The sequence below is a fragment of the Aedes albopictus genome, chromosome 2, assembly GCF_035046485.1.
Source record: "Aedes albopictus strain Foshan chromosome 2, AalbF5, whole genome shotgun sequence".
NCBI classification, from domain to species: domain Eukaryota; kingdom Metazoa; phylum Arthropoda; class Insecta; order Diptera; family Culicidae; genus Aedes; species Aedes albopictus.
The window spans coordinates 384,523,150-384,636,438 of record NC_085137.1 but is presented as its reverse complement, the minus strand read 5'-3'; the positions used below and the strand labels follow the sequence as shown (position 1 = coordinate 384,636,438).

General features: G+C 39.9%; 8 protein-coding genes across 9 annotated transcripts; 3 read left to right on the top strand and 5 right to left on the bottom strand.

Moving 5' to 3' along the window:
• Nucleotides 1–15,666: 15,666 nt before the first annotated feature.
• Nucleotides 15,667–74,751, bottom strand: LOC109400725 (uncharacterized). Its single transcript, XM_029878925.2, has 8 exons — nt 74,163–74,751; nt 67,876–69,349; nt 48,118–48,273; nt 35,054–38,627; nt 17,862–18,262; nt 17,520–17,800; nt 16,635–17,275; nt 15,667–16,342 (listed from the first exon to the last, which is right to left on the bottom strand). The coding sequence occupies exons 1-8, from the start codon at nt 74,299–74,301 to the stop codon at nt 16,235–16,237; spliced, it is 6,774 nt and encodes a 2,257-aa protein (XP_029734785.2). The 5' UTR covers nt 74,302–74,751; the 3' UTR covers nt 15,667–16,234.
• Nucleotides 24,164–29,453, bottom strand: LOC134288391 (uncharacterized). Its single transcript, XM_062853136.1, has one exon. It carries the CDS (start codon nt 29,312–29,314, stop codon nt 25,223–25,225), a length of 4,092 nt encoding a protein of 1,363 aa, XP_062709120.1. The 5' UTR covers nt 29,315–29,453; the 3' UTR covers nt 24,164–25,222.
• On the top strand, nt 59,112–61,509 carry LOC134288392 (uncharacterized). Its single transcript, XM_062853137.1, has 2 exons — nt 59,112–60,090; nt 60,151–61,509. The coding sequence occupies exon 2, from the start codon at nt 60,156–60,158 to the stop codon at nt 61,038–61,040; it is 885 nt and encodes a 294-aa protein (XP_062709121.1). The 5' UTR covers nt 59,112–60,090; nt 60,151–60,155; the 3' UTR covers nt 61,041–61,509.
• A 2,754-nt stretch (nt 74,752–77,505) lies between the features above and the next one.
• Nucleotides 77,506–78,651, top strand: LOC109402743 (cell growth-regulating nucleolar protein). The gene has a single exon (XM_019675455.3). It carries the CDS (start codon nt 77,671–77,673, stop codon nt 78,625–78,627), a length of 957 nt encoding a protein of 318 aa, XP_019531000.3. The 5' UTR covers nt 77,506–77,670; the 3' UTR covers nt 78,628–78,651.
• Nucleotides 78,652–79,975: 1,324 nt separating this feature from the next.
• Nucleotides 79,976–93,044, bottom strand: LOC115270006 (cytochrome c oxidase subunit 6B1-like). Of its 2 annotated transcripts, none has more exons than XM_062853134.1 (2): nt 92,906–93,044; nt 79,976–80,389 (listed from the first exon to the last, which is right to left on the bottom strand). In XM_062853134.1, exon 2 carries the CDS (start codon nt 80,371–80,373, stop codon nt 80,110–80,112), a length of 264 nt encoding a protein of 87 aa, XP_062709118.1. In that variant the 5' UTR covers nt 80,374–80,389; nt 92,906–93,044; the 3' UTR covers nt 79,976–80,109. The 2 variants fall into 2 exon arrangements, with proteins under 2 accessions (XP_062709118.1, XP_062709119.1); XM_062853135.1 differs by having other exon boundaries at nt 79,976–80,385; nt 92,906–93,043.
• On the bottom strand, nt 85,205–93,044 carry LOC115270025 (cytochrome c oxidase subunit 6B1). The gene is made up of 2 exons (XM_029878939.2): nt 92,906–93,044; nt 85,205–85,839 (listed from the first exon to the last, which is right to left on the bottom strand). Exon 2 carries the CDS (start codon nt 85,804–85,806, stop codon nt 85,555–85,557), a length of 252 nt encoding a protein of 83 aa, XP_029734799.1. The 5' UTR covers nt 85,807–85,839; nt 92,906–93,044; the 3' UTR covers nt 85,205–85,554.
• Nucleotides 86,633–92,899, bottom strand: LOC109400727 (zinc finger CCCH domain-containing protein 13). The gene is made up of 3 exons (XM_019673223.3): nt 92,143–92,899; nt 91,821–92,073; nt 86,633–88,223 (listed from the first exon to the last, which is right to left on the bottom strand). The coding sequence occupies exon 3, from the start codon at nt 88,146–88,148 to the stop codon at nt 86,946–86,948; it is 1,203 nt and encodes a 400-aa protein (XP_019528768.3). The 5' UTR covers nt 88,149–88,223; nt 91,821–92,073; nt 92,143–92,899; the 3' UTR covers nt 86,633–86,945.
• Nucleotides 93,045–93,176: 132 nt separating the features above from the next.
• On the top strand, nt 93,177–94,022 carry LOC115270005 (FAD-linked sulfhydryl oxidase ALR). The gene is made up of 2 exons (XM_029878923.2): nt 93,177–93,649; nt 93,711–94,022. The coding sequence occupies exons 1-2, from the start codon at nt 93,282–93,284 to the stop codon at nt 93,871–93,873; spliced, it is 531 nt and encodes a 176-aa protein (XP_029734783.2). The 5' UTR covers nt 93,177–93,281; the 3' UTR covers nt 93,874–94,022.
• Nucleotides 94,023–113,289: the final 19,267 nt, after the last annotated feature.

Genomic DNA, 113,289 nt, shown 5'->3' with positions numbered 1-113,289 from the left:
CTAGTACTTCACTGATTGCATTTTGTTCATAGAGATATGTAATCCCAGAAGGAACTTTTGAAAAAAAAAACAGAACGGACATCTGGAGGAATTTTTAAAAAACTGCTGGAGAAATTTGATAAAAAAAATATTGGAGGATGGATGAGGAACGCTGGAACGCTTTCCCTAAGCAATCCCGAAAGGAGTTCCTAAAATAATTTCAGAATTATTTCTAGGAGGAATCCCCCAAGAGCTTCTGGAAGGAATCTTGAAGAAAAAAAAATCCAGGGTGCAATAGGACACGGAAAAAATCCATTCCCCTAACCATGAATAAAAAATCATGTTCTTATGATGTCTGCCAACTCATAATATCATAATTAAAATTCATAATATCATGAATGAGTTGACCAGAAATATGAATAGAAACAAGCATTTTCATAAATTATATTCATGGTCGCTTCCTAGCGTTACACTTATCTGCCATATGCAATTATATAAATCGCGCGGTCGTCCAGCACAGACATGTGGAAAAAGTTGAACCTGCTATTTTTGCAAAGTTTTTATTTGGTTAGAGTAATAAATGTGCATATATGAGGAAATGGAACATCGAAACAGTGTGCCCGTAAGATTCGGCAGGTTGTTGGGAGTTGATTGACTAAAAAGTAAACGCGCAAAAAGTAAACAGTGCCCAGTTCGCGTTTTCGTTGTGCCATCCGTCGTAGTTCCGAGTTTATGTACGGAGAGTGAAGTAAAGTGAGAATCGCGCGTTAATTTTCGGTAATTCTATCTATTTTTCCGGTTTATCCATCGTTTGACGACTTCGGAGACTCAGCAAGCGATGTGAACTAGAGAACAATTGATGTGGTTTGGAGGGCATCCTTAGCCTGTTGGATGTAGGTACCAAAGACAAAAATAATAAAGCAGCTAAACATGATTATCCGGTGAGTTCGATCATTGTTGTTCTCTTTTATATTTGAACATTACATATCTTCACTAACAAGAGGCCAACTAAAAAGTGCTGCTTGCTCATAGAAAAAAGGATGATGGATAGGTCCCAAAACCATAGAAATGGACTCTGATATCACGTATTTTATTTTCTTATGATTTTAGCTTGCGTCGTTTTATTAATCTAATTAAAAGCATTTGGGACCGACGACGACGGAATCATGAAAGTAATTCTTAATTCCATGAATTCTATGCATGGTTCCATCTCCCTCAACCATGATTTTATGAATTTGACTGAGAAACATTGAGGTCCGACGACGACGGAATCATAAAAGTAATTCTTAATTCCATGAATTCTATGCATGGTTCCATTTCCCTCAACCATGATTTTATGAATTTGACTGAGAAGCATATAGGTCCGACGACGACGGAATCATAAAAGTAATTCTTAATTCCATGAATTCTATGCATGGTTCCATCTCCCTCAACCATGATTTTATGAATTTGACTGAGAAACATTGAGGTCTGACGACGACGGAATCATAAAAGTAATTCTTAATTCCATGAATTCTATGCATGGTTCCATTTCCCTCAACCATGATTTTATGAATTTGACTGAGAAGCATATAGGTCCGACGACGACGGAATCATAAAAGTAATTCTTAATTCCATGAATTCTATGCATGGTTCCATCTCCCTCAACCATGATTTTATAAATTTGACTGAGAAACATTGAGGTCTGACGACGACGGAATCATAAAAGTAATTCTTAATTCCATGAATTCTATGCATGGTTCCATTTCCCTCAACCATGATTTTATGAATTTGACTGAGAAACATTGAGGTCCGACGACGACGGAATCATAAAAGTAATTCTTAATTCCATGAATTCTATGCATGGTTCCATCTCCCTCAACCATGATTTTATGAATTTGACTGAGAAACATTGAGGACCGACGACGACGGAATCATAAAAGTAATTCTTAATTCCATGAATTCTATGCATGGTTCCATCTCCCTCAACCATGATTTTATGAATTTGACTGAGAAGCATATAGGTCCGACGACGACGGAACCATAAAAGTATTTTTTGATTCCATGAATTCTATGCATGGTTCTACCTCACCAAACCATAATTTTATGAATCTGGTGGTAAAGCATCAGGATCTGCATCCAGGTTTATGAAAATTATTCTTGGCTTCATGAATGCTACTCATGATCCCAGCTTATTAAATCATAGCTTCATGATTATATTTTCCATTTTTGGTCGTCGAAAGCCAAAACAATAACGGGTGCATAGCGTTATGGTGAAATCAATCATAAGATCATAAAATTTAATCATGGTGTATATTTATAACATAAAATCATAAAAATATCGGGAAACTATGAGTCATATTCATGGTCTTGGGAATGGATTTTTTTCCGTGGACAGATCGGTGAAGTACTATATTTGTAGTAATGAGCTGAATTTCAGTATGGTGAGAAGGTCAATTCTCCGATTGTACAATGAAATGGTGCCAAAAGCGTGGGTATTATGATTCCTTGCCTAATTTGATGCTGTTTGAGCAAAACTTTGGGCAACAGTGTTGTTGTTTTCTCCATTTCTTGCAACATAAACAACATAGTTATTTAAAGTTTTACTCAAACAGCATCAAATTAGGCAAGGAATCATGATAACCACGCTTTTTGCACCATTTCTTTGCAGAAATGAAGAATTGACCTTCTCACCATACAAAAATTCAGCTCATTACTACAAATCTAGTACTACACCGAACGTTCCCCATTCTTAAAGGGATCCCACAAGGAAATCAGTTCAAATTTACTTCGCTCGATTTATTGCTGTGTGTGTTCAGGATGCAAACGGTGCCCAAATGCGCTTCAAACGCGGTAACACATTGTTACCAAAGGCAACTTAGTAACCATAGTCAATATCACCGCCTACCTAGGATTGAAAAGTTCCCACTGACATCGGGTTACTTGTTAGAAAATCTTACCGCATATGGTGTTCCCGCATTTGATATTTGCATTTTGAATGCACACAGCAAAAGTGCTGCGACGATAATAGGGTAAAAGCTCCCTTAGTGGAGGTAGTACCAATAGTGGTGGTAGTGGCAATTTAGCACTATTTCGACCAAAAAGCTTGCAAATGGCATTTTTAATAGATGAATCATACCCAATTATAACATTAATTCTATTTTGTCTTCAGGATTTGGCTGAAAACCTTTTTTGAATAATTATTTTCCTTACCTTTTTTGCTCCTTTGCACCTATAGTGGTGGTAGTGTTCCTATAGTGGTGGGTCCCATAAGAATTCAATGGGATGCACCACTATAGGAACCAATGTTAAATTTTACCTCCATAATAGGAACCAGGTACCTATAGTTGGTGCAAGTGATTTATTAGCAAAAACTGAAATAAACAATGGTTTTTACATTTTTCCTAGCAAATTTAAGTGAAAAACTACCGATTAACGTTTTCAGACTTTTTATTGTGTGGTATTATTAATTTTATTCAACCATTTTAGTACAAGGAGCTACTAATAGCACCACTATTGGTACATTATCCCTATACGCCAAAAATTGTTCAAGAAGGGAGAATTAAATTTGTTCTAATTTGAGTAGTTCAAAAAAATCGATTAATGTTAATCGATTATTTCAGAAAAAAAATGGGCATCCCCACCATGCAACGACAGTTCGACAGAACAAACGTCATAGTGGTTTCGCAGCGCGGTGTCACGAACACTAATGCAAATCTACTGGTTGAAAATATGCCCATTTGATTTTGCTGGGAACAGCTGATCTTTGTTTACTATTTTCAACCAGTAACTCAAGTGGTGTTCGTGTAATGCAGCGTGTACGTATACGCAACACCACTAAAAGCAGAAACCACTATTCGGATAGCGCATGCATTCAGTGTGTAGTAGTACCTCTTCTGACGCTTGGTGGCGCCACATTCAATAAAAAGGTGTCGCCAAAAAATCGTAAGAGTGACCTATATTGTTAATATAGTATATTTGGTCCAATAATATACATTATTACCTTACATTTTCGTTTTCTTCTTTGTTGTGTCTTGTCCGAACTGATTTCTATTGTGTTTGCATGTACTGTCCTAGATTTAATAAATTCATTTCAATTTAGCTCTCTTTTTTATTAGGCTACACTTACTTGCATGTAACTGGTATTTGCGTGGACTACTGATTAAGAGTAAACTAACTGCCGTACTACTTAGAACCGTACTAATAGTTTTAGCTAGAATAGGTTTAGGAGTAAGTTTCAAATAGCACGTAAGAAAAATGCATGTTTTAGAAATTCACCTAGGTTTTACAATTCAGTTTGATTTCTGACTTTCACGGCTGCTTACGAATAGTTATTATAATAAATTCACTCGGTAGTTATATCAATAAATTAATGCAATTCACTTAGTGTTAACTTCACATGCAAATTAGGTCTATAGTTCTTGTCGGTTTTTCTCGGTTTATGCTCCATATGACACTTCACCACGCTGTCTGCTGGCCTGACGTCTATATGTTGATACGGCTGTCATCTGGGGTGGTACTGAACTCACTCAGCTGCCGGGCGAATATGCCCAGTGGTTTCGCAACATCAACAGTCTACAACAGTGTATGAAGAAAAGGCACTTTCTTGAATGGACTATTTGAGTGCTGGGTGGGAGCTGAACTGTTGATTTGTAAATAACGCAGCTCATTCTAAATGTTCTAAGCTTTTGCAATTTGAAGACGTTTTGCCACAACTCTATTTTTGTTTTTTTTAGCAATATTCCTTCAAGAATTTTTAGTAAAATCGCTGTAGCAATGTACAGAGCGTTCTTGGAGAAATCGGTCAGAACCCGTCGTTCAGGAAAATATACCACAAGATTTGTGAAAAAATTGTGTGAAAATATTGAAACAACTTTTAAAAAATCATGAAGGTATCTCTAAAAATATCCTTGAAAAACCAGAATGAAACGGAAAGAATTTCTGAAGTTTTTGTATGCAGAATCTGATGAATTTTTTTCGAAGAATTCTTAATATAAATAGCTTGAATTTGAGTAGGATATTGTTTGGGTAATTCGTAGAAATTGACTCTGTGATTTCAGTAATGTCTGGAGTAGGACATTCTAGAAAAAAAACCTAAACTTTAGATATTCTCCAGGGAGAATACTTTAAAGCCCGTTCATGAACTATGTAGACTCTTAGGGGGCGGAGGGTGGTCTGGTCAAAATCTAAGCTTCATACTAATTTCGAAAATTTTGTATGAACAAAGTCTATGAGGGTAGTTCTGAAATGGCCAGAATTGAGTCTACGTAGTTCATGGGCAGCGTTTTAAGAAAATACTGAAGAAATGCCAAGATGAACACATGGGGAGATGCCTGTACAAAGAGAAAATACCTTCCTCTGCAGTTATACTATTAAACAATCTTTACAGCAATCATTGGAGTAAACTCTGGGAAAATTCCTGAAAGACAATGTTGCATTTTTTTTGAAAATTTTCTTGGTGGTTTAAAATTCCTTCAGGATTTTTTTTTTATATTTCCAGTTATTTATCCATGAATTCCTTCAAAAATTCACCAGGATTATTCTCCTAAGTTTTCATCATTAATTCTCACAGAGATTTATATGTATTTTTAAAAAATTCCTTCATGGTGCCTCGAAAGTTTTCTAAAATGATCTAAGGATTTCTACTTGAAATGGCTCTAGAAATATGCGGTGGATAATTCTGAAAATTTCAACCTTAGTGGCTTCTGATGGATGGATTATTCCATATCAAATTTTATTTATTTTTTATTTGAGAGACTTGTATCAAAAAGATCAATCGTATCATATCCATGCGCGTAACTACAGCGCATTTGTCCCATCAGTTTCAATGCCATGTGCGCTTGTTATACACTAAAGCCAGCGTGCACGACTTTAAAACTAAAAATTATTATAGTTTTGTCAGAAACTCTTTCGATTATTTTCTTTTTCTTTCGATTTTTTAAAAGAAATTTTTCAGGCATTACAAAACAATTCACGAGAACTTTTACCCCTCGAGCGATCGCGCTGTTGTATTTTGTACAACACGTTTAAAAAGTCTCGCTTTTTGTACTCAGCATTAGCGTGGTTCTGATGCAGGTAGTCAACCGAGCGAGTTACGGAAGGTTTAGATTCACCCCAAAAAGAAAACAAGATAAAAGTATATTCACAAAGATCTTAAGAACTATATCAGAAAAGATCCTAAGAGGAATTCCGGAGATACACCCTGAAGAAGATCCTTGATGATTTCCTGGATTTTGTTATAAGGACTGTTCATTTTATAAAACGGACAACTTGCTTGTGCGATATCTTTTTTATTTTTCAATAAAATCATTATCGGTTTTTGCATTACTTCTATAGCTATTCTCAAATGTAGGAAAAATATAAAATTACGCAAAATGTTCTTTACTGTATAACTGAAGCAGTTTTCGTAAAACATTAATAAAAACCCATTTCTTGAAATTCGACATAACTTTTCACATACTTAACATGCACATTTTCATGAAGTTCTTAATGTATTGGAATCTAATACTATTCTACTAAAGGTAAAGCTCAATAGTTGCCCGGATAAAAAATTACTATTCATTACATGGTAAATATTATTAACATATGACTAATTTTATTGTTCACAATAAAACACATAGTAGATATATTGTTACTTTTTACAATAGAAATCAAGCCCATATAGTTCATACAATAAGTGAACATTAGCTTTATTAGTGACTAATTGATTCGATTGTTTTTCAATAGTTCTATAATAATTTAAAGTTACTATCAGTAAAAATTAATTTAAGTTGTTTTTATATAGTTGCAAAAGTGCCTGCAAAGTTCTCATGGACTTTTTATTAAAAAAGAGTTTATTTCTCAATTACACTTAAAAACAATTCGTAACAAATAAATAACAATAAATATTAGTGTTGCTTGGATCATGTTTGTATAATCAAATACAAAATCACTTGACATATTTTTTTTTTATAGTTTTCGTTTTAAATTTGAGAACAGTAGATGTTTCGATTATCAAATGTTATTCGCTAAAACTTCAACGACTGACAGACGTTATAGCCAAGTGAGGACGTTACGACAAGAAAAAGATGAACAATGATTTTTCTAATGTTTTCCAATAAATTAAAGGAATCTAGTAAATAGTAAACTACCATTGGTAACAATACAAATACAATTTGTTTAACGGGGTCAATTGAACCGATGTTAAAATAAATATGCAATAATATTTGTTGTTATGTAAACAGATTTCGCCTTTGAAAAACCATATTTCTCGGTAACATTTTTCTTCAGCATTTACAGATACTAATGGCCACATGAATTGTGAACGATTTATGGTATGGATCATACGACCTGAGGTCTGACTTGTTATATTTGGCAGTTATTTGAAAAGATTGAGGATAGAACTTATCAACAGCTGCCAAGCAACACATACCAGACAGACATCAGAGTGTTTGACTCTTATCATAAAATGTGCATATCATTCTGGCGGCCGTTAGTGCTCGTGAGTGCTGAATATAAATGTTAGCGGGAAATATAAATTCTATGGATTTTCAAAAGCGAAAACTGCTTACAAATAACAACAAATATTATTGTATTTTTATTGTAACAACGATTCATTTAACGCCATTCAATTAATTGTATTTGTATTGTAAGAACAATGAAAAAACATTAAGATATATTGTTTTCTTTTGAAAATTGCCCTAAAAATGTCTCATAAAAACACAATACATTCTGTTGTTTTTCGCGAAAAAGTGTATGAAAATTTTCTCAAAATTTTATGGTTAAGATACATAACGACCACCATTTTTTATTGTAAAAGTACGATTTACCATTCGCCGAATGGTATATAACAATAGGGGTGATGGTGAGTGTACCGTGTAAATTACAATACGTTTAATGGTGAATATTTTTCGAAAAAATTGTGTTGTAACAATAAAATTTATCGTATTTTTATGATATTTTTTATCAGGGTGGTTAGTAATAATGCACCAAGCAGCCTGCAGCTTGATATTGTAAGTTGCCTTGTTTTCATAGAAATTATTAAAAAATATTTATTTAAGTCCTGTGCTGCAATAGCACAACGGATTCGACTAAAAATTTGTCCATAGTAGTAGAATACTGCTTTCTTGATGATACTGAAGAAAAATTTACTTTTAATTGCATTCTTCATCAAAAATTTAATCTTTAAATATGGTCATAGTAAAAAATTGCATACTTTTTGCTCCTTTGGTGGAGATTTTCAACTCTAGCGAATCTTAGAATTATTTATTTTCAACAAAGCTAGTCCTATGTTATTGTACACCTCATTAAATAATAATCGGATGTAAAGTTTTTTATTTCCAACTTCATTGTTATGCAAAATTTGCAAAAGGATGTATTGTCATTTGGAATAACCTTCAAAAAACGAAACTGTTTTGATTACTGTGCCTGTAATGGCGCACAGTAACCAAACCAGCAATGCTTTCAAGAAGCAGTTTTCTGCATTTAAAACCACATTATTCCTACTTTCGACTGGATGCATAAAAAAATGTTTATTTTACATTTTCATACCCTTTTTGCTTAATAATTGAATTTTATTCAAAAAATCGAAACTCACTTGATACTTTAATATCTCAACAACTAATTTTCCAATTAAGTTTAAATTTTGCCAGAATGTTTATTACTCATGCTGCTGCAGCATGACACATTCTTTTCTGATATTCAAAACGATATACTATATGTGAACAGTAATTTTATATATATTTTCAATTTTCAGCAATCGAAAAATTGACCTCGTTTAACACCTGGCCGATTTTCTATAATATAAAAGTATTTTTATTCGATTCAAAAATGGGTACCATAATGAGAGATGATGTACTGAACAACGAAGCAAGGGTGGTTAAATTTGAGCTACGCGTCTTTTTTATAGCCTTGTAAAGTTGTCCGTTTTATAAATTGAGCAGTCCTTAGAATTTCTAAGAAGTATTCGGGGTAGAGCTCGAAGTTTAGTTCATTCCTGTAAATCCAATATATATTATATGTTATTGTCATATGATCATTTATAAAGGTGAGAAAGTGCTAGCGTATTTTACTTATATGTTGTAAAAACTAAGTATGTAAAATGAAGTTTATTGTTACGACAATAAACTACATAGACGTAATGTAACTAAGCTGGTTTAGTTCATAGCTTTCTAGATCAATTTCGTATTTAATTCTTACTGGAACATATTGCCTGGCTCTAGGAATCATATCAACGGGAATAAAAGTTATTTCAAGCACTAACATGGCTTAACTCTTAGTATTTTCATATGCAAGATTCGCAGAACAAAGTTCGTCGAGGGGATTCTTCAAACGCTGGTTAGTAGATAGAAAGAAGGCAATCTCATACGAAAAAACTATGATGCAAATCAAACAAAAATCATGTTCAATATTCAACAAAATTTGCATAACGGAACAGCAAAACCAATTCCGCGCCAAATCCGCGCGAGGGCCGAAATCTAGGGGCAAATCCGCGAAAATCACGAAATCCGCGAAATTCGCGAAATCCGCGCTGTTGTAACAACCCTGTGTGAGCGAACTTCGAGTTTTCTCTTTAACCATGCATCGGACATAAATTTGGAAGTGGTGCGATGTGTATAGATCATCAGTTGCGCTAAACAGAACACTTTATACATATAGCAGAATCCTCACAAAACAGGCTTTCTGTTCCATCATTAAAAGTTTGCAAAATATCTGCCATATTGCTACAATGACTAAAATAAACTGATCGAATTTTATATCGACAAAAGCACATACGACCTATTCAAATAGCTCCAGAAATGCCCCCAAAATCAGCTGATATTAAACGTCTTCTGATTAGGCCTATAGACGAGTGCACCAATGAACTGAATTCATCGCGGTCCGAGAATTTTAACACTAGAGTGGGGTCGCTTCCAATCAGAAGTGAAAGATTTCCAATCAGAATTGAACAATTCTGATTGGGAACGACCCCGCTGTAGTGTCAAAATTCTCGGACCGCGATGAATTCAGTTCATCGGTGCACTCGTCTATGGACTTATCCACCGAACCGAATTCATCGCGGTCCGAGAATTTTGACACTAGAGCGGGGTCGTTTCCAGTCAGAATCATTCAATTCTGATTGGAACGTCTCCGCTCCACAGTGGTTGAAATCGCGAAAAACACGATCGTGGGCATTTTGAGTGTGATAATGTGAAAATATTATAATGTGATGTTCTGCAAAGTTGTTACATATTTTAAGGAGCAACTTTTGATAACTTTTGTTTTTTGATAAATTTACCCAAAAGTTAGATAAAAAATCTATTTTCTACAAAAGCAAAGAAAACTAAATAGTGTCTTCGGCAAAGTTATAGATAATATCATGCAGAAAAATATTGCTGAAGAGACTTTTGCTCTATCTTTTGAAATGAGCGATATATAATAAATTTAGTATAAAAACCCCTTAAAACCTTGAAAAGCCACTAAATGCTTTATATCTCTTCTGGATTAGGTTTTCGAGGCTTCCAATGTTCTGAAGACTTTTTCATTATGTTATTGTGCATCTTTTTTCTTAAGACAGTTTTGCCATATTTTCATTGCTTCTATATGATTTTTTAATTTTCCTATAAAAAAATGACTGTTTTTAATAATGAGATATCTCGAAAAGTTGCAAAAAGTTGCAAAAAATTCAAAGCATGATGAAAAGTTGAATAAAATTGCTATCTTATACAGGTCAACTGATGAGTTGCTCTCTGTCTCTTTGATGCTTAAAATCTGTTTGAAAATGGTCACTTTCACACTTTTTAATGTTGAAATAAATACTTTTTCCATGTGATAATCTAAAAATTGTGCTATACAATGTTCAGCAAAGTTGTTGCATATTTTTAGAACAAACTTTTGACAAAATTACTTTTTTCAAAAATTGCCTTAAAGTTAGATAAAAAACATATTTTGGTTCAAAAATGTGCTTTTTTTTCTTTGAAAACGCATGTTATCAAAAGAAATATTCAAGATAACTTCTTGGTGTCTTCGACAAAATTGTGCATTTATTGAATACAAAAAAGTTCCTAAACATTCCATGTCAAGGAAATCAAATATAAAAAAGTTAAGTGAAATTTTCATGTTTTTCTAAACTTTTAAGGGGTTTTTTCATAAAATCAGCTCTAAAATGGTCATTTTTGAAGATAGAGTCATAGTGTCTACGACATAGTTTTTCCATTTAACATTTAGAACAACTTTCCTGAAGACGCCATTTTGATTTGCGGATTCCTAAGAAAATTTTTTTTTTATCTAACTTTAAGGCAATTTTTAAAAAATAGTAATTTTGTCAAAAGTTTGTTCTAAAAATATGCAATAACTTTGCTGAACATTGTATAGCACATTTTTTAGATTATCACATGGAAAAAGTATTTATTTCAACATTAAAAAGTGTGAAAGTGACAATTTTCAAACAGATTTTAAGCATCGAAGAGACAGAGAGCAACTCATCAGTTGACCTGTATAAGATAGCAATTTTATTCAACTTTTCATCATGCTTTGAATTTTTTGCAACTTTTTGCAACTTTTCGAGATATCTCATTATTAAAAACAGTCATTTTTTATAGGAAAATTAAAAAATCACATAGAAACAATGAAAATATGGCAACACTGTCTTAAGAAAAAAGATGCACAATAACATAATGAAAAAGTCTTCAGAACATCGGAAGCCTCGAAAACCTAATCCAAAAGAGATATAAAGCATTTAGTGGCTTTTCAAGGTTTTAAGGGGTTTTTATACTAAATTTATTGTATATCGCTCATTTCAAAAGATAGAGCAAAAGTCTCTTCGGCAATATTTTTCTGCATGATATTATCTATAACTTTGCCGAAGACACCATTTAGTTTTCTTTGCTTTTGTAGAAAATAGATTTTTCATCTAACTTTTGGGTAAATTTATCAAAAATCAAAAGTTATCAAAAGTTGCTCCTTAAAATATGTAACAACTTTGCAGAACATCACATTATATTATTTTCACATTATCACACTCAAAATGCCCACGATCGTGTTTTTCGCGATTTCAACCACTGTGCGCTCTAGTGTCAAAATTCTCGAACCGCGATGAATTAGGTTCATCGGTGGATAAGTCCATGGACTTATCCACCGATGAACCAAATTCATCGCGGTCCGAGAATTTTGACACTAGAGCGGGGTCTGTTCCAATCAGAATCGTCCAATTCTGATTGGAACAGACCCCGCTCTAGTGTCAAAATTCTCGGACCGCGATGAATTTGGTTCATCGGTGGATAAGTCCATACTTATGTTTTGATTATGCTAATAACACTGTTACACTCAGGAAAATTGTCTCATGGACTTATCCACCGATGAACCGAATTCATCGCGGTCCGAGAATTTTGACACTAGAGCGGGGCCGTTTCCAATCAGAATTGGATTATTCTGGAATGAAGATGAAGGAATGAAGAAGGAATGAAGAATGAAGATGAAGGAATGAAGAATGACCAGACCCCGCTCTAGTGTCAAAATTCTCGGACCGCGATGAATTCGGTTCATCGGTGGATAAGTCCATACTTAATGGCAAATATCCATGTGCCAAACCACATCCAAAGTATATGCAACCAATACCCGATTACGCAGGCAAATTAGCGCATGAATAGTATGTGCTCTAAATAGTATGAGTCGCTGCTGTATGGTGCTTCATCAAAAGTATGAGTCGCACTAATGGAAAACATTTGTTTACTCCCATTGCAAAAATCCATGTCCCGGACACATAGAAGGAATGAAGATTTTTTTTCCCAGTGTATGAATAAATTTAGTAGAACTCGACATTTTTTCTAGCTCTGCTTATTGTTATAGATTCAAATAGTTCCACTACGACATTAATACCTCAATTCTAGATGAACATTTGAAAAGGGCCTATCTGCTTTTTGTAAACAAACATGTTTTTGTCTCTGTAGGGCCCATCTGCATCAACACTCTTAACAGATAGCTTGAAGAACACTCTTTCTAATAAGGGTGTTGATGTGCGTGGGTGGATGCAGATGGGCCCTACAGTGACAAAAACATGTTTGTTTACGCAAAGCAGATAGGCCCTTTTCAAATGTTCGTCTAGAATTATTATAATAAAAGTGCGATTTTGCGTCAGATCGTTCCGGTGTCTTCACCGCACTTATTCATTAGCTTGTGATGAATAAGTGCGGTGAAGACATCGGAACGATTTGATGCAACATCGCACTTTTATTTGAGATTCCGCACTTTGTCGCAGTCCAGTTAGCAATGCAATAAACTTTTTTGTAAGAATGATTGATATTTTTTTTTTTCCATATTATATGGGAAAAAATATATACTCTGTATAAAGGGTCACCACAACACTGTGGGCTCGGGTCCCCACATTTGTAAATCTAGCAATGGTAGTATTATTGTTATGTATTGTAAATATTTGTATTGGAATTTTTTTTCCGAGTTATTCCACAGTCTTTATTAGACTCTCATTGGGTTTCACTCTTTGCGCGTCTCTGATATAAACAGTCTTAAACAGCTTAATTACGGTAATTACCGCAATATTTCCACTATTCCGCATGGCTTTGGAGAAATGTCGAAGTTCGCTCGCAACAAATTCCGCACAACGAGCAATAGGCGCGGCGATTACTCTCTAACCCAACTGGTTGTGAGATATAAGATGTACTGAAAAAACCTGTGATAAAGTGAATGATCACAGCAGGCGATATAGCGCATTTAAATGTGATGCGAACTGTCAAGCAGACAATGTTAGCATCCCTGCTTGCGTAGCAACAACTCCAGGCGTCACCCAACCGCGTTCACTCTCGCCACTTGCGAACCAACGTCAGCCTGGGTAAGTTGTGGGTGCTGCACGTGAGGAGTAATTCCTTCCCAGAGAAATCCCAAACTCCACACTGGTAACAAATAATCTTAAATAATGCAGACAAAAAAATCTCAAAACGATGCAGACTGGAATCGATCCATGAACGCCATGAGCGCTGGGATCACTGAGCTCGATTTTCATCCACTCAGCTACCGTAAGGGCTACCGTTAAAGGTCGTTTCATAAGTTAGGCCTTATGAAAATCTTAAGCTTATTTGGCTGAGTGTACGCAAATCGTCTTCCACTTGATCGACCGCACCTAGCTCGCCGCGCTCCACTTCTTCTTGTACCGGTTGGATGGCTCTAGAGAACCATTTTAAACGGGTTGCTATTTGATATCCAGATGACGTGACCCGCCCACCGTAGTCTCCCAATTATCGCGGTGTAGACGAAGCGATGATTGGTTTTCAGCAACTGAGGCAGCTCGTGGTTCATGCGCCTTCTACAAGTCCCGTCGTCTATCTGCACTCCACAGTAGATGGTACGCAACACACTCGGTTTGAAAAGACGAAGGACGCGTTGGTCCTCTGCACTAGAGTCCATGCTTCGTTCCCATAGAGGACTACCGGTCTAATCAGCGTTTTGTAGATAGTTAGCTTCGTGTGACGGCGCACTTTGTTCGATAGTAGATTTTTGCGCCTCTGAATTTCTCTGCTGGTGTCATTGTCGGCGATCACCCTTGAGCCCAAGTACACGTATTCTTCAACCGTCTCGATTTCATCACTGTTGATAGAAATTCGGGGCGGCGGGCGCAGTAATTCCTCCCTGCCTGGAGCCCTTTGCCATCATGTAGGATCTTGTACCATAGTGGTTTCTGCTTTTAGTAGTGTTGCGTGTACGAACACGCTGCATTACACGAACACCACTTGAGTTACTGGTGGAAAATAGTAAACAAAGATCAGCTGTTCCCAGCAAAATCAAATGGACATATTTTCAACCAGTAGATTTGCATTAGTGTTCGTGACACCGCGCTGCGAAACCACTATTTGGGCAGGTGTACCTATTTTGGGAACTTGCCGCTATAACTAAGTCAATTTCAAACCGATTGATTTGAAATTTTGTATAGAGTTACGCACGTACAGTATCTAACTCTGTACAAAAATTCAAATCAATCGGTTTGAAATTGACCTAGTTATAGCGGCAAGTGCCCAAAATAGGTACACCTGCCCAAATGGTACAAGACCCTACTTTGTTTTCGACACATTAATGACTAATACGATTCGCCTGGCTACATTCTTTAGTCGGATGTACGTTTCCGCCATCGTTTCGATTTCCCAACAAACATTTTTGCTGTATAAGAGTGGAACAAACCACTCTTAAGCAAACTTTAGCTTAACAAACTGTTGTTCAGCTACTTCTGTTCCTTGGGTTGCGAGCTATAATATCAATATCATCAGCAAAACCAAGCAGCTAAACGGTTTTTGTGAAAATGGTTCCACTCCGCTTTTCTTATTACACCCTCTGAAGCAATGTTAAACAGCAAGCACGAAAGACCGTCACCTTGCCGTAACCCTCTGCGAGATTCGAAGTGACTCGAGAGTGTCACTAATACTCAAACTCCGTAGTTCGTATTCGTGCATAATCTGCCATAGCTGGTCTCGATCGATTGTATCATACGCCGATTTTAAATCGATGAACAAGTGATGTGTGTGCACGTTGTATTCGCGGAATTTCTGCAACACTTGTCCGTTGTAGCGCGTTCACCCATGTATTCAGCCTAATATTGCCCCACGAACTCTCTTGCAATTGATGATAGACGGCGGCATAAAATACGAGAGAGTATCTTGTAGGCAGCGCTCAGTAGTGTCGCGATAGTTCACGTGAATGATTTCTAAAATTGCAAACGGCTGTGATATATTTCACGTAAAAAAGACTAAGTTTAAGTTTGTAATAATTGACAAGTATGTTTTCGAGTGTAAACGAATACGAATAAATACAGTAGTAGGTAAGTATAATTTCTTCATAAAGAATTCCTAAATGCATAACAGGTAGTAGAGAACCGCTCTAAATTGTAGTGGATACTAGATTAGTACATAGTTTCTATTTATAATAGGAGGCCAGATGGAGCCTCAATGCAAGCGGACACACTTGACAACATTAGGAAAAATAAGTCGCTAGATTTAGACTGCTTTTGCTCACCTGCCGCAAACCATTTCTGAGAAGGGCCACATTCAACTTGATTTACACTCCTGTGGACACAAGCACAAACGGTTTAGTTCGGGAAACGGGTTATCACAAATCACGTACGGGGGGGTGTAGATACTTAATTAAGGGCTTACGTATAGTCTTTCTTACGTTTCTCTCGTCTCTCTTTCACTCACAATATACCTAAATATCGTACCATTGGGCGGATTGGAAACTGAAGTCGCTGCTTTTTTTCCGTTCTGGTTCTGGCTGCTTCAGACTAGAATTATGCACGCGCTGATCGGCTATTCGAATGTAGCCGCTAATTGGAGGGCGGTAGTTTCCGTTTGAGTTCTTCGTTCTGTTCCATCAGTGCTATGGCCATCGTTTTGTACTTTTCATACTTTGCTCGTAAAATTTCTTGATCACCCTGTAAAAGATGTTTGAAGGTTAAAACACTTTAGAAAATGGAATCAAATATTCTTGGCATCTTGTAGCGTGGAACATATACAGTTATACAAGTCTGACGCGTGTCTACCTCTCGTTACATATTGCTGGGCATACAGTCGTCTGGCATAATTGCCATTTTGGCAAAACATCCGGTGAAGTATCATGCTTTATGTCAAACGATTGAATGCCAAATGACCAATATGCTAAACGGCATTACGTAAAATTGGCTATACATTTATGTTATGCTACTTCACTAATATGAAAACACTTACGGTCAGGATTGTCTTTTCCATCGATTTCGTTGCTTCGCATTTGCTTTGATACAGTTTCTGTATCTGCAAGTACTTGTCCTCGCTCTCCTTGAGCTGCCGCCGCAAAACGGAAACCTCCTGTTGGACACTCTTGTTCGCGTTGCAGCTCTCGTTCTCCTTCTCCACGATGTTCTCGTTCAGGCTGACGATCTGCTTGTTACGCATCTGACAGACACGTTTCATCGATTGGTACTTCTCTTTTAGCTTTGATAGCTCTTCCTGGCATTCTTCTAGCTTCTTGTTTTGCTCTTGCTGCTGACCCAGCGCACTAGCCAACGCGGCATCCTGCAGATCGTTTCTTTCCGTGCTCACGGCTTTGTCGCTTCGTAGCGACTTCATCCGTTGCTGCTTGGCGCAGGCAATACAACGTTTGTCGGTTCGTTTCATCTCCTGATCAAGGGACGATGAAAGCGTGCACAGTTCGTGCTGCAGTTTATTGATCTGGGATTCGCGATCCCGGACCAGCTGCCGAAGTTCGACGACGTCGTTTTTAAGTGGATTGGGCATCATCCTCTGAGTGTTCAGCTGGCATTCCTTGACTAGAAGCTGTTTCCGCATTTCCTTGATCTGGGCGTCCATTTCGCTGCACGCGCAGTCCACAGCTGCAATTTGGTTGATAGAAATAGCAGATTAAAAAGATGAAAAATGAAATGATAATATGATGTATTTTTAGGGGGTACATCAAAAGGTCGTCGAACAGACAAATTTCAAAAGAAAGCAAAGGCTGGGTATCAAGAGAAGACTTTTTCGTCGTTTTGTAAGCCAAAAGAGTTGGCCTTTTGGGATTTGTCATTTTGGGTTTCGACCTTTCGAATCAATCTCATCTTTTGTGACACTGAAACTTACAGCTCGGTTCCGTCATAGTTTGTTTGTCTCGAGTATCAAACAGGCCACCGCGGCGATCGTCGTGAGTACTCTGTCGTCGCGATTTTCGATCCTTGTCGGCTATCCTCCTCAGATCGTCCATCTCCATGACCAGGTTCTGGTGTTTCATCCGCAGCTCGTCATTCTGTCGCTGTAATGACCGATGGCGATTGTTTGTGTCTTCGTACACCACTTCGTAGCGGGTGATTTTCTCCTTCAGTTCTACGATTTGCGTTTCTTTCTCCTGGAAACTGGAATCGTGACTGAAACAGTAAAATTTTTATTAATTTCCTTCTAATTTTCAGAATCAGAAACAAACAATACCGCATGGTAGAAATTTCTTCTCGCAGATTATTGCACTCCACTTCCATGTGTTTCAGCTCGTCGATTCTATCCTGCAGTTGTTTGGTCTTGAACACATGAACCTTTTGCATCTCATTCAGCTGCCTGAGCAAATCTTCGTTCTCTTTTCTGAGTGCTTGCGCTACCTTCCCGTCTCCGAACGAGGGCCGCCCATCTGACTGAAGTGAGAACGATCCTTGTTTGGCTTCGTCCAACTCTCTTTCCAGCCGATCCACGTTTAGCTTCTCCTGCTGGTAGAGTTTTTCCAACCGTTGTACTTCGGCAGCATGTTTGGCTGACACTTCTACGTTGACCTTTAGTTGCTTCTCCAACTCATCTTGACGCTCTGTAAATTTCTGAATCGTGCTCATCAGTGATGGTATCTGAAACGGATACATGATATATTTAGAGCTGATCTCCTAAAACGCTTCAACTGTTGATTGTTTGAAAGTTTGCGTCCAGTTAGTAAATAAACTGCATTTAGTAACTGAAATTGATAGACCCTTCGTTAGCTATAGCCTAACCCTAAACTATAATGGCGGATCTCTCGAATTTTGACAATTGTTGGCTCAATTAAACTTCTATGGCTGACCACTTTAAAATCAAATGTTTTTGTAAAGAAGAATTTAGCACAGTTACTCTTTCCAACTATTAATAATTGGGGTGGATTGAGTCCTACGAGATTTGTTTTTGCGAAAAAAAAATTTTCTACATAATTTGTTGAGTTCATTTCATACTACTTCTAGCCTGACTTCTACTCATGCTACATATCAATGCCCATTCGGGTGTGTATCAGTTTACTATCGGCTTGCAGAAATATGTTATCCTCCATTTAGAGGATTCAGCTAGTTTACCTTTATTCATTAAACAATGGCAGTTTCGTCACAAATATTTTGTTATTAATCTTCGAGCGATCGCGCAAATGTATTTTATACAAGACGTTGACAAAATCTCGCTTTTTGTACTCAGCATTAGCGTGGTGCTGGTCAACCGCGCGTTACGGAAGGTTAAAGGCCAATTTATAGTAAATATTACGTCCAACAGGTAAAAATCAGTTAACATCATCACAAAACATCATTTTCTGCTATTGTCCGAAAAATATTTTCTTACAGTATTCAATTCAAACAAACGTCGAGCTAAGAGCAAAAAAAATGGGATTTATTTATGAATTTTCCTCAAGCGATCCCTTTAGGAATTTCTCCATGAATTCCTTCGTGAATGTCCTGGAAGGGTACGATAATAATTTATTTGAGGGCTTTTTGCTTCAGTTACTCCCCCACCATTCTTCAAGAAATTCATAGAGAATCTTGCAGAGCGACATTCGAGAATTCCTTCAGATACTTCCAGGAATTTCCCATGGGCTTCCTTTAGCAACTCTTCCAGGAATGTAGGTATCAAAGTTCCTTCAGTGATTGCTTCATTTTTTTTTAAATCTTAGAATTTCTCCTGGTATTCCTCGGAGCATTTCTCCAGAGATCCATTTAGGTATTACTTTGGAAATTTTTTCAAATTTTTTCCACTAGAATTTTTTTTACAAAATAGGTATCATTGAAAATAGTATTTTTCAATAGATTTCTGGAGGAATTTCTTTTAGAAATTCTACCAGGAATTACTTCAAAATCTCCTCCAAATAATCCTTTAGCATTTTATCCACGGGTTCCTTCAATGATTCATCGAGTGCAGACATGCCTTTAAAAATTTAATTGCTCCTTGAATTCCTTCAGAAGTTCGTCTAGGAATTTCGTTAGAAATTTCTCCGTGGATTGCTTCCAGGATTCCTTCCGGAATTCTTTCTGGGTATCTTTCACAATTCATTCCTTCTGGACTACCTCACGCAGGAAAAATATGGTAAAATCAAAAATATTCTAGGTAAACTCAAAGAAATTGTCAACTTGTTCGGACCACAATAATAAAACTTTTTGGAACAAACCAAACGTGCAGTAAATTAAATCCATGTGTGAAATAAACATGCATTTTTTTTATTAATTTTTGACAGGTTTTATTAGAAATGAATGTAAAAATGTTTGTTTTGCTTGGTAGTTCGGCCCTATGGAAATGTTTGTTTCGCTGGGAAAACCCACTTCCCCCGTGACACTTCCAATACCAACATCATGTAGATTGCATACTCTCCCGAGAACAACGGGATTTTGTCGAAATTTTTGGGGAACTTAACTTTTGATAAATATTAGCAGGAGGGAATCTTCTTCGACCTTCCAGCTGGAACTTGCGAGTTTTGTTTATGTTCTCGACGGCGGAACGGGGGGCTCCTCAATTGGTATTATAGCAATGAATGTTTAATCGAGCTAGTTTTAAAAATTAACATTTTGGTTTTAAAATTTTTATTAGTTTACTAAATAAACATGGATATTATTGTTTCAAATGAACGAAATTTGTATCCGTGCTCCAGGATTTCGTCAAGAATTCCTGTAGTGATCCCTTCAGGAACTCTTCTTGAGATCAAGGATGGGAAAAAACCATTCATTTATTGCGTATCCCGAATAAAAAATACAGTAGAAAAACCGAACGTTATATTGTAACAGTACTATTTAGAACCATATTTTTACAATAGACACCACTGTAAAAATAAAAATACAAAAACAATAAGATGTAATGTAGGACACCATACCGTGAATTGTAAATAAGATTTTTACAATATATTATACAGGTTGTTAAGTATCGTAACAATATAAAAAATATTTTTCTCCATATATTTTTTTATGCAAAACCATACATTTTATTGTTAATGAATTGTTCAAAATACTGATACGTGGGTTTAAATATACCGTACATTGTATGGTACATGAATGGTTTGAAACAATAAAATGTACCGTAAATAAATTGTTTTCAATTGTAATTTCACTACTGGTTATACATTTAATCAAATGGTTTTGGAATGGTTCTCTTTTGTTATGTTGAATTGTTTTACATTACATAAACCATATATTGTTATATTATCTTGCCATTTTCCTCCTGTTAATGGCATCTTAGGCTTATTAGATTTATTAGAATCCGCTTTGGGAATTCCCAGAGCGTTTTGGATAACCCTTCATATATAGGATCACCCACGTCTAAGTCTGAGTAGTCTCTGATTGCATTAACAGTTGAAGCTTAGGCTCCCATGCCCCACCAGCCAGATAACTGGGTTTTGCAAACTTAGCATTATTTGTGGCAACACTTTGAGCGGCATGATGGAACTATGCCGAGCGCGCTAAGTGTTATTAGACCACTAATGTAGTTGCATGAAGTGGGTGACGAGGTACATAAGTATCATTACAGCGTGCTTAACCGTTATTGCAATATTGAGGCACCAGTTTGACTAAAGTTTGAAATACATAACAACTCATGAGAAAACTGTCAAGTTCGATTCAAATATAAGTTAGGTTAAAAAGCGAACCCGCAGACGAACCTATATTAAAAGTCATTTCAGTGTTCAGTCCAGTCCATATGTTAAAGATGGCTCTACGTCAAAGATAAAGTTTGTCAACCGCATTTGATTCGATTGTGGTCGAAGGCAAGTTCACATGAGAGAAGAGGAGAAAACTCCCCTAAATGCAAATACAGAAAGAATAGTGTTGAACCAGCCTCCTGTCACGCGGCCATGATTTTGAGGTCAGCATCAAAATCCAGGATCGGTTATTGACTGTGGCTGCATCATGTCAATAACAATATTCTAAATTTTATGGAAACTTTATTCCCGTGACGAAGACGAGCTGATACTATTACAACTTAATTTTTAAATAAATAATTGCGAAATTAAAAATCATGTTTCGCTTAAACTAACGATTTTAAAAGGTAAAAAAAAGTGGTTGTGAAAATAAGTTTCGCCGCTTTTGATTTTTGCTCCTGGAATTATGTTGTTGCGCTATCATGAGACTACAGAAAGTCTGTTGATGTAAACACAAATAAATAAAATGGGGAACCAAGACGCCGAGCCGCCGCTATTGTGTTCAACGAGGCGGCTGGAAGTGGGAACCAGAGATGTTGACTCGTTATTTTCCTGTGGGGCAGTATTGAGGTGACTGATTTAAACATGTTATTGGCATTCACCCTTTGGAGCCGGAGGGGTCATATATGACCCCGGCGATGAAACCGAGCATAACAAACGTGTTCGACACCAGCGAGGTTGCGTCGACAGCGGCGAAAAAAATCGATTCCAAAAGGTTAAATTGATGTTTCAACTTATTCACTTTTTTCTCTTTCCTTTCCTGTGCATCAAAAAAGTCACAAACATCAACAAAACAAAGCACGGAAAAAATCTTAAACTGAATAAATCTGGTGTTCGATTTGAATAGGTCGAATCTGCATAGGAATCACAGCAAACATACGATCTGTTCAAATCGAACACCAGAAATAATTAAAAATTCACGGAAAAATAATGTTTCGGAAAAGTGAATGGTTCAAACGTAAGAAAAACAGTATAATATATTGTTACATAAAAATCCAATGTAAATGTATAGTATAGCGAACCATTTCATTACAATACACTTTATTGTAGCTGGTACACTGTATGGTGCAGGAATGGTTTTCACCATGCACCCTATGGTTAGTTTTTATCCGGGATCCCTCACTCACAACCACGCACAATCTGATGCGAGCAGTCCTGCAAAATATCAGTCTCAGTGCCTGCTTTTCAGCCGAAAATGAATGACTGCGGCGGTTGTTTTCAATTCCTCGATGTGAGAACTGACAGAGTCCGAGAGCTCCATTCGTGAGCGACCCAACAAGATCAATTCCCAATCATCCACACACTACTCATGCTGAAAGGCCGGCCATTCGTCTCAAGCGGTGACTTGTGAGAGTGGATGCCCTATACACTACCACGGGTGAAAACACTCAACTACAGAAAATTGAATGAAAATTTAGCCCTGTCAGCTCTCGCTTTCAGCACGCTGCGGGCGAGTGTGAGTACCTATTTCATTTCGCTCCCGTGTTGCTGATCGGTAAACAACAATGACAAGAAAACCAAAACGGAGAAAATAAAAAAAGCAAAATATCGCTATCATAAAGGCCTGTCGAAAAATTGCAGCACTGGATGCGAGTGTGCTTCTCCCCCAGCCAAGCAAATTCCTTCCACATTCATTGCCCATTCTTTTTAATCGCCGAGCACCGAGCAATGCAAGCAACTTCGGCCGAATGATTCGGTATTGAGTCTGTTTGCCGAAGGCGAACGAACCAATATTGAACGAATGTTTGCATTCTGAGTCGGGTGCGAGAGCATTCGTTTTGGAACGTTCATTTAGCGTTCAGTGGAAGCATTCCGTACTGGGAATTGAATCAGTGAGTGCGTTTTGATTCAATCAGCTGAATGCCACTCGGTAATTGAGAGAGCGAACGTTCTTTTCGTATACACCGATCCAAGCTGATTCATTTCACACTCTATTTCTTCCTCTCCTGATTCGCTTCGGTGGCGAGCCATTCGTGTTGCGTTCGTTCATGGTGCGCCGTGCTCTCACTCAGTATTGCGTTGTTGGCGTTCTTTTGGCTATTTTGCATCGCCGGCATTCGGGTGAGCGAATGAGTTTTCCCATGCTTGCTTGAGATTACTTCAGGAATTACTAGAATTATTTAATGAATTCTTCTTGAGATACCTCCAGGAATTCCATTTTTTCGGGAATACCACCTTTGGATACCATCAAGAACCCGGGATTCTTTCACAAGTTCCGTCAGGAATTCTGTCTGGATTTTTCCGGGATTTCTTCAGGTATTCCATCTGGGTTTCCTACAGGAAACTTGGGGAGTTTCACTCAACAACTCTTCTTGATATTACTTTGGAAACGCATTTTAGAATTATTTGAGGAAATTCTTCTGGAATTTTCCCTTTCTTTTGTAGTTTCACCTGGGATTTCTTCAGGAATTCCTCCAGAATTCCTTCACCAATTCTTTCTGGGATACTTTCAAGAATAGGAGACAATCAGAGAATTACTAGATTTGTAGTAATGAGCTGAATTTTTGTATGATGAGAATTGAGAAGGTAAGTTCTTCGTTTCTGCAATGAAATGGTCCAAAAGGCGTGGGTATTATGATTCATTGTTTAATTTGATGCTGTTTGAGCAATACTTCGGATAATTATGTTGTTTAAGTAGTTGCAAGAAATAGAAAAACAAAAACAACAATACATTTACCAAAAGTTTTGCTCAAACAGCATCAAATTAGACAATAAATCGTAATACCCACGCTATCTGCATAGTTCCATTGCAGAAACGGAGAACTTACCTTCTCATCATACAAAAATTCAGCTCATTACTACAAATCTAGTATTTTACTGATTGTATTCTATTGCTCCTGCGGTTGTTTTTCACTTTTCTCAAAATTCCTTTTGGCTATCCTCCTGGGTCTCCAGTTAGCCTAGTGGTTAAGGCTATGGATCGCCAATCCGGAGACGGCGGGTTCGATTCCCGTTCCAGTCGGGAAAATTTTCTCGACTCCCTGGGCATAATGTATCATTGTACTTGCCTCACAATATACATATTCATGCAATGGCAGGTGTTGGATTTATTCCAACGGGTTAGGGAGAATTTCCAAAATTATTATTCTCTACCGGAATAGAAATAAAACGTAGGATCCGGTTGTTGTGTCGACAGCGTGAGAATATAATTTTCCTGGTAAAGAACATTGAAATTTACTTAAAACTATTTAATGAATTCGAAGGGTACAAATCTTGTATTATATGCTTCGCAAGAGCGGTTAGACGAACCCCTGTCTAGCATACGTTAAAGTTCTGACTCATGACTTTGCATAATGTGGGATGGATACTACTTACATTTAGTTCCCTTTGCGTTTTCACGTCGGTTTCGAGCTTTCAGGTGTTTTGTAGTTGGTCCTAAATAACATTATACATAATGATTGATGCGGTTTCGAGGAATTCTTATAATCTATACCTTACCGAGTTGAAGGGTTATTTGTGGCTTGGAGTATGTATAAGATTTTTAACAATGGTAATACGTAGTTCAGGTTCACCTAGCGTGCGAAGTTGATGAGCACAAATTAGTATGGATGTTTACACTTTAGATGAAAATATTCTTACCACTTCAGTATGTGTAACTTAATATTAGATTAATTATCAATTCACTAGGATTAGGTGTAACCAAATAAACTATTTAACTTTGTGTAGATAGGACTCGGAATAGCAATCATACCACGCAGAAGTTAGCTATCTAAATCGCTATTTTTGTCTCTTCGCTGTCCTACTCACCCGGTGACAGGTTGAATACCTGTCACTATCGTTAATACAGTTGAATCGTACGCATGTGTGCGGATGCGGTAGAGACTAAGAATATAGATGCGCGCGTTGGTCTAATGGGGTAGGCCAACACTCCCCCAGGGTACGACAACATCCGGTTGGCTTACTGCTCGACGCGCTGAACATCCAAAACCGCCAACTTTGTCACTGGGCGATCGTAAACTCCATTAGTCGTCCTCACCGTCGCGGACCGGACTTGTCCATCCTGGCTGACTCTGGTACCGATGATTTTTCCTTTCGGCCAACAGTTCCGCGGTAATGTGGGGTCAGCAATGACCACTATATCACCGACAGTAATTGGTTTCACCTGTTGAAACCACTTGGACCTGCGGGTGATCTCTGGAAGGTAATCTGATACCCAACGTTTCCAGTACTGATTTGCCAAAATTTGGGACGTTAGCCAGTTCTGCTTTAGGGCTGCACCGCTGTCATCGAGGTTGCTTAATGGTTTCAACCCACTGGACGAGCCAAGCAAAAAATGGTTCGGTGTTAGTGCTGGAGCCGAATCGTCATCTATCGGAACATGGGATAAAGGTCTTGAGTTTACAATATTCTCAACTTCGGTCAGCACATTTCGGAGAATTTCGTCGGAGGGTCTTTTCGTCGAGCACACCATCATCAGGTTGTTCTTTACGGTGCGAATCAAACGCTCCCAACTACCACCCATGTGCGGGGCAAGAGGCGGGTTGAAGATCCATTCGAGTCCAGAACAGCCTAGCTCTTTCATGAACTCGTCCTGGGTGATTTCTTCGTTTAGTCTTCGTAGTTCGCGATCTGCACCAACAAAGTTTGTTCCACGGTCGCTGTAAACCTTATGGGGTATGCCGCGACGTGCTATGAAGTTGCGAAGGGCCATGATGCAGGAACTCGTGTTGAGGGAGTGCACGACTTCCAAGTGGATCGCTCGGATTGTCAAACAAGTGGCGAGCATTACCCACCGCTTCTCCACTCTTCTGCCAACGGTTACCTCCATTGGACCGAAGTAGTCTACCCCGACGTGCGTGAACGGTTGTGAGAACGCTGCAAGGCGGGCGGGTGGAAGATCGGCCATGAATGGTGGATTTGGAGCTGCGTTCTGGTTTTTGCATTGCTGGCAATTTCTGCGCACTTGTTGATAGCACGCACGCAAGCGGGGAATGCGAAATTTTTGCCGAATTTCATTTATCACCGTCTCGTGGTTGTGGTGATGGTATTTACGGTGGTAATGTGCTACGATCAGGCGGGTGGTTTGGTGTTTTTGGGGAAGGATTATTGGTTTCTTGGAGTCATCAGTGGCGTAATGACATGCAGCTATGCGGGTTCGCATGCGCATAATTCCGTTATCGTCCAGCCAAGGTGTCAGCTGGTATAGCGAGCTGGATTTTGCTACACTCGTTGTTTTCTCTGGATGTTGCTGTGGATTTTGCAGCGTCGCTATCTCGTCGGCGTAGGATTCCCGTTGACAAAGTCGAATCAGGGAGTGCTCAGCCGTCTGCAGCTGCTTCGCCGTAAGTGGTCCTGTAGCCGTCGGCATTCCTCGACCCCTGTTACGACAGTTATCGGCGAATCGGTGGACGTATGCGACTACTCGTCGTAGTCTCTCCCATGACGAAAAGTCGTCGAGGCGGAGTACTGGTTCCGAAGAAGCGTGGTGTGCTAGCAGCGACGGACGTAACTCGTTATCGGTCGAATCCTTGCAGTTGGGCGGATTCGGCCAGTCCTTTTCAGGGCGCCAGAGAAAATCCGCACCGTTAAACCACCTGTCTTTAGGCGTCAATTCTGGTAAAGTATTCCACTTGGTGGCGTCGTCGGCAGGGTTTTGCTTGCCCGGCACCCATCGCCATTCGTTCATTTCGGATGTTTCTAATATTTCGCTAATCCTGTGGCCCACGTACTGGCTGTAACGCCGGTGGTCTGAGTTGATCCAGCAGAGGACGTCTCTGGAATCCGACCAGTACAGCTTCCGATGGATCTTGAAGCTTAGCGCCTTTTGGACGGTATGCGATAGTCGGGCGCCAATTACAGCGGCTTCGAGCTCCAGTCGTGGTATTGACGTGAACTTGAGCGGAGCAACTCGACATTTGGCTGCAACTATGGAGCAGGATGCGGATCCCTTGTGGGCAAAACGGAGGTAGCAAACGGCGGCCATGCCGTTCTCGCTAGCATCCACCATCGTGTGCAGCTGAACTTCGTCGGCTTCGTTTGTAAGGTACTCGGAGTTGTAGCACCGGGAAATCTTCACATGTTCGACGCGTGGAAGCACCTTTAACCAAGTAAGCCATTTATCGTAGGCGTCGTCTTCGATTTCGTCATCCCACTGTACGCCGGATCGCCGGATTTGCTGTAGCAGAATCTTTAGATACGACAGGAAGTGGGAAATTAGACCAAGCGGGTCGAAGATGGTCATCAAGACGCGAAGAACTTCCCGTTTCGTTGGCCTGCGTTCACCTCCTAACAAAGCCGGATCGTATCGGTTCCATCCCACTTTGTAGGTGAAGACGTCATCGGTCGTGTTCCACCACATGCCTAAAACTTTCTCTGTGGTCAATTCGGAAGACAGGTCGAGGCATTTCTCGTCGGTATCTACTCCTTGCAGCGCCGCCAGCACCATACTTGAGTTACTGATCCAGTTCCGAATCTCGAACCCGCCTTGCTGGTGGACGTGCCTTACATCCTTAGCCAGCTGGATGGCCTGCTCTTCGGTGTCCACGCTGACCAGCATATCGTCGACGTAGTGGGACTTCGTGATGGCTTGATGTGCTGTTGGATAGTCGCATGCGAAACGGTCGGCATTTGCGTTCTTCACGAACTGTGCAGTAGTTGGGGAGCAGCATGCTCCGAAGGTCATAACCTGCATGGCATACACTTCGGTTTGTCCACGTTCGTTCATCCAGTAGAAGCACTGGCTGAATTGGTCTTCGGTACGGATCAACACCTGGTGAAACATTTCACGTATATCGCCAGTAAGCGCGATGCGACGTTCTCGGAACTGGAGCAGAATTGTGAGGAGAGAGCAAAGTAGGTCTGGTCCTTTGAGAAGAGCCGAGTTGAGCGATGTGCCGTAGGCGCATGCCGCGGCATCCCACACTATCCGCACCTTTCCGGGTTTGTTCGGATTGGTCACGGGGAAACCCGGTAAATACCATCGGCACAGTACTTTCTGGTTAACTTCCTCATCGTTGAGCAGCCTGATGTAGCCTTTGGCTAAGTACTCGTCGATTTTTTCCTGCAAGGTTGTTTGCAGCTCTGACTCTCTATGCATCCGCTTCTTCAGGCATTGGAACCGTTGCAGCGCCATGGATCGACTATCCGGTAGACGGGTATCGTCATATCGCCAGAGTAGGCCGGATTCGTATCGTCCCTCCCGGCGGTGCGTTAGCGACTGTAGCAGCGTGAGAGCCCGTTCATCTTCGGCAGATAACAGCAATTTGTCCGGTTTGATGACTCCTAGGCTGTCGAGGGAAAAGTAGTCCTTCATCGCTTGGTGTAGATCCTTGTCTGCTTCAGTGTTACACGGACAGATGTGAAAGCTGTAGTGGTGCAGATTTGTTCCACGATCACTGCCTTGTCCTCCACAGATGGTCCAACCCAACCGTGACTTAACTGCTATCGGCTGCCCGAACTCTCCCTCTCGACTTTTTAAGACAAGGCCAAGGTGGGCGTGCTTGGTTCCGATCAGTATGCGTGGTCGTACATCTCGGTAGGAGTCGATCGGCAGATCTCGGAGGTGTGAATACTCCTGGGAAAATTTGGTCATATCCAATGTTTGCGATGGTAGCTTAAGTTCCTTCACCGTTCGTACGTCGTTGATATCGAACCGCTTGCTTCTCTCCTTAGCTCCAGCGATTTGGAGATTGTATGCTCGGGAATCCGGTTCACAGCGTTCCGTTCCTCCCGTCCAACGCAGGCATAGCGGTTGTTCGGCACCATCCAGCTCTAGCAGATCAGCCAGCTCTTGATCAAGCAGGGTAAGCTCGGACTGCCCTCGTCCAAGAAGGCGTACGTGTGAACTACGGTCGTTTTGCCGTACAATACGACAGGGAGGTAGCGAAACAGCGCAGAGCTGGCGGCTGTTTGGTGAGTATTGCATCCAGATGTATTTGGGCAGGGTGGAGCAGATGGCTTGCTTTCGTTTCCGGCTGCAACTGTGGCGACGGTATTCTGAGGCTTTTCCTTCGAATCGTTGTGCAGCAGCTCGTGATGCCGGTAGGTACATCCATTTTTACCGCACGGTTTGGCGTTGCAGTTTCCCTTGTGAATCCGCAGACAGGTTCTACACACAGCAAACTCCCTGATAGCTGCCCAGCGTGATTCTCTGGATAACTCGACGAAGCGCTCACACTTGTCGGCGGATTTGCAAGTGCCCTTACAGATTGGGCAAACCTGTTTCGCCGGCGCTGGTTTCGCGTGTTCCTTAGACGAAGCATTCGTGTTCTCCTCGGAAGCTTCAGAGTGGGCGTTGAGATACGCATTTCCCTTTTTTGAACCGTGAACCTCATTTCGGGAAGGTTTTTCATGCTGCACCGGCGGCGAGAAGGTGACGATGCTTGCCGCTTCTGCCAAGGTGTAAATCCACCTACTGAAGGTCGCCAGGTTGGCCGTGGGTTCCATTAGACGATGCTGCGCCCAGTTGAGTTTGAGCGACGATGGCAGCTTGCTGACTAACTGGTGGAGCATCGTAACGTTGTACATATACTCCTGCAGTCCACACGCGTCTACGGTGGCACAGAAGTTCTGCACGTGTACGGCAAAATCAATCAGTGTATCCAGTTTGTCTTCCCTAATGGCCGGTAGAGAGCTCATTTTCTCAGTTAGCGACTGAATAATGACTTCGGGTTGCCCGAATAGCATCTTTAGGGTCGACAGAATGCCTGAAACGTTTCCAGGGAACATCAGCCGACTCTTTACCGCTTCGTAGGCCTTGCCTTTCAGGCTCTTCTGCAGTCGAACCAGGTTTTCTTCCTCGGTAAATCCGCACATCGTGGTCGTACGGTTGTACATCGACAGAAATATCGGCCATTCTTCTGGATTACCGGAAAACGTTGGCAAATCCCTCGGTACTGCTTGTCTGGCTGCCACTTGGGATCGAGAAAGCTGAAATTCATCCTGAGACTCCTCCTGAGACAGTCCGTGGAAGGCGCGGATGCCACTCTGAGGGTTCTGATGGTGAACACCGGTAGAGCAGGCCGGTGGAGCCTGGACCTGTCCATCAAATGTAGTGGAATTGAATGGGGATGACCAGGTGAACGGATCACCGATAGGGTTTGATGACATTCCTCCCTGACGGAAATGATTGGACTGCGATGGTCGTCTCGCAGCTGCGGTCGTTGCTGCTGCTGTGTGATTTGGCTGAATCACTGAACACAGATCGAATTGTTGACCGGTATGGGCATCTGGTTCGAAACGAATTCGTGGCTGTACGAGCCGCCCAGTGGCTTGCGTTGGCTCCATGTTGTCAACGGGGAGTTGTGGTTTATCCCTAATAAAACCACTAGCATCTGGTACGATCTGCTGCATTTGGCTGGTTTTCTGTACCCAGTCAACCACTCGACTCGAGGCTTCACTGCGGCTCTTCGATCCGTTTTCACTTCTCCTCGATCCTTTCTCGCTCGAGCCTCTTCGAGCAACCGGTACTTCTCCTCCAGATACTTTCGATGTTCTTGTGTAGCTTTTTCTTCCGCGATTCTTCGGCGCTCTTCTTGCTGCTGTTGGAATTCTCTTTCCTTCTGTAGCCGCATCAGTTGAAGCCTTGCACGACTAACCGCTGACTTCTGCGACGAAGAAAAGGAAACCTCCGACAAGGCTTTTGCGGCGTCCTCGACCGGAACATCTGCTTTCCGATTATCTTTGTTAGAGAGCTCCCACTGTTGCTTCTGCTGATCGGCCTTCGTTTGATCGGTCGCCACTTTTGTTGAGGATTTCCGAACACTGTTGAAGGGATTTCGATCCACGGAGGCAGCTTTATGGACTTCATTTCCTGGAGGAATCACTAGATTGGTGCGCGTGCTAGTAACGATGTTCCCGATTGGCTGGCTCCTAGTTGACCTGCGCTCCAGGTTGTTATCGCCCCGCTTGGTGCCGTTGTCTAAAGCTGCCTCAGTTCGCTGGATCCATGTCGCGGTAACGCAGTTTGTACAGCTCCAGCTCTTGTCGGCAATATCTTCAGAAACACCCACACAGGAGAAATGGAACCACTGATCGCATTTGTCACACTGAACCATCATCTTGGTGTCCGCTTTTTTGCACGTCTTGCACAAAGATCCTTCCAAAGTTTCGTCCACAACTACCACATTCGGAATCTCACCACCACCAGCACTTTGACCACCAACCGCACCACCTTCATCTGACATTTTTCGCGCGCCTTTATCCCCCTTCGCACCCGACTTGATACATCCGCGACTCGGCATCACGCTCAACTCGTTCGATAAATGAAAATTATATTATGTTGGATCTATTCCAACGGGTTAGGGAGAATTTCCAAAATTATTATTCTCTACCGGAATAGAAATAAAACGTAGGATCCGGTTGTTGTGTCGACAGCGTGAGAATATAATTTTCCTGGTAAAGAACATTGAAATTTACATAAAACTATTTAATGAATTCGAAGGGTACAAATCTTGTATTATATGCTTCGCAAGAGCGGTTAGACGAACCCCTGTCTAGCATACGTTAAAGTTCTGACTCATGACTTTGCATAATGTGGGATGGATACTACTTAAACCGAGAAAAATTTCTACTCAATGACTGAGTTGGCCTTACTCAGAAATCGAAAAATCCTTTGTATTCTTACTCAGTTTCGGCTAAAAGTGGGACAACCCATTGGCAATGGGTTGTCCTACTTTTAACGGAAACTGAGTAAGAAAACAAAGGATTTTTCGATTTCTGAGTAAGACCAACTCAGCCACTGAGTAGAAATTTTTCCCTGTGTACATTTAGTTCCCTTTGCGTTTTCACGTCGGTTTCGAGCTTTCAGGTGTTTTGTAGTTGGTCCTAAATAACATTATACATAATGATTGATGCGGTTTCGAGGAATTCTTATAATCTATACCTTACCGAGTTGAAGGGTTATTTGTGGCTTGGAGTATGTATAAGATTTTTAACAATGGTAATACGTAGTTCAGGTTCACCTAGCGTGCGAAGTTGATGAGCACAAATTAGTATGGATGTTTACACTTTAGATGAAAATATTCTTACCACTTCAGTATGTGTAACTTAATATTAGATTAATTATCAATTCACTAGGATTAGGTGTAACCAAATAAACTATTTAACTTTGTGTAGATAGGACTCGGAATAGCAATCATACCACGCAGAAGTTAGCTATCTAAATCGCTATTTTTGTCTCTTCGCTGTCCTACTCACCCGGTGACAGGTTGAATACCTGTCACTATCGTTAATACAGTTGAATCGTACGCATGTGTGCGGATGCGGTAGAGACTAAGAATATAGATGCGCGCGTTGGTCTAATGGGGTAGGCCAACAGCAGGCAAAGAAAGCCCTTCAATTAATAACTGTGGAAGTGCTCAACGAACACTAAGTTGAAGCGAGGCAGGTCAAGTCTCAGTGGGGACGTAGAACCATAAAGAAGAAGAATAATCCTCCTGCAATCCTCTCAATTCTATTTAAGATATCTATTGTAAAAGTCTTCTTGTAACATTCTTCCAGTACAAATTCCTTCGGGAATGCAACCAGGGATTTTTTTGGTATTCATTCATAAATTCGCTCTGATATTTTCCCAGCGAGATTTTCATTTCACATATTTTCATTTCACAAATTGCTTCGGGAATGCAACCAGGGATTTTTTTGGTATTCATTCATAAATTCGCTCTGATATTTTCCCAGCGAGATTTTCATTTCACATATTTTCAGTAAGAACTCCTTCGGGTAATAATCTAGATATTCCACCAAAACTTAACTCTGAGTTGGAATTCTTCCAGAGAAACTTCTAACAGGAATTACTTCTCAGATTTCCAGCAGAAAAATCGCTTCGGTATATTTTCAGCAGGAATTCCTTCTGGGAATGCTCCTGCAAGATTTTTTGATTTGAATACTCCTCAAGCAGAAATTCCTTTCATGTTTCTGATACCAAACATTTGTTCTGAGATTCTTTTGGTAAAAAATCCTAACATAAATTCCTTCAGGGATTCTGAAAATAGGAATTCATTCCGGGATAAAGGTAGTATAAATTCCTTCTGAGATTTCTCCTGCAGATTCCGACAAACGTAATTGCGTCTAAAATTTCTTCAGCGGCCCTTCCTCTACTAGGTGTTGCATTGATATTCTTCTAGTGATGGGTCTAGGATTTCATTTAGAAATTTTACAAGAAATCCCTTCAATTGGGTTTTTAAGTTTTGAAAAATGTATTGATTTTTTTTTATTTTATTCGAAAGAGCACCTTTTTCTGAGCCACTATGATTTTTTTAAGATTTTTAGAACTTTATTTTGGTACCCAAAATCAATTTCGAAGAGATTTATTGAAATCACCTGCTGACAGCTGGGCAACTGCTTGGCCCAGTACAAAATGCGACGAGGGGTGATTCGACAAATCGCTTCCATACAAACTTCAAATCGATTTTTAAATAGGTTCCCGGGCACCAAAATTCATGAAAATTTGGATTTCGGTTCAGTTTGACCGATCCAGAATATGGAAGAATCTCAACATCGTTAAAGAAGCTAATTCTATCGCTTATTTGTCCAAGACTTTCTTCAAAAGGGGGCGCCGTCCACAAATTACGTAACGCTTTAGGGGGAGATGAGTATGGTCGAGCGCTACGGCTCATTCACAAATTTTAGGATTACACAGCCGTGTTATTGAGGGAGGGGGTAAAAAATGTCGATTTTAGCGTTACGTAATAAATGGATACTGCCTCAGTGCTTTCGGGAATTCTTCCAGGAGTCTTCGACAAATCATACGATTAGGAATCGTTTTAGGAGTTCCTTCCAGAATTCCTCTGGGAGTTTCTCTTATTTTTCTCACAAAAACTTTTGCAAATTTCTACAATCAAGGAGCTAATTCAGAAATTCTCCTGGGAGTGCTGGCACGAATTCCTCCAGAAGTTCTTTCATATATTTTTTACACAAAACCTTTTAGAAAATCCACCATGAATTTCTTCGGCAATACCTCCAAATGCGCCTTCGGGAATTCTTGCAAGAGTTTCGTCCGGGATTTCTTCAGAAACTCTTCTTATGATTACTTCAGAGACTCCTAAAATTCTTTCAGGAATTCTTCTTGGGATTGTTTCAGAAACTCCTTCTGTAAATAATCCTTTCTTCGGGAATATCACCAGGGATTGTGTCAGTAATCCTTTATGGGATTCGTTCAGGAATTCCTCCAGGGATTTCTTTAGGAATTCCACCTTGGTTTCCTTCGGAGATTTCTCCAGTTCTCCAGCAGAATATTTTCAAGGCGCCCCAATATTTATAATTTAAGAAATTACTTTCTACTATTTTTTTATATGACAATTTGGATTTTTTTATCTATATTAACGAGATTTTTAGCCCTAGATTAGTTCATCTCGGGAACCACGCTTTACTTGTTCTTACTTCGGAAGGAAGTGACAAGTAAGTTAGTTGGGAGTGGGATTCTGGAATTGAATGTGTAATCCGTAATAATTCAGGAATTATTTGTATAAATCTGAAAAAAAATCAGGAAATTTGATTCACATAAACTAGTAGACAAACAAATTTGAATGTGTTGATTCAACAATTCAAAAGATCCACCAATACGGTTCTCGCTCTAACTAGCTGAAGGTCCATAAATTTGTGCAATAAAATGCGCTTTCTTTATCAGCTCGATAACGCCTTTCGAACAATCATTAGACATGTTTGTATACACGGGAATAGTGAGTCAATCTAAGCGAGAATTACTCATTTTTGCTTCATTCATATATTTTGTAAAGTTTTTTGCTCGTTAATCTAGGGGTATGATTTCCGCTCTAAAGAACTGTTCACTCACCTGGTTGTTGGAGTAATCCAAGACCTTGCATTTCTCATCCTCCAGCTCCTTCCTAACTTTGCTCATCTCGCCATCGTGTTGCTTAGCCATTTGCGCCCGCATGGCAGTTTCATTCTTGAGGCTCTCATTCAGTTGCTCAATTTCAGACTTGTTTTCCAGCAACAGTTTAGCAAAACCACCCAGTTTGTCGTCACGAATTATCAGTTCCGCCCGGGTGTTTGCCAGCTGAGCTTCCAGTTGGATAATTTCCTTATCCAGTCGAGCTTTTTCCTGCAGGATGTTTGTGTGACTCCCGGTCAGACTTTCGTACTGTTGCTGTACAGCTTGTAACTCCGACTTCAGTGTATCGCATAATCGCTTCGATTCATCAATTCGAGCTTGTAGCTTGCTGGAATGTTGTTTCTCTGCTTCAAGTTCTTCTTTGGAAGCTTTTTCGTTCCTTGCACATCGTTCGTTCTCTGTTTTCAATTCAGTTATTTGGATCTCGAGAGTAGGGATTTGACATTTAATCTCCTCTAACCAATTACCGTTTACTTTAAGTTGTTCACACAATGACCTTTGCTCTGCTACAAATTTTTCAATTTGTTCCCTCTGCAGTTCGTTATCTTTTTCCAACACATTCATTTTATTCCGTTGCTCTTCATTGCAAGATTCCAGATGCTTGAGCTTTTCAGCCCATTCATTTTCCACCGCAACATTATGATCTTCATAGGCTATTTTTGCTTCAGCTATTTTTTCTTCTAGTTTCGTCACTGCTTGCGCTTTTGTTTCAACTTCTTCTTTCAGAAGCTCAATTTGTTGCTCTAGTTCTCCTCGCAACTTCTCAACTTCCGTCCTCCTTAACTCACACTCCTGATTTCTACTTTCCAGCTCTTCTAGCTGTGCTTTCAGCGTTGAAACCTGATTACTTATCGTTTCCAATTCGGCATCCTTATCCTTCACCATCTCTCGTAACGACTCTCGATCCACTGCATCCGCTTCCATTTGCTCTATCAAGTCCTTCTTCTCCGTTTCCAAAGCGTCCAGTTTGATTTTCAGCTCTCCATTGCAACTCTCAACGCTCTGCAATCGCTCAACCCATTCGCTTTCAGTTCTGCCAACACGATCGGCACTTTCCTTCAGCGCCGCGCTCAGCTTCTCCTCCAAGTGATCCACCTCGTCAGTCTTATTTTTCAGCTCGTGCTGCAACGATTCGTTCTCCTTCTGGAACTGTTCCAGTTTTTCATTGTTCTCGGTCAGCTGCTGTTGCAGACTGCCAAGATCCGTCCTCAGAGCTCGTACCTCGCGTTCCAAGTGCTCGCGAATGCCCGACGACTCTTCCATTTCGCTCTCCAAAGATTGCAGCTTTACGAGAAGTTTACTCTTTTGTTCGCCCACATCGTGCAGTTCCGATTGTAGTGCATCAATTTGTGCGGTCACAGCTTCGTTCTTCTCTTGAAGTTCCCCTCGAAGGTTGTTGATTTCGTTCATCAGCAACTGCCTCTCAGCCTCATTGGCCTGGTCTTTGACTGTTATCATCTGCGACAGTTCATTGCAAAGACTTTCACATTTGTCTTCAATTGTTTGTTGTTCCGCTTTTTGAGCTTCAATTTGCTGTTCTAGTATCAATCTCTCTTCTTTAAGAGTGCAAAGCTCCTCCAATGACTGCTGAAGTTTAATTTCTAAATCACGAGAACGGTCTTGTGCTGCGTCTTCAGAAGCTTTCTCTACTTTGATTGATTCAATCTGCTTCAGCAAATCAGATTTTTCTTCTTCCAGTGCGGACACAGTATCGATTAGAAATTCCAATTTCTCTTCCTGTTTTTGCTTGGTGTCTTGAAGAGTGGCATGTCGGTCATTTAGCTCACACAATTCTGTTTCCAAACTTCGCCAGTCATTTTCCTTCTCACCATACTTCGTTTCCCATTGGTTTCGCTCTACTCGTAGATCCTCCAGTTGTTTCACGAGCTCTCCATTCTCCTGTTCGAGTTCGCGTACTTTCTTCTCGATTTCCTCCAGATCGGGAAGCGCTTCGGAAAGGTGGTCCCGCTCTTCCTTGATCATGTCAATGCTGCTTTCAAGTTTAGCCTTGATGTGCTCGCTAACCGATTCGGTCCCTAGTTGTACACTGTTTTCCTCTCGTACCATCTGTTCCTCAAGGCTGACGATCTTAGCGGATAGCTCCTGGACTGCCACTGTCAGATCGTGGTTCTCCTCCTGTAGTTGTTTCAGCTTCAATTGCTGTTCTTCGAAGTAAGTTTGTAGCTGTCCTTGTTTCTCTTGGGCCTCTTCCATGGAATGCAGCTTGCTTTCTAATTCCTTCTTGGCATCTTCTAGGGCTTCGTTTCTAGCTTTCAATTCTTGATACTCAGCTTTTAGTTGTTCAAGCTGTTCGGATACAAGCTCAAGTCGCGCGATTTGCTGATTAGACTCTTCAAATTTAGCTTTGAACGACGAGAGTGTTTCGTTTTCTTCTTGAAGATTGACGATGCGCATGTGAGCTTCACTTAACTGCTGCTCAGTTGCTTTGTTCTTCTCCTGTAGCAACTGAGCTTCGGTTCCTGTGTTTTTGCACGCTTCTAACTCCATGTTGAGCTTGTCTATTGTGCTGGAAGTGTCCCGCAACTTCTTCTCCAGGTGTTCAATCTGCTCTTTGTAATTATCAATGTCTTGAATATTGTCTATCACTTGCGTGGACAATTCATCGTACTCCACTGTTAGTTTATCCAGTTCATCCTTTTTGCTGTGCAACAAATCGTTCAAACTCTTTGACTTTGATCTTTCCTCTTCCAGTTGCTTCACCAATTCCTTCATATGACTTTCGCTCTTGTTCAATTTTTCGATTTCATTCTCATACTTTTTCAGTAAGGCATCCATGTTTTTGCTTTCATCTTCCAACAATTTAACTTGTTTCTTGAGCTCGCCATTTTCAATGGTCATGTCCAACAGCTGACTGTTTCCGTTCTTAAAGATGACATTCGTATTTCCTGTGTCGTTTGTTAGCACTATTTTCGACGGCGACATTCGATCCAGACTATCACTGTTGAAGCTAGAGTCCCCTAAGCTGTCAGCAAACTCATCCGTGTCAATACTGGTGTTGATAAGTAGTAAATCTTCGTCCGCCAGAATCGCTCTCAGTTTATTGACCAGCCGGAAAAGCTTTTTCGCATCTTTCCTATTGACATCCTTGTCCAGAGCATCCTTCATTTTGCTCAGCTTCTCGCTGTGATCGTGCTCTGTTTTCTTGAGCTTCTCCAACTCTTCTGTCTGCCGCTCGAGCTGCCGCTGTAGTTCATAGTTGTGCACTTCCAGTTGCTTCAATTCCTGCCGCGTGGTTTCCAATAACTTTTGGACATCTGCTTTCGGAGTGGTACTACCTCGGGCTTCCTGGAGCGATTCGATGAGTTCGTTTTCGCGCGATTTGGCACGTTGCTGAAACAGTTCGTACTCCATCTGGACGCTGTTCTGCACGTTCCGGGAGTGTTCCGCTTCTTTCACCGCTGCTTCGCGCTCTTTGCGGGCAATAATCAGTTCTTTTTCCATGTCGAATATTTGCTCCTGCTTTTGATGTAGATCTACCGAGAGGTCTTTACATCTGTAGAAGAAACAAACAGACGGAAAGAGTTTATTAGTACTAGAATTTTTTGTACCAAGCCTAAACTATAATTTTAATAATCTGGGGTTTTTATTGAGTAATAGTCATGTATTTTTTATATCAATGCAGTTCTTCCACAAGGAATACCATAAACTGCAACTTGCTCAATGTTCCTATGGCAAACGAATGTTTCGTTATGCTCCGAGGAGCATAAACAATGATCAAGAAAAATTAAGCGATTATTTTCAATGCTACCTACAACAAGTCTTGCACACTCTCGATTGAGACACGATATCATCTCACATTACATCGCTCGAATCATTTCGATGGCTCGCCTTCTCTACTATACCTACATAGTTGAACATCATAAATCTAAAATTTGAATCCATTTCTACAACTGCTCATCCAAATGGGCCCGCTCGTAAAAACATTCAACACCTCCGAAAACTACTTGTCGAAACTAATGTTACAAAACTGTGACCTACGCGGGGAAGTGCCACTATCTTGGTTACGATCGCACTACTCCTGTTTCACATGCAACGCGATCACATCAATCAACTACCGTTTCTTCGCAATCAATTAACACTATACTTTAATGGCCGATCAAACAGTCACTACTTGACGCATGTGATTGCCCCTTCTGTTGTAGCACGCCTCTCACCAAGGCTTGACCAGCTAGAGTTTCTGCGGGACTGAAATTCACCTGCACCCCTTTCCACTTGAGTTCCGCAATGCGACTTCCATCAAATTTCATCTTCTCTACCATATTTCAACTCGCACTTGATAACCGCGAGTGCCACTGTACCGTTGCACAGTGGTCTAGAAGTGCTAGCTAATTAATTAAATAAAAATGTCTTTCTTACTCTACAGTGTTGCCTTGTTGGACGGGTAGATGATAAGTCAGAGCATGATCCTGTGTCTAGATCACCATACATTTTCTAAAAAGATTAATAGAAGCTATTACATGATTAACCAGAAGTTAGGAGATGGATAACTATTCTCAATGTGGCACATTGATTGTACGCAAGGATGGGACTAGCTTTCGTTTGTCCTCTTTCCTACCATTTTGGTCCCATGTCAACTGTGAAACATTGTTGTTCAATCAGAAAAACTATATATTTTAGCATAAGCCGGTCAAAGTTTACATCGGGTTTCTTATAAGCATTTACCCACAAAAACAAAAAACATATTTGACTCGACATTTTTTAATTTGAACGAGATTTTGTCTGGGACCATTTGGGCAGGAGCACCTATTTTGGGCACTTGCTGCTGTAGCTCAGTCAATTTTTAGCCAATTGACTTGATTTTTGGAATACGATAAAATACGCACAGTATCTCGCCATGTACAAAATTTCATATCAATTGGTTTGAAATTGACTGAGTTATAAAAGCAAGTGCCCAAAATAGGTGCTCCTGCCCAAATAGTCCCAGACCCTACTTTTCAAAAAATTAAAACTCGAAAACGGTTCATTGCGTTGAAATGATATCTTCAAAGATGTTTGCTGATATTAGGGGGACTTTTAGAGAGAAAAAAAATACACTGAGAGTAATAGTCATTGCGGATCTATGTTAGATGTTATACAGGTACTCTTCGATATAACGTACAAAAAACTTTTCTCTTTGTAGGTACGTTATATCGAAGTGTACGTTATATCGAAGCAGACATTTTTTTATATTTTTTTATGCTAGTATGTATTCGACGTGAAATTAACCCCAAATAATGATTTCGGTGAAATTCATAAAAACAATAATAAAAAACATGGGTTTTCACGAAAAACTCATTTCGTTTTTTGTGCTTCGATATAACGTACATTTTGCTTCGATATAACGTACACAAAATGTTTCCCCAAATTGCGCAAATTTTGGGTAGCAAGGCTAATGCTGCAACACAGCATTGATTTGAGTGATTTCGTAGATTATCTGGGGGTTATTACTGGAAAAAATGAAATTTTTCAATGGTGTACGTTATATCGAAGCAAAATGTACGTTATATGCCCTCCCCCTGGATATTCGATCTTGACGCGATGGGAGGGCTTAACCCATTAGCACTTTAGCGCCAGTTCATTCACCACCGCTTGGACTTTGAGCTAGATATATCTAGTTTACGAGTTGAGCGCAAGTGAAGGAATCGCCGTAAGTGCTAATGGGAACCAAAGGAGTATCCGTTGTGCATTTATCACAATTCAATAACAAATTATAATTCAGCTTGCATAGACCTAATCTTTGCATTCTTTGAATTTTCTCAAATTTAACAATAATTGTTAAATTTAACGTAACGCAAGAGTGCGTTACACTCATCATTCGTTACTAGAAATCGTTAGTACACATGACAGGGGACGCTAGGATAAGTTGACTTACAGCCTTACAGATTAGATTCATTGAAATTAGAAAATTATGGACTGATTAGGTAAAGATAAAACTGTTGATTATAGGAGTTTATATTTGTATTTCTTATTTTTATGGGTTTTGTAAATTTATAAAAGACTAGCGAAATTAGAAACACAATTTGATACATTATTGACTATATTTTGACAAATAGGGTTTGACAAATTTCTTTACAATATCGAATGGAAACTCAAAAAGTGTTATCTAACACTATTATGAGAGTTATTTGGGGATGATGCTGGTGCTGTCAATGACTAACATCGGTTATTGACACTATTGGTAATCAGCTTGAAATAATTTTCAGAATGTATTATAAAATAACTGAGGATATTATCTGATTATTGTTTGGGGAAGCTGTCAGAAAAACTAGTTGCCCATATTGGCTAAAAACGCTAGCTCTGGTAGCTGTCTTCGAATAATTTTCAGAAATATCAAATCTTTAAAAATTAGCTACGACACATTTTTTTTTCTTTTTGCTCTTTGTATATTTCTTAAGAATAGTACTCTGAAGGCGGTAACATAGACATAGACATCCTTTTTTTTATCTCTGAATGTTGTCCAGTGACCTCGGAGATTTTCGATTATTGAAATATTGTTCAATTATCAAATCATCTTTGGAGCTTCCATTCGATCAAAACTCTAGTGCGATGGGAAAAGTTAAAAACAGTATTTTCAAAAACTACTACGACCCAATGCTAATTACTACACACTTTGCTCAAGTTGACGACATCGTCTAGTCCATTGTGAGTATTGGTCCTAGTAGGGGGAAAGGGTCCAGGCTTTGCTATCAGCTGTCCTGCAGCTCCACCTGATCACTCTTAAAAAAAAAAATGTACGTTATATCGAATTCACTATATCGAGGGTACGCTATATCGAGGGTACGTTATATCGAAGAATACCTGTATAACAACAATGTTTTGAAAACCTTACCCTTCCAATTTTTAATATTTTTTTTGTAGAAAACTGACTTCTAGCCTCAAAATTTTCCAAGAAGCCCAGGGTGGTCAAATGCTACTATTTTTTCATTTTTCACTGATTTTTAAAACAAGCAAAAAGTAACAATGTTGTAGATTTTTTATATCAAAAACAGATTTCTATTTCTATTTATCAGATAACGCATAGAGTAAGGTGGGACAAAAGTTCGACCCTAGTTGAAAATACATTTTTTTTTTTGTATCGCAGCAGATAAAAATAAATGAATACCGTGTGTTGATTCTACCATCCATGAGCTAATATTTTGCTGAACAAAATTACGTTATATGCCTTTTCAATTTTGAGTTACAACACTTTTTGTATGTGTGCGTCTTATTCGAACTCTTGCCCCACCACTGCACAGTGGGGAAAAACCGACCCAAAAAGGCACCTAATTATTGCGGCTGATTGCGATCTTTGAAGTCCATCTTTTCCGAATGGAAAAAAAAATGTCAAGGAATCGATTGGTGATAGTTTAATTCACCGGAATTGAGTGTAAGTGTCCATTTTGCCCCATTTTCCCCTAAAAAACACAATTTTTGATTGATGTAGAATTGACAGGTGCATTCTATGGGACACACTTCGATTTGTGTCATTAACTGAAAGCACCCATTTTTCCTCATTTCCCCTAAAATACTGTGTTTCTGAACTAAAATATAGTTTCAACTGATTGCGGCCAACCAACCAATTTTTACCTGATGTAGAATTAACCGACGCATTCCTCGGGATGCACCTCGATCTATGTCATTGACTGGAAGTGCCCATTTTGCCTCATTTCCCCCTAAAAATACTGTTTTTCTGAATTTAAAATTAGAATCAACTGATTGCGGCTTACCTACCATTTTTTTTTCTTGATGTAGAATTGACAGGTACATTTCATGAGGCACACCTTAACCCGTGTCATTGACTGGAACTGGAAGTGCTCATTTTGCCTCATTTTCTCCTATAAATACTATTTTTCTGGATAAAAAAAATAGTTTTAACTGATTGCGGCTAACCAACCATTTTCAATCTGATGTAGAATTAACCGGCGCATACTTTGGAACGCACCTCGATCTGTGTCTTTGACTGGAAGTACCCATTATGCACCATTTTCCCCTAAAAATAATATTTTTTCTGAATTAAAGAAATGTTTCAACTGATTGCGGCTAACCAATCAATTTTTACTTGATGTAGAATTAACTGGCACATATTTTTGGGCACACCTCGTTCTGTGTCTTTGGGTGGTGGTGCCTATTTTGCTCCAATTTCCCCTAAACTACGGATTTTCTGGATTTAAAAATAGTTTCAATTGGAAAAAAATATTGATTAGGTGCAATCAATTGGTCGGCGTTCAATCAGAGTGGACTACGCGATTTTTTTGGACAGGTAAAGATAAGCGAAGGAATTCGATAACTCTGAACTTTTCAACGTTTATTTGATGCAGATGGGTCATGACATAAATGAACTACAGTTTTTCAGGAAATAATGCGCTCGATTTGATATCCCAAGTGCCAAAATCATTGAAAAACAGATGGTCCGGTCTGACTTAACACCGACCAATTGAAACTATTTTTAAATCCAGAAAATCCGTAGTTTATGGGAAAATGGAGCAAAATGGGCATCACCACCCAAAAACACAGAACGAGGTACACCTTAAAGTATGCGCCAGTTAATTCTACATCAAGTAAAAATTGATTGATTAGCCACAATCAGTTGATACAATTGTTTAATTCAGAAAAATAGCATTTTTAGGGGAAAATAGAGCAAAATGGGTACTTCCAGTCAATGACACAGATCAAGGTGTGCCCCAAAGTATGCGCTGGTTAATTCTACATCAAGTTAAAATTGGTTGGTTAGCCGCAATCAGTTAAAACTATTTTTAATCTAGAAAAACAGTATTTATAGGGGAAAATGGGGCAAAATGGGCACTTCCAGTCAATGACACGGATCGAGATGTGCCTCATGAAATGTACCTGTAAATTCTACATCAAGAAAAAAATAGTAGGTAAGCAGCAATCAGTTTATACTAATTTTTAATTCAGAAAAACAGTATTTTTTAGGGGAAAATGAGGCAAAATGGGCACTTCCAGTCAATGACAAATATCCAGGTGTACCCCAAAGTATGCGCCGGTTAGTTCTACATCAGGTAAAAATTGGTTGGTTGACCGCAATCAGTTGAAACTATTTTTTAATTCAGAAAAACAGTATTTTAGGGGAAAATGAGGCAAAATGGGCACTTTCAGTTAATGACACAAATAAAGGTGTGTCCCATAGAATGCACCTGTCAATTCTACATCAAGAAAAAAAAATAGTTGAAATTATTTTTTAATCCAGAAAAATAGTATTTTTAGGGGAAAATTAGGCAAAATGGGTACTTCCAGTCGAAGACACAGATCGAGGTATGCCTCATAGAATGCACCTGTCAATTCTACATTAATAAAAAATTGGTTGGTTAGCCGCAATCAGTTGTAACCATTATTTAATTCAGAAAAACTGTGTTTTTAGGGGAAAATGGAGCAAAACGGACACTTACACTCAATTCCGGTGAATGAAACTAACACCAATCGTTTCCTTGACATTTTTCCATTCGGAAAAGATGAACTTCAAAGATCGCAATCAGCCGAAATAATTGGGTGCCTTTTTGGGTCGGTTTTTCCCCACTCTGCACTGGGGCAGAAGTTCGAATATAGTGTTTGTGGAATTTCGCTAACCGTAGCACACTGTTTTGACACTTTGGTGAGAGGAATACCTGAAACCAAATAATATTTGGTGTTAGAACAGGAATGCAGTTCGATCTGGATTTTACCCAAATCAAGGTTAAATTTACTACACCAAAAATTAGTAGTTTTCAAACAAATTCAGAATAACATTTTTTTCAACTTTGATCGACTTTTTTCACTAATTCCATTATTTTTAGACATAATATGTACATTTTGCAGAATTTTAGGTTTTTAGCTAAAGTTGCCACATGACTCGAACTCTTGCCCCACAATTCGAACTTTTACCCCACTATGTGTAAAATATGATTTCCAAATCTTTTTTGGAAAAAGTTATACATGCTGAAGCATCTTCAAAATATACCTAGACCATCGCATATTACAATTTTTTGATCTAAAACCAATATTTTGTCATGTTTTTTTGTAAATATTGATCAATTTTCATAATTTTTGAAGTGAAAGACTCTTTTTTTAAAAAGGCTTCAAACAACCTTGATACCCGAAAGAAACAATTTGATTTGAGCTCAAAAACTTCAAAAGAAATTTTTGCCCCACTCGAACTTTTGCCCCACTTTACTCTAAACATCTCTCAAGATTTCTGTGAGTTTATTCTGAGATTTCTATTTCTTCCACCAGAGGTCTTTCGATATGCTTACAGAGTTTCCACCTGTTTTTCATCTGGAGATCTTTCCAAATTATTCAAAGTTCTCTTAATGGTATTTCGGGATAACTTTTCAATATTTTATCTCGGGATTTTTACGAGATTCTTGCGGAAGTTTCAAGCATTTCTTCAAGAGTGCTCCAATATTTCTCTTGTATTTCTGTACGGAATTTCGCCCGTAATTGCTCCCATGATTCCATGAGGATTTCAGAGTATCTCCTTGGATGTCCTTAATATTTCGCCTCGGCATTACTCTTAGAATTTCTTTCCGAGATGTCACATTTTTTTCTCATGTTGTTTTTTATGCTGAAGTTCCTGTCGACTGAGACTTTGCGATGTTACTCGCTAGATTTTACTTGGATTCCTCCGGATATTTCTCAGGTAATTTCTTACAAGGAATTTCGTAAATTATCCCAGGAGACATTCTGAGGAAAATTTGTGGAAAAATCCCAGCAAGAGCCATTTCAGGATATGTAGAACTGTTTTAAATATCACCCGAAAATATGGAAGTTTTGATTGCCCAGGAATAAAAAAAAATACAATAACTAAGACTGGGTTTGGTATTAGAGGGTTAAAGAAATCCAAAAAAGGAGCATCCAGAATCTCGGGACAATTTCCGGTTAAGATTTCAGGAAAAGTTCTGGGAATAATCCAGACCCAGAGAAAATCGGTAAAGAATCGGGTACAACTACGAGGAAAAGCATAAGCCTGAACGAAAACACGGGAAGAATTCGATAGAAAATATTGGCAACTTGTAGAAATCCCAGCAGGCACTTCGGAAAAATTTTAGGAAAAAGTCCTGGGTAAATTCAGAAAACTCTGAGGGACACCCCAGGACCAACACCGGAAGGAATTTGCCGAGAAAAGTTCCAGGAAAAACTCCGCAAATGATTCTTCAAAATAAATCCCGCGGGAGTCTTTAAGAAATATCCTAGCTCTTAGACAATTATTGAAGAAATTTCCGAAGTAAATTCCCAAAAAAAAAAACTCATTAAGAAATCCTTGGAGGAGCTCTAGTAGACATCCCAGGAATAACTCCTGTAGCAACTATGAGAGAAAATCTGGGAAGATAGTGTACTTTCATGAAAAAATATCAATTGTTTATCTTTATTTTGCATACATTGTTTTCCTCAGTTCGGGTGAAAAAAAAAATCCTAACAAAAATTTCGATATACTATACTCGTGGAACTAAGGCAATTCGGTAAATTTAGGATAGGGGAAATTTGAGTATTTCTCCGTTGATTAAAATTACCTATTTGTGCGACACCACTGAACATCGCCGACTGTTATGGCAGTTCACCAAACTAGTTCAAACTTTTACACATTGTACCGTGACGTTACAACGTTTTGACGCCTCTTCTGTCAGATTTTCCACTATAATTCGTAAATTCGACCATAAACCCTCAAATATTTTTACATATTCGGATTCCTTGTAAAATTTCCAATAAGTATGAACTGTTGAACAGTTAGTTTACAACGTTACAACGTTATAACGTCACGCTACTCGTTACCTTTTTAACATACATTCCCAATGAAAACTAACTGTTCAACAGTTCATACTTATTGGAAATTTTACAAGGAATCCGAATATGTAAAAATATCGGTCGAATTTACGAGTTATAGTGGAAAATCTGACAGAAGAGACGTCAACACGTTGTAACGTCACGGTAGAATTTATCATAGACTTCAATAGATTTTAGAATTTTTGGGCTCTTTCAACTCAGAAGCTCATCATTTATTGAGTTTAGGAAATTATGGATTTCCGAGAACATATTCTTATACATTATACATTATTGTTTAGGAAATTTTAAAATATGTATGGTCAGCCATGACCCCACGGGAAGCCTGTTTCGAAATGACAAATTCGAAGCGGAAGTTACAAATCTCGATTCGGCAACGCTGTTTGTTTTGTTTACAACAGCTTCCAACACTTACCACAAAACAAGAAGTTCAAACTTTGTACGTGACTTTGTTGTGGTGCAAGTTATTTTGTTTACGTTTGCTATTTATGGTCGATTTTTTTTTCAAAATTTTGAAAAAAGTGTGCAATTGAAGAAGTTTGAAATGCATTGCTAAGAATAGCGCTAATCATATCGACAGAAGTGAATCAAGCAGCAGCAATGGAAGGTTTTTCGAGAAGAGCAGCTGCAGAAGTTTCTTCATGATTATCATGATTATCTTTTCATTTGTTTTATTCTTCTCAAATTTAAGGAGATTGATCAACATAATCACCAATATCTCGAATTCCACAAATGTGATGTAAAATTTATGTTCAGATGAAACATAGGTCTCCAGTTAGCCTAGCGGTTAAGACTATGGATCGCCAATCCGGAGACGTCGGGTTCGATTCCCGTTCCGGTCGGGAAAATTTTCTCGACTCTGTATCATTGTACTTGCCTCACAATATACAAATTCAAACATTTAATTTCATGAGGATTTGTGATAATTTATCTATGTTTTATCAATTTTCGCGAAATACAGAATCAAGCAAAAACAAAAATCGCCTTTCTGAACCACTTAGCGTTGGTCATTGCAGGTATGCCCCCACACAGTTGCTGTTTCTGCCTTATCTGACCATTTATTTACTGCTGTGCACTTCTTCTTGGGACACGCTTTTCTTGACGACCCAACCAACCTGATAATAGCCAGTGAACCGGTAAAATACTTTTCCCACCCACACAATTCCCAGCAAGCGAGCTGAACTACCTTTGTGGCCGTGATTAGCTATTACAAACGAATAGGCTGAGTAAGGCGGAGAACTGGTTCAACTTACCTTTCCTCCAAACTGTCCCGTTCCTCTTTGTAGCGCTGTTCGGCACGATTGTCCGCTCCGGTTTGCAGCTTCCGCTTGATGGCAGCCAAGTCCAGATTCTTCTCCAGATTGGTGAACTCCTGCAGCTCTAGCAGCTCCTCTTCCAGCTCCCTGCATCTGCGCGATCAAATCAGAGATAATAAAAACAGAACATTATACGGCACTCCGATGATTTATTGCCGATGGCTAGCTTATGTGGAACTCGAAAATAGATTTCGTAATATTGATGTAACACGAGAATGAAGCGAGGAAGAGAGAAAAAGAATGCAATTATAGAGTAACATATGAAAAGAGTAGGTATCTGCAAAATATGAACAAACACGATTGTCTACTCTCTGAAATATCGATTTTAACTTGAAATTTCCTATAAATCAAAAGACCTTTTTCCGAATTTCGATCATTTTTCGTATTTTTTTAACATTCATTGATTATTTTGATTGAATCTTCAACTTTCCTTGTATTATCGACAAGAATAAATAGCAATCAATTAATATAAATTAAACTAAAATTGTCAATAAAAGGGCCATGAATCATCTTGAAAATCCTATTAGTTTGTATGCCACAAACATTCTACATAATCATAAAGCAGACTTCCATGCATGTTAAATGGAGGCATGAATCAGTTAGAAAAGTGTTTCATTTTCAAATAAATACACAGTAATAACGAACAAGCTGGGTAACTTATCACGCGATATTCTCAATGTTTACGTTTGGCAGATAGCCCTTTTTCAATTGTTACGCCAGAATTCTGCTCTGAAGTTCAACTTACAAGTTACAAAGCAACACGGTGTGTTGCGATGCGACGGCGAAGATCGCCCGAGACTTGAATGGAGCAAGCCAACGGAGCACCGGGAAACGCGAAAATAGTCTACCGAGATGAACGAACGACCGAGAGCGACTAAAATGTCCCACGTCGTCGTCGCGTGCTAAACTTGGACGTAGAATTTCGTACGGCGCGGTGCGAAGTAGGGGTAGGCGGGGCATAATGAGCAGGTGGGGCATAATGAGCACATTGTGTTTTCACTGTAAATCTTCAAATTAACAAAACAAATTGCTTGATTGTAGCCTTATTATCTAAAATCCAATAAGTTGATGACAAAACATTAGTCAAAAAATCCGTTTACCCTGAAAAAAATATCAAAATGCGTAAAGTGGTCATGTACTGGGCTGCCCATAACTGCATAACAGTCACATTCGACATAAGTAGGCATAGGAGAAAATGGAGTTTAAAGTTTGCAACATGTGCTAGTATGGAGACGAAACGAAATTTCAAAAATTTGTTAATAATTTAAAAATGATCCTTTTGCAATGAAATTTTCTACAGTTCTTCTTGTATGCTGGACAAATAGTTAAAAAAAATCATCAGACCAAAATATGATTGATATTACGCTTTGACACTAGTGTCTATTTCCAGTGAGACTGTTATGCGGTTACATTTATAAATTTTAGCTAATGAGACAAAACGACTTGGTATTTGTTTCACATTTTGCAGAACAAACTTATAAAGTCCAATTGGGTGGATGAAAGTACTGATGAATGGGAGATGATCCCCGGTATTAACTCAATATTGGCAAAAAATGCAAATGTTACAATTATGCAGTTATGGGCAGTGGGAAAATATTATAAGAATAAGGTGACCTAAAATAAGGTTTTGGGTATCGAAATCACAACTTAGTGGGCATCTATCGGTTTTCTTGATATTCCCTAGGCCAATGAAATGTAGTTGTAACACTTTTCAACCATTTGTATAATTATTTTGTTGAAAAAATATGCTTCAAAGAGTTGGTAGTAGGGTGGGGCAGAATGAGCAACTAGTGATAAAATAATGAAAATCAACAAACAAATTTTAATTTTGGTTTTCTCTGTTTTGATGCATATAGTAAGGTTTTGTTTGTAACTTTCAATTGATTAACTTGAAAATTTCAGTATCTGTAAATTATCACCGTTTAAAAGTTCCTCAATAGAAGACTCATTGAAACCCCAGAGCTCCCTACAAATTAAACCCCGTAATCCCTTCAAATTCTCATTGATTGTTGCCGGTATGCTTTATCATTGACAAGAATAGTCAATTAGCATTTGATTGTGTACAAAACTGATATTGATCATCCTGCCCCACCTAGGGTGCTCATTATGCCCCACCCCTAAAACGCAACTCGCGATTTTATACGTTTTTAAAAACATAAAATTCTACAACATTTATAACTTTATTCGGAATTTCAACGATTAGCTTTTGTCAGTTAAGGTTCAAATGGGGATTGAACGTTAAAATTACACATTGATTGCATTTAATTTACTGGATTTGGTGGCAAAATGCTTAGGATGCTCATTATGCCCCGCCTACCCCTATAAGGTAAAATGCGCAACTCAACACTAGTGCATCCCTTTAATGAACTGCGTTGCTCTCAGCCAGCTGTCTCTGTATTCTAACCGTCTTGGTGAATCTCAGCTGTGGTCGCAGCTCACTGCGTGAATGTATATCGGAGTGCTTCTACCTACAAAAGCTGCACCGACGACAACGACATCGATGGCAGCAAGTATATAAAGGTGAATGAAATGCAGAGTAATGCAAAATAAACAAAAATCGCTGACTGAAGCACCTAGCAGGGTCTGAATGCCTTCAGTAAGTGGCTTAAGGTAGCAGGATATCTGTTCATTGGAGCAAAGGCTTTTGTGTTAAAGGTATACAGTTCTGAAGTCCAGCATATATTTCTGATACATACAAAGTACCCCAATAGCACCATTAAATAATTCATATGATTCCAAAGGGTCCATATTTCATAGTTTGTTATTAGTCTTGTAATGTAACAGTTAATAAGATAAACGGCTATAGATCACAAGGAATGATGTCCAAAACAGTTTGGACGAGGTCTGGTAGGTTTGGAATAAAAACGTTTGGCGTAAAGGACATTTGGCATTAACCCTCGAGCGATCGCGCTGTTGTATTTTGTACAACACGTTGAAAAAATCTCGCTTTTTGTACTCAGCATTAGTGTGGTGCTGACGCAGGTAGTCAACCGCGCGAGTTACAGAAGGTTAAGAACGTTTCGTATGATAGACATTTGGTATAAGAGACGTTGGTTCGAAGATTCTTGTGCTCATTCGCCCACTTTTCAGTTGATAGCCATAGTTGCATTCGTTGAGTGCTCTGCTGAGGGGATTTATTGCAAGGCAGAATCGTAGTGGACTAAAGGTATCGCCTTGAAATATCCCTGTCTTGATGCTGATAGTTCTGGATCGCAACACAGCTGCTTCAACTGTAATTTATAGGGATGTACTTCACATGCGCATCGGGGTTGCATTAGCCTAATAACGTTCCCGTCTACCTTGTACAACTGCAGTACCTTAAGAAGGTACGAGTGCAATACTGAGTTACTCCTTCTTGTAGTCGATGTACGCCATACTTAGGTTCTTCTAATATTCGGTTGCTTGATCTACATTGACTGCATCTCTGTAGCACAGACAAACAGACGTAACACTTGCGAAATTTCCGTCGACCACGCTTTCAACGATCATTTTAAATTTTCCTAGTTGTGGCTTTCACAACCAGAGGCGCGCGTATCGTTTTTCTATGCGTTTGACGTGTCACACTAGCGCTTTCTGTTGACGATGTTGCACAACATAGTGATTCGTGCAACTTTTCCACCAGGTGATGGTAGTGTGAACTGGGCGATGGATTTGCATGAAAATCGTTCAAGGTGTTACGTCTGTTTGTCTGTGTTTGTAGCCTTGCGTGTGTTTGCGATACCTTTTTTGTTCTTCAACCATCACATTGTTGGCATCGCAATGGCCTTGTGTCCTCATAGCTACTACCGACGACAACACCTTTTAAAGACTCCAGAGGCATATTATTGGTCTGTAATTTGCTGGATCTGCTATGTTTTGGTCCTTCAGTTATAAGTAGCTACGTGGGGTCTTCTAGCACCATGTTGAAGCATTCCGCCATCCATTCGTGGATCATCGTGAGTTTTTTATACCAAAATTTATAGTAAACTATAGATCATCTAGGTAATGAGAGCAAAATATCCTGTTTTCGGATGCTTACTGCACCTGTTAGTCTATAGGAATCCCGCAATACTATTCGGTGCCGGGTTGGGTCTGTCCTACGGAACTGCGTGACTGCTGTGGTCATGTCAAGCGCTAGTTCATCGAGTAGTTAGGCAGCATCCATTTATTACGTAACGCTAAAATCGACATTTTCGACCCCATACCACCCCCCCCCCCTCCCCCCTCCCCCCTCCGTAACGCTTTTTTGTATGAAAAACCTTTTTTTTTGTATGGGCCGTAACGCTTGGCCGTCCTCCCCCCTCTCCCTAGAGCGTTACGTAATTTGTGGACGGCGCCTTACTGTCGTTGCATATCTGCTGTAGATCCAGGAGCAGTGTATGCAGTGGGATCACGACTCTCACTTGGGTTCCTCTCCTCTCCTAATTCCCTCTGCGTTTCCAGCTTGATGCACTCCACTTCTACAGCGGAGAGCATATTATGATATATAAATGTTCGCTGCCTTCTTTTTCTTCTTGGCGTGACGACCCAATTGGGACAAAGCCTGCTTTTCAGCAACTTAGTGATCTATGAGAACCTACACAGTTATTGACTAATAGCTTCCTCCAGAGATGGCATTTCACCGTAGCGATTCACTGCGGCGTCAGTTTATCGACCACACTGGGGATAGGAACATTTTTCACCACACCAAGAAGCCAGTTTCTCTTGTTTTGGGTGGTAGGTAGACCAAGCGCTAGTGCGTGCTCTTGCTCGTCCGCCTTGGATCGAGTGTGGCTCACTCTTTCGCGCGCATCGCTCTCCGGCGCTCTCCCGTGTTTTCACCCAACAGTCACCGAATTATCACCATGGTGTCGCCGGGGCGAGAACTCTCCGGTGTTTCACCGCAGCGCGCACTCTGGCGCAAAAACCTCACTGGAGCGCGCGCCCGGGTGATTTTTTACACTTTCACCGAAGAGAATTTTAAATCGCTCTCGCCGCACTGTTGTGTGGCCTAGTGCTCAGGGAGCTAAGAGATTTGTTTCTACCCACCAAGCTTGCGCGCATCCGAATCGCAGTGGTGGATCCACATATAAGAGAAGGGCTCCTGTTCAGATGCACAGCGTGAGTGGTGTATTTTCTATTTCTCTTTCCCACACTGAGGATATGGACATCTCTGGCTTCCTCTGCCAAAGGCCATTATGCAGTGCATGTGTATATTGTGTGGCAAGCTCGAAGATGCTCTATGCGTTTCTTGACTGACCGGCAAGGATGAGAACGCTCACTTGCTATTTTCTCAGCTCAGAAGCGTTCAATAAAAAAAAACGATGTATGGACGACTTTTGCCTTGTGGTTTTGTCTAAAAGTTTGCCGAATAAAGTAGGGGTCGCACACGCATACTAAAGTCGTGTGGGAGCTGCGAAGGCAACTCTCCACGAGGTGATTGTAAATTACACTCACCTCGTGGAGAGTCGCTTTCACAGCTTTGTCACTACTTTACTTTAATATGCGTGTGCGACGTTTTTTGATTGAACGCATCTGAGCTGAGAAAATAGCAAGTGAGTGTAACTCTTTGCAAGTGAGTGTTCCCATCCCTGCTGACCGGGAATCGAACCCATCATTCTCAGCATGGAAATGAAATATACCCGTGCGCTTACCGCCATCATGTAAATTCTTTAAGTTTTTACTGCTTCGCTCCTGGAACTCGTTTTGAAAATCGTCTAGAAGTTTATTCTGAAAATACCACAAAAGAAGAATTCCTTCTCAAAATACTCTAGTAGTTCCAGGAGTAATCCCTAAATCAATAGGACAGATCGGTGAAGTACTAGATTTGTAGTAATGAGCTGAATTTTAGTATGGTGAGAAGGTCAATTCTCCGTTTCTGCAATGAAATGGTGCAAAAAGCGTGGGTATTATGATACCTTGCCTAATTTGATGCTGTTTGAGCAAAACTTTGGGTAACAGTGTTGTTGTTTTTTCCATTTCTTGCAATATAAAAAACATAGTTATTCAAAGTTTTGCTCAAACAGCACCAAATTAGGCAAGGTATCATAATACCCACGCTTTTTGCACCATTTCGTTGCAGAAACGGAGAATTGACCTTCTCACCATACAAAAATTCAGCTCATTACTACAAATCTAGTACTACACCGAACGTGCCCCATTGCTTGAATTAATCCCCAGAATGAACTCTCGAAGGAATCCCACACTAAACTCATGTAGGGATTCGTGAATGAGCTTCTGAAGGAAATCCTCGAGAAATCTACGGAAAAAAAATTGTCAATGAATATGGAATGAATATGAAATGGAGGAAGAATTCTTGGAGTAATCCCCAGATGAAATCCAGAATAGGAAGCAATCAGTGAAGTACTAGATTGAAAGTAGTGAGCTGGATTTTTGTATGGTGAGATGATCAGTTCTCCATTTCTGAAATGAAATGGTACAAACAGCATGGGTTATATGATTTCTTGACTAATTTGATGCTATTTGAGCAAAAGTTTGGGTAACTGTGTTGTTGTATTATTTATTTCTTGCAACTTCAACAACACAGTTACCCAAACTTTTGCTCAAACAGCATTAAATTAGGCAAGAATCCATATAACCCATGCTGTTTGCACCATTTCATTGCAGAAATGGAGAACTGATCATCTCACCATACAAAAATCCAGCTCACTACTTTCAATCTTGTACTTCACTGATTGCTTCCTATTAGTTTCTGGAGGAAAACCCAGCAGAAATTCCAGATGTCATTCTTGGGCTAATTGACAGATTGATTTCGTGGAACATTTCTCAGGTGGAGTTTCTGGAAGAATCCTCAGAAGAAATTTCTGGAGGAATTCCCCAAAAAACTGTTTCTGGAGGAATCTTTACTACCAGTGGCGTCGCGTAACCTCACTTTTTACCTGTGCACCGACCCTAAAACTTGCAATTGCAGGGGATTTATGATGAAAATCGAAATAGAAATGAGTGAAAGCAGCTATTATTACAAGCAAATTTGTTAAAAAAAATTCATGAATTTATACTCGGTGCACAGGTAAAAAGTGAGGTTACGCGACGCCACTATTTACTACCTAATGTCAAACGCAATTGGAAGAGTGTGCTGGTTCGAATATGACGATTTACTCACACTAAGATAAATAGTTTTCCCTTCATCTGTGATGTGCTCTGCTGACAGTGACTCATGATTTTCAGCAGTTCTACTACTTGTCTTGATAAAGTGGTCTTCTATTATATCTTTCTTCTTTGATTTTTGACATATGACAGATATACTTTTCAGTAATAGGTGGAGTAGCTGAATATATAAGCAATAGACCTCTTCATAAAAAATGAAATTTCTCGAATTCAACCAGTCACCCCCACATCTTAATTCTAATGCTGAAACAAACTTCCGGTCAAATTTTCAGCTAAATTGGTGAAGATTTCGAGGTGCCTCAAGTCAAAAATGTGTTTTTTGGTCATTTTTCACCTTTAAAAAATGCCCATGAAGGCTAGAAGCCATATAAAATATCGCGGCCGCCAGTAAATGAAAGTTTTTTTCTATTCCTTACAACTTTTGTGAACATTATGTGCTGATCGGAGAATGTTTTGATCATATTCTTTCGATTTTCAGTCATGCAAGTACCCTAAAAAGTTACATTTTTCAACAGTTTTTGTTCTACGAAATTCAAACACACAAGTTTTATAAAAAGTACCAAATCATTAAATAATTACCCACATTTTTCTGAACAATATTGCCATACATCATTTTCTTATTCGATCTACGAAAAAAATCACAAAAATCGAAAAGTAGAAGCTTTCCTGAGTTTTTTGATATCTGGGGTTGAAGCAACTGTTGGCAGACAGAATAATCAAACATAGTAGCTTTGCTTTTTCTTGATGATTGCGATGATTGATCATTGATTCAAGTGACAGGTAGGCACAAGCAAACATTGCTTTAACAAAAGTGACGAATAATGTGTCACAGTAGAATGTGAGGATTGGCTCAGATGGTAAGGCTATGGACTGGCAAACCAAAGGTTCAGAGTTTGAATATCGTCATTTTTATCGTAATTTTTATCATCAGGCGGCCGCGATATTTTATATGGCTTCTAGCCTTCATGGGCATTTTTTAAAGGTGAAAAATGACCAAAAAACACATTTTTGACTTGAGGCACCTCGAAATCTTCACCAATTTAGCTGAAAATTTGACCGGAAGTTTGTTTCAGCATTAGAATTAAGATGTGGGGGTGACTGGTTGAATTCGAGAAATTTCATTTTTTATGAAGAGGTCTAATAAGCAATTACAAAAACTTCTGTAAACATGGCGTCGTCAAGTCTTCTGAGACAGTGATACTAGTCATGTTAATGGATAGAACTAGTCTGCCCAAATACGCATAGTCGATGTAAGCGCCACTGTAGTTTTCAACACACATTTGCAATTTTTACAATGAATAAAGATTAAATTCGATTTTTTTTTCCTCGTTGACATCTAAGTGACGGTTGAATCTTGCACTCTACTTACAAAAACTGGTTCACATGCGTTATATATTAGCTTTTGTATACTGACATTGGCAATGGTGGTTACGTCGACTATGCGAACATGGGCAGTTAGTGGTGGACACGTTTACCGTTAACCGTGAACGCATTTCGAATGAACATTTGCTTCTATTTTCACAAAGGCCATTTTAAAGTTCACTATCAATATTCCCCAAATTGCGTGAGAGATGTACTTTTCTATTTAGGAGGAAAAAGTTCAATTTAATTTATTAGTTTTCGAGCAATCGATGAGCAAACACAGTTTAACGATTAATGGTTAACGAGAACTATCCGTTCACCGTTAAATTGCGTTCGCTTTTTAATAACTAAAAAAAGCAAGAGTTGAACTTTTTCTACCGCAATAGAAAGCTACTCCCCACTTACAAATGGAGGAATATTGATAGTGAACTTTTCAATGACTTTTGTGAAAATAGAAGCAAATGTTCGTAACGGTTAATGGCAAGCGTGTCCACCCTTGGATATTTAGTACAGAGGAAATTTGTTGAAGTTATTCATGTGATAGGAAATACAATTTCCTGTTTATGACCAAACAATCATTTTACGATATAGGGTATGTGTTCCATCAGTAATCTCACGCTCCCATATTCATCCTATTCGAAAACAAGCGAATACGGCACCGATTAATTCCGTTCTTTTTGTTTTCATGGGTGCTCACTTCTAACAAAAAATACAAAAACAAGAAACAAAACAAACAGCGCCTCAATCCTTCGTTTTTCGTAGGATGAAAATGGGAGTCACATGTTTAAGAAGGGAACCAATACCCTACAAATGCAAAACGATCAGAAGGCTCTCAGTTGAAAACTGCTGAAGTCCTCATAGAACACTAAGATGAGAAGCAAACTCTGTCCAAGTTGAAGCGTCACGCCAAAATGAAGATCATCCTGCACATTGTTCCCTGGTTTACAAACGCAAACCCCCGAAATAAACTCGAACGTTTTAAAACCGATATCAAAACAATAACATATCGCCAGATCGACCTTCTGTATCGCAACGTGCGCTCTGCATCGACACCGAATACCAAATGTAAACAAACTGTCACGTAGTGACGACGAATCAAGCCTGTGCTGTTGTTTCTATAAATAATGGGGCTTAAGGCGGAGCATTTCCCATAATTATCCACTACGGGACCCGAAATAGAATCAATCCTAAACTTGCTCTCACTATACTGCATGCACATCACCCGCTCAGTCAGTCGCAGAGGGGCACAGATGTTTCCGGATGATAGAATTAATAAATACAGACTTGGTAGTTTATGAACACCATTAACGGTAGCGTAAATCATAAATTTCAACGATGGTGAACTGTGTGAAACTAAAATTATAACTGTACAAAAAAATCATTTAATTGTTTTTGAAATAATCAAGTCTAGTATTTAATAATTTTTTATCATGATCGAACATTTATATTTTTGTCAAAAGATTTACATAAAGACGTACATGAAGTTAATTAATTTTCAACAAAAATAAATAAATATAGGAATAATTGCAAAACATCCAAACCAAAAACGTCACAATCAATGTGATATAATGCAATTACCGCAAAAAAAAAATAAGATATGCCTCCAACATTCCCGTCTTATCGGGTCTTATCTCTCTCAGCATGTGACTGTTTTTGGCACGTTCTTGTAACCCTTGATCGGCTGATCGGATTCTCCACTCCTTACCACACACGAAACACTCAAATGTTTGTTTTATAGAGAGATACCTTTTTATCGACTACGACACTGCATAAAAAGTATGTTCGTGGTTTATTTAAGTGAGTGTGAATGAAATCTACGGGAAAGAGAAATACAGATTTGCTCCGAAGACCGAAGAGATTATCTATTGCACGAATGGCAGTGAACATGAGAAGATGAGACGTCAATGTAAATAATTGGATTTCGTTACTTTTCCTTTGGGGTAATTGATCAGTATTGCGCGTAAACGGAAGAAAACTTTAGGGGAAAATGCGAATTAGGATTTTATGGAATTTCTTTAAATATTTTTCCTGATTTTTTTTTCTGAGTTCCCTTCCGCAGAAGCTATTACTATTATTTCCCATGCAGTTTTCGATCTTTCAAGGCATTTCCCAGGCTTTTCTTCGTATGTAGTTGTTTCCGGGATTTCTTGCAGAGATCCTTCTGGGGTTTATCTTGGAAGTTTTGCAGATATCACTCCCAGAGTTCTTTACAGAATCCCTACCGTACTCGGGGGTAAATTGTCTCATCATTCTGGCTGTTACTCATGATTTTTTTATAACAGTTGTTCTCGGCATTCTTGCCGGGATTTTTCAAAAAAAAAACTTTCTCGGAATACATTCTTCTAGGAAATGAAATTCTCTGTAATAAATTCCCGGAGAAATATCGAAAGGAACTCAGGAAGAATTCCTGAAAAAACTGGAAGGGACATCATGGAAAAAATATCGGTAGGAATTATAAAAACCATTAGAAAAAATCCGCGAGAAACAACCCAGGTAACCATTAAGCATTATATTTAGCACGTAAGTAGCACTTTATGCGCCTTTAAGACATCCTATTTAATGCTAACAAGCATTATAGTCGCCTTAAGTGCTACTTAAAAGCCGGTTTTGGCCCAATATACGGCTGAATTAATGCAAACCCCCATCTAACAGTGACGCCCATGACGAATATTGTTGACATGAGCAATTGACAGCTAGGTGATGGCATCTTGTATGTTGTTTAACTGCTTGACAGTTAGCATTCTAAATGCTGATTAAGTGCTTAATGAAAAAAAAAAACAGAAACAGAAAAAAAAATTAAATATATGTTTTATTTACTGATCTGTTTCTTCCTCATGATCATTTTATGCCGTACGCATTTCCACGATTGTAGCTCGTCTTGTTCCAATTCTAGTTTTAAGCTGTTTGAAGTACAATTTTATTACCGAATTATCATTTTTATTCTGCTGAGATTCGAACTCACTGTCTCTACATCCGACGTCATAGTCCTTGTTCGTTACCACTAGGCCATGGGTGCGATGAAAACAAGGTTGATTTTAGCTTAATATTAAGATTCATTATCGCCAGCAAACATTACAAGTTAAACATTCAATTTAGTTCCATTCTCAAAAATATTACTTTTGTTATAGACTAGCGTAACAGAGCAATAAAGTTCATGTAATCACTTTAGCTATACAAAGTATAGCAATAAAAAAATACATATATTTTTATCTACGCGCACTCACTTCATATCTCTTGAATGAAGAAAAAATCTAGTAATGATCGCCGAAAATAAAACGATGTGATATTTTTAATTAGGGCTTCTGAAAAGTTAAGCTTGATCTTGCGAGAGCTCTCACTGTCAACATAAACATCGTTCGCATTGAAAGTGACAAGTCGGCCAGCATCTTCTCCTCGCTTGCAGTTCGGAAACGAAAAATTATTTTGATTTGCTAGGAGAATAATTAACGAGATAATTGCAAGGTAAGTTTCAGAAAAGTAGTTCTGTTTTAGTTTATTTTGATTAACAATGTGCTGTTCCAGGTACCATGGCAAAACGCGGCCCAAAAAAGCGATCGGCAGCTGCGCTTTTTGACTCCATTCGGACGAACGTCGAAAACGATGCGGCTGGCAAAACATTTTCTGATGCTGCCGTACAAACCGATCAAAGTGAGTTCGAGTCGGCAGCAGGTGCTAACTTATCCGACGCAAAATTGAACAAGTGCTTGACTCTACTCGCTCACGCGAACGCAAAACTGGATGCTCTGGGCTCTTCCGGATCATCACGTTGCCAGCACGAATGTCAGGCCATCGGAGTTCAGAAAATACCAATGGAACCAGTGAAAAGTCTACGTGAACTCGAGTTGCTGGAGGAGAATACCAAACAGAAGGAGTTTGTTGCATCAATGATGGCTTCGATTGGTCAACTACACGGTCGTAAGCGATATACAGGAAAAGGAGGATCCGTGTGTCTACAGATAGTGGACTATTTTTTTGACCGCCAGTTTTTGCTGCAATGCTCGTGGACCGGAACAGGGCGTAAACATTCTGAGCAAGAACAAGTGCTCCGGAAGATCCCGTTCAGCAAGTTCGAAAGCACGATTAAATTGTTTCACCAGACCGTGCTTCAGTCAGATCCAGAATATTCTTTTGACGAGTGCAAGGCGTTTTTACATCGGTGTTTGCGGAATGCTAAGCAGCGTTTTGAGGAAATAGGTGGAGTACGCAAACCTGCCGCACGCAAAAGGAAGCTCCGCGACGCGAACGAACAGGAAGAAGAGTACGAAGAGGAGATCGTTGAGGATGAAAGCGGTCAGTCATCTCTCATGTATGTGGAGGATATTGATCAGGTCGGAGGAAGCCGCGGAGTGTGGGAGATCATTGATATAAAGCGATGCCGAGAGCGATGCCATGCTGTTGCTGGGGACGCTTGAGTGAATTACCATTTGTTAAAGCAAATTCTTTTAAACAAATCTGAAATATTTTGAATTGAATTCATGGATTGATGAAATAAAAACACGGTTTGACTTTTACTTACTGTTTTACTCTCTTACTGTTTTACAATTAAATCGTACACAAAGTATGCTGTAATGGTACATATACTGTTTTCTTGCCTATGGGAATAGCAACCAGCTTGCACAAGATCTCTTTGAATGAATATAGCCTATTTGGTTCAAAAGTATTGTCTGTGAAAGTGCAAAGTACATTAAGGTCGAACGACTTCAGCGGGCTTTTAAACTGCGGCTCTGTATTTTTCAGTGCTTTTCCTAACACTCCTTTGACGCTTGCACTAATCATTGCAATAATTTTCTTGTTTTTAGAAAGAAACCACATGTCAGCAAAGTTGTTTTGTAATGTGAATCCTTACGATAATGTGACTCGAGAGAATTGCATCGTATCTTCGCTATAGACCACTTCACGGCGAAATTCTATCTCTTTTACTCCTTCAGAGAGTTTGAAAACAACAGGACCAGTACCTGTCAAATTTGACAGGTGTTGGTCCTGTTGTTTTCTAATTTCCCGTAGGAGAGAAAGAGAACGATTTCTTGATGACGTCACCGTGCAATGGGCAATAAGGACGCTGAAGCAAGGGGTAGTTTGGAAGCTTCATTTTCTTATCAAAACTTTGCCGCTGTTTCTCCGTGATTCGATTTACAATTTGGTGCAGTGGGAGGCGACCGGAACGAACTAGCTTTTTTATATGATAAAGATGATTTTCAAAAGGATATGATGCGATTGTATTCAACGGGCCGAACCGACGCACTTCATCTACTACATGAACAAGATTGTGCTGATTGCTTGAGACAGTTTTGAAGAATTTGTCATAGTTCTCGACAAAATTCTCGAACAAAATTGCTGCTACAGGCAGATAATTGACGTAAAACTCGCTTGAGCAAATTGTTACAGCGCAAAACAAATTTGCAAAGTTCTCGTAATGTTCCTTATCTATGAATTCAGGCAGTATCGCGATACCAATATAGTTTAGGAAAGATGCGCATTCTGATGCCTTCCAATGAGTTAGATTGAGTAATCCACGGCCTTGACGGTGTATTTCAAGCGGTAATTTAACGGTGGTCAGAATTTTGTCGATAGTAGACACTGTTTCAACTGACCACTTTTTGTGGTAGAAATGACCGTCTTTGTATATCGAGAGCAATTTTTTTGTTATTCCCAAATGGAGTAAATGTAGCGAGTCACCAACAATCACGTCCTCCACTATATCAATGGGTAACTTCAAGAGAGGTGTGTCAACGAAAACCATTTTTACCTTTCCATTTTCGCGCGTTTTATACATTTGATGATGTCCATCGTATATCCTATTGCGAAATCCAGAATCTGTCCGTTTTGCGGCAATTTCGGTTGGATAAACATTTGTATGCAGTTCCTTTGAACGTTTTCCGATACATGTGCATTTAAGGCAGCCGTGAAAAGCATTGAAATTCGCAGTACCTGATAGAAATGTTTAATAAAATTAATATAAGTATATTGTAGAAGGATTATGGTGGTTCGCGTGTACCTTTGATGAATGCCCTTGCTGGCGAATCACAAATAAAAGCCCTGATTTTGATGGATAATTTATGGTCATTTATAATGACACCTGTATTCAAAAGCGGTAACGCCTCATCAACGAATGGCTTCAAAAACTCTTCAACGCGTTTCGGCTTAACCTTTCCATGATAAATACCAATGATCATAGGCTGGAATCTTGGCTCTTCATGGACATTGAACAGTATTGGCCAAACCTGGTCCGTGCCGTTGTTAAATAATGGTAAACCATCAATATTGATATTTATCGAAACAGATCGTGTCGGCGTCGGTGGTGTAGTGGTAAGCGTGGTTGCCTCTCACCCCAGTCGGTCGGGGTTCAATTCCCGTCGACGCCGATGGGATTTTCTGAGACATAAAATCCGTGATCACGTCTTCCCTCGGATAGGAAGTAAAGCCGTAGGTCCCGGCCCATGTGTTGATGGGTTCGATATGTAGGGTCCTCAGGTGTGGTGGCTGTCTCCCTGGGGCGTCGGAATTTAAGGCTTAGCTCCTAGACCCAGCCGACGTAAAACACAACTGGCGCCGAACGGTGCTAGTTGGCCAGAAAAAAGAAGAAGAAACAGATCGTGGTTTGTCGAGGTCATAAAAAGCTTCCCGGAGGCATTTTTCTACAAAAGAAGGTTCATTTTAAAATACGGTTTTATTGACATGATGATCTTACACTCACCAAGCCCTCGGTGCCAGTACTGCCCACCTTGGATATCACAAACGCTTACATTACTCCGTGGAGTTTCAAGTAATCTTCTAGGATCTTCAGGTAGCATATGGTCGTACTGTGATAGCCGAGTTAGAAGAGGTTTTAGTGCGGCATGAGTTATGTTGAAATCTAAACTCCATTTCTGCATAAATGAAGTTAAATCCAAGGTTGAATCCGATTCTTCATCTGTTCCATTCTCATCCTGGCATCCTTCATCAGGACTGTAGTAGCCATCGCTAAAGGTGCTTGAATCGTCTTCGTTCGATGTCTGCGGGTCATCGTCGACGTCCAAGGGAAGCAATATATCTTGAGATTGTGAAGTACTACATGACTGAGGGGTTGACTCATGAAAAGAATGTAGGGTTGGAGACTCTGGATGGATTTCGTAACACTGCTGTGCACATTCAGGTGTTGCTTCTTCGACTACAGATACGTTTAGTGAAGTGTACTTTTTAACATTACGCTTATAACTTCCACTATTCACGAAATTCTCCCATGTTCTAGACGAATCCATTTTCGAAACGAAATGTTGTACAAAACAAGCAGAATTGAAGCTTTATCAAAGCATTTAAAGTGCATCGCATTAAAAATAAATTGGGCATTCCAAATGCTCATATAAAGCAATTCACCATACTGTAGCATTTTGTATGCTACTTCAAAGCAGCTCTGCATTCAAACTGCTAATATAAAACCAGAGGCATTTTAAATGCAAGTTTGACGCAGATATACTGCGTTTTTAAATGCTTATTGGTTACCTGGGAAGTTAACTTTCGAATGAATAAGATGTTTACAAGCAGTGGCGCTGGCGATATTCCCTAAGCTCAAATCTACCTGTTCTACAAGTACAAATTTCGAAATTTTATAAACAAATGAGCTTGTTATGGGTGTAGAATGATGCAAAATAATGATTTCGGCTATTTCAGTTTTGCCATTGATCCCGCTGGAATTCGCTGGAATTATTGATTTTTGGAACGTAGAACAGGTAAAAAGTGAGGTTACGAGACGCCACTGCTTGCAAGAACTTTTGCAGATATCTCGTAAATATCCCAGGAGAACTGTTGGAAAGTCATCCCGGAGAATCACTAATCCTGTAAGAAATAGTGGCAGCATACTGCTATCTCATGGACACTCCTGTAGAAATCCTGGAAGTGAATACGAGCAAGATTGCTTTTGAGAAGTAGCTTCCTTGGTAACATGAACAACTTTGTATTTGTAGCCATGTTGGTTCACAAGAAAAGGCATATTAGCCAAATGAACAAATCGTACGTGATAATTGACAATTGGATTTCGGAATGTCAGTGAGTTTTTTCAAAAAATGTTTGAAGCTTCATTGAAAAAATCGCATCTGCTCCCCAGGAGATCCATAGGTCCATGGAGAATTGTTGTGTAATGATTAGTTCATTCCCAAAGATGTTCTAGGTTTCCCAAGAACTTCCGTGAATAAAGTCCTTAGGATCTGCGTAATCAATGAATTGTTGTGTGTCCTTCAGGTTTTCGGGTTGTCAACTGCGACTGCGATAGCTATGAACTTTGGTCAACTTCGGACTCACTATTGAGTTCTCGCATTGAAATAACATTTCCCGCATAAGAAATCTCCAAATGCATTGTTGCAATACTACATCTGGAATTGTGGTTCAATTGTTTACCATAATGCAAATGTTTGAAGATTCAATCCTGAAGCCAGCATATCGTGCAGTGATAATCCGTGATTAAAAAATAACGTTTATTACATACATCACAAGCGTGATGTTACCGTCGATAGTTGTTTGTTAAGGCCTATATTCGCAAGAGTACTTGGAAGACCTAGAGCATCCTTGGAAATCAAGACTCTAAAGAACTGTCTTCCATGGACCTGTAGGATGTTGCACTGCATCAGTAATGCAATAAAAGTTCATTGATTATGCTTATTGAAGGCCTTTACTCTCGAAAGATCTTGGATTACCTAGAACATCTTTAAAAATAACTTCTCTATAGAACCGTGCTCCATAAATCTGTATGATGTTAAACCGTATAAGTAATGTAATAGTAATTGAATTGCGCTAGTAGATTCAAGCCTTTACTTGCGGAAGTTCTGGATGACCTAGAACACGTTTCAAGAACCATGCGCCAAGGACCTGTAGCATCAGTTATGTAACAACATGTCATTATAATATTTGTAGACCTTAAAGGTTTTACATGCAGAAGTTCTTCGATGATCTAGAAATCTTTTGAATAGTAGTTCTCTACAGAGAAGCATTTACTCGCGAAAGTTCTTGGATGCACTAGATCATCTTTGAAAATAACTTCTCTGCAGAACTATGCTCCATGTACCTTTAGGATGTTACACCGTATTAGTAATATAACAAACATCGATTACGCTTGTAGATATTAAACTCTGTACTGGATGACCTAGAACATCATTGAAAAGTACCGTAAAACGGGGCGAATAGAAACACCTTCCAGCATACTTAGGCAAGTATCTCTGGAACCGTGCGTAATAAAGTCAGTTGCAAGGGTCTTAACTTTGGGTCCCTCCTCCCTCTTTAATTGCTGTAATTAGGATTCAAAACTCATTTTGATTTCGTTAACTTATTTGAAAAAAGGTTGCTTGTTTCTATTCGCCCCGCAATGGGGCGAATAGAAACAGCTTTAAACAATTTTCGATATTTTTTCAAATTTCAAGACAGAAATAACTTTTAATTCAATTAAAACTCTAACACTAGATTATAATAATTCACCTAGTAAAGAAAAAAATGTCGAATGTCGAAAAATACTTTAGTCTGTTAATACATACCAAATCGATAAAACGCAATTTAAATGGCGGAAGTTTTTTTGCCTCCAAATCGATATTTTGCTTTTAAAAATTTTTACAAAAAAATTAACGGAATTATCATCTCAAAAAAGGTTTATTGAAACACTAGTAGAATCCAACTAACTAATAAAATTAAGTTTTGATGAATTTTAAAACATAATTGCCATCTTTTTAACAATAAGTTATTTGTTTTATTCGCCCCATTGTTTCTATTCACCCCGTTTTACGGTAGTTATCTACCACGCTCCACGGACTTGTAGGATGTTGCAACGCATCAGTAATGTTACAATAATCTATTGATTATGCTTGATTGTGATCTTAAGGTCTTAACTCGCGGAAGTTCTTGGATGACCTAGAACAACTTTGCAAATTACATCTCCGTGTTCCATAAATCTGTATGATTTTACACCGCATCAGTAATGTATAAGGACAATGGGAATTCGTGGAAGCCGCGAAATTGGGCAATGGTCGCGAAATTCAAGAAGTCCCGCGAAATGTCGCGAAATTTGACAAATTTTAGAAAATAACCTCAAAACTCCACAAATTTTAAATTTTTAAACATAAATTGGCTGATAATTTTTAACAGTATAAAGTAATTTACGATTCCGAATCTTGGAAAATAAAAGTTTAATGTATTTTACATCTGCTTCTTTTCTGATTTTCCATCAAGTTTGTTACTTTTTTGTACATTTATAATAACGCCACACAAAATCCAAGTGAATTATTCATTACGCATGCGAAATTGGTGTTTTCTTCAACGATACCGTCAAAAATATGGTGCCGCGAAATTCGCAATGTTGACCCGCGAAATTCAAGAAATTTTGCCGCGAATTTCCATTGTCCCTAGAATGTAACAACAATTGTTTGAAAACGTTAGTATATCTCCAGTCCTATACTTGCGGAAGTTCTTGGATGACGTAGAACACGTTTACAGAACCGTGCGCCTAGTTCTTTACAGAACCATGCTTCATGGACTTATAGGATCATACTCTGTATTAGTAATGTAGCAATAACCCATTGATTTCGCTAATAGATCTTGAGGCCTTTACTCGCGGAAGTTCTTGGATGCCCTGGAATATCCTTGAAAATAACTTTTCTTCAGAATTATGCTCTATGGACCTGTACGATGTTACACCGTATCAGTAATGTAACTACAATCCATCAATTACGCTTATAGATCTTAAGGCCTTTACTCCGGAAGTTCTTGGATGCCCTAGAATATCCGTGAAAATAACATATCTTCAGAACTATGCTCCATGGACCTGTACGATGTTACACCGTAGCAGTAACGTAACTACAATCCGTCGATTACGCTTGTAGAGCTTAAGGTCTTTACTCGCGGAAGTTCTTGGATGCCCTAGAATATCCTTGAAAATAACTTCTCTTCAGAACTATGATCCATGAACCTGTAGGAAGTTACACAGTATCAGTAGTATAACAAGAATTCATTTATTAGATGTAGATCTTAAATTCTTTTTTCGCGCAAATTCTTCGATGACCTAGAGCATATTTGGGAAGTAGTTTTCTACAGAACCATGCTCCACTCTTCAACCCCCTTGCAACCCTTTCCCATGAATCCGCTTTCATTCTTTTAGTAAGAGTTCCCTTCTGATCACTTAGCGCGACCAAGTTGAAAAACCTGTTAATTCGCGAATCCGTGTAAAAAAAATCCGAGTTAACTCGAGAAACCGTGTAAAAAAACGAGTAAAAAAATACCTTAAAGTGTACTCACCTTTTCTCGTAATCGATGAAGTTGATCGGCGTATCGCCAGTGGACGACCGCCGCGAGCGCCGTTTGGCCTTCAGCGTAGTGGGTGTGTGAATTTCCCGTGCCAAGCTCTCGGGCGATGGCTCTTCGTCAAAGTTGGCCAACTCGCCGGGAATGAATTCGTCACTGTTGCTGAGGGCACCCACCGACAAGAAGCGCCCGTTGCGGGGCGTTGTGGAGCGTACCTTGCGCGCCAGCCATTCCGCGTTACTGTCGTTGCTCAGTTCCGGCCGGAGCGTTGGTGACCGCTCGTTTGTTTCCGTAGAGGAAGTGGACTGATCGCCCGAGTACGAACTAGGTCGGGACAGGAATGACGGCGGCGGAGGCATTAGACGGGTATCGGTCGAAGGTTCCGGGTAAGCAGTAAGAGGCTTTGGAATGCTGGAAGGGCACCAGGTTCGGCGGCGAGACTTGTCGAACTTGATGTGGGTTTGGGAATTGACGATCTGATTTGCGCGCATCATGATTTCGTTCTGCAGCTGGAGTGTTTTGATGTTGCTTTGTTCGGATTTGAGTTGTTCCTGGAGACGTTCGATTTCCCGCTCCAGTCGCTTCATCATGACCGTTTCCGAGAGGACCTCATTCACCTTGGGCTTGTTTTTGATGGTTTTGGCGCGCATAGCAAAACTTAGAGTATAGTAACTCTCTTCGAACACGGCCGGGGTGATGTTACAGATCATGGTAGTTACGGCATTTCCGCCCAAAGACGCCTGTAATATCCGGGTCAATTTGGAGTCCCGGTAATTGATGTACTTGAGATTATCAGCATTCTCGCTCAGCTTTTGAATGACACAGCTCAGCGAAAGCAAACTCTTGTTGATGTGAGCTCCCTCTATCAAACGGGACCCACTTGCTCCGGTCTGGTTTGCTCTTTCGCTTCCAGCCAGATCGACCAGGTTCAATGTACTAGTTTGCACCGCATCATTCACATCTCCTTCTTTCCGATCGATCAAACGCGACTCGATCGTTATCCGGAAGATCGTGTGCGACCGACTAGATCGCTCATTCATATTGGTGTCCCCAATCCGCCTCAGCTTATTCCCTTCCTCCAAATACTGCATGATCTGTTCCGAACAGTTCGTAATGAACTCCTTGTAATTCAACGAGACATCCCCATTTTGATTTTCAAAGATCTTCAGAGTCGTATTGCTTTTGTCCAACAGATCGTAGATCTTCTCGTTGTAGATCTCGATAAACCCCACCCGGATCAAAAACTGACGCCCCTTGATGTTTTCAATCTCCTTAAAGATCTCGCCCGCCGCCAGGGGAACCACTCCCGGTTCCGAGTCTTCACCCATCATCGTGTAGGTCTTACCGGACGATGTCTGACCGTAGGCGAAAATCGTCCCGTTGAATCCGTTCAACGTGGACGATATGATCGGGCGACACACTTTCTCGAAAAGTTCCCGCGTCGGAACGGTTTCGTCGAAGATGTGATCTGTGGTGATGAAGGAGAAAGAAAGGGTGCATGATTAGTAACGGATGAAAGGGAACAGAGGTTCTCAACTTTTCGATTACAATAACACAGAGTAGGGAATCCAACCAGATTTTTTCCCTAATATTCACCCTGATTCTTGTTTACTGACGTTTCCATTTGCAAGAAGCGTTGAGCTACGGACTCGTGGTGGTACAACATTTAAGGGAATTTCACCCAGAAGAGTTGGACAATCGATGCGATGAGCACCCTAGGTGGGGCAGGATGATCAATACCAGTTTTGCACACAATCAAATGCTAATTGACTATTCTTGCTAATGATAAAGCATACCGTCAACAATCAATGAGAATTTGAAGGGATTTCGGGGTTTAATTTGTAGGGAACTGTGGGGTTTCAAGGAGTCTTCTATTGAGGAATTTTTAAGCGGTGATAATATACAGATACTGAATTTTTCAAGCCAATAAATTGAAAGTTACAGACAAAACCTTACTATATGCATCAAAACAGAGAAAACCACAATTTAAATTCGTTTGTTGAAGATGTTTACCATTTTCATTATTTTTTCACCAGTTGCTCATTTTGCCCCACCCTACTACCAACTCTTTGAAGCATATTTTTTCAACAAAATAATTATACAAATAGTTAAAAAGTGTTACAAACACATTTCATTGGCGTATGGAATATCAAGAAAATCGATAGATGTCCAGTAAGTTGTGATTCCCAAAACCTTATTTTAGGTCACCTGATTCTTCTAATATTTTTCCACTACATGACCCCTTTATGCATTTTGAATAATTTTTCAAAGTAAACAGATTTTTTGACTAATGTTTTGTCATCAACTCATTGGATTTTAGATAATTAGGCTACAATCAAGCAATTTGTTTTGTTAATTTGAAGATTTACAGTGAAAATACAAGGTGCTCATTATGCCCCACCTGCTCATTATGCCCCGCCTACCCCTATATGCTTTTAAACCAGCATTTCCTGACTAAATTGGTGTGGGAATTTTTCTGGAATTTATGGCCTCCTCGACGAAGTTATTCACGAAATTTTCGACAAAAATTCCGAAAAAAAAACTCGAGCTTAAAATGGAGAAATTGGGTGGGAGTTTAAAAACTCAAGGGAACGAATTACAATTCCTGTAAGTTCAGTGTGGAACTACTACTTATCCGAGAGGATTTATGCATAAACCATAAATTGGAAAACCTACCCAAAAATCTCATACCTGAGGAATTTGATCTTGAAGCAGTATTCCGAAGGAGAAAATATGGAGCGACACGTAATGGAAATGTAAGAAGCATTCGAGCGTCTGTCACTGGCCGAACTCGAACTGGACAATAAGTTTCAGGTGGCATTCGATTTGAGTAATTTCTCGGAGTCATTCAATACATCAACGACGGCTCTTGAGGGACGTATCGATGAAAATCTTACCTTGCATTTGGTCAAGACAAAGTTAATTGACGGAGTAGCGAAGGAAGTAACAGCGAGGGAACGGTTCTCACGGCAGGATCGGGCAAAAGGACGATAATGTGCAATTTATTGTCAGAGGTCAGGACACAAGCAACGAAACAACGAAAATGTCGGAAAATGGCGAACGTTCATCGTGGGAGCAGCAACGATTATTCATGACTCTTGGAACTGCGAAAGCAGCAAGAAAATGGATTGTATTTTCGGGCGCTACATCCCATATGTGCGGAGACAGGAGATACTTCGTGGATCTGGAAGAACGTGCCTTGGAATACATCACTCTAACAGACGAGAAAACTACAGTGGTGAAAGGCAGAGGAACCTGTTGCAAAATTTGCTATGATCCGAACGATAACAAGAACAACATAACTCTGGGACACACTGTATCAAGAAGACCAATTGCCTTGGAGAAGTCAACTCATCGTGAATTTCTAATTGGATCAATTTAAAAAGTCTGCAATACCGATGATCTTGGTTAAATACCTCAACATCAAGCAGGAGGAGGATCCTACTACCAACGAGAGAGAAGTACATGAGTTAGATCGGTGCTTTGCTTTGTTTGGCGGTAAGTTGCAGATCCGACATCGCAGTAAGCGCGTCAATGCTTGGACGAAAGCTTAGCAAACCAACTGAAAAGGACTGGACAGAAGCGAAACGCATGTTGCGGTATTTGTATTCGACTGTTGACCTGAAGAACTCTTAAAAAACTGGAGGAATCTCTCAGAAATCTTCATCAGGTATTGCTTAGAAAAGCCTGAAATACCTGAACGAATCCCTGGGAAAATCTCAGAAGGAAACTTCTAAGGAATCATTGGAGAAAGAAACCCCTCGAGAAATCAAAGATGGAATTTCTCTGGCGGAATCTGCGGAGGAAATCCTGTAGAAATTCCATAAAAAAAATGTGCTGAATAAGTTCCAGCAAGAATTTCGGAGTGAACCATTCTTGGTAAATACTTTTTAAGTAGCAATTGTTGAAACATTAGAGGATTTTTGAAGGTATCCTAGCAAAAAATGACTGGTAGAATCTTGGCAAGAAATTTTTTAGAGGAATGATAAAATGAATCCTTGGAAGAATTCCTGGAATTTCTCGGGGAATCCTAGAGAAATTCCTAGAGAAACCACAGGGGGAATTTCTGGAGCAACTGCAGCTGGCATTCGTAGAGAAAGCCTAGCAGAGAAAAAAACAGCATGAATTTATGGAGAAATTAAAGAAGGATCCTTCAAAAAAATCTGGGAGAACTCTGCTTCAAGAATTCTTAAAGATATTACTCCAGAGTTTTCTCTAGGAATTTGTTTCGGGACTCCCAAAGAAATCTATCTATAAATTTGTGTTCTCTCGAGATTCTACCGAGAATTGCTCCAGAAACTCCTATGATTCCTTAAAAAAGAATTCTAAAGATTTCTTCATAAATTCTTTTAAAGATTTTTCCAGATATTCTAAACATTTTTGTAATTATTCCCGGAAGTGTCTTTAGCGGAATTCTGCGATTCTTAAAATTTCTAAATTTATTCCTAGAAAACACTGAACAAAGCCTTTGAGAAATTCCTTGAGGAGTCTGGAGGAATTTCTAAATGTATGTAATATATTCTGAAGGAATACCTTGATGAATTCTTGAAAGAATCAGTGGCGTCGCGTAACCTCACTTTTTACCTGTGCACCGACCCTAAAACTTACAATTGCAGGGAATTTATGATCAAAATCGGAATAGAAATTAGAGAAGGCAGCTATTCTCGTCATTTACTACTTACTACAAGCAAATTTGTTCCAAAAAATCAAGAATTTATACTTGGTGCACAGGTAGATTTGAGGTTACGGAAGCGCCACTGGAAAGAATATTTGAAAAAAAAAAACGTAGAAGCATATACAATACATGAATTCGTGGAGTAATTCCTAAAGGAAAGTTTCGAGAAGTTTCTGAATGTGTTATTGAAAAAACTTCAAGAGAATTACTGTAATAAAATCTAAAGAAGATTTCATGGAGGAATATGTAAGTTTCCTGATGGATTTTCTGAAGAATTTCTGGAGCATTGCCACAGCCATATCTAGAGAAATTTTAGCAAACAACTTAATACATACAATTTCTGAATGTTACTCTGCATAATTTCAAATAGGAAACTCTGGAGCAACTACCGAAGGCATGTTTGGACGAATTTATGGGAGGAAGTTTTCGGGAAACTTCTGAAATTAGCTTTAGGGACATCAATGAAACAATGTAGGAGTCGTCGGATGAATCTCTGGAGTAAACCCTCAAAGATTCTCTGGAAGAATATTAAGACAAATCTGTGGAAGGATCACTGAAATAGTACGTGAAAGAAATCTCTGAAGCAATTGCTGCAATTCCTGGAAGGATCTTAAGGAGTCTCCGAAAGAAATACTGGCGCAATTCAAGGAGGAGAATCCTTGACCTCATGTAAAGTAGCAACTAAAAGGTTATCGTTTACAATAAAACAACAGATTACAAATTAAAAAATTAAGGAGGAAACACTGCAGGAATTTCAAGAGCAATTCTCGGAGGGATATTTAAAAGAACTCTTGGAAGCATCTGTAACGAATAGTACATTGGAACCTCATAAATGCACATTTTATTTTCCGTATCGGGCCCCACGTCTGGGAACTCAGATACGCAAAATAAAATGGAACATTACAAATGCACAAAACACAAACACGCAACATATAACATTAATTGTGCCCAGTTATCTAAATAGATAACGAAGTCCAATCCCAGGATGACGAGGTTTCATTTTTGTTCTTGGTCCATCAGTCAATCCTGTAATCGTATTTTTTCTGGTAGTTCGCCTTTAGTTCGCAGCATCTGTTGCGGCATTCATAGCTTGTTTTGGTCTGGAATTATTGCTGGCAGAATTTCTGTTTTTTTTTCTTACAGTAAACACTACAGGCATTCATGCTGGAATTCCTAAAATAAATGCTGTGGAGCGCTTCGAAGAATCCCTATAGGAAACTCAGGAAGAACTCTTGGAGGTACCTTAATCCTGGAGAAATCTCAGAAAAAATCCTACGTGATGGATTCCAGAAGGAATATTTGGAGGATTCCTGGAAGAATCTCTGTTAAAACTTTTCAACTCATCTATGAAGGAGTTTCTGAAATCATTATCTTGTTCCAAGAGTCTTAAACTGTTTATCGCCAGTTTATTGTCCTCAGAACCCCCAGCTTCTTCTTGCCCTCCAGTCTTATCTTCTTATGAAATAACCAATAACTGAATTATTCTGGTTGAATAATAATTATAAAAAAAAAAGGTTTGAGAACCTCTGATTTTGTAATATTCCATAAATAGAATTCATGTCACCTATCGTCACTTTCTATGAGAAGAAAAGAGGAATATACTTACCGAACACGAACGGTTCCCCGTTGCCCTCGACGGCCACGATGGTATTTTCCCGAATCCGCCATTGCGACGTTTGTTTACTGTCCTTTTCCCGTTTGATCAACGGTCGGACCTTGATCGATACCGTGATGTTATCGGCCATCGTTTGATGCACCGTATTTCCCACGCAGAGAAAATTCTTCCCACAAGCGCACGATCACCTGTTTTTACACACCACAAAAGAAAACTCGCGCACGTCTTTTTTGTTTTCCACACTGATAACAATGAACCGTTTGATTTTCTCTTCTCAACCGGCGACGCACATTTTTTTCAACATCGGCAATCAACCGACGATGCACTTTTACTTTTGCTCTGCCCCTATCACCGGGACGCTTTTTGAATTTCCAAACACTACCATCGACCCCCTTCCGTATTTTTTTTCGCACCGACACGAATAATCACGAAAAAACGAAAATATTGGCACGATTTTCACGAATTTATCGTTCAAAAACTCGCAAAAAAGGAATCACACATAAAACAACGAAAATTATTCCTTCTTTTTGTTCCGCGGGATATTTTTAAACTGAGCCAACCGCAACAGAAAAACGTTGATCTGCCGCCGAAGGAAAACAAAAGCACAAAAGGGAAACGAAGAAAACGAGCAAACCGTCGGTGGCGCTGACGGTAAAGCGATCAATTTTGAAATGTTTCAGTCGGTTTCCTTCGGGAGTAGTGGGCGATCCAGCGGCTGGAAAGTTTCGTCAAAAAGGAGGGAATCTGGGGTTAAATGCAGAAGAGGCAAAAAGATGCAAGTATGGTTGCACTTTTTGGTCATAAATTGGCTTCTTTATCGGTGTTGAGATAATTCCATATTCTGAATCTGCATGCAAAACTGAGCCGAAATCCAAATTTTCATGAATTTTGGTGCCCGGGAACCTATTTAAAAATCAGTTTGAAGTTTGTATGGGAGCGATTTGTCGAATCACCCCTCGTCGCATTTTGTACTGGGCGGAGCTGTCAAGCAGTGGGCCAGCTGTCAAAAGGTGATTTCGAAAAATCTCTTTGAAATTGATTTTAGGTATCTAAACAAAGTTCTAAAAATCTGAAAAAAATCATAGAGACTTAGAAAAAGGAGCTCTTTCGTTTAAAAATATAAAATCATTGATTTTTTCTTAATTTAAAAACCCAATTGCAAGGTTGCGATGCAATCTAGCATCTAAGTGTAAAAAAGTTCGATTGAGCATCTTGTCACTTTAATTTGCAGAAGAGAGAGTCGATGAAGAGAACTCTCTCATGTTACTTCGCCCTTATTTAAACTCAATCTAGAAATGCAAAATGCATCAACACCAGGCTTGCTAATTATCCTCAAAACCAAAAGAGTTTTGCAACACGCACATTCAAAATCACGAAAATTTGGATAACTCAACACCGGCTGGCTGTTGAGACGATTCCTTGGACGATTCCATATTCTGAATCTGCATGCCAAACTGAGCCGAAATCTAAATTTTCATCAATTTTGGTGCCCGGGAACCTATTTAAAAATCAATTTGAAGTTTGTATGGGAGCGACATGGGGAGCGATTTGTCAAATAACCCCTCGTTGCATTTTGTACTGGGTAGAAAACAGACACAGAGGTAGAGCTGTCAAGCAGTTGCCCAGCTGTCAAAAGGTGATTAACAATTTTTTTTAAATTGATTTTACTTGAGTGTGTAGGTATCAAAATAAAGTTTAAAAAATCTGAAAAAATCTTAGTGGCTCAGAAAAAGGTTGTTTTTTCGAATAAAATGAAAAAATCAACACATTTCAGGTCAAACATTTCAATTGGTCCTATCTATATTTGAGAGGCTCTCTTTATTCACTTTCTCTTTCAATGGACTACCCGCTTTGCGCGCAGCCACAGTTGATCAGCAGGAGTAAATCAATTAAATTTTGTATAACGAAATGCATCTAAACTTGAATTACTTGAAATACAAAGCTTTTCCCAAAAAAAATATTTGGTAGGCTTAATAGTGGTCACCATTGTGCACAACTACTACCAAATATTTTTTCGAATTATGTGTTCCACTTTGCAGAATTTGCCTTTAGATGGTATTCACCATACAATATTTTTGTGATTTACTTTTAGCGATTTTTCGCGCATAGAAGCTAGCGCCACATTGGTCGATGCGGAGAGTAGGAAAACAGCCGATGTAGTTAATTCATTATTATTGTTTCCAGTTCAAAACCGAATTAGCGACATTTTTTCTTTGACTTCCGCTGCTTTTGCCTTGCGTTAAACACAATGTCGGAAGTGGGGCACTGTATTGTAAACCTGATGCTCTATACAGCGCCCCACTTCCGACATTGTGTTTAACGCAAGGCAAAATCAGCCGAGGTCAAAGAAAAAATGTCGCTAATTCGGTTTTGAACTGGGAACATAATACAATACAAAACAATGGTACACTTTTCAACTATTTTTGCAGTACAAATTAAAAGAAGATTGTTTTGACCATCGTTCAATGCAAGGAAACAATAACAATACAAATAAACAGCTGAGATATTAACGAAAGAGAGGGAAACCAAAGAGAGCCTCTCTTCTGCAGATAGGACCTTTAGACATGTTTCGGCTGATTTCAGGCCAAACATGTCTAAAGGTCCAATCTGCAGAAGAGAGGCTCTCTTTGGTTTCCCACTCTTTCGTTAATATCTCAGCTGTTTATTTGTATTATGATTCTCTCCTAAAACATTGAAAGATGATCAAAACAATCGTCTTTTGATTTGTACTGCAAAAATAGTTGAAAAGTGAACCATTACATTGCAATAATTGAAAGAGAAAGTGAACAAAGAGAGCCTCTCAAATGCAGATAGGACCTTTTGAAATGTTTGGCCTGATTTATCAAAGTTTAAAAACCCAATGAGCCATTTTACGAGTGACAACAATGTTGATGATGATATTGATTTTCACGGGTTATTGGACACTACCTCCTGTCAAAATTCATTCATAAAATCGGCTCGTAAAATGGACTATTGGATATCGGTTCAGTTTGGTATGCGGATTCAGATTTTGGAAAAGTGTATTAAGTTTTCCAAAGGTTTTTTGGTTGAAATGCGAAGACGACGACTATATCTTACTCTAGAAGCAAAAAGAACAATGATTTTGTTTGTTTTGATCAAGTTATTAGCGAAAGAGAGAGTCGACGAAGAGAAATCGATCAAGTCAGTTAGGCCCTAAGAAAAATCATTGTCGAATAAATAAACTTTTCGAAATTTTAAAACCCCAGACATGCGCTTGAGAAAGTGAGTCTAATTTTTCTCTGAGTGTATGTTGTGTCTACTTTACCGACATCTAGAAACTTAACGAAACTGTCAAATGGCTGCATCGGTGCAAGATGCAGTGCAGCCTGCACGAAAAATTTGTAAACAAACTCTGTCGGCTTCAGCACGTGTGTGCACAGTGCCAGTTTCGCGAACCGCTTTCAACGGCATCACATTCCGTCCGGTGGCCCTTATTCCGTTTCAAACGCGAAAACCTACTGCTTCAGAATCAGCCGGAATGGTGTTCTTCACGTGCAATCACTGTGGCGAGTCGCTCAAAAAGCAAGCCGTCGAAAAGCACGGCTGGAAGTGCAAGCGCGAAATCAACGTCTCGTGCATGGACTGCCAGAAGGATTTCATCGGCAAGGAGTACGATGCCCACACCAGCTGCATCACGGAAGCGGAAAAATACTCCGGTAAGGATTATGTGCCGAAGGCAAACGCCAACAAGGGTGCCAAGAAGCAGGAAGCTTGGCTGGATACGATCCGATCCATTACGGACAGTAAGGGGAATCTGTCGAAGGGAATCAGTGAAGTGTTTAACGTGATCCGCAAGAACGATAACATCCCACGGAAGCAGAAAGGGTTCCTGAACTTTTTCGCCAACTCAGCTAAGCATATTCGGAGGAATGACGTGGAGGCTGCCTGGGCGTTGCTGGAGGAAGAGGTGAAGAAGAATCAAACTAACGGAGCAGAGCAGACCCAAGCGAATGGAGCCGTTCCGGATGGAATGTGGATTCCTGGACAGAAGGGATCAGAACCAAAGCAGAAGAAGAACGGAGTTGAGGAAAGTAAACAGAATGGTTTCAAGAAGCGCAAACTGGAGGAGGAGCAGGATGTACCTGCTGAAGAACCAGCAAAGAAGAAGAGTAAGAAAAAGGAGAAGCAGCTGGCGGCGCAAAATGGAGGAGCCAAGCAGGAGCAGGAACAGCTCGTGGTGGCAGAACCGGAAGAGAATGAGGCAAATGGCGACTCGATTGGGGACAAGTTTAAATGGGGCGATGTGATCCGGACGACGCTGATGTCCAAGAACAACGAGATGAAGCTGGACAAGCTCAAGAAGAAGGTTCTGAAGAAGTACCGCCAGTTGATGGGAGGTGAGGAAATTAGTGATAAGATTGAGCGTAAATTTAGTAAGAAACTTACTAAGCTGGGCGTGGAGGTGGATAACGATACGGTACGATTGATTGCGTAGTTATTAAAAAGTATCTGGAGGAAATTATTGACTTACTTTTGGGTTTGAAATGTAGAGAAATCCCTTTAAGGACAAGGTATTTGGAGTACATTGCTCAAAATTTCTAGAGCACCGTTTTTTAGAACCGTTGAACGGATTTGGATTAAAATGCATCACGCTGTTGACAACCACTGAACAATTAGCGTGATGCATTTTCTTCCAAATCCGTTCAACGGTTCTAAAAAACGGTGCTCTAGAAATTTTGAGCTATGTACTCCAAATACCTTGTCCTTAAAAAGACTTAAGTATAACCATATGTAGATGATTTGTAGTACTTGCTACTCCGTAAGTAACATTGTAGAACAATAAAAAAATGCACAATTTCACCGAAAACGGAAGCTAGAATTGACTTACCACATATACAAAGTGCTTCTTTGAGAGTGCCTGTAATCGTCGTATGAAGAATTAGTTTCAGACCCATCAGTTTCACCTCTATTCTTCTGAAATGCTTAGAACGTTATTCTCGATCATTACATCCGTGATGGTCATCTGGCTAACATGCCTTTTCATGTGAACCAATATGCTTGCCAAACTGGATAGTCCACCGCGACTCTTTAACACAATGTTGTTCACGATATCGAGAATGCGTTCACTCAAAAATAATCTGGTTTGGTTGGATTTTTTCTTATGCCGTTTTTCTTTATTATCCAGTTCCAACCTGGGTTGGAACTGGATCAGATCACAGTTTCAACCCCAACCCGACTTCGATTTCGCTTGTACTAAAGTTTGTTTGACGTTGTTTGTTTACACATTTTCCGCCAATCCAGTTCCAACCCAGGTTAAGAAAGAAAAACGGCATTAGATATCGAGAGTGCCTTTCGATGCCGCACGGAGTCTTAGATTCACTAAATGCTCAAAGACTGATATCTTTTTTCGATGCTGCGTCAAGCAGCGTTTATGAAATTGATTGTTTGCGGGTGCCCCCAAGGGGGAGTATTCTTGCCACTTTTGAGAAACCTCTTAGCAGATACAGACAGAGGAAGCTCTCATTACCTGTGGAAGTGCTCATAGAACACTGAACTGAGAAGCAGGGTTTGTCCCAGTTTGATGTTACACCAAGAAGAAGAAGGAGAACTATGTACAAATTCGATAGACAGGAAGGACTTTCTTTCCACACAAATTCTCGCTTACACCACTTAGGGGCTGTCCATTAATTACGTAAGGGTTTTTGGGGGGAGGGGGGGTTTGACAAATCTTACGCGCCATACAAAAATATTCGGGCTGTCATACAAAAAATCTTACAAGGGGGGGTGGGGGTGTCGAAAAATCGCAAAAATGTCCTTACGTAATTAATGGACAGCCCCTTAGGTACGTAACAATCATATCTTCTGTATTACTGAAATGCTTGTTGGAACTCAATTCCTCCCACGCTTCTTCTTTTTTTACAACCCGTCACACATTCAAGCATTCCGCTTCTTCGCCATCACACCGTTCCGGAACTGCTCAGATTCTACCGGCGAAGGTTCCCTCGGCCCGCTGGCTGTCCCACTTTTCGACCCAAACGTTCGGGCAGATATCGGTGAACACGTCCTTGAAGTACTTGCACACGCTGTCGCCTTCGCCCTTAATCTTCTCGCACCGGTAGAAGTCCAGATAGCTCTGGAAGCAATACTTGGTCTGGTTCTGGTTCGGGAAACGGGGATCGAACGGAGCGGCCTTCAGCTCGATCGCCGGCGCATCGGTCGTCTCAGTCGGTTTCGGGCTCATCTCGGCGGGGTGCTTGCTGTGTTGGGCGAAATGATTGAATAGGATTAGTATTGATGGAACAATGCAAGAAAGGGGGGATGTTTCACTAAAAGAAGAGAGGGAGATCGTGCAGGAAACATACGATTTTGTATAAGGCCAATTCGTGTTCAGGGACATTCCCAGTTAGAATTTTTTTCACTTCTTGTTAGAGTGGGTGCAAATTTGTTGAAATTAAAACTGATCCAATTTGAAAAAACTGTTGGTCCAATTGTTCCTAGATATAGTTTTATTAAAACAATTTTGATCGAAATTATGAATAAGTTAATGACTCTGACTACATAACACAAAACTATAAGAAATATTGTACGCTTTTACTTTACCTTTAGTATATTTTATGTTTCACACTACACGTCACTTTCAAGGAGATACAAATGGACATTTCTTTCTTTACTTTTGAAATCATTTCAAGCTAGAGAACTTCCAGACAGTGATGTAAATCAAATATACATTGAAGCCACATTATAAAATTGTAAAATAAATAACAAAACAATAAAGAACCGAACAGCATTCTGTGTTAAAAATTGATCACTGATGATCGAATCATCAAGTTCTAAACCTCCCTTCGAAACTTTGAACTCAGCAGCTCAATTCCTGTAGGGTTTCCTGGAGAAATATCCGGATTGGTTTCTGGAGAAATCCCAAACAAACTTCCTGAAGGAATTTCAAATTTCTGCAACAGTGTGAGGAAATCCCTGAAGATTATCTGGAAGAATTTCTGAAGAAACCCTTTGGGGAGTTCCTAAAAGAATTCATGGAAAAATCTCTAAAAGAGTTCAAATCTCTAAAGGATTTCAATCAGAAGTTCCTGAAGGAATTTCCGAAAAAAAAATCCTGGAAAAATCCCCGAAGCACTTCCTGTTAAAAAAATCTTCAAGAAATTCCTGGAGGAATCTTAGACGGGGTCTCTGAATGAGCTCCTGCAGAAATCTACGACGGAATTCATGAAGAAATTCCTAAAGGAGTTCTTGGAGACGTCCTTGAAGGAAAGGAATTTGATAGGAAACCCCAGAAGGAGTTCCTGAATCAATTTCTCCAACAATTCCAGGAGAAATCTCTCGAAGAATTCCAGGAAAAAATGCTGACGAAACTTCTGTAGAAATTCCTAAAATAATTTCTGGATAAATCACTGAAGGACTTCCTGGAGGAATCCCTAAAGGAGTTCAAGAAGAAATCTTTCAAGGGATTCCGTAAAAAAGTTCACACAAAATTCAAAGGGCAATCCTTGAAGAAATTCCTCGGGAAACGTATGGAGGAGTTACTGGAGAAATTCATGATGGAGTTCCTGAAGAAGTTCCTGGAAAATATACTGATGGAATTTGAGAAAAAAATTCTGAAGCAGTTTATGTAGAAATTCTTGATGAAGTTTCTAGAGAAATATCTCCACAAATTCCAGAAGATTCTCAAAAAAATCCCTGATGAAATTCCCAGGAACTCCTACAGGAATCCCCGTAGAATCCATGGAGAAATTACTGAAGGAGTTCCAGGAGGAGTCACTGGAGGAGTTTATGAAGAAATCCCTCAAGAAATTCCAGGAAAAATCCCAAAAAAAGAACTCTAGGATAAATTACTGACGAGCTCCTGGAGAAATCCTTGGAGAATTCCTCATAGAAATCTCTAAAGGAGTTCCTGAAAAATTCCTTAAAGGTGTTCCTGAAGAAATTTTAGAAGCAATTCAAAAAGGAGCAGCCGGAGAAATATAAATAGGTTTCCAGAAAAATCCCTGACGTAATTTCTGGAGCAATTCAAAAAGAAATTTTCGAAGAAAAATCACTGAAGATGTTTATGGAGGAATTCATAAAATAGTTTATAAAGAAATTCCTCAAGGAATTCTTGGAAAATACCCACAAAGAATTCAAGGTGGCGAATTCTTTCAGGAGTTCCTTGAGATTTTTCCACGGATTTCTTCAGGGTATCAATAGAAGTGCCTTTGGAGATCCCTCCGGCAGTACCCTCACGGATTTTCTAGACATTTCACCAGGAAACCCTCCAGAAGTAACTTCAGAGATCCTTCTGTCAGGAGTTCCTTCTGAGATTCCTCCTGAAAATCATTCAAGGGTTTCTCTTGAAATTTCGGCGCATCCTCAAGGATTTGTTTCGGAAAATCCCTAAGAAATTCCTTCGGGTAATTCTCCAGGAATCCCCTCAAGGATACTTTTCTTGGTGGATCCCTTCCGGGATTTTTTTCAGAGATTCCTCCCGGAATTCTCTCTGGGATTACTCCTGGAATTTCAAAAGGTATTTCTCCAGGAATACCCTCAGAGATTCCTCCATGAATATGACCGGGCAATTCCTTCCGGGATTCTCCCGGCAATTCCTTCCAGGATTTCCCCGGGAATTTCTTTGGAGATTCCTCCGGCAGTTCCTTCACAAATATCTTCAGAAATGCATTCAGGGATTCATCCAGAAGTTTTTTCAGGGATTCATTAAGGAGTTCATTCAAGGATTTTTATAGAAGTTCCTTCAAGAAGTTTTATCATGGATTCTTCCAGGCGTTTCTTCAGGGATTTTTTCAAGGATCCCTCCAAGAATGAAGATTCATCAAGGATTTTTTTCAGGGATAACTCTCAGGGAACGAAACTCTTAAATGATTTATTTGCAACATTCTAGTACATTCGTACAATCGAAAACGGTAATATGAGGTATAGAGTAAAGTGGGGCAAGAGTTTCTTTTGAAGTTTTTGAGCTCAATTCAAATTATTTCTTTCGCGAGTCAAGGTTGTTCGAAGCCTTTTCGAAAAAGAGTCTTTCACTCCAAAAATTATGAAAATTGATCAATATTTCGAAAAGTTATAACAAAATGTTGGTTTTTGATCAAAAAATTGTAATATGCGATGGTCCTTCCATCGCATGGAATGGAATTGTAATGAAATCGAATTCGATATTTTATTTTGGGGCGTAACTAGGTATCTCTTGAAGATGCTTCAGCAAGTATAACTTTTTGCAAAACAGATTTGGAAATCATATTTTACACATAGCGGGGCAAAAGTTCGAATTGTGGGGCAAGAGTTCGAGTCATATGGCCACTTTAGGTAAAAACTTCAAATTCTGCAGAATGTCCATATTATCTCTAAAAATGATGGAATTAGTGAGAATATTCGATCAAAGTTGAAAAAAAGTTGGTTTTCTCTGAATTTGGCGGAAAAGTACTAATTTTTGGTGTAATAAATTTAACCCTAATTTGAGTAAAATCCAGATCGAACTTTAAAGTGTATTCCAGTTCCAACATCAAATATTAATTGGTTTTGGGTATTCCTATTACCAAAGTGTCAAAATAGTGGGCTACGGGTAGCGAAATTCCACAAACACTAGATTCGAACTTTTGCCCCAGTGGTGGGGCAAGAGTTCGAATAAAACACACACATAGAAAAAGTGTTGTAACTCAAAATTGAAAAGACATTTGGTGTAACTTTGTTCAGCAAATTTTTAGCTCATGGATGGTAGAATTACCACACGGTATTTATTTATTTTTATCTGCTTCGATTTTTTGAAAATAATTAAATTTTCAACTAAGGTCGAACTTTTGCTCCACCTTACTCTACCTGTATGTATACAAAAAATGATGTTGTCATTTATTTGCTTCTCTGTATTTTGTTTACGATATGAAGTACTACTACTACAGACAAACAGACGTCTCACTCTACTCACTTCCCATCGTTTCACTTTTTAACAGATTATTTAAATATTCCGTAGTTCGCAAATCGCTCGCTCATGGCGCTCGCATCGCTTTTGCTCCTGTTTGACGTTTGCTCACTACCGCCATCTACTCAGTGGATTTGCGTACCACAGCATAATTAGCATTGGGCGATTATGTTTGCGTGACAATGATTTTTATCGCATTTTCTTCCAAGTGACAGTCTGTTTGTCTGTGCTACTACCAACCACCGGTGGGGAGATGAGGTGGTATTTTACCAACGATAATGCGAACGCACGGTGCGAAAACGGGTGGATATCAGAAATGAAACCGATTTGCACACCTCTACTACTCACCGACTTACAACGCACTGGTGGGGATAGTCTATGGAATTCCTAGAAAAATCCTGGACGAAATCCTTTATAATATTCATACAAGAATCGCTATAGAAACTCCTGGAAGAATCCCTGAAGAAGCTCCTTGAGGAATCTCAGAAGAAATTTCTGGAGGAATTTCTGAAGCCTGTTCCGTCTTGTATTGTTATTGTTGTTGGTTGTTTCACAACTTTTGAGTTAATTGTGTTTCTGCATTCAATAGTTGTCCTAAAAGACGCAAAAATCATGCTGATCGGTTCAACCGTCCGTGCGATTATTGCTTGAATGGAAATTCAAACTCATTTCTAATATACAAGGAATTTTATAACGATCTTTAGTAGAATTGCTAATGACAAATGGTCTTGTGAAAAGCATACCTATTATAAAGATGGGAATCTTTCACTCATAGCCGTTCAAGTACTCATGTACAAATACAGATGTGAACTTGTTTAACTAAAAAAAGGTACTTTATGCAATTCAGTATCATAATTTCTATTGTATGTTACTCGTTGCAAAACTCGATGTTTTCAGCACTTTTCGTATTTATCCAGTACGACTCGTGCTGAAAAAAATCAACTTTTTGCAACTCGTTACATAAATAACTATTATCTATTACATTAGAAACACGTGGTGATCCGGAAACACTGTGGAAGGCTTTTTTTGAAATTTAAGGGCTTCAAATTTTAGGGATTTGCAACTGTATACATATGTAGTTTGTTAGTAAGTTATCACTAAAAGTAATACCTATTCCGTTAATTGCACAAACAAAGAATAATGAAAACGCTAGTTCTATTATTTTCTGAATACGTTTATTATCCACTTAAGTGTTTGCTTCACAGTTTCGGTGTGACTTTCAAACCCATTGTTGCTGTTCACATTATACTTACTAGCTTCCTAACCAATTTAAAGCCAAATGCCCAATCGAGTGTACAATAATTTGCGAATTTTGACCAATGCCAATTTCAGAACGAGAACCTTTTGAAAGTTATGCTAAAGTGCGTCGTCTGGTTTAGAAGAAGTGGGTGACCGCTGCAACAGCAAACAGGAAAGATACTAGCCGTTCACGGCCACGACGCTTCAACCCCCGGGGGGACCGACCAATCTAACACGCTGCGCTTCCCACCACATCTCTTTCGTTTAGATTCTGCCCGCGAAGGTACCCTCCCCGCGTTGGTTGTCCCATCTCTCGATCCACGCGTTCGGGCACAGATCGCCGTACACGTGCTTGAAGTACTGGCACACCTTGTCGCCCTTGCCCTTCACCTTCTCGCAGCGGTGAAAGTCCAGATAGCTCTGGTAGCAGTACTTGGTTTGGTTCGTGTTCGGGAAGCGCGGATCGAAGGGAGCCGCCTTCAGGGGCAGTGTACCGGCAGATGCTGCTGGGGCCATTTTTCGTTCAGGCGGTTCTAGAGTGGGAGCTTACTGGAGAAGGCGGGGCCGTACAGGGGAGGGGAGGTGGGATTGAATAGAGAGATTGAGACAGTTGGACATTGAATACTCGAGAGGCTTGGAATCACATGCATGCACAAATTATCGCAGCATGCAGAATTAGGGAGAGAGGAAGGACGAATGTCGCACCCAACCATCCAGCGGTTGGGCACATTCTCTTAGAATGCATGACACTTTGTGGATGTGAACATGTAATTTATATTCTATCCGTGTTCCAAAAATTGGTACAAAATTGACTGAGTTATAGCGTGAAGTGTCCAAAATATATCCCACTGTTCAAATGGTCCCAGAACCAATTTATTAATGCCAATCACATCAATGAAAAATTTGTAGCCTCATATTTTATCGTCGAGTTCTAAATTTTGATTTCCAATTCATTCCATTCTTTCATTCCAGATCGGATCTGGGCAAATCCGGAACTGATCCGATCAAATTAATGAACGTTTTGACCACGGTAAAAGGCAGTTCCATAGCTAGGTTCCCTCTAAGTATAAACAAAAATATCGCTATGTCAAAATATTAACCCATTATATGGCGACCGTGAAGGATTGCAAAAGCAATTGCAATACCTTCAGAGGCCACGGTTAAGTGCGACGTCAATTCAATTTTGTGATAGCATGCTTTTGAACTGACTGAATGTAACTTTTTGCATGTAGGTAAATATTTCGATATTTATTCACACCCACAATGTTTCATGCATTCTAAGAGCTATAATTTAACGTCGAATTTTTCATAATTTGTGCATGAAACGCGTAATAGGGCAGAATTATACAAGAAAATGCATTTTGACCAGACGAAAATTTCGTATCGTACATGTCTACAATTCTTACAAGCTAGGGGGGCAACCAATTGGAATTTTAAAACTAAAGTGATGGTCGATTGATTCCGGTTCTCATCCGGAACCTCGACATGACTCCCAATGTTGTATTAGGCTAAATATAAACTTTGTCTCAATGGTAATCCTACTAATCGATTGCGCGTAAACCTACATAAATCACTCTTCGCAACCATCCCGTCTCTTTCACTTCACGATTATTCCGCTAAAATTACTGATAAGCTACTTTCTCCGCCGGCGCACTCTACTTTACTAATGGCCGCGTTTTGGAATCGGCATCACAGGACGCATTCTTGTACTTTTTGACCTCCTGCAGATAGAGATTCCACGCGTCATTCGGTGACTCGGCAAACGACTCTTCGATCGGTTTCTGCTTTTTGACCACTCCGGTTTTGAGAATCTTTCCTCCCCTTCGTCGTCCCACGATCGGAATCGGCACTGGTTGGGGTTTTGTCAGCTGGGATGGCGTTGCATGACTCGAACTGGAGGCCACTGGGGCTACTATTGGTACCACCGCGGCTGGGACGACGGCACTGGCTACTACCGTTGCGGTGGGATAACTTTCCTCGCTCGCCGTGGTAGCGCAATTCATTTGCGCCTGCTCTTGCATTCTTTTGAACATCTCCAGGAAGGAACCATCGTTGGCAAATCCCGTGGCAGTGTTGATTACAGGCGTAGGCTTCGGTTTGGGATAGAGCTTTCCCTCGGCAGCAAGGTGAGCCTGCAACTTTTCCTGCATTTTCTTCTGAAATTCGATTCGCTCCTCTTCAGTTTGGATCTCCGGAACGTATTCCGTTTTCGAGCTGTTGCTGTTACTGAAGAATTTGCTAATACTATTTTTGGGTTCCTCTTTTTCCACCATCGCTGAACTATTACTGTTTGAATTGTCCGCATCCATAGTTTTTGACTCAGATCCAGTCTCACCGCTCACGGTTTCTTGTGCTTTGGCACTGGCTGCTGCCTTCATATCCGAGAGCTTTCGCAAGTTCTGCAGCTCCTGTTCTATTTCGATCGACAAATCTCTTCGGCCACGCTCACGATCCTTGGAATAATTGCTTCCCTCACGAGAACGTGACCCATCTCGACGACGATCGCGTGATCGTGAACGACTTTTTCGCTTGCGATCGCGACTTCGACTTCTGCTACGATCTCGCTTGCTGCTGCTACGATAGTCTCGGTCCCTATCGTTTCTATCCCGATGGGAGCGATCACGATCGCGATTCCTCTCGTCCTGATATCGATCCGATCGGTACCGATCATCCCGATGATTGTCATCGCGTCGCCGCTCACGCTCGCGGCTCCTGTCTCGATGTCGATCTCGGCGGTCTCGTTCTCGCTCTCGATCCCTGTCACGATCCCGTTCCCGATCGTGGTCACGACTGCGGTGACGTTGCTGGTCGCGATACTTGTCGCGACCGCTAGATGAACGGGATTCGTCGTCCTGCATCGGTCGATCTAACGAATCCGGGAGGAGAGCTGACCGGCTGAGTACCGGGATCTGGGAAGGTGGGCGCGCGGGATTCTGAAAATACACAGTACTACACATAAGCAACAGTGTGACCAATTGCTCTGCGATGGTAAACGTTTCCTAGGAACATGATAGTGTACAAACGACAACGACAGAGAGAACAAATGTAAGTGAAAAAAAAAAAAAAACTTTAACCGTGTGTTGGTTCACAATGTTGGTTCTTTTCTTCATCGTCATATTTAGTTAGTGTTATTTCCTTTGTAGGATATGTCTGAGCTCTGACAATTATCTTTTCAGGTTCTGCAGATCTCACTGGCTTGCAAACAATCACTATTTAGAAATCTTTGCCTGCGCGTGTGTAAAGCACCACAACTCTAAAGCAGATGTTTCAAAGTTTGAAGTTCCGTGTAACAGAAACGACAATATCACTCTGAATCTAGCTAATATTTTTCAAGTCATACCTGCTCGGGCAGTGTCCAGTTACCAGGCCAGAGCTCTCTTGTTGAGTTCTTAGACCTTTTTGGTTTTAGGAGCAGTTTTTGTAAAAGCTCCATTGTAACGTTTCAGTCTTTTACAAGCGATTTTTGTAGTCGCGACTACAGGAGTATTGTTTATGTTTTCAAATGACAGCATCCAAAATTTTCTTTTAGATTTTTGTATTTCGTTGTTGTTTTGCGCTTTCCCATACTGGGTCCAATTTTTCGTTTGCTTCGCTTTTTTCAACATTTTACGAAGATTTTTTCTCTAGAGTTCCACCATGACATGTCTCTAGTAAAAAAAATCTATAGCAGGATTACAATTTCATTTGTCCCAATGAAGATGATGTATTTTCAGGTTGTCTACTGATTAGTCAAAATAAAATTTTGACTCTAGGAGTGCCTTTTGTGATTTCCTCCAGAAGTTTTTCCGATATGCCTCCAGAGTATCTCGTTGGATTTCTCTCGGAGATCCGTTCAAAATTGATTCAAAATTCCTCCAGGTATTTCCTCTTAGTAGGATAGCTTTCCAACAGGTTCCTCGTGATTTTTGCAAGATTTTTGTGAAAACTTTACCAGAGATTTCTTCCAGAATTTTCCGACATTTCTCTCGGATTTCCTCGCGGGACTTTGCCCGTAGTTCCTCCCAAGATTGTTTAAGTTCGTACTCCAATTTCATTCCGGGATTTTTTCCGACATGTCCCAGTTTTCTCAGGATTTCTTAAAAAGTTCCTCTTGAGATATCCTCAATATGTCTTTGCGAAGTTTCTCTTTACATTATACCTAGATTCCTTCAGTGATAGGAGACATTCCAAAGCAAAATCCCCGCAAGAAGTCTGAGAGCCACTATCAAAGAAATCCCAAAAGGAGCATCCAGAATCTCGGGACAACTTCTAGTAGGGGTTATGGGTAGAGCCGTGATAATCTAGTGAAAGTCTGTAAAATATATCAAGTGGATCACTACAGAAATCCGGCAGAAAGGAACTACGAGGAAAAGCCTGGAAAAAGCTGTGACAGAAATAACACAAGAACTCCATGAGAAATATAAGCAATAGTTCCTGCATAAATCCCACAAGCCACTCCGGAAAAAAAATGCAGAAGAGAAGAAGTGAAACTCCAGGAAGAATTCAGAAAAACTCTAAAAAAATCCCAGGACCAACACCGGAAGAAATCTTTTGAGAAAAATCGCAGGAGAAACTCCGAGAAAAACTCACATGTATTTCTTGAAAAAAAAAACAGGAGAAAGTTCTGCAGAAAGTTATTAGAAATCCCAGGAATAAGAATCCTGTAGCAACTCTGTGAGAAATACCGGAAAGATCTCCTGAGGAAGTCACAAGAGGTAGGAATTGCTGAAAATCTTCGAGTATAATCCCGAGAGAAACTCCAGGAGAAAGTGCGTCGACATCTGCGATATATCCCTGGAGAAACTCTTGTGGAGATATGGGCAAAAAAGCAGGAGGAACTGCGGGATAGATCCCACGAGACACTTTGGGAGCAATACATCTGGAAGAAATTCTGGAAGGAAATTACGTAGCCCTCCATGAAAAAAATCCAAGAGAAATCGGTCGGAATCCTGGAAAATTTACAAGGATCCTGAAAAGAATTGTTTGAAAGCTGGTAGGAAACCGGAAGAATTTTCGCGAGGAATTTAAAAAGGAATATTTAGAAATAGGGCGTGAAAAATACGGAAAGAATTTTGTGAGAAATCCTGGGAGACACTTCAAGAAGTATGTCTAGAGAAGTTCAGGTTTAAAGGATACGTTTGGTCAACGTTCAGGAACCAAAGTTTCAACATTATATGCAGGAATAAACTCATAAAGTTTTACGAATTCCAGTACGCTTGAAATGAAACTGTTGACCAATTTGCGTCTCCCGGATAAAATCAGCTAAAATTCTCTAGAAATTCTAACAAAATTCTTGCAAAAATCGAGGAAATTTTCAAAACTTTAACAGAGATTTCTAAGCTTTTCTATTTAAATTTCTAGAATAATAATTGATATATCTCTATCATATTTCTCAGTATTTCTACCAGATCTTTTAATTTAACTACCGCTTCTAATTCATCAGAACTGCCCATGATCGCATATCAGTCCCATCTTTGCTGGGTTTCCTATACATATGGGACAATTTTGCGATCATAGGCAGAGAAGGTCCTGGGTTTAATCCTTGGCCCGTCCCTTTTCTTCTACTTTGTATCTTCCTATCCACTTTCTCTTACTATCCTCTCTATACCTATATGCAACTCGTTTCTGGTTCTAGCGATGGCTATGTAAAATGCCGTTTCTCTTGCTTCCAACTTTCACAGCACGGTGTCAATCTATCAGATAACGCCTATAAGTTACCCAATCAAGCGAACTGTGCCGCAGCTTCATAGTAATAATCGCATTAATCTATCACCTTACGCCTGGCATCCACGCATCAATGTGTGAATCCTCTGCCAACCATATCCCGCGAACACTCCGTCATCGGCAGGAGTTTGTGCAGACGCAGAGGTATATCCGGTCTGATGTGGATACAAACGATAGCAATCATCACTTCCTTCCTCTTCCCCACATTGCAATCGCAACCTGTCGTGGCAGGCGCCATGGATTACTGCACGAATTTATGCTGGCCTGCTTACTCTCACACGAAATTTGACGTTTAAACCTCAAATTTTCTGTGAGAGTAAGCAGGCCAGCATAAATTCGTGCAGTGGACCAAATATAGATCACACACTGAATGTGCCTGCTAGTCTCCGGCAGATATCTCATTGGTTCCTTGTGTGAATGTGGCTGATCTGGCGATACTGGAGTAGCATTCACGAGCAATCAATCAAGCTCAAACTCGAGCAAGGTTTCTACTAGATTTTTTTATTTTGATAGGTAGCATCAACTCTATTCACCTAAATTTTGGGTTTCAAATTAAACATTTGTCCTCACTGTTCCGATCAATAGAGATTGTACGTTATAAGTTGAACATTTATAATGATTTCCCGACATTCCCAACTGGGTGTCAACCTGATAACGGAACAACTAGTAGTAACCCTCCCAGAACCAAAATTATGAACCAACACATAAACATGAATAAAAATAAAAGAAAACAATCTAAACTTTCAAACAACAGAACCTAGGAAACCTTTGCTAAAAAGTGTAGTGTAGTTAAATGGCATTGAAACAGTCATAAAAAGGTACATTACTCTGTCCAGTGACGGGGACGGCTCCTCGCTGAAGGATCTGTATACTCCTGCACGCGTTCGCTCCCTGCCGGGATATTCAGCTTCAAAACAGCAGCAAGCAGATCAGCGGTTCCGATGGGGCAGCAGCTTTGTTGTTGTTGTGTGTTGGTTGGTTGATGTTACGCTTTTGATGCGGTTCTTGACTGAATCTGAGAAGCTTTCTTCTGTGCCTTTCTGTGCGAGTCTCTCTCTCTCTCGCGGGTAATTTCGAGTCCTGAAAAAATGTGCACTCCAAGGTGAGTTTTTCTTCGAAATGCGCGGAACTTACGCGGAATATAATTACTTCTGCAGAGTAGGTATTACACTTTTGGCTTGTGGTACATTTTGATTTTGGCTCAGTTTTTTTTCGCTTTGATCCCATTGTTTCTGATTTAGTGCTTTCCGGAGGGCGGGTGAGGAAGTTCGTTCCCGGTTAATGAGTGGGAAAACGCCCCACAGGTTTTCTTAAAGGCCATTTGGCTGTGAGGTGAGGGGCAATGGTCCTTGCCAGATTGAAGTGGGAGAAGTAAAGCCCATTTGTTGTCTAATGGCTCTAATTTTAGTTAGTCCTAAAATTCTGGAACAACTCTGGCACTGCGACACCCTCTTGTTTCTTTGCTATTGAGTAAACATTTCCGCGGAAGGATATTCTTTGCGCAAGTTTGAAGTGACAGACGACCGAAAGGCGATGAAACGCTTACATAACAACAAAGAAATGGAGTGCTTTGATGGAAAAGCAAGTTTCACCTTCCGAGAGCGGTGCCACTCCCGACGGAACTCGCACCCTAGCAACTGGAAGGTGAAACCCGCTAGAACGACGAGCCATTACATAATTTTCGAACCCGAACCAAATTTTCTTCGCTAGCACACTACCATTCTATCGCACCAGGAATCCCATCAGCCCTTTTTCCCCCATTCGGACGGCAGCCGAAAAACCCCACATGAAACACACCCACAATTCCCATTGAAACCCTATCGTTCGACGTGAAAAATGCATTTTCTTACAAACGGAACAGGTTACGGAGGATGCCGGGCATCCGCTCCGGACGGGAAAGTGGCAAAATTACCTGATTCGGGAACGCTAGGAAAATTTTTCGCACGCACTTGACACACACTGCTCTTACGACTGTGACCTGGACGAGTTAAGATGGCTGCCTGCTTCGATTTTTCTCACTTTCGGGAAAAAATCGCAATCTGACAGAGTTGTCAGTTCGATCGGCGACCGCCGAAGACGGTAAAGTAGAGTTTAACGAAACTATTTACAAACATTAACCGGCGAATCACCCCTCGTTTGAGTAAACAGTGAAACATTTCAGCACAGCTGATCCAAATTACATCACAACAGTGACGTTTCTCTGTGATGTTTGGTCTGCAAAACACTCTGCATGCCCGGTGTTTTAATTTCAAAATTTAGTTTAAAATTTTCATCATAAAAATCAAGCAATGCCTGCCGAAGGACACCAACCCGAAGTAACGAAAGAAAAAGTGCCCTGCCGGACGTGTACGGACTTTAAATCATGGTCCAAAATGCAGCGGAAAGCGCTTTCCACGAGTGCAAAACCACCCTCGTCCGAAGTGACGACACCCAAAACTGTCGATACACCTCCCCCACCGGAACCAAGTGGGCCCCCAAAGCACTGCCCCCTGGATAAGGAACGGCTCGGGCGACACACGTGGGGCCTCCTGCACACTATGGCTGCCTACTATCCGGATGAGCCCTCCCCGCAGGATCGGACCAACGTGCAGAAGTTTTTCGAAGCATTTGCCAAGGTGTACCCCTGCGAGTACTGCGCCAAGGATTTCCAAAAAGAGTAAGTACATCTATAACATCTCACGCATCATTTTTCGAAAATAACCTTCCCATATTTTTAGGCTAAAGGATTCGCCTCCGGAAGTCAAATCACAACACACACTGTCCCAGTGGCTGTGTCGGATGCACAACCGGGTCAACGTAAAAATAGGAAAACCCGAATTCGACTGTTCCAAAGTGAACGAGCGCTGGCGGGATGGGCCGGCGGATGGTTCCTGTGATTGACTAATATAGTTATAAACCAGCTACTTTGTTATGGAGCAGCGTGATGTACAGAATGGTGGGCAAACGAAACGGCCAAGATCGCTTGAACCTCCGAGAGATGCAATCAACCTGAATAGTATTGAAAATACAAATTGTTTGGTGTTAATTTACTTGCTTTTCTTGTCATTTAGTGTTCGCCTATTCTATCTACATATTCTAAATGCTCACACAACCAGTATTGGAAAACATCCTGAAAATTCCGATATTTTCTTGATTTTTTAGACATAAGATGCCCATCTAACCCCATCTCCCCTATCGTTCCCAGATGAAATTCGGGACATGGTCGTAAACGTGGCAACTGTGTAAATGATTAGCAAAGTTTGCGCTATGCAATAATAGATGGCGCCCGTATTTCACGCATTATATGTACATATACAGCAGTGCCATCTGTCCTTGGACACTCGAAACTACTTGTGGAAAATGCACCGAGAAACATTTCTACTCAGTCACTGAGTTGGTCTTACTCAGAAATCGTCTGAATCTTTGTTTTTCTTCCAGTCAGAGAAAATAGGTAGAGAAGCGAATAGTGTGAAGCCAAAAATACCTTATCGAACCGTCAAACTGGTATCCTATCGAACAAAATCAACAAACCTTGACGATTGCCGCATAAGTAAAGATAAGTATTGCATTCGTTTCAAACATATTTTCACCAAAGTTTCCAAATATCATGGATGACAGTGCAAACAACATTGATTTCTTGAAATAATGAAAATTGTTCCATTTTGGAACATCAGTTTGATAATGTCTAGTTAATAAAACAACAGTATAGATAGTTTTCAAATGCGGTATGCGAGATAGGCACTACCTTCGATGGGTGGATTAATCTGCTTTGCCGCAGTTGCCAGCATCCGAGCGATGAAATCAAAACAGAAAAAGTGTTGCCGTTCTGGCGGCTGTTCACTCTTCGCTTCTCTACCTATTTTCTCTGCTTCCAGTTAAAAGGGGTACAACTCATTGGCAAGGGTTCGTTCAAATATTACGTAACGCAAGGAGGGGAGGGAGGAGGTCTATCGTTGTGTTACGCTTTACACAAATTTTCAAAATTTTCCATACAAAAGTTGTTACGTGGGGGAGTACTTGTGTAGGAGAAAAATATGGGTAAATTTCACCCATATTTGCGTAATGAAAAATTCTGTTTTATTTTTCAAAAAACTATCGGAAAAATAGATAAAACTTAATTGATTTTTATAATGTTATTTGATAGTTACATATAGTTTACATAGAATATATTTCACTCCCGGAAGTCCGAACTTGTTTGCGCTCGGTGCTCCCGGACGGCAACCAGCATGAATGAATGAGCCATTTTACGAGACGTTTCGGATCAGCTGAGGGAACGTCCATAAATTACGTCACGCTTTTAGGGGGGAGGGGGGGTTCAGTAAAGTGTGACAACCCATACAAACATTTCAGAGGTCTCATACAAAAAGTGTGACATAGGGGGGAGGGGGGGTGGAAAATTGGAAATTTTTGCGTGACGTAATTTATGGACGCTCCCTGATCGCTCATTTCATGAATGGAAATTTGACAGAAGGTTGCGCCCAAGCCCGTGAGTGTTAATGTCAATATCAACACTGTTGTCGTTTCGTAAAATAGACTATGGTGAGGTTTAAAACATTTACTCGATAGTGAGTTTTTGTCACTTACACCACAGAGAACAGACATCCAAGTCCAGTTCCAAAGCTGTGTAAGGAATTTAACGGTCATTTGAAATGGCAACACAAGTGGCAACATCGTGATGGAGCTGCTATCGCAAAGTTCCCAGGTTGCAGTCAGTGATGAATATAAAACTTATCAAGATATGCGCCCAAACAAACAGACGTAACACTCGCGAAACGACTTGGCACTAGGGGACTGTTGTGGTCTTCTTGTTTTCTTACCCAGCATTAAAATTATGCTGCTGTGTTAAAAGATAGGTTGTCAGCTTGAGCCGTACGCTTGAGCCGCAGTTATGTTGGCTACGAAAACATTGCATTGGAGGGATAGGGATGCCAATTCCTTGCTTGGCACATGCATTTAACGATCAATTCAAATTTTATTTGATTTGCGCGATCCTTCCACCAGAGGCTCTAGTGTTCGATCGCTTTGACGTTTGCCAGTGTACACGTTGCTGAATGATGTAAACGAAAATTACAGGCGATTTGTGTAGTAGTGTACGTGTTAGATAAACAACAGAGAACAGACGTTTTGCCTCCAACAAAAATACGTCGAAAACGTGTGTAAAGGACTTAAGCGTACTTCAACGCCACCAACGGAGACTGCCCCACATATAAAGTCAATTTTACCCCACGATAGCAGTGTTCATCGTTAAAACACACTAGCCCACACAGCGACACGAGTGCCAAACGGCCAAAAACGGCGAGCACTGGAAACAAAAGTGACAACACAACAATGTAAGTGATGGAACGCTAGCGCAACGGGAGCACAACGACATACTCTGATATTACCGTTACAAAGTTTTACACAAGGAAGAAAGCAAAGATAGACGTCTATTCTCTGTGGATAAACGTCAAATCAAAATTCTACATGGCCGACAGTGTCTCGCGCGGTTATACCAACAGATGGCAGTGTACGCATGGAAAAGACACCGGGCAACAATTTTTAATGAATTTCCTCTAAGAGTTACGTCTGTTTGTCCGTGATATGCGTATTCACCACTGACTGTAGCAACTTGCTGCTTAGATGATACTAATGTGCTCAACGTTAAACACTGAACATTAGTATGGGACAAATATCAAATCCTCGCTCCAGTCGACTTTTTAGATCCCATTTAGGTCCCATATGAACTGTGCAAAATTTCAGCGCAATCGGCGAAACTATAATTTAGCGCAAGCGGTTCAAAGTTTTCATAGGATTTACTATGGGAAAAGTTACACTTTCAGATAAAAAATCCCAGAGGTCGCCCCTTGTCTCCTTAATTCAAATCGATCAACGTTTCTTGTAGAAAAATAATTCATGAAACTTTCCTTCGAAGACCTCAAAACAATTGGATGCTTGTGAAAAAAGTTATTAATTTATTACCGATTAGTGATCCAACGAACGGCTTTTTGTTTTGTTTTATTAGCAGCACTGTAGCTGCTGCCTTGGCTGCTGCTGTTTGGCAGCATCCATTTATTACGTAACGCTAAAATCGACCATTTTTGACCCCCCCTCCCCCCTCCGTTACGCTTTTTTGTATGAAAACCCTAAAATTTTTGTATGGGCCGTAACACTCGGCTGTACTCCCCCCTCCCCCTAGAGCGTTACGTAATTTGTGGACGGCGCCTTTCTGGGGGTGGTGATGCCTCCCGCCACCCCATGCAACAACGACAGCAGCAGTGCTGCTGATAAAACAAAATAAAAAGCCGTTCGTTGGATCACTAATCGGTAATAAATCAATAACTTTTTCCACAAGCATCCAATTGTTTTGCTGTCTTCGAAGGAAAGTTTCATAATTTTTCTACAAGAAACATTGATCGATTTGAATTAAGGAGAAAAGGGACGACCTCTGGGATATTTTATCTGAAAGTGTAACTTTTCCCATAGTAAATCCTATGAAAACTTTGAACCGCTTGCGCTCAATTATAGTTTCACCGATTGCGCTGAAATTTTGTACAGTTCATATGGGACCTAAATGGAATCTAAAAAGTCGACTGGAGCGAGGATTTATTTTTTTCCATACAAGCGTGTACCATACTACTGAACATATTCAACTTCTTACACAACGTTTGAAAGAACATTTGTTTTAGAGCTTAGATGTTTGTTTTCTGTGGAAAAATAGACCATTTCCGTAAAAAAAATGTCCAGGTCTTTAGATGCGGAAGTCACCTAGCTAGGACTTCACCAATAAACATGTTGTTAAACGCTCAACAGCAATGTAATTTGAATGTTCCATAACGTATTGTTCTCCTTTTCTGAGTTTATGTTTATAGTTGACGAAGCTGAAAAGAACGCATTCGACCGCATGAAACACCAGCATTGTGCCGGTAAAACTTGAGCCTCACTGCCCTACACTATCTACATTTATGGTGTTCACGATCATATTGCCCTGTGTACCTTTCTCCATCTTGCGCATGGTATGTAACTAAACATTACAAATCCGTGCGTAATTATAATATGATGATAAGCGTTTAGTCGAGGCGTACACTGCTGCTGGCTCAACGAACAGCTTGAACATAATCGACGGTGTCGCCCCTTGTACGCGTCTGAGTACCGCTTAAATGAAACGCCCACGCTGGCGCTGCTGCGCGAGTGCGAGAGACCTGTCAACGCCAAAACGCGTCCACCGAGGAGCCCCCAAAGCCCTTCGCGCCTTCGCCTTCGCAGATACGGAATTATATGCTTTGTTTAAGTATCTTACGCATGTAGGGTTTCTGAGTTCGTCGTAGGCTTTTATTACACTAATTGATACAGGAAAGACCATAGTCGTCGACAGTGTGAACTCAACTGGCGCTATGCTCTGAGCCTTTGAGCATTGCAGCAGCTGTAGCGGAGAAGTCGCACCACCAAGTCAACTCAAGCACAGAGAACAGACGTTTAAGCTCGAACAAAAATACGTCGAAATTGTGTGTAAAGGATTTAAGTGTTCCTCAACGCCACCAACGGAGACTGCCCCACATACAGAGCCGTAGCGTGGTCCCATGGCGCCCTTGGCAAGCATGCAGGTTGGCGCCCCACAACAATTGAACATTGTTAATTTGGAACAAATTGTAGTAAATTTTTATTTTATCAAAGCTTCTTCAATAGTTGGAATTTGATAGGGTATGTGTGCCATCAGTAATCTCATGCTCCCATTTTCATCCTATTCGAAAACAAGCGATTACGGCACCGATTGACTCCGTTCTTTTTGTTTTCATCTGTGCTCACTTCGAACAAAAAATACAAAAATAAGAAACAAAACAAACAGCGCTTCAATCCTTTGTTTTTCGTGGGATGAAAATGGGAGCCACATGCTTAATAAGGGAATAAATACCCTATTTCGATTAAACAAATTCCCCCGCATTTGTTTTTTTGTTTTCAGGAGTGTTTTTTCAAATGTGTTTTTTAGGAATTTCAATGGGAGTCATCCAAAAATTTACCCAAATTTTTTTCTCTTAGACGAATATAAGTACAACGGCGTTTGTATTGAAGAGCTTCAGAGCTAATTACCAATTTCTGGAGCAGCTCTTAAAGAAATACCTGAAAGAATGACTGCAAGAATTTGTGGATAATCACTGGGAAAATTTCTGCAATAATATTTGGAAGAACTTTCGAAGGAATCTCTGAAAAAGTTCTTTGGGAATTCTGCAAGATTTTCTAAAACAAGTCCCTAGAAGGTTATATGAAAAAATCCTTGGAGGAATTTCTTAAGGAATCTATGGAAGACTTTCAAAACAAACCTTTTTGATGGCAGGTTTTATAACGGGAAACCTGGAGAAATTTCTGAAGTATTCCATATTTATGATTTTCTGGATGAATTTATGAGGAAATTCATGAAATGTATTGTAGCAGAAATTAATGGAGGAATCTCTAGTGAACATGGAACAATTTCGGAAGAAATCAATGGGAGATTTGATAAGTAAGGCAATATATTCCTTTTTCCTAAGAGAATATATAGAAGACTTTCTAAAGGAACTTTTGGTCGAATTAAAAAAAAAATCTATGAAAAATTTCCTGAAAAAATGTCCCTGGAAGAAATTTTGAACGACGAAAGGATTTCTAAAGAAATCTCTATAGTATTTTCTGTGGGAATCTATGGGAATTTTTGAGGACATCTATTGAAGGGTTTCTAAGAAATATTTGAGATTTTTTACAGGGATCCCCAAATGAATTACTGAAGGAATCTCTGACAAATTTCTAAATAAATACATTGATGATTTTTTCTGGAGAAACCTAGAACATATTTGTGAAATAAAAGTATAAACCCCTAGAAGATTTTTTGAAGGAATCTTTGCAGAGTTTCCTTCGAGCAACTTTTCAAATTTAACCCTGAAAGATTTAAAAAAAATATCTGCAAAAAATTCTTGAGGAAACTGTGGAAAATTATCTATAACAATCTTTGGAGCAATATCGGGAGGAAGATCTTAAAAAACACATGATTAATTTCAGATACTGTAAATAGTGAAATCTTGGCAACATTCAAGAAAACAATAGTATCATCCTGTTTCCTTTAGACTTAGACCATTTTGGCGCCCCCCTAAGGTTGGCGCCCTTGGCAGGGGCCAACCTGGCCAACCGCACGCTACGGCTCTGCCCACATATAAAGTCGATTTGACCCCACGATGGCAGTGTTCATCGTTAAAACACACTAACCGACAAAGCGACACGAGCGCCAAACGGCCAAAAACGGCGAGCAGTGGAAACAAAAATGACAACACAACAATCTAAATGATGGAACACTGGCGCCACGCAACGGGAGCATAACGACATACTCTAATACGACCGTTACAAAGTTTTATACAAGGCAGAAAGCGGAGATAGACGTCTGTTCTCTGTGACTCAAGTGGAAAACCACATGTTTTCATGATAACATAATTAACGTCCTCCGCCTGCGCTTGTCTCGGTGATGATGGGAGGCATTTAGGGCTGAATTAGGCGTATGTCTGCCGCTTGCTTCTGATCAATGCGCGGAAGAAATAAAAACGGGAAATGACTATTTTTAAAACTGGTGATGTATTCACTTAAGGCGATATTGCACTCTTCTTTAAAAATATTAGCATTAACATAGCAATGACAGTTAACAATGCATATAGAACCAACAAATAGAGCTTAACCCAATAAACATTTTTGCTGTACAAGAGTGGAACAAACCACTCTCAAGCAAACTTGAGCTTAAGCGAAGACGGCTAATAACAAGACAGACAGCTCCCACCCTGTTGCAGGCGACATGGTTGAAACGCCCTCAACGATTCACAGGAACATTAAAATATGATTGTGTGCGTGTACATGCAAATACTTACACGCAAATGGTAGCATTGCATGCACACTCATTCATGATGTTGTTCCCTGAAGTCGTTCGTGGCGCTAGTGTGCTTGTAGCTCCCAAGGTATATGGAGAAAGAGGGAAGATGTCTGTCTTGTTATTAGCCGTCTTCGGCTTAAGAAAGCTGAGCAACGGCAGCTAGTTCTGTTTCTTGGGAAGCCTGAAACACATAGCGTACTTTTCGTCGAGGTTTACCTTTTTTCCATTTTTTATGGGAAATCTGTCAAACTGTCACGCACACGTAAACGTACGCATTTTGTGATATTGTACGGTATTTGTACAACATGCCTTGCCCACAGTATTCTTCCAGCTTTGGCCATCTCCAGATACTGGGTTCGCCGCAGAGTACAGCGAGCTCATGGTTCATACTTCGCCACCACACACCGTTCTCCTACATACCGTCGAAGATCGTCCTTAACACATGTCGCTCGAAAACTCCGAGTACTTGCAATCGCATTACATACACCTTTTAGAGCGATGTTGAAGAGTAGGAATAGAGTTCTTCACTTTGTCGCAGTCCCCGGCGCGATTCCGTTGAGCTGGATAGTTCACCCGAAATCCTTACGCAGTTTTGCACACCTTCCATCGTTGTTTTGAGTAGTCTGGTCAGCTTCCCAGGAAAGCCGTTTTTGTCCATTAGTTTCCAAAGCTCTGTGTTGTCGATACTGTCGTATGAAGCCATGAAGTCGATAAACAGGTGATGGGTTGTAATCTAGTATTCACGACATTTCTGGAGGTTTTTGCCGTACGGTGAAGATCTGGTTCGCTGTCGACCGGCCGTCGATAAAGCTGGCTTGATAATTTCCCACGAACTTTTTTTTTAGGTGGCAAACGACGGAAGATTAGCAGATTACCCCTTACCCCTTCCACTCCTCCGGTAGCAGTTAGATTTCTCAGATTCTGGCTATAAAACGGTGCAGACAGATGGCCAACTTTTCTGGACTCATATTGATGAGTTCAGCTATGATACCATCCTTACCAGCAGCTTTGTTGGTTTTAAGCTGGCTAATGGCATCCTTGACTTTCATCAGCGTGGGAGTTGGATCATTTCCATCACTAGCGTGCGCAGGGTTCTTGCTTAGGGGGGGGGGGCACCATAATAATGGTGCAATATATGTACGATCATGGTGAAAAATAGAATTATGGTGTTACACGCAATATGAATTCCCAAGTAGGGGTTTCAACATGTTGTGGTGCTAACATCGCCAAGTACTTCATATTGGGATTCTGGAGAAGGCTTCGGATGGTGATAATTTCAAGGCATTACGAAACTTTAATATGAAGTCATTATCTCGACTCTTATAAAATTTTATAAACGTATCAAATACAATGGAGAATATCGAGAAAATTATCAATTATAGGAAAAAATATTATCGTTGTGAAAGAATTTTGATCCTGGACAATTAGTGATGCTAGAATTGGAGAATGTCAGAATTCCTAGATAGAACATTTTGATCGAAATCTTTGTTGCAATCTACAGAGATTCCTCCAGGATTTCTCCAAAGATTCGTGCATGATTCCTCCAGGAATTCCTCCGAAAAATCTTCCAATAATTCCTTCAGAACTTCCTCCAGGAAGTCTCAAATATTTCTCCAGGAATTCCTCAAATAATTCCTCCAGGAATTCCTCCAGTATATACTCCAGGAATTCTTCCAAAATTACCTCCCGGAATTCCTCCTGGAATGTCTGCCAGAATTCCTCCAATATTTCCTCCACGGAATCCCCCAAAAAATTCTAAATGAGTTTCTAAAGAATATCTTCCTGGAATTCCTCGAGAAATTCCTCCAGGAGATTCTTCAGAAAATATCCAGGAAATTCTCAACGAATTTCTTCAGGAATTCCTGAATCGATGAATTATTTCAAAAAATCGTTCTTAAATTCCTCAACAAATTCCTCTAGAAATTTCTTCAGAAATTTCTCGAAAAATAACGCCAGAAATTCCTACAGGAATTCCTCCAAAAAAATTTCTCCAAGAATTCCTCATGAAATTCCTCCAGGGATTTCTCCAGAAAAACCTCTAGCAATTTCTGCCAGAATTTCTCCAGAGAATCCTAAGAGAATGTCTCCCGGAACTCTTCCAAAAATTTTGCGAGGAATCCCTACAGGAAATCCTCCACAGATGTCTCCAGTAATTTCTCCAGGATTTTTTTTTTCAGGAATTCCTCCAGGGATTCAATAATGAATTTCTTCTGAAATACCTCCAGATATTCCTTTAGAAACTCCTCGAGGGGTTTCTTCAGACATTCACGGCGTGTGTATGGGAAAAGTTTATAACAAAAAAATAGGCATCGTCAAATTTTTCACTATTCAAAAATAGAGGCTTTCAGCTTTCATTTGCAGGGTCCCTCAAAAAAATCCACCGAGGGATCCCGAACAACTTTTTCAGAATACTGTTTTTCCCCATACAAAATGCACGGTTCCAAATTAATCCCTATTTCTACTTAACAAACATACCCAATTTTTGTATGAAAAAGTTCCCCCGATGGAATATTTCGATGTTGGGCTTGAATGAAAGCTGGTAGCGTCAACTTTTACGTAGCGTAAAAATTAGCGATGCCCATTTTTTTGCAATAAATTTGTTCTACCAGACACACCGTGACATTTCTTTAGAAATTCCTCCAATATGCAACTAGTGATTTCTTTCAAAAATTCCTCCACGGATTCCTGCAGAAAATCCTAAAGGAATTTCTTCCAAAACTCTTCCAGGAATACCTCCAGGGAACCCTCCAGGAATTTCTTTAGATTTTTTTTTCAGAAATTTCTTCTGGAGTTTCTCCAGGGATTCATTACTGAATTTCTTCAGAAATTCCTCAGAAACTTCTTCCAGAAATTCCTTCAGAAATTCCTCGAGGAGTTCTTTCAGACATTTCTCCAGGAAGCCTCATATATTTCTCCAGAAATTCCTCAAATAAATCCTCCAGGAATTCCTCCAGTAAATACTGCTAAAATTCTTCCAGAGATCCCTCCTGACATTCCCCCAATATTTCCTCCACGGATGCCTCCATAACATGTTAAAGAAATTTCTCACAGAATTCTTCCACGTATTCCTCAAGAAATTTCTCCAAGGATTCTTCCATGGATTCCTCCAGGAAATTCTCAAACAATTTCATCAGGAATTCCTACAGGGATCCATCCATGAATTTTTTCAGAAATTCCACAAAAATCCTCCAGAAATTCCACCAGGAATTCTTTCAGAAATTTGTCCAGGAAGAACTCCTGAAATTCCTCCAGCAACTGCTCTAGGAATTTCTGCCTGAGTTCCCCAAGAATGTCTCCCGGAACCCTTTCAAGAATTTCTCGAAGAATTCCACAAGAAATTTGTCCAGGAAATCCTCCACGGATTCCTTCAGGAATTTCTTCAGGATCTTTTCCAGCAATTTATCCAAGAATTCCTGCAGGAATTCATTCATAAATTTCTTCAGAAATTCCTCAAAAAATTCCTCCAGGTATTCCTTCAGAATTTGCTCGAGTAGTTCCTTCAGACATTCATCCAGAAATTTCTCCGAGATGCCTCCAGGGATTTCTCCCCGAAATTCATCCATGAACTCCACCAGAAAATCCTAAAGTAATTTCACCCGAAACTCTTCCAGGAATTCCTCCAGGAGTTCCTCGAATGATTCCGTGAGAAATTCCACCAGGGAATCCTCCATGGAATCCCCTAGGAATTTCTCCAGGTTTTTTTCCTGAAATTTCTTCAGGAATTCCTCCAGGGATGCAATAATGAATGTCTTCAGAAATTCCTCCAGATATTCTTTCAGAAATTTTTCGAGAAGTTCCTTCAGACATTCCTCGAAGCCTCATATTTTTCACCAGAAATTCCTCAAATAATTCCTCTGGTAAATATTCCAATAATTCCTCCAGAGATTCCTCCTGAAATTTTCTTTTAGGAATGACTGTCAGAATTACAACAATATTTCTTCTAGGGATTTCTCTAAGAATTGATCCTCGATCCTGATCATTCCTCCAGATAATCCTAGATAAATTTTTAACGGAACTCTTCCAGGAATTCCTCCTAGAATTCCTCGAAAAATTCCCCCATGGATTCCTCCAGGAAATTCTCAAGGCATTTCTTCAGGAATTCCTCCGAGGATTCATCCATGAATTGCTTCAGAAATTCCGCAAAAATTCCTCCGGGAATTCTTTCAGAAATTTCTTAAGCAAGAGCGCCAGAAATCCTACCAGGAACTCCTCCAGGGATTCCTCTAAAAATCCTCTGGGAATTTTCACCAAAACTACAGGGATTTCTCCTTGCATTCCTCAAAGAATTCCTCCAGATTTTTTTCTTGGAGTTTCTTAAGGAGTTCCTGCAGGGATTCGTTAAAAAATTTCTTCAGCAATTCTTTAGAAAAATCCTGCAGAAATTCCTCCAGAAATTCCTTCAGAAATTCCTCGAGGAGTTCCTTCAGAAATTTCTCCATGAAGCCTCATATATTTCTCCAGAATTTCCCCAAATAATTCCTCCAAGAATTCTTCCAGTAAATACTCCAGAAATTTCTTCAGAATCACCTCCAGGAATTCCTCCAGAATAAGCCCCATGAAATTTCTTCTAGAGAAAATCCTCTAGAAATGTCTGCCAGGATTTCTTCAATATTTCCTCCAGGGATTCTTCAAGGAATTGCTCTACAGATTCCTCCAGAAAATCTTAAAGGAATTTCTACCGGAACTCTTCCAGGATTTCCTCCTGGAATTTCTCGAACAATTCTTCAATGGATTCCTCCAGGAAATTCTACAGGAAATTCTCAAGGACTTCTTCAGGGATTCATTCCTTCAACGATTTATTCATGAATTTCTTCAAAAATTCATCCAGAAATACCTCCAAGAATTACTCCAGAAAATCTTCTAGGAATTTCTGTCAGAATTTCTCCAGACAATCTTAAAGGAATGTCTCCCGGAACCCTTCCAAGAATTCCTTCAGGGATACCTCCATGGATTCCTCCAGAAATTTCTGAAGGATTTTTTTTTCAGGATCTCCTTCAGAAATTCCTTCCTCCATGGATTCCACCAGAAATTTCTCAAGGCATTAATCCAGGGATTTTTCCAGGAAATCCTCCACATAACAGGGATTGCTGCCGGAATTCCTACAGAAAATTTTCTAAGAATTTCTGCCAGAATTCCTCCAATATTGTCTCCAGGGATTCTTCCAGCAATTCCTCGACTGATTCCTCCAGAAAATCCTAAAAGAATTTTTCCCGGATCTTTTCCGGGAATTTCTCTAGGAATTCCTCCAGAGATTTCTCCATGGATTCCTCCGAAATTTCTTCGGGAATTCATCCATGAGTTTCTTCAGAAATTGCTAAAAAAATCCTTTATTAATTCCTTGAGGAGCTCCTCCAGACATTCCTTCAGGAAGCTTTAAATATTTGTCCAGAAATGCCTTAAAGAATTCATCCAGGAATTTCTCTAGTTTTTTTTAGTATTTTTTTTTATTCTTAATTTACAGCTCAATTGTCCACGAGGGCACTACGTGAGCGATTTCATTTGACAGCTGCATTTACATTGTGTACAGCGCCTAGATGTATATTCTATTTTACTTTATCGAACTGGTTGCCTTTCTGCTGCTTTCATTTTTCTACTCTACACATGGTAGAATGATGAGCACAAGGATGATGGATGGCCGTTCTTCCTTTCCAGGCCGATTGGGGGTCCATTATGAGTAGCAGTTCGCCGATATCCTGGTATCCGGCTCCGTTTGAGCCACGGGGCTCAGAAGAGGGTCAAGTGTTAGCCACTCTCGGGGGGAAGAGCAACTGATGAAAAATTGCAAGTGCCGGGGCTGGGAATCTAACCCATGACTATCCGCATATGAAGCGAACGTGTGACCAACTACGCCACGGGCCCCGACAAAATTTCTCTAGTTATTCCTCTAAGAATTCATAAATAAATTCCTCCAAAAAATTCTGGAGGAATTTATCCATAAATACCTCGCGGAATGCAAACATGGATTCTTCCAGAAATTTCTCCAGAGATTCCTGAAGAAAATCATCCAGGAATTTCTCCAGGAATTCCTCCAGGAATGTTTCGCAAAAAATACCTCAAAGAATTCTTTCGGGAATTCCTCCAGGAATTCCTCCATTCATTCCTTCAAAAATTTCTTCAGTGATTCCATCTTGAATTTCTACAGGGATTCCCCCAGGATTTTCATCAAGGATACCTTAAGGAATTCCTGCTCGGATTTCTCCAGAAAATCCTGAAGAAATTTCTCCCGGAACTCTTCCAGGAATTCTTCGAGAATTTTTTCCGGGGATTTCTACAGAATTTTCATATCTGGAATTTTTGCAGGAATCTCTCCAGAAATTTCTCCTGGGACAAGTATAAAAAATTCTCTAGTTTTTGCTCCAGAAAATCCTCAAAAAATTCTTCATGGATACCCCCAAGAATTCCTCTAGGTATTCCTTCAAGAGTTTATCCACGGATTTCTCCAGAAAAAACTTCTCCCGTAACTGTTCCAGGAATTTCTCTAGGAATTCCTCGAAGAATTTCTCCAGGGATTCCTTCATGAATTTCGCCAGGAATTCCATCAATGAATTTCTTCAGATATTCCTCAAAAATCCCTCTAGGAAATCTTTCAGAAATTGCTCGAGGAGTTCCTTAAATCATTCCTCCAGGAAGCCGCAAATATTTTTCCAGAAATTTTTCAAAAAATTCCTTCAGGAAATCCTGCAGAAATTTTTCCTGGAATTCCTTCATTTTTCAGGAATTTCTCCAGAAAAATCTTTAAGGATTCTTCCAGAAATTTCTCTAGGAATTCTCCAGGGATTCATCCTTGAATTCCTTCACAGATTCCTTCAGGAATCCCTCCTAGGATTACAGCAGGGATTTTTCCCGGATCTTTTCTGGGTATTTCTCTAGGAATTCCTTTTGGGATTTCTCCATGGATTCCTCCAGGAATTTCTTCGGGAATTCATCCAGGAGTCCATCCATGAGTTTCTTCAGAAATTACTCAAAAAAATCCTTCACAAATTCCTGTAGGAGTTCCTCTAGAAATTCCTCCAGGAAGCCTTAAATATTTGTCCAGAAATTCCTTAAAGAAAGGAATTTATCCAGAAATACCTCCCGGAATGCAAACATGGATTCCTCCAGGAATTTCTCCAAAGATTCCTCAAGAAAAACTTCCAGGAATGTTTCGCAAAAAATACCTCAAAGAATTCTTTCGGAAATTGCTCCACTATTACTTCACAAATTCCTTCGTTAATTTCATCTTGAATACCTCCGGGAATTTCTACAGAGATTCCTCCAGGAATTTCTGCAAGGACTCCTAAAGGAACTCCTGCTCGGATTTCTCCAGAAAATCCTGAAGAAATTTCTCCCGGAACTCTTCCAGGAATTCCTCGAGAAATTTCTCCAGGGATTTCTACATACATTTTTTTCAGGATTTTTTTCTGGAATTTTTCAAGGAATCTCTCCAGAAATTTCTCCTGGGACAACTATAAAAATTTCTCTATTAATTGCTCCAGAAAATCATCTAAAAAATTCTTCATGGATTCCTCCAAGAATTCCTCTAGGTATTCCTACAAGAATTTATCAATGAATTTCTCCAGAAAAAAAACTTCTCCTGGAATTGTTCCTCGAATCATTTCTTCAGGTATTCCTCCATGGATTTCGCCAGGAATGTCTCGAGGAATTTCATCAGGAATTCCTCCAGGGATTCTTCAATGAATTTCTTCAGAAATTCCTCGAAAATTCCTTCAGGAATTCTTTTGCTCTAGGAGTTCGTTTAATCCTTCCAGGAAGCCGCAAATATTTTTCCAGAAATTTTTCAAAGAATCCCTTCAGGAAATCCTCCAGAAATTCTTCCAGGAATTCCTACATTTTTTAGGAATTTCTTCAGAAAAAAACCTCTAGGGATTCTTGCAGAAGTTTCTCTAGTAATTCTCCAGGGATTCATTCTTGAATTCCTTTACGGATTCCTTCAGGAATTCCTCCTAGGAATACAGCAGAGATTTTTCCAGGAATTTTCCAAAGTTTTCTCTAGGATTTCCTCTATGAATGTCTCCAGGGATTCAGCCAAGTACTCCTCCTGAAAATCCTCCAGAAATTCTTACAATACTTCTTGAAAGAATGCCTCCAGAAATTCCTCCAAGAATTTTTCCACGGATTCTTCCAAAAATTCCTTCAGGAATGCCTCCCCTGATTCCCCAGAAACTGCTCCACAAATTCCTCCAGAGATTTCTCCAGTAATTTCTGCAAGGATTCGTCATTGAATTCCTCGAGTAATTCTTCCACAAATTAATGCAGGAATTTTTCCAAAAAATCCTTCAGGAATTCCTCCAGCAATTCATCCTGGTATTCCTCCATGAATTATTTCATGGATTCCTTCATGGATTCCTTCATGGATTCCTTCTGTTACCCCTCCAGTGTTTCATCCTGTAACTCCTTCACGGATTTCTTCAGGAATTCCTACAGGGATTACATCAGGGATTTCTCCAGGAGTTTCTCATAGCTTCCTCCGGACATTCTACCAGAAGTTCCTCCAGGAATTCTTACAAGGAATACTCCAGGCATTCTTCCAAGGATTCCTTCAGGAATGCCTTCAAAGATTCCTCCAGAAATTCTTCCAGGAATTCCTCCAGGGTTTCTTCCAGGAATGCCTCCAGAGTTTACTCCAGGAAATCCTCCAGGGGTTCGTCAATGAGCCCCTGCTGGAACTCTTCAAGAAATTTGTCCAAGAGTTTTTCGAAATATTTCTCCACAAATTCCTCTATGAATTCTTTCACGAATTCCTCTACGGATTCCCCCAGGAAATTCTTCAAGGATTCCTTTAGGAATGCCACCAGGGAATTCCTTCAATAATTTTTCCAGCAATTCCTTTAGTAGCTCCTCCTGCAAATTCTACAGGAATTTCTTGACCCCTCTTCCAGTTTTTGAGAGCTTCTTTCAAGAATTTTTCATGCACTTCTTTAGTAATGCCTTCAGGGATTCCTCCAGAAAGGCTTTCAAGGATTCCCCCTGAAATTTCTTATGGGATTTCTCCTAGAATGCCTCCACGGATTACTCCAGATATTTCTCGAGCTGGTAAAGTGATTCTCAAAATGATCCACGGAATACTATTTTGATGCGCAAATAACAAATTGGTATATAAAATTCAATTGTGGATGATACAATGAACACCAAGAAGGTGTATAGAATTTTAAAATGGTGTGTAATGTGAGTATGGTTCATTATATACCATAATGATCAAGGGAACGTCGAGATAATGCATGCGTGGCAAGTAATTGCAATTTGATTTATAGAATGCTAAGATTAAACATGAGATTTGGAGATGGTGTACACATAAAAATGTTGGTGCTGCGTGAAAATCAAATTGCGTTCGGCAATAAAAGTTCATGATGTCACCGTGGTGTATAGGATCTTCTGACAACACTGAGTTCATTGGTATGGTGCATTGAATGCTGATATGGAGCATGTCATTCAAAGATGGTGCTTGATGTCAGTATGATGCATTAGAGTCGTACAAGAAATGCTATTTCGATGTACGAAACTTTATACAATAATAATGGTGCAATAGATGCATAGATGATATAGTGAACGCCACGATGACGCATAAAATGCTTTAGTAATGCATGAAATTTAACGATGGTGCATTATTTCGCAATTAGAGACATATTTGATTCAAAGATGGTGCGTGAGATGTTGCCTAGATGATTCTGTGAACATCGGTGGTGCATGATGTCTGTATGGTGCATTAGCTTCACCATGATTCTGTTATACTTGTCATGTTTCATATTAAGGTGCACTTGCAATTCGTGCAAAGGTGCAGGAAACTCAATGTGGCACAGAAATCAACATGTTCGAGGTACGTGGATTACTATTTTGTATGCGAAATGCTAAATGCTAAAATGGTGCATCAAATTCAAATGTAATCTACATCATAATGGTGCATAAGATACCTAGATGGTATAATGAATGCCAAAATGGTGCATGGAAGGCTTTTAAGAAGGCGTATGATGCTTGTGAGCTACATTAGTTGTCACCGTTATTCAAAGATTATCAACATGTTGCATGGTTAGGTGCACGAATTGCAAAAATGGTGCATAGAATACAAAATACATATAAGTATTTTATGTGATGCTCACAACATAATGGTGCATCAGATGCCTAGATGATATAATAAACGCTGAAATGGTGCTTGGAAAGCTTTGATGGTGCATGCAATTTAATGATGGTGCATATCAGTATGATGCATTAGATTCCTAGTTGATTAAAAGATAGTGCATGAGATCAGCATAATGCGTGGATACCTAGATCATTCTGTGGACGCTTTGAAGAAGGTACATGATGTTAGTACGCTGTATTAGTTGTCACCGTTATTCAGCGACACTCGATATTGTGTATGGCTAGGAGCACGAATTGCAAAAATGGTGCTTGGAATTCAATGTAGTGCCGAAGTCACCATGGTTCACGTACATGGATTACAGTTTTGGAAAACAAAATGCCAAAATGGTGCATGTTATTCCAATATGGTGCTGGCATCACTGATTAGTTAAAAGATGGTGCGTGAGATTAGCCTAAAAATGATTCTGAGAACATCATGGTTCTGCATGAGATACTAAGAAATTGTATGTATCAGGGGTGCATTTGTTGCCACCATGATTCAGTGATTCTCAACATTGGGTGGTTAGATCTAAAATTAACAATTGCAAAAATGATGCATAGAATTTAATGTGGTGCGGAAGTCAACATGGATCAAGTACATGGAATACAGTTGGGTGTACGATATGGCAAAATGGAGCTTATGAAATTCAAATGTGAATTAAATGCTTAGATGGCGCGTGAGATGGTGCTTAGATATTTATGTGATCATCATGGTGGTACATGGAATGCAAAGGAGCTACATGATGTCTGTATGGTGCATTAGTTTTACCATGATTCAGTTATACTCAACAAATTCCATATGTAGGTGTACGAATTGCAAACATGGTGTGGGAAACTCAATGCGGCGCAGAAATCAACATAGTCCAGGTACAAGGAATGCTATTTTGTATGCGCAATGCCAAAATGGTGCATCAAATTCACTTGTGAACCACATCATAATGGTGCATAAGATGCCTAGATGATAGAGTGAATGCCAAAATGGTGGTAGGAAAGCTTTGAAGAAGGTGCATGATACTAGATGATGCATTAGTTGTCACCGCTTTTCAAAGCTTATGGTTAGGCGCACGAATTGGAAAAATGGTGCATAGCATACAAAAAAATGTATTTTGTGTGATGCTCATGGCATTACGGTGCTTTAGATGCCTAAATGATATGATAAACGCTGAAATGGTGCTTGAAGAGCTGTGATGGTGCATGAAATTTCATGATGGTGCATATCAGTATGAGGTATTAGATACTTAATTGATAAAAAGACATTTCATGCGATCATCATAATGCGTGGATACCTAGATTATTCTGTGGACATCATGATGGTGCATTGAAAGCTTTGAAGAAGGTGCATGATGTTAGTGTGCTGTATTAATCGTCACTGTTATTCAGTGATACTCGTTATTTTGTATGGCTAGGTGCACGAATAGCAAAAATGGTGCTTAGAATTCAATGTGGTGCCGAAGTCACCATGGTTCACGTACATGGAATACAGTTTTGGAATACGAAATGCCAAAATGGTGCATGTTTTTCAAATGTGGTGCTGACATCACTGATTAGTTAGAAAATGGTGCGTGAGTTTAGCCTAGATGATTTTGAGAACATCATGGTTGTACATAAGATACTAAGAAATTGTATGAGTCAATGGTGCACCATAGCTTAGTGATTCTCAACATTGCGTGGTAAGGTACAAGAATTGCAAAAATGGTGCATAGATTTTTTTATAGAAGGGGGGGCAAGTGCCCCCCCTTGCCCCCCCCCCCTGTGCACGCTAGTGATTTCCATCCTCCGCTGCACTGGCGTAGCCGTTTCTTCTGTTGCCGTGGCCTCCCGTACCTCCATGCCATTCAGGTGCTCATCGAATGGCTGCTTCCACCTTTCAATTACCTCACGTCCGTCTGTCAAGAAGCTCCCGTCCTTAACCCTGCTTATTTCGACTCGCGGCACGAAGTCGTTGCGAGATGCGTTGAGCTTCTGGTAGAACTTCCGCGTTTCATGGGAACGGTAAAACAGTTCGATTTGGTCACACTCCACATGATCCAAGCGGGGCTTTTTCTCCCGGAAGAGGTGGGTCTGTTGTTTTAGGGGTCAGTCGGTTTCCACGGTAGGGCGATGGAAGTGCGAGTGAAAAATCCGGGTTCAGAATCGCGCTACAATATTCGTTGGTCAGTCGGTTTTTTCGGTAGGGCGATGGAAGTGCGAGTGAAAAATCCGGGTTCAGAATCGCGCTACAATAATCGTAGATCAGTCGGTTTCCACGGTAGGGCGATGGAAACGCGAGCACGAAATCCGGGATCAGTGGTCATCGTGATCAAATAAATCATAATCGTGATGAAGACCGCGACGTGTATTTCCATATA

Bases quoted from the DNA above. Each gene is read 5' to 3' on its own strand.
- LOC134288392 (XM_062853137.1), top strand. From the start codon at position 60,156: ATGGCAAAACGCGGCCCAAAAAAGCGATCGGCAGCTGCGCTTTTTGAC.
- LOC134288391 (XM_062853136.1), bottom strand. From the start codon at position 29,314: ATGTACCTACCGGCATCACGAGCTGCTGCACAACGATTCGAAGGAAAA.
- LOC115270025 (XM_029878939.2), bottom strand. From the start codon at position 85,806: ATGGCCCCAGCAGCATCTGCCGGTACACTGCCCCTGAAGGCGGCTCCC.
- LOC109400725 (XM_029878925.2), bottom strand. From the start codon at position 74,301: ATGGCCGATAACATCACGGTATCGATCAAGGTCCGACCGTTGATCAAA. The intron at 18,263-35,053 runs GTGAGTGAACAG...TATCCGTTTCAG, and splicing joins TGGATTACTCCAACAACCAG to ATACCATCACTGATGAGCAC. The intron at 16,343-16,634 runs GTAAGTGTTTTC...CATCTTTTACAG, and splicing joins TGGAAAAGACAATCCTGACC to GGTGATCAAGAAATTTTACG.
- LOC109400727 (XM_019673223.3), bottom strand. From the start codon at position 88,148: ATGCAGGACGACGAATCCCGTTCATCTAGCGGTCGCGACAAGTATCGC.
- LOC109402743 (XM_019675455.3), top strand. From the start codon at position 77,671: ATGGTGTTCTTCACGTGCAATCACTGTGGCGAGTCGCTCAAAAAGCAA.
- LOC115270005 (XM_029878923.2), top strand. From the start codon at position 93,282: ATGCCTGCCGAAGGACACCAACCCGAAGTAACGAAAGAAAAAGTGCCC. The intron at 93,650-93,710 runs GTAAGTACATCT...CCATATTTTTAG, and splicing joins GCCAAGGATTTCCAAAAAGA to GCTAAAGGATTCGCCTCCGG.
- LOC115270006 (XM_062853134.1), bottom strand. From the start codon at position 80,373: ATGAGCCCGAAACCGACTGAGACGACCGATGCGCCGGCGATCGAGCTG.